The 144,179-nt window shown below is 38.9% G+C and overlaps 3 protein-coding genes and 1 long non-coding RNA gene across 30 annotated transcripts in view; 3 read left to right on the top strand and 1 right to left on the bottom strand.

Annotated features, from left to right (window-relative positions):
- Positions 1–45,195, top strand: part of LIN54 (lin-54 DREAM MuvB core complex component) — a 63,726-nt gene extending 18,531 nt beyond the window's left edge. For 7 of the 10 annotated variants that reach the window (XM_018049671.1, XM_018049666.1, XM_005681844.3 and 4 more), the window contains exons 4-13: positions 8,200–8,342; positions 28,473–28,689; positions 34,129–34,202; positions 34,558–34,755; positions 36,315–36,406; positions 37,211–37,282; positions 38,039–38,141; positions 38,298–38,435; positions 39,933–40,135; positions 42,881–45,195. In XM_018049671.1, the coding sequence (XP_017905160.1) occupies positions 8,200–8,342; positions 28,473–28,689; positions 34,129–34,202; positions 34,558–34,755; positions 36,315–36,406; positions 37,211–37,282; positions 38,039–38,141; positions 38,298–38,435; positions 39,933–40,135; positions 42,881–43,082 (1,442 nt within the window). In that variant the 3' untranslated portion in view covers positions 43,083–45,195. The remainder of the gene's footprint in view (positions 1–8,199; positions 8,343–28,472; positions 28,690–34,128; positions 34,203–34,557; positions 34,756–36,314; positions 36,407–37,210; positions 37,283–38,038; positions 38,142–38,297; positions 38,436–39,932; positions 40,136–42,880) is intronic. The other 3 variants (XM_005681845.3, XM_018049668.1, XM_013964758.2) reach the window with 2 other exon arrangements.
- THAP9 (THAP domain containing 9) lies at positions 48,216–72,081 on the bottom strand. Of its 3 annotated transcripts, none has more exons than XM_005681841.3 (5): positions 71,856–72,081; positions 62,359–62,554; positions 59,381–59,684; positions 58,009–58,159; positions 48,216–53,132 (listed from the first exon to the last, which is right to left on the bottom strand). In XM_005681841.3, exons 1-5 carry the CDS (start codon positions 71,933–71,935, stop codon positions 51,152–51,154), a joined length of 2,712 nt encoding a protein of 903 aa, XP_005681898.2. In that variant the 5' UTR covers positions 71,936–72,081; the 3' UTR covers positions 48,216–51,151. The 3 variants fall into 3 exon arrangements, with proteins under 3 accessions (XP_005681898.2, XP_013820210.2, XP_005681899.2); XM_013964756.2 differs by having other exon boundaries at positions 48,216–52,832; positions 71,856–72,073; XM_005681842.3 differs by lacking the exon at positions 71,856–72,081 and adding an exon at positions 67,177–67,303 and having other exon boundaries at positions 51,062–53,132.
- On the top strand, positions 72,186–80,625 carry LOC102177511. The gene is made up of 6 exons (XR_310091.3): positions 72,186–72,359; positions 72,489–72,644; positions 73,004–73,093; positions 74,612–74,683; positions 78,336–78,410; positions 79,397–80,625. It is a non-coding gene; the product is annotated as an uncharacterized LOC102177511 (long non-coding RNA).
- On the top strand, positions 83,023–142,442 carry SEC31A (SEC31 homolog A, COPII coat complex component). Of its 16 annotated transcripts, none has more exons than XM_018049656.1 (28): positions 83,049–83,157; positions 92,060–92,142; positions 92,811–92,934; positions 94,227–94,425; positions 96,822–96,917; positions 97,794–97,934; positions 99,225–99,367; positions 102,448–102,547; positions 104,070–104,231; positions 104,428–104,580; positions 108,645–108,881; positions 109,796–109,870; positions 111,297–111,335; positions 111,692–111,769; positions 114,638–114,713; positions 115,153–115,331; positions 116,440–116,566; positions 117,468–117,613; positions 118,832–119,005; positions 120,917–121,093; positions 124,258–124,384; positions 126,011–126,307; positions 131,943–131,981; positions 133,509–133,567; positions 135,011–135,274; positions 137,630–137,749; positions 140,345–140,416; positions 141,847–142,442. In XM_018049656.1, the coding sequence occupies exons 2-28, from the start codon at positions 92,064–92,066 to the stop codon at positions 142,024–142,026; spliced, it is 3,663 nt and encodes a 1,220-aa protein (XP_017905145.1). In that variant the 5' UTR covers positions 83,049–83,157; positions 92,060–92,063; the 3' UTR covers positions 142,027–142,442. The 16 variants fall into 16 exon arrangements, with proteins under 16 accessions (XP_017905153.1, XP_017905145.1, XP_017905140.1 ...); XM_018049651.1 differs by having other exon boundaries at positions 126,011–126,352; XM_018049652.1 differs by having other exon boundaries at positions 83,072–83,157; positions 92,063–92,142; positions 126,011–126,352.

The raw sequence follows: 144,179 nt of genomic DNA, 5'->3' as shown, positions 1-144,179 counted from the left end.
CTGTTCGAATTTTTGGTTTCAGTGTTTTAATATTTTCAGTATGCAGTTGTCTGTGAAACAAAAAATTGTCGTGACAATAATAATTACTTCAGTGCGAACAGCATTTTAGTTGACTACTTTTACCAGCAAATTCTTTAGTGTGGCCCAATTCTTTTATTATATACATTAAAATTTGTCATCACCAATAAAACCTCCAAAATCTTGATTTTTGAGTATTTCATTCTCTTTATTGTTCTAGTTCATCTGCCTTTGTACTTCCAATCTGGCAGTTCTTTCACTTTGAAATCTCTGATCTATTAATTCTTCCACTCATTAATAACGAATTCTTTTCTGTCCTTAAATTCATCTCTATTCAACACAGAGTTCATAACCCATCATTATTGCTCCCTGAAAACACCATTGATTTTCTTTTCACTCTCTTTCCATACTGGCCCAGCTCTCTTATTTCTTCTTGACTGGCAGGTACCTCAGTGCTTCTAGAGAGTATCACACAGCCATGGTACAGCCCCAAGGACTGTAGCCCAAGGGCTCCCGCCCCCAGGGAACTTCTCAGGCAAGAATACTGGAACTGGTTGCGGTTTCCTGCTCCAGGCCACAGCGGCTGGTCTTTAATTCAGAGCTACGCTAACACTGCTCCTTTCACCATTTAGGAGTTCATTTCTACTTTCCATTGTGCTAAGAGCTTATGGAAGCACCTCTGGGTGGTAGACTTTGACTAGAGACTTTCAAATGCTAATTACCCATTTCCACAATGTGTATTTTTTATGAAGGTACTTCAAATGTTAACAAATCATCCCTGGGATATGTATTAAAGCCACCTAGTACTGTCTTTCCCTGTTGACTGAGATGGTAAAGAAAGAGTGCAGAAAACCTGGGTTTGATCCCTGGGTCGGGAAGATCCTCTGGAGGAGGAAATGGCAATCTACTCAAGTATTCTTGCCTGGAGAATCCCATGGACAGAGGAGCCTAGCGGGCTACGGTCCATAGGGTCACAAGGAATCGGATACAACTGAGCAACTAAGCATTTTTATAACAGTAGGCAACTCTGAAGTCAGTGGCCAAGACTTAATCATTTTCCTGAGGCTTTGAATTATTTGCAGGGAGGCTTCTCTTTTGTAGCAAGTGAGAAAAGGCCTGGAGAGGTGGTGGTTAGAGGACAGTATTGGGTAAATTCTCCTTTTGTTCTTTTTCTTTTGGTCTTCAGTAGAGATTTGGGGTTATACAGGATGCTGTGTCTTGAGGGCTGTCATGGGAGCTAGGTATAGTCCCAGAAGAAAAATTGGAAAGGGTTTAGGTTTAGAGCTGCCTCAGGAACTGGGCTTCAGTTGGCTGAAAATGAGTAAGGCTTGGGTATACTGGTGATAAAGGGACCACCAGACCCTTGGAAGGTAAGGTGGGTGGAAGTGGTTAACTAGGAGGACTGTCTCAGTGTAAAGTTCTTTGCTATTTTTGAGTTTGAGAGCATCCCTTAAAACTTTTAATCACAAGTGGGGCAGGGGGAGTTGTATGCTAAATAATTGTGGTTTTTCAGAAGTGTATCTGAGTGAATATTTGGTAATGTCAAGATTGTACCTCTCACATTTGACTGTAATGGATGTCATTGCTGGGTCTTTGGGTTATTTACAGTGTGTTCCACACTAATCATAGCTTCACCTTTTAATTATAGACATTAACCCTCCCAAAATGCATAGGGACAGACTTCTGTTAAATTTCACTAGGGTTAAGTTCAGTTTGGAGGGACAATTTCAACTGGTAACTAGTAGTTCATAGCTTTTAAAATTCATGTAAGCCAAATTTAAACCACCAAAATAGTTCTCCTGTATCGAGGCGATTCCATTGTCTTTAAGTTGTAGCTAATGATCTTTCAGTGGAGAAGGCAATGACAACCCACTCCAGTACTCTTGCCTGGAAAATCCCATGGACGGAGGAGCCTGGTAGGCTGCAGTCCATGAGGTCGCTAAGAGTCTGAGCGACTTCACTTTCACTTTTCAGTTTCATGCATTGGAGAAGGAAATGGCAACCCACTCTGGTATTCTTGCCTGGAGAATCCCAGGGACAGAGGAGCCTAGTGGGCTGCCATCTATGGGGTCACACAGAGTCAGACACGACTGAAGTGACTTAGCAGCAGCAATCATGTTTCAAACTACATTTAGACTGCTTTTTAAGATTTTTGGGCTTCTCTTGAAAGATGAATGTCATTTTTCTTTCTTTCAGTCAAGATGAACTTAATGTTTATAAAATTGACTTTTCTAAAATACTGATCTTGTCACACCTTGCTTAAAATTTCCTTGGTCACATCCATTTCTTTTCCATATCCTGGCCTTATATCATCAGGAGTAGGTTCAAATGCCAGAGCTCGCTTAGCATTAAAGTCATTTATTATCTAATATATACCTTTTTCATTTTCACCTTCTGTTCGCTCCAGGCCTATTGATGTAACTTATTTCTAAGAGGTCATCAAATTGACCATGTTCTCTTAGCACTTAGGCTCTTGGCAATGTTGGGTTTACCAGAAATGATTGTTGTTTTTGCTTCCCTCATGGCTAAGTCATCCATTTTATCTTTGGATTATCTCCACTGTCTCGTAGTTTTTTGATCCTTAGGTTAGCAAAGTACTCTTTCTCTGACCATCTCCTACGTATTTCCATAAAACTTGGTTCTACCTACCAAATACTTGAATACTTCTGTTACATTTCACAGTGACTTTTAGTGTTTGCGTTAGTCTTAATGGATTGTAAAACTTGATTTCTTACCTGTCTCCCCTACTACACTTAAGATTTCTCTCAATAGTAGTTTTAGATTTTGTTTGCCATTTAGTTTTTTAAAATTATTTTTAAAAATTGTGATAAATATGCATAATATGAAATTGACCATTTTAACCATTGGTGGGTTTAAGTATATTCATGCTGTTATGCAACCATCACCACTCTCTAGGACTTTTCATGTTGCAAAACTAAATCTCTGTATCCATTAAACTACAACTTCTCAATTTCTTCCTTCTCCCAGCCCCTAGCAGAGACTTTCTGTCTCTATCAATCTGACTTTTCTGTGTATCTTGTATAGGTGGAATCAGACAGTGTTTATCCTTTTATGACTAGCTTTTTATGAGTCTCTGGTACCTCCAGTTTCTGGTACATAATGTGTTCAGTGAATGTGTATTGTTGAGTGAATGTGTATATCATGGAGGCAGTGTGGTGTGGTATGTTGCAGGAGCTATTTGGAGACTTGGGTTTTGGTCATGGTTCTTCTATTAATTTTCTCCCTGATCTTGGGTAAATATATTTTCTGTTCCTCTTATTTCTTTCTATAAAACGTTGATCATTTTATAGAACTATTGTATAGTATTGTATAGTTCTATAAAATATAATAATATAGAATATTATAACCCATCACTTCACGTGACTTTTGAGATGGTTAAATGAGGTGCAGAGGTCCTCATTGTCAGAGCTCGCAAGGTAACAAGTTGCTATATTAGAGTAAACTTCATCAATGTTAAAATATTTGATAATGAATTAATCTCTTTAGAATTAGTCCTGGCTCAGGTAAGCTAGCTCCTGCCCCAAGCCTGTCCTGTCTGTAGCTTTTTGGATTATGTCTCTTGTTTCTTGGAGAATACCTGACAGCAGAGTGTGAAATGCCTTACAAATGGATTTCATAGTGAGACTGTGACTTGTATACGTTTGTGTGTCTGTATGAAGAGCCAAGGATACATGGGGATTTGGACATTAATCAGGAGAAATGCTATCTGGGTGAAAAAAAAGTAGCCCTTCAAAAGAGAGTAATTTGAATTTTAAAGGATGTAGAGGGTTATTGGGAAAATTGATGAAATCCTGAGATATTTTTTCAGAAATCATCTTCTGTGTCATCATCTCCCCATCAAATAGGATGTGTCATTGTGCTGTCATATTAATTTTCAGAAGAATCCTCTCTCCCTCAAATTCAACACTTTATTCCTAGAGACAGTATAGTTGAAATTATAAACAGAATTTTTATGAAATATTACCCAATAACTTTTAGAGGTTTTTGTTGTTGTTAATTACAATGACATTTTTGTCCTTATTTTAAATGTAATTCACTTTAAGTGGCCTTTTCTTTTGATGTACTTACCCAATTTTCATTTTAATTTTTAAAATTTTACAAAATACTTTAACCATAATCACATTTTATTACTTATAACAACCTTCTGACTTACTATTATTCCTTTGACAGATGATATAGAATGCTTAAGGTCACGTTTTTATTTTTTAATATTTATTTATTTTTAATTGATTGATGACTGCTTTATGATATTGGTTTGATTTCTGTCATATGTCAACATGAATTAACCATAGGTGTACATATGTCCCCTCCGTTTTGAATCTCCCTTCCACCTCCTGTGCAGTCCCACCCCTCTAGGTTATCTCAGAGTAAGTGGCATTTTTTGGTACCAGTTATCCTCAGGAATTGGAGATTTTATATATATATGTTTTCTGAAATGTATGTAATGCTTAACAAGAAATTATAGTAATAGTCATTAAAATGAGCATTTTATAAAAATGTGTCTTTATTGGTAGTTGTTTTTTTTTTTTCTTAAAATAATGATTGCTGGGGCTTCAGGCTTATCCCACAGGTATTAGTTTTGGAAATCAGAACAGATAAACGTGTTACTTGAGGCAGGCTCCATGCTTGAGGGTGGCCTTCTAAAAATATTTGATACAGACTGATTTAGTTTCTATAGAATTGACTTATTTAGTTATGATGTCAGTCAGTTCCGTCACTAAGTCATGTCTCACTCTTTGTGACCCCATGGACTGCAGCACGCCAGGCTTCACTGTCCTTCTCCATCTCCCAGAGCTTGCTCAGACTCGTGTCCAGCAAGTCAGTGATGCCATCCAACCATCTCATCCTCTGTCATCTCCTTCTCCTCCTGCCTTTGATCTTTCCCGGCATCAGGGTCTTTTCCAATGAGTCAGTTCTTTGCATCAGGTGGCCAAAGTATTGTATTGGAGCTTCAGCTTCAGTGTCAGTCCTTCCAATGAATATTCAAGGTTGATTTCCTTTAGGATTGACTTGTTTGATCCAAGAGACTCTCAAGAGTCTTCTCCAGCACCACAGTTCAAAAGCATCAGTTCTTCCGCACTCTGCTTTCTTTATAGTCCAGCTTTCACATCCATACATGACTACCCGAAAAACCATGTTTTTGACCAGACGGACTTTTGTTGGCAAAGTAATGTCTCTGCTTTTTAATAAGCTGTCTAGGTTGGTCATAGCTTTTCTTCCAAGGAGCAAGCGTCTTTAAATTTCATCGCTGCAGTCACCATCTGCAGTGATTTTGGGGCCCAAGGAAAGAGAGTCTCTCAGTTTCCATTGTTTCCCCATCTGTTTGCCAGGAAGTGATGGGACCAGATGCCTTAATCTTAGTTTTCTGCATGTTGAGTTTTAAACCAGCTTTTTCATTCTCTTTCACTTTCATCAAGAGGCTCTTTGATTCCTCTTCACTTTCTGCCATAAGGGTGATGTCATCTGCATATCTGAGGTTATTGATATTTCTCCCAGCAATCTTGGTTCCAGCTTGTGCTTCATCCAGCCCAACGTTTCTCGTGATGTACTCTGCATATAAGTTAAATAAACTGGGTGATAATATACAGCTCTGATGTTCTCCTTTCCCAATTTGGAACCAGTGCATTGTTCTATGTCAGGTTCTAACTTGCTTCTTGACCTGTGTACAGATTTCTCAGGAGGCAGGTAAGGTGGTCTGGTATTCCTATCTCTTAAAGAATTTTCCGCAGTTTGTTGTGATCCATACAGTCAAAGGGGTTGATCCACACAGTCAAGGGGGTTTTGGTAGGGTTTGCTGCTGCTGCTGCTAAGTCGCTTCAGTTGTGTCTGACTCTGTGCGACCCCAGAGACAGCAGCCCACCAGGCTCCCCGGTCCCTGGGATTCTCCAGGCAAGAACACTGGAGTGGGTTGCCATTTCCTTCTCCAATGCATGAAAGTGAAAAATAAAAGTGAAGTCACTCAGTTGTGTCCGACTCCTAGCAACCCCATGGACTGCAGCCCGCTGGGCTCCTCTGTCCATAGGATTTTCCAGGCAAGAGTACTGGAGTGGGTTGCCATTGCCTTCTCCGGGTAGGGTTTGCTAGGATTTTTTTGTTGTTGTTGTTCAGCTTAGCTATGACGTAAGTCAGGCTACAAAAATCCTAGCAAAACTCTCAGCTAAAATTCACTAAGGAGTATGCCTGTAATATAAAATGTAATTATGAAGTAAAAGGAATTTTTAAAAATATATTTAAAATAATTTAAAATTCATAAATGCCTGGTAAAATTTAACTTGTTTAAAAAAATTTTTTTTAATAACTCATTTGTAAAAAATTGCTATTAGTAATAGCCCTGAAACTCTTACATGCTAGTTTTCTGTTAAGTCCCATCTTTTTTCTTCCTCTCTCCTTCTCTTTCATCTTTAACTAATAGTTGTTGTTTTGTTGTTCAGTACTGCTCTGAGTCACGTTCGGCTCTGCGACCCCATGGACTACAGCATACCAGGCTTCTTTGTCTGTCCTTCATGGTCTCCTGGAGTTTGCTCAGACTCATGTCCGTTGAGTCAGTGGTGCCACTGAATCACCTCGTTCTCTGTTGCCACCTTCTCCTGCCCTCAAATCTTTCCCAACATCAGGGTCTTTTCTAATGAGTCGGCTCTTCACATCAGGTGGCCAGAGTATTGGAGCTTCAGCATTATTCCTTCCAGTGAATATTCAGAGTTGATTTCCTTTAGAATTGACTGGTTTGATCTCCTTGCTGTCCAAAATCATAGCATCTAAAGGGGTCTTAGAGATAATTTAGTTATCTACCCTCTCTGTTTCTTGAGTGCTTGAGTTTCCTCTTTAGCCAGTAGATTTGATTATCCAGCATCTGTTTCATACAGCTTCAGTGAGTAGGAACTCACTCATATTAGAACAGTCATTTCAACTGGAAATTTTTTTTGGAAGTTCTTCCTTACTGATAGACTGAAAATTTTCTGTTCCTGTATATTAGTGCTATGCACCTCGATGGTTCTGATCCTTCAGCCTGACAACCTTGGTTTTTCTGCCATAATAAACAGTCTAAATCTCAGAAGTTAAAGAAGTTTTCTTTTAGATTTTTACTTCAGGGTTATCTACATGTCTGTTGTGGGTTCGGAAGTGGTGGGTCTTATCATCAAGGTCACTCAAGGACCCAGGCTGACAGAGGAACCACCGTCTCAGCTGTGGAAGAAGAGAGAGCCTGGCAAGGTCTTGCATAGGCAGTAAATGATACACGTCACTTCTGCTCACAGTCTGTTGGTCAGAACTAGTCATATGGCCCCAGTCTCACCGCAGGGAAGAGATGGGGGTAGGAAGGGCAGTCCTACTGTGTGCCCAGGATGGAGGGGGCACCAGAAGGGTAAATGGCACCATCGCTCAGTCTTTGAGGAATTTGGAGGAGTTGTCATGTCTTTGTAATCCTGTCCTACCCAGGATAAAAATTCCTAATATTTCAACTCCTCATCTGATTTCCAGTTCCATTAGCCATCCAGACACAGTGTAGTTTTTCTGTGTTGTTCCGAAAGTGTATTTCCAGACTGTTCAAGTTAGCCCAGTAACTGTCTGTTTTATAGATGTGGACTTAGAGCGTATGCTGAGGTTTAAGTTCAAACAGGAAGAAGCTGAGGTAGAGAACAGAGACTGAAGCTTTAAGGCTTGGATTCACGTCCTGGCTTTGGGAACCCCTTTCACAGGACACACTGCATACTTGTTCTGAGCCCATTTTCTGATAGGTATCACTTAACAGTATTATTGATGAGGCCCGTCTCTGGTGGTCCAGTGCTTGAGGCTCAGTGCTTTCACTGCAAGGGTGTGACTTCACTCCCTAGTTGGAGAACTGAGATCCCAAGAGCGGGCAGAAAACCCCCCACAAAACAGTTTTGATGAGAATGTGAGCAGAGGTGTTTTTGTGGACTTTCCTAAGGTGGTATTAAGATGCTGAGTGCTACTAAAAAGCATTGTTTGTTTCTTTCTGTCTAGGTCCATCATAGTTCAGTAGGTTCACCATGGTTCATTAGACCTCCTTACGTGTTTCAGTTCATATGTGGCTATATGTGAAGTGTTGAGCATATGTACTGCAGTGGGTGTAAATCATCACCACATTCGTTTTTATACGATTATTGAAAAAAGTCAAACTGATGTGCTGCCTCTCATTTGCAGGTAGGGTTCTTTCACAGTCTACTCCGGGGACTCCATCAAAGACCATAACAATATCTGAAAGTGGTGTTATTGGATCAACTTTAAATTCTACAACACAGACACCAAATAAAATAGCCATCTCACCTTTGAAATCGCCAAATAAGGTAAAAAAAAAAAAAAAAAAAAGAATTAGCCACAAATGCCAAGTACTGTGGTTAATGACTTTATTTATATTCCCAAACAATTAGTAGGTATTTGGTGAATACCAGATTTAGTAGTCAAGAATGTGTGACAGATAAAAAGCTTAATTCTAAATGCGTAGTAACACAGTAGTCATTTTGCATGCTAAGATGATTTCCATGGCCCATGTGCCTGTGGGTACAACATAAATCTTTTGAATGAAGTATTCTATGTAAGTATGTGATTCCTCTTCAGTTTATATTTGTGCACAATTATTTTCTTTGGGTCAGTCACGTGCATAGTGACTCTAAAATGCTAAATGCAGGTTTTTTGAAAATAAGATATTGATGTCTTCTGCTTAAGCTGTCCTTGATTCTGTAGAGAGCTAAGATTTTGCTGGGTAACAGAGCACCCAGAGTATGAGCAGTTGCCATCAAATGCTGGTTACCATATTACTGGGTTAACACAGTCCATGCAAAGCATTTGAAAACTTGTCATAATTTGTTTTCATTTTAACTGTGTGAAGTACCTATCATTTTAGATGAAGTAGGTAGTCTTAGCTCAGTTTCCTAAAACGTACAGATGTCATACAGCGCAGCATTTTGAAAAAAGTATATTTGAATGGATATGTTCAAGAGAAAAGCCAGGAATCTATTCTGTAAGGTGCCACCCTTGGGATTCCGGAAACACACTACCATTTGTACCTGCCTTTTCCCTTAACTTGTTACTCTGTTCATGAATAGAATGAACATTAAATGTTTGCCTTACATGTTAACTGTTGGCTTCTGTTTCAGTAAGACTTGACTATAAGGTATAAGTATGGTATCTATTACAGTTTATTAAAATGATCTCCTACCTGCATAATAACACAGATAATTATTTACTTAAATGGAACGAATTTAACAGAAGTGCTCACTGTGTGTTCTTCATAGTGATACGCTAGGCATAAAAACATAGATCAGCTTTAAGTTTCAGGTAGTTCAGTAGGCAAGTTACTTAAAAGTTAAAAAATACTCTACAGGATTGTCACGGTTACAAGTGGATTGATGAGCCCTGCTGTATGTGTCAGGGGTTTTTGTACAAAGGCTGCTGTTCCTGAAAGGTCTTAACCTTAAAGGTGGTTTGGGCCTTGGCTGTGCGTGGATTGAGGTAATACTTTACATGAAAGCATAAAAGCACGGCCCATGTATAAATGTAGCATAAGGAGCTGCATTGCTTTGGTAGTGTGGAAGCTGAGGGTGCTAAGGTTGGAAGCAAGGTTTCGCTGCCCTCGGGAGAGTTTGGATTTTACTGTTCTTAAAGACTTGCTGTGACTTCCCATTGCTTCTAGGACAATGGTGCTCAACCTTGTCTGCACATTAGAGTCATCTGGGGAGTTCCGAGAAAAACCAAGGCCTGGTTCTTATCCCTAGGGCCTCTGTTTTAATTGGCCTGGAGTTAGGCCTGGTATCAGGAATCTTTACAGTATGTGATTCTGAAGGGGCAGCCTAGATTGAAAACAACTGCTGTGGGATAATATGAAATTTGCGAAACAAGATGACTCTTATAGCATAATGAAAGATAGTTTGGAGGAAGGTAAGCCTGGATTCTAGAAGAGACCAGGTAGGTTAGTTATTCTCAATCTTGGCTGTACTTGCAAAGCGCCTGGGGACCTCTTGGAAAACCTCATGGCTGGCCTCTGTCTGATCCCATTTAAATCAGTGTCTGGGCTGGGGCCTAGGTATTAAAAATAATATTTAAAAAATTTAAGGTGTAGGCCACACAACACTGTAAAGCAATCATACTCAAATTTAAAAATAATAATAATAAAGTATAGGCCAGGGTAGAGAATCATTAAATTAGATTATTATAGTACTTCAGATTCGAGCTAGATTAGTAGCTCAAGGGCCAGGGAGAAGCGATGTGTTTAAGACATAATGACCGGAGGCCAGGGTGTTCGGAAGAGGGAGACTCTGGGGGATGACTCCTAGATTCCTAACTTGAGTAACAAGAGTAGGTGGTGGCACTGTGGACTGGTATATGGGCTGTATCTGATAGCATACAAGGAAGAACTTGCTTTATTTTCCTTTTATCCTTGACTGTAGCCCCGTAGAATCTTCCTTCTCTGCCTCTTTGACAAGACATCATTTTTACTATAAGAATGAGCCTTATTGTGATGGTTAAATTCAAAGGCATGAAAAGTCCACTCCAAATCTTACATCCAGTTGAATGGAGGTAACTTACATCTGACCGTGACCCTGCAGGGTCCATGCAGTGGAGGGGCATTGTGCTTTACTTCACTCTTCCATTTCCTGCCTCTTTCTGTGCTTGACTTCTGATTGGCAGGCAGGTTAGAAGAGAAAGGACAGAGCTGTATGTGACTGGGACTGTTGTAGTCCGGCTGCCGGTGCCCTCTGTGGCAGGTGTCCAAGTGCGGCCTTTAGCGTTGTGCGTTTAGGATGGTTTCTGCAGGCCCCGTGGTGTGCGCACGTTGCCCAGGGTGTTCCTGTCTGGAACACACCCCAGCGGCCTTTGGCAGTCTTCTTGCTCTGTCTTCCTCCTGTAGCCCACCTACAGCCTGTTACTGCTGAGTATCCTTCCTCGAGATGGCACATGTCTTTGGCCTAGCACATGCTTTATCCCTCCTACAACATCTCTTTGGCTAATGGGAAACCTATAGAACCCAGTGGTAGAAACATAGCTCATCTAACTGTGGTCCTCTGTGTCCTTGCTCTGCTGTTTTGAAGCTCCTTCCAACCTCTTTTTACAAAATCACTCATTTATTGATTGATTTTACCTTTGGCTGTGCTCGCCAGCTTTCTCTAGCTATGGTGAGCAGAGACTGTTCTTCACCGCAGTGAGCGGACTTCTCATTGCTGTGGCTTCTCTTTTGCAGAGCACAGACTCTGGACACACAGTCTTCAGTAGTTGGAGCTCATGGGCTCAGTAGTTGTGGCTTTTGGGCTTAGTTGTACTGAGGCATGAGGGATCTTCCTGGACCAGGGATCAAACCCATATCCCCCTGCATTGGCAGGCAGATTCTTATCTACTGTACCACCAGGGAAGTCCCTCCATCTAACCTCTTGCTTTTTACAGGCTGGGACCCCTGTTCACATAAGGCCTAAATTCCTGGGAATGTATGTCAGGTCCTTCTGGTGGCTAGACCCAAATGGGCTTAAGAGTTCCTTTATCTCAGTATATCGCCAGCCAAAGATTGAGATGTCAAGTTTCCCAGTCTGTCCCAGAGATTTTCTGGGGGAGGGAACCCCTGCCCTTGTTCTCCCTAAGGTGTAAAGCCCTAGCGTTATCTATGTTTATGAACTCACTTCTGTTTCTAGTCTGTTTTGTTTCATTTTCGATAGGCAGCAGGTGGATAATAGGGGTACTGTCTTTTAGCAACTTACTCTGGCATGGATGGTTTGTTCTTTTTAGAGAATAGGGGAGTTTATCATTTGTCGTTCTCATCTTTGAAGGTTTCACTAAAGCCACATTTTAAGACAGGAGAGAACTCTCATTATCCCTTTATCCTAGAGAGGAAATACAGAAGGAATAGCCGGTTTGGGCAAACAGATACTGTTTAGCTCTTGGAGCTGTTTGTCATTGAAGTGCCCACTGCCTGTCTAAAGGAGGATGTCCATCAGGAAGCTGAATGTAGGTGGTGGCTAAAGCTGTGCGTATGGATGAAGTCCGTCAGAGAGCATGAGGTTGTGTGTGGAGTGAAAAGAAAGGCAGGGCTGAACCACAGAATATTAAGAGTGGGCAGAAGAAAAGAAGCCAATGGACAAGAAGGAGTAAGAGAGGTAGCGTGAGAAACTTAAAGAAGTGGGAAGGGAAGAGGGTCTCAAATTTCAAATGTTAAGAAGAATCAATCAATTAAGAAAAAGACTAAAAAAATCAGGATTTGCTGGAGATGTCCTTGCTCTCCCATTAATCAAAAGTGGTCAAAAGAAACCTCAAACACCCATCCTTCCTTCCCTGCCAGCACTCACAATCTGACCATCATCTTCCTTGAATCTGCCAGGACTTCTCTCATGATTTATTCCTGTTTATATGGTACTGGCTATCATCAAAAGAGCCAGACTCCTCGATTACCTTTCCTTTCTCACATCTGATCTCCTTGAAGTCCTCAGTATCTTCTGTCTCCTTACCCGCTGCTGCTGCTAAGTCACTTCAGTCGTGTCTGACTCTGTGCAACTCCATAGACAGCCTCCCACCAGGCTCCCCCATCCCTGGGATTCTCCAGGCAAGAACACTGAAGTGGGTTGCCATTTTCTTCTCCAGTGCATGAAAGTGAAAAGTGAAAGTGAAGTCGCCTAGTCGAGTCTGACTCTTTGTGACCCCATTGACTGCAGCCTACCAGGCTCCTCCGTCCATGGGCTTTTCCAGGCAAGAACACTGGAGTGGGGTGCCATTGCCTTCTCTGCCTTACCTGCTACCCACCCCCTTACCCACTACCCACCCCCTTACCCACTACCCACCCTCAACTCTTGAAACCCTACCACCATACTCTATCTGGGGTTCACGAGCAAAATAATCCCCTAAGCCCTCAACCTCTTCATCGAAGATTCCTTTATCTTTTTCTCTAATGGATACCTGACTCTTCTGGATGGCACTGTTTCCCCTGCAGACCTCTTGAGTGCGGTCTGTGATTCCACCCCGCCATTGAGCCTGGAAGGGGGACCTGTTATGTGAGATGTGTGTTTTGTTCCTGTTCTCTTCTTTTTAAAGTGCATGCATGCATTCTGAGTCACTTCAGTCATGTCCAACTCTTTGCGATCCTGTGGGCTGTATCCTGCCAGACTCCTCTGTCCATGAATCCTGGGATTCTCCAGACAAGAATACTGGAGTGGGTTGCTATTCCCTTCTTCAGGGAATCTTCCTGACCCAGGGGTCAAACCTATGTTGCTTACTTCTCTTGCGTTGGCAGGTGAGTTCTTTACCATTACCACTACGCCAAAAATGGGTATGTATCTCAATTTTAAAGCTTCTTGGACCTCTGATTTATTGTCTTTTATTTTGGAAAACTTTGGACTGTATCTCTTGAACTCTTTCTTCTGCCTCATTTTTTCTTTCTCTTCATTCTAGGACTCTGGTTTCAAAGGGCTAGACTGAGATCGTTCCAAAGCTCTTGGATGCTCTGTTCTGCTCCCTCCCCACTTTTTCTTTGTTTCACTTGGGGTCATTTCTGTTGACCTGTCATCAAATTAATTGATTCTTTCCTCAGTTGTTTGGAATCTACTTAAGGGCCCACTGAAGGACTTCTTCATCCCTGATAATTATGTTTATCGTATTTCTGTCATTTCCATTTGGCTCTTTTTTATAGTTTCTGTCTCCCTACTGACATTCCCCTCTGTTCACTGCGTGTTGTTTTCCTTTCCTGCTAGGCCTGTTAACATTTTGATCATAGTTATTTTAAAGTCCTTATCTGATGGTTGCAGCATTCAGGTTATCTTTAAGTCTGGCTTTCATTTTAGAATGCCATCTGGGCCTTTTGTTTGTTTGTTTTTAACAAAGCTTATACATCTAGAATGGGGAAACTATTCTATTAAAGGTGAATAACTTAGCACAAGCACTGAAGCTGGGTTGTTGATTCTTAACAAACCTGATTAGAAAGACTTCAGGACAGTTAAATTTTTGGATACCTGAAGTTCAGAAAATAAATATTTGTAGAGTTTAGGTCCTGGAAAATTGGATCAAAGAAACAAGGTTTAGAAACCTCAAAACCCTTTCTTTCTCACTAATTTGGTCTTATAAGTAAATATTCTTAAAATGTAAGGCCTGGTCACCCTTTACCTGATGTTGATGGATGGGTTCTTTTTTTTCTTTTTTCCCCTGACTATCTTTATAATGAACACAAATACATTTTCAAAATATCCTGCTCTTTACCTTTAAAAGTCTCTGGAAGTTATCCTGGACATCCTTGAAACTACCTTATTCACACTCTTGTCGGTTTTTCTCTCCTACCCAGTGGAGTGCTCCTCTTTTTTTGGCCTTATTTGGCAAACAGGGAAGATCTGTTGGTAATTGAATCATCACATAGCCATTTAGGATGCAGAATGTACTTCAGTCCCAGGGGAGGAATTTCAGAGCATAAGCTGTGTACAAATGAAAAGTTTCTTATTCCTCTGAAATCTATGACCAGTACAACTTCTTGAACTCTTTCTACTTCTGAGTCTTCTAGCATGGGTAGAATTCTGTAAAGCTGCTTCTATAATTAAACTCTGAACTCATCATTTATTTACCCATCCTTCTCTCCATTAATCATCTTATTTTTAAAATGCATTTCAAAGTAAGTTGCATATATTCAGTATACTTCTCCCCCCATATTCCAGGTATACCATTAACTAGAATTCTCTGTTTAGAGGGTTTTCTTTTTCATTTTGAGAAAAATTTCACATATACTGAAATATGCAAATCTTAAACATTCAGATATTTTCAGCTTAAATGTATACATCTATACAACAAAAACATGCTCTGTGAAGATAAAGAATGTTATCACCACCATAAGAAGTTAATAATTAAAAAAATGTTTTTTCCTATTTCTGAACACATTACGGTAAACAGTGCACCTGTCATTTGGTAGGTTTTGGTCATATTTCCTAGAAACTGATAAAACAAATGACTGCAGATTATTAAAAATTAGTTTGCTAGTACTTCAGATAGTTTCCAGTTTTTTTTCCCCACTAAATTGAAGGACATAAGTAAGTTTATAGATAATTAGAAATAATTTTTGATGGTAGAATACAATGTGATTTGGGGTATAAAACTCAGAAGAATTCTAAGTATTAATGTATATCATTATAATAAATATCTTTGTTCATATATAGATTTATGAAAATAATGTTTTTCAGTGTTTATTTAAAAATAGGAATAGAATTGGTGCTGAACTCTCACTCTAGTGATATATAATATACATTTATGGATACAGGGAGTAATCTTTTAAAATGAGTCCCATCATCTTATGGAGCAATGCATTCCAATAAAATTATTATATTGTAATAATCACAATTTGTAATATTTTTGTTGTTTTCAGTGTATACAATAACTGTATTATGAACTCAGTCAAGACAAAATTATTTAACACATAGAGCTTTATGTAACAGGTAATGTGTGTGTTCAGTCATGTCTGACTCTTTGCAACCCCATGGACTGTATCCTGCCAGGCTCCTCTGCTCATGGGATTCTCCAGGCAAGAAAACTGGAGTGGGTTACCATTCCCCTCTCCAACATCAGGGTGATACAAAATGTTTTTAAATTTTCAGTTTCTATACACCTTTTTGTTTCAGAGAATTATGATAAAAGAATTTCAAGGGTAAAAATGTTACACTAGAATAAAATTTTTAGAGGATATGGAATTCAGAGACAAGTTCATAGAGGAAAAGGAATAATGTAAATTTCTGACTGCTGAAGAGTTCTTGATTTATGTTTTAAAAAGTGTAATAGATACTGGTGAGTATCAAATCACTATGTTGATTTGATTCCATTGAATACATTTAAAAAAGTAATGTGACAGTTTTATTTCTTTAAATGCTAATATTTGTAATGGGCTAGAAATTGCAGTAAACTGAATGATGTGCTCAGTCTCCCTGAAGGGAGAAGTCAGGGAAAAGGTACATGGTGGTACATTTATGGACCGGACCAGATGCATGGTGCATTTTTCACCTCACTAGCTAAATGTCTTGTGGCCTTACCTTGACTGCAAGGGAGCCTAGGAAATGTAACCTGGCTGTATGCCTAGGAAGCAGAAGAGAGTATGGATTTTGGTTAGCAGTGAGCAGTCTATAGTGTAATTGTCCATATATAGAGTAAGTAGTGCTATATTAACACAAGTAATTGACGTGAATTAGGCAATAAACTGGAAGCCTGAACAATAATGAAGATTTCCTGTTATTAAGAGTCACTCTTGGAGACTTCCTGGCAGTCCAGGGGTCAAGTCTCCACACTTCCAGGGCAGAGGGTAGTACAAGTTGGATTCCTGGTCAGGGAACTAAGATCCCACATGCTGCATGGTGCAGCCGGGAAACAGACAGGCAGAGAGTCACTCTTTCCTTCTCTGTGAATGGCTTTCAGTAGGTCAGTGTGTGCTGTGTGCTGAGGCTGTGGAAACCATGGAAGAGCTTATGGTGGTCGGTCAGACAGAATTGAATGCATGTAAAATAATAATGAACAGTGAAATAGGTGCTAAGTTGTGTGTATAGGCAAGGTGAGGTGAAACTAAAGAGAAAAGAAAAAGAAGCCCTGGGATTCCTTCATTCTACACTCAGCAATACCTGCCCTGTGTTAGGGGCTGTACTCTTTGGGGAAATAGAGCAAAAATAGACATGTGGGACCTAAAGTCTGTGAAGGTGCAGGAGGGAATGTGACAGAAATGACTTTAAATGATGATACAAAAATATAAAATTACAAAAGCTCAAGTGATGACATGAACTCCTGTATAAGAGGATTCAGCTGCAGTTGGGATGATCAGAGAAGGCATCCCTGAGCTAAGATTTTTTTTAATGGGTAGAATTGGAGTGGATGTCAGCCACCAGAGAGAAGGATTGGAAGTAAAAATACTTATAATGTACACATATGTATACCTATGAGAGTACCTGCATACAGAGTAGTAAGATTGGATTGGATTGACTCTGATTGGAATTAGTAATCCTTTGCAGGGAGTGGAGAACATAAAAAGATAGGGTTAGATTTTGGATAATTTTTCAAAACCAAGCAAATTTAGACTTAATTTTGTCATTTAATGAAGACTTATAAAGTGTCTCTAATTACTTAGGCAGTGTTTGTGTGGTGGATTCAAAGCAGGTAGAGGTGAATCATGAGCTGATTCTGAGTTTGTTTTACATATATCCAGGTAAGAAATGATATGAACAATGACGTTATTGGGAAGTTGAGAGAACACTTTTGGGACAGAGGTTTCAGAAGTTGATAGCTTCTGCTTTTGCTGTGAGTCTCTTAAATGGGGATGGTCCTATGAGTATAGTTTGAAGTGAAGGGGATCTGTTTTCCTGATAAACTTTAACATAGGTTGTTTCAAGATTGATTAACAGTTAAAGTTAGGGTGATTGCAGGTTCCTATTCCCATTAATTCAGTTGCCTAAGTTACTTTGTGTATAAATATGTTTTTCATATCAGCACCTGTTAGCAGAGAATTTCTTTTCTATGTTACTATGTTGGTTTTGTTTTTATGCTTTTATAATTAATGATGTTTGAATGCCTGTGGGGTCCTGTTGCGATTTTATTAAAAACTTTTTTAATATAGAAATTTATAATATGCTAAAAAGTTAGAATAGTATGATTAACCCCTGTGTACACTTCATCCAGCTTTGGAATTATCCACTATTGGGTTATCATCTATAACACTTCCTACTTTTTTAAAAAGTAAATCATGTCATTTTATCTGTAGGTATTTTGTTATATATATAAAAGATAGGGATACTTTCTTTTAACTTATTCACATTCCATTAATGCCATTAAATACCTAGTTAATTCACATTTCCCCAGGCACCTAAATTTTTACACTGTGCTTGAACTTGGGATTCAGAAAAGTTTGTGAATGATTGGTATTTCTCTTACTTTCCTCTTCTTCCTTTTTTCCTCTTGCCCTTTAAATAAAAAATTAAGTTGTTTACATCCTATATTTTTCATAGCCTGGAGTTTGCTGGTTGCATCACTATGGTGCCATTTAATTTTGAGAATTTCTGGAATACAACTCAGATGACTCCTGTATCTTTAGACCTTAACATATGTTTTACAGGTATTCTCTTCCAGTCTTCGGCTTGTCTTTTTATTTTTTTAACAGTGTCTTTTACAGAGCAGAAGGTTTCAGTTTAATGAAGTTTGACTCATCAGTTTTTTCTTTCATGGATTGTACTTTTGATATTTTATCTAAAAAGTCATCACCAAATCCAGGGTAACCTAACTTTTCTGCTGTTATCTTCCATGAGCTTTGTAGTTTAGTTTTATAGTTTTAGGTCTGTGATCCATATGTGAAAAATATCAGACCTGTGTTGAAATTCACTTTTTGTGTGTGGATGTCCCATTGTCCCAGCATCATTTGTTGAAAATACCCTTTCTCCATTGAATTGCCTTTGTTCCTTAGTCAGAAGTCAGTTGGCTCTATTTGTATGGGTCTACTTCTGTGCTCTCTTATCAGTCATTTTTAGTTTGCCAACATAAGTGATGTAAAGATCTCAAATAGATTTATATTTTTTTAAATTCTTCATATTTGTGTGTCTTCTGGACTCTTCCTCTGAACTCTGATGCTTTGTGTGGTTTGTCTTTTTTGTTTGTTTGCGAACTAAAACAGGCTCATAGCATATTATGTAAAGTACTCCTTTGTTATCAATGTGGTTGCAAACCTTTTTCTCAGTTGGTTTCATCTTTTTATTCTTGCCAGACATTTTGCACATTAAATTTGTCAAAATAGTGTCTTCAGTTGTGAATTTTGAGTTTTTGAGCTATGCTTAGGTAAGTCTTCCTTCAGTTCAGTTCAGTTCAGTCGCTCAGCCATGCCCGACTCTTTGCGACCCCATGTATCGCAGCACGCCAGGCCTCCCTGTCCATCACCATCTCCTGGAGTTCACTCAGACTCACGTCCATCGAGTCCGTGATGCCATCCAGCCATCTCATCCTCTGTCATCCCCTTCTCCTCCTGCCCCCAATCCCTCCCAGCATCAGAGTCTTTTCCAATGAGTCAACTCTTCTCATGAGGTGGCCAAAGTACTGGAGTTACAGCTTTAGCATCATTCCTTTCAAAGAAATCCCAGCGTTGATCTCCTTCAGAATGGGCTGGTTGGATCTCCTTGCAGTCCAAGGGACTCTCAAGAGTCTTCTCAACCACCACAGTTCAAAAGCATCAATTCTTCAGCGCTCAGCCTTCTTCACAGTCCAACTCTCACATCCATACATGACCACAGGAAAAACCATAGCCTTGACTAGACGGACCTTAGTCGGCAAAGTAATGTCTCTACTTTTGAATGTACTATCTAGGTTGGTCATAACTTTTCTTCCAAGTAGTAAGCGTCTTTTAATTTCATGGCTGCACTCACCATCTGCAGTGATTTTGGAGCCCCCAAATAAAGTCTGACACTGTTTGCACTGTTTCCCCATCTATTTGCCATGAAGTGATGGGACCGGATGCCATGATCTTCGTTTTCTGAATGTTGAGCTTTAAGCCAACTTTTTCGCTCCTTACTCCCAGTATTTTATTTATCTATTAAAAAATTATCTGGTTTTATGTAGTTATTTTGCATATAATATTTTATTACAAATTAAACACAAGAACAAGTAGATTTATTGTTTTTTAAGCATGATGGAATGGTTAAATTTATATTCACCTGTCTACCAGTTTGATCCTGACTGATTTATATAACACATCTTGCAGGATGGGCATCTGATTTTTATATTGAGGTAAAATACACAAGCATAAAATGTGCCATCTTTGTATACATTTTTAAGCATTCAGTTCAGTGGTATTAAGTACATTCATGTTGTTGTGCAGTCTTCTCTACCATCCATCTCCAGAGCACTTTCCGTCTTGGAAAACTCAGGCTCTTTGCCCATTCTTCCCTCTCCCTAGCCCTTGACAGCCACTAATCTATTTTCTGTCACTGGAATTTTGGCTACTCTACTTCATAAAACTGAGATTATAGATTATTTGTCCTTTACTGGTTATTGGCTTATTTCGCTTAGCATAGTGTCATCAAGGTTCACCAGTCAGAATTTCCTGCCTTTTTAAGGCTAGATGATGAATGCTCCATTGTATGTATATTCATTTGTGGAGGGACACTTGGATTGTTTCCATTAGCTCTTATGATTAACGTTACTATGAACATTAGGTGTACAAATATCTCTTGGAGACCCTGCTTTGAATTCATTTCTTTAAAATCTCTCTAATGACGTGGTCCTTTTTTTATTGAATTTTTTTTAAAAATTATTTTTAATTGAAGGATAATTGGGTCATTTCTAGTGAGGTATATGAACCTAGAGCCTGTTATACAGAGTGAAGTAAAAAGAAAAATAAGTATCATATATTAACGTGTATATATGGAATCTAGAAAGATGGTACTGATGAATCTATTTGCAGGGCAGCATAACTATATATATTATAATTCCCTGGTAGCTCAGCTGGTAAAGAATCCGCCTGCAATGCAAAAGACCTGGGTTCGATCCCTGGGTTGAGAAGATACCCTGGAGAAGGGAAAGGCCACCCACTCCAGTATTCTGACCTGGAGAATTCCATGGACTGTATATAGTTCATGGGGTTGCAAAGAGTCAGACATGACTGAGAGACTTTCACTTTCAGTGGAGATGCAGACATAGAGAACAGAGCTGTGGGCATGGGGGAGAAGGAGAGGGTGGGACAAATGGAGAAAGAAGCATGGAAGCATATACATTACCGTATGTAAAATAGACAGCCAGTGGAAATTTGCTGTATGGCTCAGGGAACTCAAACAGGGGCTCTGTAACAAGCCAGAGGAGCAGGATGGGGTGGGAGCTGCGAGGGAGGTTCAGGAGGAAGGGGACATATGTATACCTGTGGCGAATTCAGGTTGATGCACTGCTTTCAGTTCTTTTGGGTGTATCCTCAGAAGCTGAATTTCTGGATCATATGGTAATGCTGTGTTTAATTTTTTGAGGTACCACCATACTGTTTTCCACAATAACTACTATTTTACATTCCCACCAACAGTGCACAAGGGTTCTCACGTCTCTGTCTTCTTGCCAACACTGTTTTTCTGATAGTAGCCATCCTAGTGTAAGTGAGGTGGTATATCGTTGTAGTTTTTATCTTTCACTAATGATGATGTTTGAGTATTTTTTCATGTATTTATTGGTCGTCATATATCTTCTTTGTTGTCCAGTCACTCAGTCATGTCCAGCTTTTGCAACTTCATGGACTGCAGCACGCCAGTCTTTCCTGTTTCACTGTCTCCTGGAGTTTGCTGAAAGTCATGTCCATTGAATTGATGATGCCCTGATGGTTTAGTCACTAAGTTGTGTCCAACTCTTGTGATCTCAAGGACCTTAGCCTACCAGGCTCCTCTGTCCATGGGATTTTCCAGGCAGAAATACTGGAGTGGTTTGCCATTTCCTTCTCCAGGGGATCTTCCTGATCCAGGGATCGAACCCAGGTTTCCTGCACTGCAGGCAGATTCTTTACCATCTGAGCTACCAGGTGACGATACTTTGGAGAAATGTCTATTCAAATTCTTGGCCCATTTTTTAATTGATTTGTTTGAGTTTTAGAAGTTCCCTATATATACTGGATCTCAACCCCCCATTAGACATATGATTTGCAAATTTCTGCTTTTCTATGAGTTACCATTTTACTCTGTTGACAGTGTCTTTAGAGGCATAAAATTTAAAAATAGCTGCAACACCTAGGGTGGAAGCACAGAGTCCTAAACACTGAATGACGAGGGAATTCCCTGCTTTCTGGTTTTTATAAGACTGCTGCCTCCTAAATCACATTGTCTAAACTTGCCTGATATGGTCATTTGACCCTTTCCTTGAATGCTCCCATAGATTCTAACATATCACATTTAAATTACTTATCTTTGTCACTGTAAGTGTGAATAAAGCATAAATTAGGTTAATATCCATGAAAAACGGGCAAATGAACACCTTACATCTTTTTCGTAATATTTCACCAGTCAGTACATCAGTGCCAAAAGTTCTAGTATCCATCCCAAGGTTTGATGCTGTCTTTAGTCATATAATATTTATAATACCTATCTTTTCTCATTTTCTCATTTGTCTCTTACAGCTTGAAAGCATTTTAAAGCTTTCAAATTGGTAGGTTTATTTTAGTAACCTAAAGTTTAGAAATTAGGATAATATAAACATAGTTTTTCCATGATGATAAGGTCTATAAACATTCTGTCACAAATTTCTAAAAAGCATATTAAGATGGAACCCTATAAATTCCTGATTTCAAACTATATTATAAAACTGTAATAGTCAAAACAGTGTGATATTGGTATAAACACAGAAAAATTGATCAATGGAACACAATAGAGAGCCCAGAGATAATAAACTCATGTGTATGTGATCAGTTAATTTGTGATCAATTAATTTGTAATCAATTAATTTGTAAGAAAGGAGCCAAGAATATACGGTAGGTATTGGGAAACCTGGTCAGCCACATGCAAAAGAATGAAACTGAACCACTCTCTTGTACCACACATAAAATTTAACTCAAAGTGGATTAAAGACTTGTATGTAACACCTGAAAGTATAAAACTCCTAGAAGGAAACATAGGAGATGGTACACTCCTTGACATTGATTGGTCTTGGCAGTTTTTAAATAAGTTTGGGAAACATACACCATACCCATCTAGGAGATCTGCCATGCTCACTGGCATATTAAAGACTCTAAGAATTCCCATAGCAAAGGCTTTTTTCTAACTTTGTTTACCTCAGGGCTTCATATTAATGTGATAAAAGTAGATTGTTTCATGTACTAATCTTGACGAGCTTATGTTTAAAGAACCAGCTTTAAAGAACAAGTTTAAAGAACAAACTTTAGTAAGTGGTACCCAACCAGCATTGAGGAAAGTATTATTCTGACTTTGCAGTAGATTAAACAAATAGCATCTTAATATCTGTTCAAAACAGCGAGATTTGTGCAGGTATCCCAAAGTGTATAAGAATTTCATTCAGTGGTAACGTTCTCCCCTGCACAGATAAGAGACAAAGGTATAAAGAAGCATTAGGTTGCTTGACAGAGTATACACAAGATTGAGACAAATTGGAACCAAAATTCCTATGTCCAAACATTTGTTTCTAAGCTGTGTTTACAAACAGAATCAAATTGCAAAGTGTACTCCTCCCCCTCAAAAAAAAGCTAACATATTTATATGGAACCCCACAGATTCAGGGTTTGGATATTGATTGAACCCTCTGTCTATCTCCAATTCACTAAATAAGAATCTTCATTTATAGAACAAGAGTATTTTATTATTCCTTTTTTTCCCCCCTTTAAGGTAAATCTTCAATTAAGCAAGGACTTCTGGTATTTGCTAATTAGAAAACAATAAAGAAGTATATCCCTATATAATTATTACATTGATATTTAAATAAAAATGGCTTAAAAATAGTACAAATAAAAAAACATCAAGTCCATGTTTTTCAGGACAACCACTGATACATGTTAAATGTAGCTAGTTTGAATATAAATTATTTGCTTTTTAACCCAACTGTCAGTAAGGAATAGCAATAACTGAAGATTTTTACTGAATGTATGTGAACTATTTTTCTGCTGATGTGGTATGTTCAGAGAGACATGCCTTCACATGAAGTTTCTCAGGCTTCTCCAAGGAAGGTACCAACTTGTGAATTCTTAAAGCAGTTAAGTGTAGTATTCAGATGCTTTTGTCTTTCACAAAATTAGTAGCTTTGATATGTTACTTAGTTTATTTTCGGTGTTAAAAAATGCAATTTAATCAGTGGTTGCCAAGAATTAGGGTTGTGACTGTAGAGGGAAGTGCCATAGAGTCTTTGTGGTGATGGAAAAATTTTGTATCTTGATGATGATGTAGGTTACATGAATTTATACAATCTTTAGTGTACATACAAAAAAGTGCATAAAAACTGGTGACATCTGAATAAGGTCTGGTCTGTGGTTTAGTTGAGAGTATTATACCAAATGTCAATTTCCTGGTTTTGATAATATCCTATGGTTATATGAGATTTTTTTGGGGGGGGGGAGGAGAAGTGCATATGGGAACTTGGTAGTAGTTTTGCAATTTCTTGTGAAATCTAAAATTATTTCAAAATTAAAAAGTTTTTTAAAATGCTATTATTCTTCTATTCAGGATTCTGTGGTGGTGGTTTAGTTGCTAAGTCATGTCTGACTTACAGTCTGCATGGACTGTAGCCTGCCAGGCTCCTCTGTGCATGGGATTCTCCAGGCAAGAATACTGGAGTGGATTGCCATTTCCTTCTCCAGAGGATCTTCCCGAACCAGGGATCGAACCCTGGTCTCCGGCATTGCAGGTGGATTCTTCACCATCTGAGCCACCAGGGAAGTCCAAATGTCTACAGTAGGAGGCATTACAATGTCTTACTTAAGAAAATGGGTTTCAGAGTTGGCTCTGGTTCAAACCCTAACTCAGTTGCTCTTAGCTATGTGAACTTGGGGAAGTTAACTAAATCTATCTGAGCTTCAGTTTCTCCATCTATAATGGGCATAATGATAATACAAATAGCAGCTCACATTTTTTTAGTTTTATATCAATAATATGTGATTAGTTACTGTTTGCACCTTATATAATTTAGCTCAGTTAATTCCGATAACAATCCTGTGTGAAAGGTGCCATTTTAAGATTTTCAAATAGGGAAACTTAGCTCAGAGAAGCTAAGTTACTTACATAAGGTCGCTCACCTAGGAAATGTTGAAACCAAGATTAAAACTCAGTCTGGATTTTCTGTTTCTGACTGTACGAAACTAGCTTGTGAAGACCAACGATCCCACCAAGAACAACTAAAATGAAAACGTATTTGTAAAATTTGTTTGAAGGCATTGGAGACCCACCAAGGTGACCCAGGTCACCATCTTGAAGTCAAGGGAAGCCTAGAGAAGTCGCCTGGTGTTCAGTGTGACCCTTTGCCTTAGGGCATTTGTGAGGTGTGGCTGAGAGACTGAGAAGAAAAGCAGAAAATGGTCCCAGAAAGTTGAGGAACTGAACAGACCTTTAGTCTTACAGACCTCAAGGACAAAACTTTCGGTTCAGGCCCCAGAAATGGAGAAGGAAGCTAGGTAAAATCTGGAGTCCTAGTTGGGGGAGGAGTGAACCTGCCCCTACTCTTAACTGCCTGCCAAAAGCTGACTTGAATGCTTTCTGGAGGAAAATAAAAACATTATGAGCCTCAAATTGTTTACTTAATTTTTCATAAACAATGCTTGGTACTCAGTCAAAAATCATTAAATATATCAGGCAACCAAACCAAAGTATTCAGAACAGGTATAGGTAGTATAATTATCAGATTGGCTTTTAAAATAACTAAGATTAATGTATTCAGGAATTTAAAAGCTATGACAAACCTAGACAGCATATTAAAAACCAGAGCCATCACATTGCCAACAAAGGTCTGTGTAGTCAAAAGCTATGATTTTTCCATTAGTCATTTGTGGGTGTTAGAGTTGGACCACAGAGAAGGCTGAGTTCCAAAGAATTGATGCTCTCAAATTGGGATGCTAGAGAAAAGTCTTGAGAGTCCCTTGGACAAGCAGGGAGATCAAACCAGTCAATCTTAAAGGAAATCAACCCTGAACATTCATTGGAAGGACACGCTGAAGCTGAAGCTCCAGTACTTTGGCCACCTGATGCAAAGAACCAACTCATTGGAGAAGACCCTGATGCTGAGAAAGACTGAAGGCAGGAGGAGAAGGGGGCAACGGGATGAGATGGTTGGATGGCATCACCGACTCAATGGACATGAGTTTGAACAAACTCCAGGAGACAGTGAAGGACAGGGAAACCTGGTGTGCTGCAGTCCATGGGGTTGCAAAGAGTCAGACACGACTTAGTGACTGAACAACAATTTAACAAGACAAAGAACTCCAGCAGGGAATTAAAAGCTATAAAAAGGATCAGATGAGTATTTTCAAACTGAAAGCTTAAAACTGAGATTAAGAATTCAGTAGATGAGTTTGTCAGCAAAAGAGATACAGATTAAACAAAAAGGATTAAATATTTTTTGAGAAATAAAGGGTAGAGAGTTTCTCAGCAGACCAGCACTTAAGGAAGTCCTCAAGTGAGTTCTTTAGGCAGAAGGAACACAATCCCAAATGGAAGCGCAGAAAGAGTATAGAAAGGATGGAAAGGGTAAACTTGTGGGTATATTTAAATGAATATCTTACAGAGTTTCAATTAAATGGAGAATTTAAAAATATTTACATATTTTTGTAACACAAAGTTGGGGCAGGAATAAGTGATGTTAGTGTTTGGTGGTTCTTTCCTTGTCTGGGTGATATTTAAAGTACTGATTTAATTCCAACATTGAACATTGTAGTCTCTAGGGTAATACTATATAAAAATAATAACATAATATACATAAATAACAAACTACCATGGGGGAAACAAATAATAAAACATTTAACCCTAAAGCAGGCAAAAAAAGAGGAAAAGGGACAGAAGAGGACAGAAGAGGTTGTTCAGATAGGAAATAGTTCAATGGTAGATTTAAATCCACATACTTACCTGTTAGATGTAAATAGATGTATATTGATAAAAAATATACTCAGATCCGATTTTGTCCTCAGAGACCCAGTTACATACAGCATGTGAGAGTTGTAGATTGAAGTTTAGAGAAGTTGAGCGAATTCTCTGGCAGTGCAGTGGTTAGGATTCAGCATTTTCACTGCCATGGCCTAAGTTCGATCCTTCGTCAGGGAACCAAGGTCTTGAAAGCTGCACAGTATACTGTGCAAACTTAGCTAAACCAGCCCCCGTACTTGTGGTATGCTGTGTCTAGCTCCTAATGTGATTGTTAGATTAAAATTCGATAATCTTAGAGTCTTCAGAAGCACTGCCCTCTGTGTATTAAGTATCCAGTAAATTTAATTATATCTGAAGCACCTTGTTTACAGGCACCTTGTTAAGAGAATTTTTCTTTTCTGTTAAAGACAAATTTTAATTGAAATATAGTTCACTTATAGTGTTGTGTTAGTTTCAAGTGTACAACAGAGTCAGTTACACATGTATGTATATTCTTTTTCAGATCATTTTCCCTGATAAGTTATTGTCAGATATTGAATATAGTCCCCTGTGCTATACAGTAGGTCTTTGTTGTTTATTTCATATAGAGTAACGTATTTGTTAATCCCAGATCCCTCGTTTATCTATCCTCCCCCCCTTTCCCCTACCTTGTTTCTTAAAATAATATTCTTTTTCCATTTAGAGTTGATGTCCCAAAAATAATGTCTCTTGCATCATTATACACCTGACTCGTAGGTTGCTTGACTTTTAAGTAGCTTCCGTAGGTATACAGTTTTTTAAGCTTTATATTTTCATTTAACTCACTGAGCATCAACCTGTTTTATCTTTATTTTAAATCTGCTTTGTGGTGCCTCTGCCTAATGATAATATGTGAATTATTTTATGCTGAAGTAATGTACTTTGACTGTTACTTGTAGAGTTGCCAAACTAAATGACACTCTTCCTTTTTCCCCTGTACTTTTATGAAAATGGTCAAATTCTTCAGAATTATTCTCTCATGAATTGTTATCCATAGAATGAATTTGGACTACCTCCCTCATGGCACTTGTCTTCTAGCATGAGGGCTGTTTGAAGAATAGGTGGGGGTGTAATTCTTTATCAAATAGTACCATAGAACTAGTTAGACAATTTTGTCTGGACATTTTTTTTGTATGACAGCCTGTTGTACATTGGTTAAACATTAATTGGAGACATCTTAAAAGACTTTTGTTCTTTTCTGCCTTTGATGTTTCATTTAGCTTTTTGGAGAGTCACACTGCTTTTTTGTTGGACTGAAGGAAAGGATTTTAAATGATTATATTGACTTAGATCATCTGAATCATCTAAAATTAGTTTCCCTAGACCAACCAAAATATAGTTGTAATTTTGGACTGAGTTTGGCCTTCTGCCCATAGGCTAGTGGGTACAGTTGTATCTGTGGGATATTATATATATATATATGCCTTCCAGAATTGGCTAGATTTAATGAAGGCTTTTCTTTTGATTTCTTTCTCCTTTAGGACATGTGAATATGAAATTTGCCATAGTTAATTTGGTGGGTAGCAATAAAACCAAATATCTGTGTCCTTTTTTCCTCTGTGTTGAAAATGAGGCTTAATTCTGTAAGTTTTGAAATAATCTTTTTCTTACAAATTTTACCTGATGTTAACAAAACTGTGTGAGTGGTTGTAATTTACACAGTAGTTTCTTCATAGCAAGTCATCTGACCTGGACTGTCAAGGAAGTTTGCTACTAGAGATGGAAGGCAGAGCTCGCTGACTTTGGTTACACTGGTGTTTTCATTACTATTCATTTCTCTTTGAACAGGTCATTCCTTTCAACAGCTGTACTCTTTCACTGAGCAATTGTCATGAGTGCCAAGGAGTAGGAAGTGAAATCCCAGATTAATGATAGCCGTGTTGTATTGTTTAATAGGCAGTGAAATCAACTGTGCAGACCATCACTGTTGGAGGCGTGAGCACATCACAGTTTAAGACAATTATTCCTCTGGCAACTGCTCCCAATGTCCAGCAGATTCAAGTGCCTGGAAGCAAGTTTCATTATGTCCGACTTGTTACTGCCACAACAGCCAGTAGCTCAACCCAGCCAGTTAGTCAGAATCCCAGTACAAACACTCAGCCTCTCCAGCAAGGTTGGTAACCGTTTTTTTTAAAAAACAGTAATGAATGTTTTAAACCTTATCATAGGAAGTGATCCTTTTCTTGCTGAAATCCTGATTAAGCAGGCATTTCAGCTGACAGTTGAATCAGCAGCTGTTGCAGGAGGCAGTGAAATAGAATATATCCCAGTTGTATATAACTGTAGTATTTTGTTCTGCTAGAAACTGAGACATAGTGCGCTGTAATACCAGATGATTATTTATCAGTTTGTGGGTAGCCATTTGATTGCTGATTTAAAAACCTACCATTATGCCAGTGGGATTGATTTAAAGGGAACCAAATTATTTATAATCTTTTTTCCTAAGCTGCAAAGCTGTCTAAATTACATAGGGCTTGGGGTCAGTTGAAATGACCAGTAGGCAAGGTATAAATGATTAGTATGTACTTCATCTTTTATGTACTTTGAATGTATAATTAATAATGAAAATCAGTTAAAATGTCATTTTGCTCAATTGTATTTTTCCTGGCAAGTATTCCTGTTAGTAGTCCTACTTCTGTTTGTACTTAATCCTTCAAGCTGCCTCATGTACATATACAAATTCACACATATAACCTTTATCCATATTTATCTACTTGTTAAAAAATGGAAACGGAAAGGATCAGGACAGCTTATATTGAGGGTCTAATTTTTTTCCTTGGAAGATCACTGCATATTCCATCAGTGTCAAATGGCAGGTGAATGATCTGTTGTTTATTGGATGTAGCTAGACAGATTAAAGACCATTTGTTTGCTCCTTCATTTTTGTTAAGGGATGAGAGGGTTGGAGCAAAAGAAAGTCTTTTATTATTATAGTGTTCTTAATGAGAGGAAAAATGACATTTGCATGTACTGGTGACTAAGGGAGTCACGTTTATATTCTCATTAGGAAGTGCTGCTCAGTGCTACAGTTTTCTTAAATATCATAATGATATAAAGCAGTCACTAGATACAGTTGGTTATATTTTATGTTTGTGTGTTTATATGTACTCAAATATGCTGAGCATCCACTTCCAGTGTGACTTAACGCTGATTGATTCATCATCGAGAATAAGTCTGTGTTTGAGCAGAAGAGGAAGCTGAAGATCTAGGGAGAGTAGAGGAGTGGGTTGGGTGTTCCTAATTCTGGTGTGTTTACGGGTTCCTTCTTTCCCCACCATACATCTGTCTCTCTGCTTCCCTCTGCTTCTCTGTTCTCTTTGCCTCCTTGCGGTTCCTCACCCCCTCCTGCTTCCCCACAGCTTCCTTTTTTGCTTTGCTTCAGTCTCTCCGTCCCCTCCCGGCATCTTCTTCACGTCTGTCTATTCCCTCTTCCCCCCTACTTGCATACATATCCCACCCATGCTGTTTCCCTTCTATTCACCCAGTTTCCCTCTCCTTGTCTTTCTCTCCTATCCCATGGAAGATCTGGGTGTATGTAAAATATATTTTTTTCGTAGGAATAGCAAATTAATACGGGTATTTTCGTTAGAGATATACGAAATAGTCACTCTAGTTCATGAAACATGCTAAAATCTTTCTAAAGGCTTAATTCCCTTAAAAGCCAAAGGGAACTGGCTTATCTTGTCCATTCTCCCATCAAAGCCATATAGACACCAGTAGTCAAAGGTTCTGCCATGTTAATTGCTGGCTGGATGGCAGACAGCACAATAGAAGGACCCAGAAGATTGCTTGGTTAATTAACCTCTTTAGAATATAATCTACAGTCTTGGTGAGGGAGGAAATCAATTTAAGAAACTAAAAGCCCTCGAAGCAGGTATGGTTTCTGAAGTTTTGAAGGAGACTATTCTAAAAGGATTGTTCAGAATTCCTATTGAAGACCAAAACATTAAAGATTATGCCAGCTTCTGTGAAAGCTGCAGTAGGGATAATGTGGGACCATGCTCAAAAGTTGAGGAGGAGAAATCTAGACTGTCGCCTAAGACATGTAACATCAATATGACCACACCCCGCCATGAATATTTTATCATGTTCTATTTTTCTGGCCACTGTGTTTTCTGTTTTCTCCATTCTCCAGATTTCAGTTAAAACCCAGCATGCAGATGCCAAGCTAATGTAATCCTAGAGATCCCAAGTTTTCTAGCTCTGTGTGTGTACATGTGTGCGTGCTAGTGTGTGCAGGCATGTGTGTGCGCACACGTGGGGACACTTCCGCTGTCCTAATCCAAATGAGATCCACTCAAGTCTCCCGTGGGAGGTGAATAAGGGCAAGAGGCACAGTCCTTCCCTGTCATCTCACAGCTCACCAGGAAAGTCCCTGCGTTTCTGTGCACTTGCCTCCAAATCACTGCTGGCACACTCATGGAGCAGTGACCAGCGTCGCCTTTTCAAGGAACAGGTGGTATAGAGAGCCCCCCTCTTCAGTGTCCCAGGCGTGAATTCAGGCTTTTAATTTTTTAATTCATCTTTTAATTCTTCATAGTATCGCTGAGACCAGTCTACCCTGTATTAAAATCAAATCAGAATAGGAAACAGTTTCAACTCGGGTGTCAGACGTCACTGCTCCTGTAAGTCATGGTCATACACTTTTTTCGTATAGCAGCTTGATCGAGATGCAGTTCAGATCTACCATAGGATTGACCCTTATGTCAAACACAGGACAGTTCAGTGATGCTTAGTATATTGAGAGACAGCGCAGCCCCCGCACTGACCATGCACTCTTTCTGGAGGTCTCTCCCTTTTCCACCTCCCCCCTCCTCCCTAGTTTGTTACCTTGCTGTGGAGGCCTGCGCCCTTTCAGATCAGAGTACTCTCTCTGTCTCATGTTCTTCCAGGGCTCTCAACTTTTTGTCTTCAGCCATCAAGCCTCCCATCCTGAACAAAAGTAAAAAAAAGACAAAAACAAAGAAAACCCTCTTAGCATTGTTAACAGCCTTTCTGTGCAAGGAAGTCTGTTTTTTTACTGTTCAGAACAGTTTGTCTCAGTGTCCACAGCAGCTTATTATCTCAGCCTCTCTCTCATCGCAGGCTCTAGGCCTTTGGTGTAAATGAGACCTGAAGGGTGCCCTCTCTGTCTTCTCAGATCCCTCCTGGAGACTGTGGGAGTGGCAGCAGGCTTGACTGGAACTTGTGCGCCTTTTGATCCAAACATGCAGGTCTAGTGCGGCCTGCCTCCTGCATTTCATCGTCTCACGCCATTTCTCCACGTCGGCTTTCATCTTCCCTTCCAATCAGCGCATCCTTGAATGTTTCGCGCTAATGGCCACCATTTTCCCTTTCACTTGAGGGTTCCAGGATGGCTGACTCTTCTTCCCTGTGCTTACGTCTCTCTCCCTCCTTTCCCTGCCACCCTGACTTCTCAGCTTTTCCCTCCTTTCCGTTCCCAGTGCCGTCACCCAGGCCAGGCTCTCGGACTCTGTACTCTCCTAACTTCCTCTGCTCCTCTCAGCTCTGTTGGGTTTTACATGCTGCTGCCACGAACAGCTTCCCTTGGTGCACTTCCAGTAATGTTTCTTTACGTCATGATGCTCAGAGACTTCTGATCGCCTACTGAATTAAAAATACAGATGAAGTATATAGATCTGTGCCCTGACATTCAAAACCTTCAACAAAACAGCCAGAGTCAGCCTTCTTTTTTTTTTTTCTTTGCCAGCACTAGCCTACTTTTAGGAGAAGGAAATGGCAACCCACTCCAGTGTTCTTGCCCTGAGAATCCCAGGGATGGGGGGAGCCTGGTGGGCTGCCGTCTCTGGGGTCGCACAGAGTCGGACACGACTGAAGCGACTTAGCAGCAGCAGCAGCAGCAGCAGCAGCAGCCTACTTTTAATCCCTAGTCCCAGCCAGACTTGTCTGTTTCCAAGCATTTTGTGAAGAGAAGCTTCAAATGCGAAGTTTCCCAGAGTCAGGCCCCCTACTTGTCAGGCTCTGCCTCTGCGGCGACCTCCCTCCTCCAGTCTGCGTGCTCGCCCTACAGCCTGGCTGTCGGTTCTGACCCATCTCAGGCTCCGTCTTCCAGTCTCTGTGCTCGCCCTGCAGCCTGGCTGTTGGTCAGGACCCATCTCAGGCTTTGTCCTCCAGGACCCATCTCAGGCTCTGTCCTCCAGTCTGCGTGCCCGCTCTGCAGCCTGGCCATCGGTCAGGACCTATCTTAGGCTCCGTCTTCCAGTCTGCGTGCTCGCCCTGGAGCCTGGCCGTTGGTCAGGACCCATCTCAGGCTCCGTCCTCCAGTCTGCGTGCCCGCCCTGCAGCCTGGCCATTGGTCAGGACTCATCTCAGGCTCCGTTCTCCAGTCTGCGTGCCCACTCTGCAGCCTGGCCGTCGATCAGGACCCATCTCAGGCTCCGTCTTCCAGTCTCTGTGCCCGCCCTGCAGCCTGGCTGTTGGTCAGGACCCATCTTAGGCTTTGTCCTTCAGGACCCATCTCAGGCTCTGTCCTCCAGTCTGTGTGCCCGCTCTGCAGCCTGGCCGTCGGTCAGCACCCATCTCAGGCTCTGTCCTCCATAGGATGCAGCTTCTCCTGTTCCCATCCCCCGCCAGGCAGATGTATGTTCCATCTCCTCTGGACTCCCACAGTGCTGTCTCTTTTTTAAAAATTAATTATTTTATTTGAGTACTTGTCTAATCTGCTCTGCTTGAATGTAATAATCTCTCTGAGCAAGTGTCTTGCACTGTAGTTTCCCTGGAACACTGTCCACAATGACATTTGTGTAGCAGTAAGGGTTGTAACAACACCAGTAACAATAATGGCTACTAACATGTATTGAGCACTTGCTGTTTGTTGAGCACTGTTCTAATAAATTTTCATAAATTAACATATTTAATCTTCTTACCCCGTAAGGGAGATACTATGCCTACACTGCAGGCGAGGATACAGGAAAGAGAACTTAAGTAGTGAGAAAGCAGCAGGATTGGGGTTTGGAACCCCCAGTCTTAACTTATGACTTAGGAGACTATGTTCATTTTTTTTTTAATTTATTTTTTTATTGAAGTGTAGTTGAATTAAGGGGACGATATTATTAACCTTCCTGCTATGCTGCCTTTTCTTAATACTCTGTAAATAATGAATTGTACAAGAATGATATTTTCTCTGGCTTGAAGATAAACACAGAGGTAGAAATAGATAGAACAGCATGGTAATCCACGCTCCTGAATGGCAGTTTTTAATTTATGCATCATTTCATCTGACTGGATTTAGCAGTGAATCTACATAGCCTCCAAATACAGGTTGAAATATTTTCAGGAGAATATCTTAAATGACAGACAATCCCTCATAAAGCAGGCAGACTAGAGCTACCTTAGATAAAAGTTCCCCGGTACATGGGTTAAAGAATTTTGAAAATAACTCTCTTGGTTAAAGATTCTTCCAAATAGGAAACCAGTGGAATTATTTAAGCTTTTTCATGAGGATATTCTGAAGGAACTAAGTATCTTAAATGTTGTAAACAACTATTTTCTGTAAATAAACTGTCCTTTTCCTCCCTCCTTTTTTACAAAGCTAAACCAGTTGTTGTTAACACCACCCCAGTGCGGATGTCCGTCCCACTTGTCTCAGCGCAGACAGTCAAACAAGTGAGTGTTACGCCGCTTCTCTCAGTCTCTCCCAAACAGAAGTTTACCTCTAGAATGGAAAGTTAAGAAAAGATTTATTTATGTATTTTTATTAAAGCAGAGTTGATATACAGTATTATATGTTACAGGTGTACAGTATAGTGGCTCACAGTTTGTAACAGTATACTCCATTTCTAGTTACTATAAAATGTTGGGTGTATTCCCTGTGTTGTACAATTCCCTATATTGTACAGCACAGCTTATTTCTGTATAATGGTTTGGACCTTTTAATCCCCTAAGTCTAAGAGATTTCAACTGAATTGAGAAGCTGTGAAATTTATTTTTGTGGTCCCTGATACACTGCCTTTCTTTGTAGGTTGTTCCAAAACCGATCAATCCAACTTCTCAGATAGTCACCACCAGCCAGCCACAGCAGCGGCTCATCATGCCTGCCACCCCACTGCCACAAATCCAGCCAAACCTCACGAACCTGCCACCAGGCACTGTGCTGGCGCCAGCCCCAGGAACAGGGAATGTGGGCTACGCAGTGCTTCCTGCTCAGTATGTGACTCAGGTATGGGCAGAAAGTCCAGTCACTGCATTTCAAAAAGCTGGTGTGTGTGTGTGTGTGTGTGTGCGTGCTCAGTCGACTGTTGGGTACCCCATGGACTGTAGCCCTCCAGGCTTCCCTGTCCATGGGGTTCTCCAGGTGAGAATACTGGAGTGGGTTGTCATTTCCTACTCCAGGGGATCTTCTCGACCCAGGGATTGAACCCACATCTCCTGCATTGGCAGGCAGGTTCTTTACCCCTGCGCCACCTGGGAAGTCGCCTTGGAAAGGTTAATCAGGTCTAAGATGTCTAGCATTGTCACATTCTAAAACTACTCAAAAACATGTAACTCAGTGTTAAGACTCTTTGCAAAACCTTGACATGTTAATTAAAACTTTCAAGTTTATTTTTATATATCTTTAGCATTTAGATATGTACAATGCAAGTCAGGTATACAAGTCAGACAGTTTGGAGCTGAGAACAGTTTGGTGGGAGGGTGAGATCATGTAGATAGAAGGGAAAGTAGTTTGAGTCAAGATGAGCCGTCCCAGTGAGTTTAGAAAGGGCTGTGACTGTAATGAAGAAGGTGCCACTGACTTGTTCTTAGAAAATAGACTGTGAGATGTGTTTCCAGGTGATGTAGCTGGTAGCGGTCTGTCTAGACCTGGTCATCTTTAGAAGACAGCTGTAGATGGCATCTGGTTATCTTTGGCATCAGGGCCACATTGTCTAGTTGGCTGGCTTTCATTAGGAGTGCTGCTTTCTAGGAAGCAGATAGAAGTTTTCCTTTTCATGTAAGAATCAATCCCTGGTATCTCAGATGGTAAAGAATCTGCCTGCAGTTGAGGAGAAACTCAGGTTCTATCCCTGGGTTAGGAAGATCCTCTGGAGAAGTGAGTGGCAACCCAGTCCAGTATTCTTGCCTGGAGAATTCCATGGCTGGAGGAACCTGGTGGGCTACAGTCCATAGGGTTGCAAAGAGTCAGACATAACAGAGCAGTTAACACTTACACTTTTCTAAGCTGTTGTTCAGTTTTGATGTATTCAGATTATAAGAGAGAGAGGCAAATTTTTCTGTGTACTTTAAAGAAATGTACTTTAGAGTATAATATCTGGCTACTGGTTGAAAAAATTAGTGTTCAGTATTTTTATCATTATATCTCTTTTCATAGAAACTTAATTATTATGCATATCACTTCTCATTCTCTATAACTTGTGATAAATGACCCCAGTTTATTTGCAAGTAGATGCATTGCATTTTTCTTGCTGATACAAGTTACTATAGTATTTTCAGGACATTCATCAAGAATTTTCTAATTTTGCTACAATTATTCCTCTGTAAAAGAATTTCTTCCGTTTGTGCCCTGTAGTACTTTAAAATGTTCACATTGTTTTTTTACCTCTGGTTTTACTTTTGGGTCTTTAGAAGAGCTCCATGAGGTAGTAAGTATTTTTGTATGAAATTTTCCATTCTGTTATTCCTATTTTAAGAGGTGATTTTATGCTTCTTCCCCATCATTATATTTAGGAATATTGTCCATTTTTGTAAACAGGGTCTGAAATTACCTTTCTTTATATGTAGCTACAGCAGTCTTCCTATGTGTCTATAGCAAGCAACTCTAACTTCACCGGAACACCTGGTATCCAGACCCAGGCAAGGCTTCCGTTCAATGGGTGAGTGAGTTATTTGAATATGTTTTAAGTTGTTGCATCAGGATAAATGCAGCATCAAATATCCATACATATTTCAAAATACATGTATGTGATTTTTCTCCCCTCAAAGCCATGTGAGCATGTCCCTGTAGTACTTTTTATTTTGTAATACTTTAAACAGAAAAGTTGCAGGAATAGTCAGAGAACTCCCAAATTATCTTTTACTCCCATTCACCAATTCAGCCGCAGGTGTTTTGTTATTTTCATTCTGTCTGTTTTCTCTCTTTCTCTATCTCCTCCTGAATATGTCTTAAAAATTATATTACCTAGTTTTTAAATTATTGTTTAGAGCCTTGCTTTGGCAGGTTTTTTTAAAAATCCATTAATTGCTGTCTTTATAATATTGGTTGAGAAGCTTTAGTTAGTTACATGGAACCAATCTTCCCCTTCTCTCCCCTCCTGAATTCCAACCTCACACATCCTTTTCTACTTAGTACATTGTATAATTGAATCTCAAAAGAGTTGAGGAGATTTCAACTTTAGTTCTCTTAGAAGAGAGAGTACTTTTTGTGGATTGTTCTTTAGAAACTGTTGATAACTTCCTTTTCTCTGTTTTAGTCCATATCTTGGTTTTATCTTTCTTTTCACATTACAACTTGCTTTTTGAATTTAATGTATATGCAACAACATAGCAAATTTTTATTAGAGGTGGATATATTTGTTAAAACTTTATTTTAGGAGGAATTTACAGGTTAGACACTTTTCTAATTTTACATAGTTACCTTCGATTGATTAAAATGTGTATTTTTGTGTGTGTCTCTATAGCATAATCCCATCAGAGTCTGCCAGTCGGCCCAGAAAGCCCTGTAATTGTACAAAATCGCTGTGTTTGAAATTGTAAGTCTTTTTGCTACTGTTTCCTCATTTGATATAACTGAAAATGCTTTAAAAAATAAATGGAGCTAACAAAATTCTTAGCAGACCGATTTCGTAAGTCCTAAGTAAACAGCCAAGTGCATGCTGGAGCACATATGGTAGTGCACAGACATTCTCAGTTGGGAAGAAAGAAGCAGTTTTAGGGTCTCTGCCACCGGGGAGGCACAGCAGCATGAGACAGACGTGGTCTCTGTCCTTACTAAGAAGTTTGAACTTATTTAGGTCTCCTAAGTGAGATGGTACTCTTGAGTAGTCTTTTAAATTGCTGATTAATTTGCTTGTTAGTACTGAACTAAGAGATTTGACACGAAACAGTTATATAAAAAGCAATGGTCTTATGAGGGTTTAGAATCCAGAGAAACATGACAATAGTTTAAGTGAGCGGGTTCCACTGATAGAATGTAGCCCATGTTTTTCCTTTTTGTGATTTTGAAATAACTTACTTTGAGTGCACAAGGTCACATAGCTCTTCTATTGACAGCGGTTACTACTGGAACTAAGTTTATAAACCAAAATTCTAGAGGTTGGGGGCTTTACCTTTGAGCCCTGTCTTGTAGTTGACAATCAGTGTATGTTGTCAACTCTGTAAGTGGCTCAGAGTGCATTTCTAAAGTGCTTTACTGCATGTGTAATGCTACTAAATAAGGTAATTTCTAGCTTCGTGTTTCTTTAAACAATGACTTTTTTGTGTGACTTACACTGATTTTTACATTCCAGATATTGTGATTGCTTTGCAAATGGTGAATTTTGCAACAACTGCAATTGTACTAATTGTTATAATAACTTGGAACACGAAAATGAAAGGCAAAAAGCAATAAAGGTGATTATTTTTTATTTCTTTTATCTGATAAGTTTCTTGCTTCACCTGTTTTTTGCTGAGCTCAAGTATTTTACAAAGAAAGTTAATTCCCTTTGCAGAGTTGAAGTTTAATCTACTGTGATTTAACATGGCTTGATATCTGATCTGTTTTGATAGGCATGCCTTGACAGAAATCCAGAAGCTTTTAAGCCTAAGATAGGGAAGGGGAAGGAGGGAGAATCTGATCGACGTCACAGCAAAGGATGTAACTGCAAACGATCAGGATGTCTTAAGAACTACTGTGAATGCTATGAGGTGAGATGGCTTGGGAAAAATGATCTAACCATCTTTTTTTTTTTATATACATATATATTACATTAATTTAATTTAATTTTTTTAATTTTTATTTTTACTTTATTTTACTTTACAATACTGTATTGGTTTTGCCATACATTGACATGGAATCCACCACGGGTGTACATGCGATCCCAAACATGAACCATCTTTTGAAAATAACTTTAGAAAGGGTATACAAAGAAATTTACTGTGGGACTTTACCTGGTGATCCAGTGGTTAAGACTCCGTGCTTCCACTGCAGGGGATGCAGGTTCGATCCCTGGTTGGGGAACTAGGATCCCGCATGCCTCACAGAACAGCCGAAAAAAAAAAAAAAGTTGGGAAATTACTTTGCTTTTGCAGTTTCCAAATACTACAGTTGGAAAAGTCAGCCTTAATTTGAGGAAGACCTGCCTTCTGGCTTCCCAAGCAGGACTTCGGAGGAACAATATCTTCATTTTGTCATTACAGTTTGGGGTCTCATTGGCAGCTTTATCAGCTCATAACTTCTTGTACCTGGAAGTATGCAAACCATAGTACCAGTTTATGGATTTTCAATAAAAATAACATCAAAGTGGAAGAAAAGTCTGTAGTAGTGGTTCTTCACTGAGGGGTATTACTACACAGTTTCTCCCCCAGAAATGTTTTGGAAAAATATGTGGATAACAAAATAGCCTGCATTCCAGGGTGCAGTCCTGAGAGTGTAGCCTTATCCTGCCCCAAATGCCACTAGTGCTCTGTTGAAGAACTTTCTGGAAAACGAAATTATGTTAGGAGGTTTGCCTTGTGAGCATAAAAGTAGGTAAGGAGGAATATGTAGTTGCTGGATAAGGTTACGGAACTACTGAAGGGTTTGGGGTATCCAGAGGGGAAAGTAGGGTGGGAGAGGTATTCATAATAAAAATAGTATCTGTGAAATCCCTTTAATGTGATACTGTGTGTGTGTGTTTGCATAAGTGGGAGGTCACCAACGTGTTCATGACGATTTGATTGAGGTGGCTGGATTATGGATGACCTTTATTTTTTAATATTGTAATGTATCATATTTTTTAGAACGAATATATGGTGTTCATACCAGGAGGAAAACCTATATAGTGAGAAAATTGGTATGGAAGGCCTCAACCATAGTGTAGCCACTCTCAGAATGGCCAACAATACTGGACCTGTCTATATGCAGAGCTGGCCCATTGGGCGTTGCTAGCAAGAGATGTTTCCATATAATAATCTGTTGATCATGGAATCTACTGTAGTGATGCCCTGTGGTTTTTGTTTTGTTTCTGTTTTTATTGGCGTTGAGTTGCTTTACAACGTTGTGTTCATTTCTGCAGTACAGCCAAGTGGAATGAGCTATAATACGTACACATGTACCCCCCCCCCGTCACCACGGAGCACTGAGTAGAGTTCCCTGTGCTGGATAGTTGGTTCTCCTTCTCTTTTGGTTTTGATTTGGAAGCTTTTCTTTTGTAAATCTTTTAGGCAAAAATAATGTGTTCCTCAATATGCAAGTGCATTGGCTGTAAGAATTTTGAAGAAAGCCCAGAAAGAAAGACACTGATGCACTTGGCAGATGCAGCTGAAGTCAGGGTGCAGCAGCAGACGGCAGCGAAGACCAAGTTATCCTCCCAGATTTCGGACTTGCTGACCAGGCCAACACCAGCTTTGAATAGCGGAGGAGGAAAGTAAGTTGACATTTTAATACCTTTCTATAGTCTGATGTATTCATTTCTGATAAAGTTTCTCTTGTGGGGCAGAATTGGGCTATTTTTGGTTGTTGCAAACCTGACTTTTCTACTTTCTACCATTAATTACTTGTGAAGGAATATAAAAGTAACAGAAAAATCACTGTCATATATAGTTGTAAAATGCACAGTGCTGTTTTAGGTCACTGGGATTATTAATTGGATTTCTTCCTACTAAGATGAGGTAATTACGTAATTTGACAAACCCTGAAGAAAAACAAAATTTTTGTATCTCTTACTGGTTGTGTTGTTATTCATCTTTATTCCCATTCTTACCTTCTCTTGCCTTTCCCGTGCCCCCCTGGCACTTTGCCTACCTCACTGGAGCCGCTCACATACTGTATTATTGAAGCTCCTCCTTTTCTTAGACTGCCGAGCTCTGGAGCAGGAAAGCTGGGGCCCTACACTCAGGCCAGTCGGAGTTTTACAGTTACCGGTGCGCTCGTGGTTTGTGACTGTGACAGGCACTTCATCTCCCTGAGCCTCACCTCAGTCTTCTTTGCTTCGCCGTCACCCTTTTCATGTGGCTGTGAGGAGCCAAGGAGAGTTTGGCAGGCCCAATGCAACAGTCTGCTGACTTGAATTTGTATTTGAGTCTGTAAGAGGTTACCTTGAATTATCAAATGGAATGAGCCTTGCAAATGGAATTTTATTTAAAATGCCTAAGTTGAAATAAGATCCAATTTATAAAACTTATAAAAGTAAGGCTTTTGTACAACATATTTTGGATATTAATTCTAGAGAACTCTTAATGCTGCTGCTAAGTCGCTTCAGTCATGTCTGACTCTGTGCGACCCCATAGACGGCAGCCCACCAGGCTCCCCCGTCCCTGGGATTCTCCAGGCAAGAACACTGAGTAGGTTGCCATTTCCTTCTCCAATGCATGAAAGTGAAAAGTGAAAGTGAAGTCGCTCAGTCATGTCCGACTCTTCTCGACCCCATGGACTGCAGCCCACCAGGCTCCTCCATCCATGGGATTTTCCAGGCAAGAGTACTGAGAGTCGGGTGCCATCGCCTTCTCCGAGAGAACTCTTATAACTGGCATATAATCAGCAAGAGGTTCTTGGACTGACTGAAGTAGAAATGGGCAGACACCTCCATGAGAGGTGCCACAGGGGGTCCTTTCTGATCCCAGTATACCTTTAGCGGATTAAATCTAATCTAGCCTGTTAGTCACTCAGTCGGGTCCAACTTTGCTTACTCCATGGGCAGCAGGCCACCAGGCTCCTCTGTCCATGGGATTCTCCAGGCAAGAATGCTAGAGTGGGTAGCCTTTCCCTTCTCCAGGGGATCTTCCCAACCCAGGATTGAACCTGGTCTCCTGCACTGCAGGCAGATCCTTTACCACTGAGCCACCGGGGAAGCTCAATCTAATATCTATGTGGAGATTAAAGATAATGCTATGCTAAAACATTTACAGGTAATTTTTAAACTCTGAAAAATGTTTGTTATTATGAAGTGTGAAAGAACACAAAATTATACACTATAATCAAAACTTAAGTACAGAGACTTCCCCAGTGTGGTTATGACTTCATGCTTCCATTATAGGGGGCAAGAGTTCAATCCCTGGTCAGGGAACAGAGATCCCACATGCCACGTAGCACAGCCAAAAGAAAAAAAACACTAAGTCTAAGAAAAACTGTATTAAAAACCCCTACTAGCATGTTAATAGGCTTTTGTCTTTGAGTGGCGAAAATTTGAATTTTTTTCTTTCCATTTACTCTCCTATAGTTTCCAAATACTATATAATGAATGCTACTATTATACATGATTACTTAATTATACAATATTATTATAATATTAACTTTAGTATTTGAAGATTATATTTTCTAATTTAAAATTAGAAGTTTTAGTATTTTAATTCTATTTTTAAAATTTCCATGCAAGTGTATAGCAGCCAAAATCCTGTTACCCTGTCTTGTCATAGTGGGCCTTCATTTCTGACTTCATTCATTTGGTGGTCCCTTTGATCAGTGACTGCTCACTTACAGGTTGTTTAGTGGTTAGAGCAGGTTACCTGATTTTTGTCTCTTAGGCTTTAAGACTTGGTTCCATATAGCTAGCCTCAGGATGGATTCCTGAGTTAATACTCAATAGTTTAGGTCTTTATGACTGAAATTTCCTGTACAGAACAGCATCTGTGTCCCCATTGTTTTGTTTTCGTTATGGAATAATGGTAAATTTTGGTGTGGTTTTTTTTACAAAAACATTATAAGGGACTATAGGAAAGAGCTTTATTTTCTGTGTTGTCCAGGAGATGACAGTACTTTCAGTTTCCAACATTACACATTTCATTCATTGAGCAAATATTCATGGAGTGTCTTTGTATGTCAAGCACTGCTCTCAGAAGTGCAGAAACAAGAGTAAATAAAACAAAAACTGCACTCAGAGCTTACATTCCTGAATCAGGAGGACTTTTGTTATAGCAGTAGCCCGTCAACATGTAGAATTACATCACTCAGTTAACCAGGTAATCTTGTCTAGGTCAATGTATTTTACATCAACTGTTATATTTTAAAAATATGACGTTCTTTGGGATGTGCTTGTGTTCATGGCACAAACTGTGATGTTCACTGTGCCAGCTGAATCATGAAAGTATAGATGGAGTTGTCCAGGTGAATGTCAGCCACTTCTGCCGATATTCAACACCACCATCATCTCTCTCTTTCTCAAAAATCATTGCAGGTTGCCATTTACGTTTGTCACTAAGGAAGTAGCTGAAGCCACGTGTAATTGCCTTCTTGCCCAGGCGGAGCAGGCAGACAAGAAGGGAAAATCAAAGGCAGCTGCTGAACGGATGATACTTGAGGAATTTGGGCGATGCTTAATGAGTGTCATCAACTCTGCAGGAAAAGCAAAAAGTGACCCTTGTGCCATGAATTGCTAACTCGTGCACAAAAAAACTGCTAAATGGAACTGTACAGAAAATTGAAGGTTCAGGGACACTTGATTTTTCTGGAAATAGCTTGATAATTATTGTATTGTTAATTCAGTCCTTGAGACCTGAAATTATATTGATGGAGAAGAAATTTTAAATAAGGAAATTAGTACATTTTAAATCTTAGTTAAATCTGCTTATGCCCCTTCTAAATTGAATTTTTCTTCATTGTATTATATAGGTTTTTAATTTGCTTGGGTTTCTTAAGAACTAGATGTTCTATCCTTCTGATTCTATTGACAAAGAACATTTATAAATTACTATTATATAATTTATAATGTATGGCGTTGTATGACTTTATTCCAGTACAAAAAGCCAAAGTAGTACTGGTATTACCCAGTCATTCTTTGGTACTAGCAGATAGAATGTCTGTATAAACAAATTCTCACGAAACATATTCAAATGACATTTTGTGTTTAGAAAAGGACTATCTTTTTAAGAAAAATCAACTTTTTAGGGTGAATCCTGGAATAATATCCTGTTGTCAACTTTGGGAATTGTCAGAAGGGGAAATCATTTGTAGGTACACTTTTGAAATAAAAGAGTTATTTTGCTTTTTTAAAAAACATAAAAGTGTTAAGGGACAGAAAATAATTCTCAAAAGATGGACAATTTGTTTCTACAATAAGGAGTGACTAAGAAAGGTTCTGAGATATTTCCATTTTCTTTCAGAGAGGCGGTATGTATTTGAAATAATAAATTGCCAGTGATTAAGGGGTACTATTAAAATGAATGGTGCATATAGAAGTAAACATATTATTATTATGTAGTGATAAAGTAGAACCTTACATAATTATCAGGTATGAAATTTGGCTTGGATGGAGAAATAAAGGGTATTGAAGCTCTAAGAGATGAATTTAGAGGAGGATTTTTCATCTATCCATACAGTTCTCTTTATAGACTTTTGAACTATGAGGTTTCAAACCAATGTATGGCTCTTACTTGATTTACTGAAAGGGGCCTCCTAACAAAGCTTTCAGAATTATAGTGGGGTTTCTTTTTATAAGGGAAGCTTAATATGGCATTATTTTTAGCCAGTGATTTGGTAAGCCTACAGTATGAATGTTTTCATATAATTACTAAAATAACATGAATCATTTTCAGTAATTCAGAATTCAAAAGCTTTATGAATTTAACAGCCTGTTATAATAGGACTCTCGATTTTATGATGAGAAAAAAAACATGTTGGAGTTCAGGCATTTTGTTAGGTACCTTAATCCTCAGTAATTAGTAGTATATGATTATTACATTTCCTACAAGGAATCTATAGTTGTATGTATTAAGTGTGTATATATGTTCATATGAACATGCAAGATATAGGCAATAGAAATTAAGTAATCCAAAAGAAGATTCCGTTATTAAGTATCTTCCTTTTGAAATCTGGATTTACAAAGTCATAGTGCAGTAACTTTAAATGTAGATAGTGCCGACATTCTTAGCACCTCACTCTAGTATGTTTAATTAAAATTTGTATAAATGTAAATTAGTGTAAGAGGATAAAGTAATATCTAATCAAGTTATTTTTCAAAAGATTACAATACCTTTTTGGTCTACACCTAAACTGTGTTCATTTTGTACATATTCTGTGTTTAATTCTAATTGCACCTTTGTGATGTGTATTTATATACAGTGTGCATAATATGTTTGTGAAATTTGGATTACAATTGTAGATTATGTATGATGGCATTGCTTGAGAATGTTTTGCTTGTAAAAATTTGAAGGTGCAATCAAATGCTACTAGTTTTTCTGATTTTCAAGAAGCTATCTAAAGTATTAAGCCTTTTCCTTCCTGTGTAGTACTTACTAAACAACTTTTTGTATTTAGGCATTTGCATCAAATTGCTGAACAAGATTAATATCCACATTAATTCAACAATTTTAAAAGACTATTTGGGGAGGGTTGGGTATATAATTTTTTAGCTCTATTTACATCCCAAAGTAGAAAGATAAAATTTATATTTACTAGAGCTATTCAAAGAATACACTTTTCTATATTGTAAAAACAGGAACAGCAAAGTAAATCATACAGAAAATAAACATTTATACTATTCTGTAAAAAAAAGGTTTTGCATTTTTTTCTTTAATAGTACCACTTTTAACTACTAAGCATGCAAGAAACCTTTAAAAATACCTGATATTAAATAAACTTGACATTACTTCTGAAGGCACACAACTGAAAAATGAATCTATCATTTTGCCCAGTTATCATGAACATAAATTGCTGTGAGATGAGAATATCTTATTTCCACTGTTCTTTTAAAGAGAAACTCAATCTACTCTCTTTCCTCTTCATGTTTGATGTTCTTATGGAGAGCACCTTTCTTAATATTCTTTTCTCAAGAACTGTAGGTCTTACCTCTGGACTGTATGAGAAAACAGAAACTTAATGTTGCAGGTAATAAAAGAAGCAGAGCAGTGACATTGGGGGATAGACAACTGCTTTAGCCTCCCCATTTTCTGATATGGACAACTGACATTTTCTCAGTCTTATGTAAATAAAAATACCTTTAGAAAAGTTTTCTATTTTTATTGTTTTATAACACAAATAACTAAGATGGTGAATACTTGTTATGTAAATGCAGCTTCAAACCAGGACCTCCCACCCTGTGACCATATTGCATCCTTAAGTATTAATATTTTATATAGGGATTCTGGAGCAGCAGCTCAAAGCAGAGGGAAGCCAATCAGCTAAGAAGCCTTTATCACTGTAGTTACTTTTCATTATGTTAATACTTAGGATGTTTTTTTTTCTTGTTAGGGCTTCTTTAATGCACATTTTTTCCCTTATCTACAGACCAAATGTGAACTTTTTAAATCCAAATAATTTTTATAAAATACTAAGTTTTAAAGGCTTTAATTAAAACTTTATTTTGCATTTAAGGCATTTTTAGTTTATTCAAAAACAAAGTATATTCAGGGTAATGTTTATTATAAGGCCACAAACTTTAATGTAACTGTAATTTAGTCAAACAGTGACAGATTTTATTTTCTTGGGCTTCAAAATCATTGCGGACAGTGACTGCAGCCATGAATTTAAAAGACGCTTGCTCCTCGGAAGAAAAGCTATGACAAACCTAGATGGCGCATTTGAAAGCAGAGACATCATTTTGCCGACAAAGGTCTGTACAGTCAAAGCTATGGCTTTTCCAGTAGTCATGTACAGATGTGAGAGTTGGACCATAAAGGCTGAGCACCGAAAAATTGATACTTTCGAACTGTGGTGCTGGAGAAAACTCTTGAGAGTCCTTTGGACAGCAAGGAGATCAAACCAGTCAATCCCAAAGGAAATCAACCCTGAATACTCATTGGAAGGACTGAAGTTGAAGCTCCAGTACTTTGGCCCCCTGGTGCAAAGAGTCGACTCATTAGAAAAGACCTTGTTGCTGGGAACGATAAAAGGCAGGAGAGGGGCTGACAGAGGACAAGATGGTTGGATGGCATCACCGACTCAATGGACATGAGTTTGAACAAGCTCCAGGAGATGGTGAAGGACAGGGAAACCTGGCGTGCTGCAGTCCATGGGTTGGACACGACTTAGTGACTGAACAACAACAAAAAAACCTGACAGTAAATAAAAAGAATACATCATGAACAGGTTGGGTTTACCCCAGAAATAAAAGGTTGACCCAGCATTCAAAGAAATCAATGTAGTTCAGTGTGTCAGCATAGAAAAGAAAAACAATCATCTCAAAAACTGCAGAAAACCACCTTTTGACTATACCAACTACTACTAGATTACATGCTTTAAAAGGGTGAATACTATGGTATGTAAATTAGATCTCAAAAATTTTCCCCCAGAAATGTGCAGAAAAATCATCTGAGAAAGTTCCAACACCCATTTATGGTTTAAAAAAAACTTCTGCAATTTAGGAATAGAAAGGATCCTCAACCAAAAAGCCTGCAACTAACATCACATGAATGGTGAAGACTGTTTCCCCCTAAGATTGAGAACAAAACACTCCTGTCCAGTGTTGTGTTTGAGGCCACTGTACAATAAGATTTTCTTTATAAAATGGCCTTAGATTGGGAATGAATAAATAGGACAGTGTCTATTTGTGGATGGTGTGATGTGATTGCCTATATAAGAAAAGTCAAAGGATCTTACTAAAAAGGTACTAGGATTAACAAGTGCATTTAGTAATATTAGTATGCAAAAGTATATTTCTACATAGCAATGAACATTTAGAAACTGAAATTCTAAAGTTACCATTTATAGCAGCACGACAAAACATGAAACATAACACAAAACATGTACAAGATCTGTATGTGAAACAAAAACATTGATTTAAAAAAATGATCTTCTATATAAATATATAATTTTCATGGTTTGGAAGTCAATATTACGATATCATTTCTCCTTAGCCTATAGATTCAACATAACTCCAGTCAGAATCCCATAAGGAATTTTTGTAAAAACAAGCTGATTATAAAATTTACATGGAAAGGTACAAGTAGAATAGCCAAACATTTTTTTATAAAAGAACAAAGTTGGAAGACTCCTGCCTGACTTCAAGAATTATATAAGGCTAATCAAGGTAATGTGGTATTGATGAAAGACCCATGGATCAAGGCAACAGAATACAGAGGCCAGAAATACATTCATATTTATGTGGTCAATTTTTGACAAGGGATCAAAGGTAATTTACTGGAAAAAGAACAGCCCTTTTAACAAATGGTGCTGGGATACCATCAGTATGTAAAAATATGAAGTACCACACACGAAAGTCAACTGAAAATGGATCATAACCTAAATGCAAAACCTAAAACTGGAAAATATCTACAAGAAAACAGGAAGAAAAATCTGTGACTGGTTTAGACAAAGACTTCTTAGATAAGAAACTAAGAAGTATGATCCCTAGAAAAATCAATAAATTAGACTTACTAAAATTAATGTCTGTTCTTCAAAACATACTAAAAAAGTAAAAGCCACATCCTAACCTTAAAAAATTGTGAACCACTCACTATGTTGTACACTTGCAACTTCAACTATACATCAACTTTACCTCAATCAAATTTTAAAAGCCATGGACTGGGAGAAGATATTTGCAAGATACATCTAATAATGTACTTTTATCCAGAATATTTAACTAACTTACTGTTAGTTTTTATTTCTTAACTTTTCAATAAGAAAACAACCTTCCTTAAAATAGAGGCAAAAGACTTGAACAGACATTTCACCGAAGATGACAGTGAATGGCAGATAAGCCTATGCAAAGATGTTCAGCATCATTAGAAAGATGTTCAGTCATTAGAAAAAGAAACGAAAGCCACAATGAAATACCATGGCACACCCATTAGAACGGCTGATTCAAAACAGAATCCTGACAATAGCAAGTGTTGGGGAGGAAGTAGAGAATTAGAACTTTTCATATATTTCTGGTTAATGTACTGCATGGTACATCACAGCAAAAGATAGTTTGTTACAATGTAAAACATATACCATGTGACCCACTGTACGAATACAACACATTTTTTATATATCCACTCATGAGTTGGATATTTGGACTTTTCCACTTTTTAGCTATTTTAATGCTGCTGTAAAATTTGTACATTTCTCTTGGGTATATGCCCATTGGTAGAATTGCCAGGTCATTTGGCAATTCTACGTTTAACCTTCTGAAGAACTGCTAGGCTGTTTTCCAAAGTATGTGCATTCCTACCAACAATGTATGAGGGTTCTGGTTTCTCCACATTCTTGCCAATACCTGTTATCTTTTTTATTACAGCCATCCTAGTGGGTGTGAAGTGGTATCTCATTGTGATTTTGATTTGCATTTCCCAAAAGGCTAATGATGTTGAGCACATATTCACGTATATCTCCTTTGAAGAATAACTTCGTATTCTTTACCCATTTAGAAAATTGGGTTGTTTTATCCTTTATTATTGAGTTATTTGTATACTCAGATACAAGTCCTTTACCAGACACATGATTTGGAAAATGTTTCTATAGCTTGTCTTTTACTTTCTTGATGGGTGTCCTTTAAAGCACAAAGTTTCCCATTTTGATGAAGTTTTTGCTTGTACTTTTGGTGTCCTAAGAAGCTATTGCCGAATCCAAGTCTCCACTATTTTAATCTAAGAGTTGTTTTACCTCTTACATTTGTGTCTTTGCTCCATTTAGAGTTAACATTTTGCACGTGTATATCCAGTTATTCCAGCACTATCTGTTGAAAGTAGGAAGGATACGTTTCTGAATATTTGTTTTCTCTGAAGAAGGGAAAGAACAAGGGTGCTGAGTAGAAACTGTAAACTGTTAATTACCCTAATCAAGTATGAACAGAAAGTTCACTGTGAAGTATATCATATCAAGTAAATCTGACATCAGACTTGGAACGCCGCACTAAGGCAAGAACAATTAACTGTGCTAGTGGCAGTGATGGAAAAATTCTTGTCTTCAGGGTTTGTCCAGTTTATACCCAGCACTTAAATAAATGCAAAACACTATTTTAATAAGTTACACAAAACATGGGTCAGATGTAACAGCGAGAACATAAGACACTACAGACATGAACCTAGTTTTAAGCAAAAATAAGTACAAAACTTGACTTTATATAAGCAATGTTAAAGGTGGTGACATAAACAGGCTTCCTTTAAATAAGATTTATCCTGGTGCATCTAAACTCATTCTACTGCAAACAAAACCAAACCCACAGTATTCAGACTTCTTAGAAATATCTCCTTATAAAATGCAATACAGGACAATTCTGGTTACAGTTCAAAACTGAAGCCTTTGTTTGAGGTAGACCCAGCAGAAATATATCAAAATATACTATTTATGGAGAATTTCAATTAATAAAACTGAAGTTTTACCTGTCCTTAATCTTTTATAACTTTGTCTTCATATTAACTGTAGTCTATGAACATTAATGACAATAAGAGATATTTTACATACACAGGTGAATAATGTGTGTGTTCATTTTTTTTTCCATTTAAATACCATTTCTGAAAGTACATATAACTATATGTTATCATATTTTATCTTTTCAGATCTGGATATGAGAGAACAGAGAAAATTGTTCTTAGTATGTTTTCATCTTCAGATTATTTAAGCTTCTACCAAATTTCTGAAAAATCTCATTATATGATTAAGACAAACTTTTTCATACTCTCCCAACTGACTGTTTTTTCCCCAACTGATTTATCACATATGAAACAACAGTATTCCAAACTGAAAATGTTTCATTATTATCCTCTTCAGAAGAAGTTAAACAAAGGCTTCTTTTCATTCTCTGATGAGCACTGTGCTCCTCCAATAGGAGTCAAGTACCCACTTTATTCAAAGTAGTAGTATGAAGTCCAGACAAATGGGCTGTGAAAATTACATCTCCTGCATACTCCCCAGACAACATTTCCAAGCTTGGTTGTAGCACAAGGAATCGTCCATTTCATGGCTCATGTGTTTGTTTACCTTCTGCCTAATAGAGTTTAATTATTTCTATTTAAAGGTACCCCAGCAAAAGGATTTTGGTAGTGTTTGGTATTTAACTTGGCTTAATTTTCATATGTAAGTAAACTATATTCACAGTTTGATAGGTATTCTGATTAACAGTCTTCTTTTTTTTTTCAAGTGTTATTCTTAAGAGTTGTAGACCAAATCTCTTTCTGGGAATGTAGTCTTTATAAAAGGAGTCAATGTTTTAGTAACTCCTTTGTCATTATTCTCACCTTTTAAAACTTTTATTGGAGGATAATTGTTTTACAGTATTGTGCTCGTTTCTGCCATTCTCACTTGTTTTTAAAATATGTCCAGTTGAATTACTCAGTTGGATAGTGGTAAATTCAAACACAGCACCTGTTGGCTAGTCTGTTCTGACTGACTTCTCGCTTTTCACTTTTTAGGTAACTCTGAAATGCAAGCCCTACCAAATTCCATGCAGATTTGATAACGTGCATAATAGAAATTCCTAAGACATAAACACAAACTTGTCCACTGTGCAGAATTTGTAAAATATTGTCAGTTGAATTTTAAAATGTTGGCCAATTATTTTTAATAAAAATGTTAATATATTTTAGGTCCTTCATTTGAATGGGTATCTGTTGTTCCTTAGCAAATGTCTGAATTTATTGGTATTGGCAAAACTTGAACATCTGTAATTCTGTGAAGATGACCAGTATTTCCTTGACAAAGTTTTCAACTCAATTCTTTCTGAGTGGTGTTTTAAGGAGTACTGAGTTATATCTTTAGCTCTGATCTTTAAGAAACAGATTATGATATTCTTTAGTAATTTTACAAAGTGATTGATGGCATATACTTCTCCATCAAAGAGATGCTCATCTAACTCTACAAAAAGATAAATGTGCCCAGAAAGCTCATATAATATTTTCTGTTGAAGGTAACATTCCCTCTGTTTGGGAAGCAGTGGTTCATGAACTGTCGGTTTTGAATGGGTTCTCACAACTCGCTCACAAGTATTTATGACTCGGCACAAACTTTCAGAAGGGAAATGCACACCATTCTCCTTTTTAACACATAACAGGGATCCAATCTTAGAGGCTTTGAGATCCGATGCGTACAGCGCACTGAGGCAGTCCTCGCACGTTAAAAGAGCTGATAACTTATTGGCAATATAACCAGCACAAGAGGTGAGATTTCGCCTACGAACTGACAGGTCTAGTAATGCCTCACTTAGCAAACAGTCAGACCAGTCTGGGCAAATATCCTCTTTGTAAAAAAGACTCTCTATAACGCTGACACCATACTCACGCTGAACTGTCCCGAGGGCCAGGTCTGTCCTTCGAGCAATTGAAATGTCAAGGCTGCTTACTTCACTTAGAAAGACCTCATCTTGTAATCTGTGTCTCATCTCCAAATTATGGTAAGCTTTCTGGAATGCCATGCAGGTAGGGTTAGAAGTGGTTACTGATACCTGTCTGAGCATCTTTAGAAATAATTCCAGATGATCGTGACTGAATTTGTACATCAGGAGATAGGGGAAAGGCATGACTTTGGGGAAAACATAATTTTGGTAGAGCCATTTTAAGCTCTCGGCATTAAGCAAAAATCCCAGGAATCCCAGTTTTCGCTTACCTTTAAGGATTTGATTATTGCTAGTGTCAGATAATGTAACAAAAATAGTCTTGGCTTCAGTTAACACATGGTTGATTTTATTAAAAGTTTCAGGTAATAGAGGTCCTTTAAATCCCTTTCCATAAAAGTTCCTACTATTAAAAATGTCGAACAGATTGTTAATTAAGCGTAAGAAGTGGATGGTACCAACACAGTTCTGAAAAGAAGGCAGGCCTAATGATAGCAAACACTCTAGTGCCCTGACCACGCTCTCACTGAAGACTTGGGCGGCACAATTCGTTTTTAGTATGTGGTTCTTCAGATTTGCAAGTTTTCTTGGGATTCTCTCCATATGTGATAATTCCTGTTCCTCTAGCGCTGCTAACTCCACAAGGTGCTGCCAGTGAGCTGTGCCATTGATAAACTGAATGCTTTGGAAATTCTGAAATGCATTTCTTATTAATTTAAGCAAGTGGCAAGAATCAAAGAAGTAGGCAATCTGTTGGCTGGAAGATGAAGGATGCTGAAATGTACACTTCGTGTTGTCTCCGTCGAGATGTATCCCCAGTGCCTTTGCCATCTGAACGCTGTGAGCTGAGGCATCTGACGTGACAGCCAGCACTGTGATCCCTATGTCACTTAGTTTGCCAATCGTCAGACGAAGCAGCTGAGCTTGCAAATATCCAGAGGCCCTGTTTACAAAAAAATAACCAAGAGGTGTACTCCAGTGACCAGAAATACCCACTGCCGTGAGCAAAATAGTTTCTGAGGCGAGTGGCATTTCATCAGCATCAAGTGTGCCAAGACCGAAGTCCATAAACCCTTGCAGATGGTGACTGCTGGGGTCCCACTGAAGCTGCTGCATGAGAGACAGACCTTTAATCATCAGTGAACAAGACTGATATCGCTGGTCTCCATTCTCTACTTTTTGCTGAAGAAAAGAAAAAATGTTGCTGTTGAAACCTGGACCAGGTTTGCATTTGGACAGCCATCTAGAAAATGTAAAAGATGAAAAATAATAAGACACAGAAGAAGAGGGACTTTCCTGGTGGTCTAGTGGCTAAGACTCCCCGCTCCGAGTGTAGGGGGCCTGGGTTTGATCCCTGGTCAGGGAACTGATCCCACGTGCTACAGCTAAGACATGGTGCAGCCAAATAAATATTTTTTTAAAAACCGCTAATGAAGACATTAAAAAAGGGGAAATGCCTTAAATGGTTCTAAAGTAGCCTCAACTCCCTGTTGAAATAAAGGCAAGTAGCCAAATTATACTGACACTTTCAAGCATATATTCCTATTGTGACCATAAAACAGTAAGATAATGGAGAAACTAGAGTGTGTGCACTCAATTGCTCAGTCGTGTCCAGCTCTGCAACCCAATGGACAGGCACCTCTGTCTACGAAATTTTCCAGGCAAGAATAATGGAGTGGGTTGCCGTTTCCTCCTCCAGGGGATTTTCCCGACCAGGGATCGAACCAGCATCTGTTGCATCTCCTGCATTGGGCAGACGGATTCTTTACCACTGTGCCACCTGGGGAGCCCCAGTAGAGAAACTTAGGAAAAAAAAAAAACAGAATGGCATTTTTAAGACGCAAACATACCACAAAATAATTTTAAACTTCTTATTCACTTAAAAGAAGTGTACAAATCAATTACCTAGTTTGTTCTAATTCATGTGTTTATAATTTAGATGATAAACCAGCCTTCCCTGTATATTCACTGAAATGAGAAAACTGTAGAGGGAGAAGAAAACTTTGAGAAATCTAGTACATCTACCCCATTTTATAGATGAGGAGATAGTGAGGCAGCTGCTGTGCTGTGCTGAGTTGCTCAGCCGTGTCTGACTCTTTGCAACCCCATGAACTGTGGCCCGCCAGGCACCTCTGTCCATGGGGATTCTCCAGGCAAGAATACTGGAATGAGTCACCATGCTCTCCTCCAGGGGATCTACCCAACGCAGGGATTGAACTCAGAGGGATAGGGTAAGATGCCTGGCCCATGCTGTGTTGCTGGTCATGCACAAACAGGAAACAGCTTTCCTGAGACCCTCGTTCAGTGCCTTCTTGACTGTCTTTACAGTCAAAGAATTATGCCCTTTGGGACAATTAAGTGTCTGCTTGCTCCCAACAAAAGCACCTATGCTATGATATTTATCTTGGGAGTCTGGTTTGTTTTTGATCTTGGCTGCACCGGGTCTTCGTTGCTGCCCGAGGGCTTCCTCTAGTTGCAGAGTGGGGGCTGCTCCTTGTTGCATGGCACGGGCTTCTCACGGTGGTGGCTCCGACGCTGCAGAGCACCAGCTCTAGGTGCACGTGTTCAGTGCTCGTGGGCCGCAGGCTTCGTCACCCTGCAGCACGTGGGATCCTGGACCAGGAATCGGGTCTGGCCCCTGCACTGGCAGGCGTTCCTAACCATTGGACCACCAGGGAAGTCTTTTACAGTTTCCTGGACCTTTCCAGGCTGCTGCTAATTGTCTCCTATTACTGTTGGTGATTGTCACTAACTGACAGAATTCTTCTCATCAGTTCTAATGTACCCTACCTTGCTACAGATCAGGAGAGGAAGTAGTCAAGTTTCATAACTGTCTAAAAGAAGACTAAATGGATTCTGAGGTAGACTGAAGTGTCGGTCTTTGCTGAAGTTTACTTTTATAACTCTCAAAGGACTTTTTTTAGGTTGAACTTCTGATTTAGGGGCTATATTCTAGGTTGCCAAGATTACTTCCTAGACTAGCCGATCTCTATTTAATTGAAATTTTAAAGTATGTTTCCATAAGTATTTCAGGACAGGGCTTTCCAAATTTTTGCTGCAATCTGAAAGTGTTAGTTGCTCAGTCGTGTGTGACTCTTTGTGACCCCGTGGACTGTAGCCCGCCAGACTCCTCTGTCCACGGACTTCTCCGGGCAAGAATACTGGAGTGGGTAGCCATTCCCTTCTCCAGGGGATCTTCCAGACCCAGGGATCAAACCCAGGTCCCCTACATTGCAGGTAGATTGCTGCAACCCAGAATTTTCATAAACAGAATTTACCCTTATTATATGCCATATCCTTACTATATGTATGTGTGCATATAAATGCATATATAAAATTTAATGTGAATTATGACTCACTAAATTAATTTCAAGATGCATTTGAAAGATTTGAAAAACAATTATAGGATGCAAAAGACATACTGAAACTATTTAGAAGGCAAAAAGTATTAATCAGTTGTTTATATTTTAAAATAGGGCAAAATAAGACAATGAGAAAACATATAGTGGCTCTCAACCAGGGTGCTCCAATTCACTGATATGGTGAAAAACCCTTTTCAAGTGTGTCACCAAATTTTAATCAACTGTTTAAAATGTATTCTTTTGCATTAGGATTCTCAAATGAACTCTAAAGATGCTGTGTTACAGTAAGTATATAATGAAACTCTTTAATGCTTCTAAGTAAGAGTTCTAGCTTAAACAGGTTAAAAAAGCTTATGTTCTGGTGAGCTTGCCTTTTAAATGGAAATCTGAATGATATCTTAATGTCCACAACTACCAGACTAAAGCTTATCTGGCAGAAAGACAAGTGAACTTCTTCATTTTCTTTACGTTTTTATAACTTAGAGTAGAAATACCCAAACCAGGTTTTCAGAGTTGTAGGGAAGCAACTGATTTCTCTCTCACACCAACTTTTCCCCTGACTCAAAAGTGAAAAAAAATTTTTTTTCTGATTGTATAAAATGATACTTTCATTTAAAAAAAAAAAAAACGAAATACAGAAAAGTACAAAATGGAAAGTTAAAAAAAAAAAATCACTGTTAATAGGTGAACTTTATAAAACTAACAGACTCATAGACATAGAAGACAAAAGTATGGATCCCAAAGGCAAAAAGGCAGAAGGGATAAATTAGGAATCTGGAATTAACATATACACACCACTCTATATAAAGCAGATACAAAACAAGAGCCTACTGTACAGCACAGGGAACTACATCCAAAGCCTTGCACTAACTGGTAATGGAAAAGACTCTGAAAAAGAATGTATATATACATATACCTGAATCACTTTGCTGTACACCTGAAACAAAGCCCTGTTCACTGTAAATCAACTGCGTGTGCTAAGTTGCTTCAGTTGTGTCCGACTCTGTGCGACCCTAGGGACTGCAGCCCACCAGGCTTCTCTGTCCATTGGCTTCCCCAGGCAAGAATACTGGAGTGGGTTGCCATGCCCTCCTCCAAGGGATCTTCCCAAATCAACTATACTTCAATATAAATACATAATTTTTTAAAAAATCACTTAATATTTTAAAGACATTCTTCCAGATCTTTTCCTTACATCTGTTCACAATCTTAAATGCCCATCCAGGCATTCTTTCATTCCATAAATATTTATCAAGAGACCACTGTGTTCCAGGCATCCTGCCAGGGCAGGAGGTGTAACAGAAAACCAGACGCAGACCTCGTACTTGAGCAGCTCACAGTCTCACAAGGTAGACCGTGTTTTAAGTACTAAGTACTAAGATTTTAAATACTAAGATTCAGTTCCACGTTGTGTGTGCAAGAGGGTACCTCGGCCAGAATTGGAGGGACAGCAGGCTGGGCTTCAGAAAGGATGCGACATCTGATCTGAGTCTGAAGGGTGAGGGCTAACCTCCAGGACTAACAGGGAGAATGGGCATATCAGGCAGATGGAGGAGAAAGTCTCCGAGGCCAGAATCGGCAAGAAATGCCTTATGGAAGGAACATGGACTCTAAGAGGGCAGGGAGGGAGGCAGGAGATGAGTTGCAGAGCCCAGCAGGAGCCGCATTTCCTCAGAGAGGCTCCGGGAGCCACAGGAAGGAGTTAGCCTACAGTTCCCAGGTAATGGGAAGCCTAGGCAGCAGGAATGTGACTGGTGTAAATTGAACTGCATCTCTCGAAAAAGAGGTATTGTCATGCTGATCCCCAGTTCCTCAGAGTGTGCTCTTACTTGGAGATGGGAATCTTTACTCATCAAGGTAAAATGAGGTCATTAAGGCACACCTGAATTCAGCGTGACCACGTCCTCATAAGAGGAGGGAATGTGGACACAGAAACACACGCAGATAATGGAAGACGACATGGAGAAACAGGGAGAAGACCACCATCTATCAGCCAAGGAAAGAGGCCTGGAACAGACCCTCACCTCACAACCGAAGGAACTAACCCTGTCAGCACCTTGGTTTTGGACCTCTAGCTTCCAGAAGTGTGAGGCAATGCACTGTTGCCATTTGAACCAAATAAAAATAAAGGGATCTGTAAAACCAGTATTTTGAATAACAGTGAATGCTGAGTATTAAATTTATAAGGCATCACAGTCACTGTGTTTTTTTGCTTCCCACTAAGAGAAAATAATAGGGAATAATAGGGAAGTGCTGCAGTCTATGGGGTGGCAAAGAGTCAGACATGATTTAGTGACTGAACAACAAAAAGAGAGAGTAAACATATCTATGTATTTTGACCACAGATATTTTTCATAAATCTGTTCTCTGGATAACTGCACTGGCACCAGTGATCTTTGCCTCAAACCAATGGTATCAGGCTAGAACTCTTCTAGATTTTCTAGATTAGTCAACATATTAAAACTACTGAAGTATATGAAGCATACAAAACTACTGAAGTATATCCCACTATTTCAAGATTCAGTTGTTACCACCCAGAGGGTCTCTACCATCTGAAAAATGCAAAAAAATATTGCCAGCCTACATGCCCTCACTCTGCTGATCAAATATCGAGACTGTGATACTATGCAAATACCACCTAGAAGTTTTTAAAAAGAGAAAGACGAAACGAAGAGTATGAATACCCACAGCGTTAGTGTATAAACTGCAAGAAAGAACGGTATGTTTTATTTTACATCGAAAAGGTCATTCACTTACGTTCTGAGGATGGAAGAATGAGGCAGCTTAAGAATCTTTCTGACATAATCGTAGACTTTGCTACTGCACAAGTAGAGCGTACATGCAAACTGCTTCATTTCTGCGGAGTACTCAGCTGTTTCTCTCCAGTTATACAACTCCCACTTAAAATCTGTTAAGAGTAAATTTATTCTTCGTGATGAAAAATGTGTACAGTAACATTTTCAGACATAGATCTTCGTATTTGGATATGAAAATGTGCTAGGCACCAAAATTCAAATATAATCACATTTTAACTGAGTTGGTTCAGAGGTTACTATCCAGTCTTAGAGACGATCAATTTATCTTGTTCACTGTGGACCATTTCACTAAAAAGAGGGACGAAAAGTGTTTCAACTTGAGTTATTATGTTTTACTATTCATTAGCAGCTTATGTGGATATTTTTGGAGGAACAGGAAAGAAAATGAAATAAATGAGTAAAATTAAGTCTCTGGATTGTGAGGACATTCATTTGTTTTAGTTTGTTCCTTGGTTATCATTTATTTGAGAGTAAAAATTAGACACGAGAAACATTTTGAGGGATATGATATACGGCATTAATCAGAATAAACAGACAAATCTTTCCTACCATTGAGAAAACAAAATTCTTTGTTCCTGGTGAGGACCCCTATTTATAACCTATATTCCCCTCCTGGAAAAACACAAAATATGCTCCTCCACTGGAGGTATCTACTCCTTTTGACATGCTTTTTTTTTTTACCAGAATGCAAGTCCAAAAATCCCTACTCCTTTCATCAAAGAGTATGTTGGCAATTCTTATGTGGCTGCTGCTACTGCTGCTGCTAAGTCGCTTCAGTTGTGTTACCCCTCTTCAAATATCCTGGTTCACGAAGAAGACTAGACAGTCTTTCAGTGGACATATATATACTCTATAGAGTATTTTAGAAAAAACTTTGGAGACTTACACAATTTTCAGACTCAAAGAGATCTTGCAAATTATCTAGTTCAACTCATTGCAAAAAAGTCTTTAGTGATAAGTTATGCAGCAGTTAAAACTGCTTACGAAGAATCTGCAGTGACAAGAGTGTGACTATAAAAAGTGAAAAGGACAATATATGGTATAAACTATATGATCTCATTTCTGGGTTGTAGGATTATGTGTTATTTTTATCATTTATACATTTCTTGGCTTCTTCTATAATAAACACAGAATTTTAAAAAATGGACAATTGTAACAAGATTTTGGTGATTATTTTTCATTTTTCTTATTTATGCTAGAGACTCTTTGGCTAAAGGCATATTTTCATAGGCAATACAAAATAAAAATGTAATGATATTTCATAAAAATTAGGAGCTGTCAGTAAGTATTGCACAGGTCGTTGGGGAACATACCAGAAAATTGTGCTCGTAGCAGACATTCTGTTTCCTCTGTAAGTAGCTTCTCTTCTATAAGCGCATCAATTAGTTGTAAGCCCTTTCTCTTCTTGATCATCCTGTAGTTTTTTGCAGAAGCAAGTCTTTTTTTGGACACTTGTAGCATCTGCTGCACCTCAGCTAGTTTCTCTGCTCCTACTGTCAGAGGTCTCTTTAAACTGTAGTTATGGTCTTCAGTAGCAACCTCTTGAGAATTATCAGGAAGAGGCTGTTTGAGGATTTTCTGTCTTGCTTTACCTTTAAGGTGTACACCTTGGAGAACCTAGGACACAAATGGAAAATGAGGTTCATTTTAGAAATTATCACACAATGATTATCTATTAAAATATCACTGAATACAAAGCACTCACCTGGTTGCTGTGGAGAATTAGGTATGAAAGAAAAGGTAATAATCTCTGATTTTTAAAAATGTATAGTCTGCAGGACAATGTACACAAGTTTTTGGTGGTGGGATCCATACAGAAATAGTAGCATAATGTTGAGTTTCTGAAATGATTCAAGTAACTAGTGAAAGATGTTGATAATTTGGGAAGGTTTTGAGTTGTTCTTTGAAAGAGTAACAACATGGTTAATGAAGGGGACTGGGAAGTTATTTGTGCAGAAGGGAAGGCATAGGACAGAGCATGGGCCCTGGAATTAAGACTCATGGCTCCCTCACTTAAAGCTGTAATTTAACCTCTATAATCCCTTACCTTTTCATGTATAAAATGTGGATAACAATACAGAGTTGACTTGAGGATACAATAAGCTAATTTACATAAATTGCCTAGTGCACTGCCTGGACCGCTGTGAGTCTCAATAAACTGTAACTATTACTGATTGTAAACAAAATCATAAAAGCAAGGCAATTTATCATATATGCAGTGGGTAAGTATTTGTGGTTCCGAAAGAGAATTCAGAGCAGTTAGAGATGCACAAATCAATTAATAAAAAGTTCTTGGAACTTATAAGTTTGGATGTGACACCAAGTATATTCTTCTGAAAGAGAATATACAACAAAAAGAGATTCCAATGAATAAGAAGATAGGGCAGTGCCAGGATAGACTAGTTGGGTGACTATATGAAGACCGCAGACAGTGACTGAGTAATGTATGAGTGAGTGCGTGACTAAGGGGTAAAAGGATAACATAAAAACAATCAAAAGAAACATAAAAATATAACACCAATACTGGTGATTGACTCATAGAAAATCTTCTATTTCCTGTATACTTCCTTCCATATCAATGCTAATGATTAGGTACATTTCCGGTCAAAATCAATAACATTTTGGGGGAGAGCCAAAATAAAGGGTAGATAATTTCAAAGTATTGGGTTGGCCAAAGAGTTCATTCTTTTTTGTAAGATGGCTCTAACAGAAAAGAGCCATCTTACAAAAAGTTGTCTTTAACCTCATTTGAAACAATTTTGTTAGACTGTTTTGAGACAGCTGTCATATCAGTATGCATTAAAAAAAACAAACCTATCAAAATGGTGAATTTTTGTGTAGCCATTTTAATATTGAAGGTGGGGCAAAAGCAACAGTTTCAGCATATTATACTTAATTACTGATATTTCAAGAAAGGCAAAAATGCAACTGAAATGCAAAAAAAGATTTGTGCAGTGAATGGAGAAGGTGCTGTGACTGACTGAATGCATCAAAAGTGGTTTGCAAAGTTTTACCCTGCAGGTTTCACTGAATGATGCTCCACGGTCAGGTAGACCAGTTGAAGTTGATAGCAATCAAATTGAGGCATTGAAAACGATCAACATTACACCATATGGGAGATAGCAAACTTACTCAAAACATCCAAATCAAGCACTGGAAATCATTTGCACCAGCCTGGTAATGTTCATCACTTTGATATATGGGTTCTACATAAGTTAAGTGAAAAAAAACCTTGACCATATTTCCACATGTGACAATTCTCTACTGAAATGTAACAAAAACATTCCATTTTTAAGACAAATTGGGATGGGCAATGAAAACTGGATATTAGACAATAATGTGGAATGGAAGAGATTGTGAGGCAAATGAAATGAACCACCACCAACCACAAAGGCCAGACTTCATCCAAAGAAGGTGATATTGTATGTATGGTGGGTTTGGAAAGGGGTCCTCTATTATGAGCTCCTTTTGGAAAATCAAGTGATTAACCCCAATGAGACCAACTGAAAGCATCTCTCAATGAAAAGCATCCAGAATTACTCAATAGAAAACACACAATCTTCCACCAGGCTAACGGAAGACTGTGTGTTTCTTTAATGACCAGGCAAAGTCTGTTACGGCTTTGTTGGGAAGTTTTGATTCACCTGCTGTATTCATCAGACACTGCACCTTTGGATTTCCAATTATTTCAGTTTTTACAAAGTTACCTTAACAGAAAAAAATTTAATTCCCTGGAATATTGTGAAAGACACTTGCAACAGTTCTTTGCTTAAAAACATAGAAAGTTTTGGGAAGACAGAATTATGAAACTGCCTGGAAAATAGCAGAAGGTAATGGAACAAAACAGTAAATATGTTGCTCAGAGAAGTTCTTGGTGAAATGAAAAATGTGTCTTTTATTTTCACTTAAAAACTAAAGGAACTTTTTGGCCAGCTCAGTATTATGAAAACTGTCTCATATTTAAACAAAACCCTGAATTCTAAGGCTATTTACATTCACTAGTTGATTTTTGCGATCATGTCAGTAACCTTTACATATTTCTAGGCATGATTTGCATATATACACCTTCCAAAGCATAATTATTAATATTAACACATATGTATTTTAAAAATATTATGTAATATTACATATATATTTAAAAAAAAAACAAAAGTATTGTATTATTGGATTACTTTTTAAGGCCTAGGTTTTTGGTTTTGTTTTTATCTCTGTAAATCCCGACTATAATGTGAGCAGTCTAGACTTTCAGTTTCTATAAAATTGAATTTTGTTTACACCTAGATTTAAGTACCTTGTATAGAGAAACAGAAGGCACAGCTCCTTTTTTCAGCTTTCTTCTTATGCCATATGACTCAAAGTCACTTTCTTGAAAATGTTTGGAACATAGCATAGCACCTGGTCCTGGGATCCAAATCTTTTTGCTTCTGGGGTCCATACGATTCACAGCCCTGATCCATTTTGAGCGCTGAATAGTATCAGTTGGAAATCTACAGCAATCATATTAAAGTTCCGTTAACATGAAAACATCAGAGTAATACTACAGCATTATTTATTACACAAACCCATTTATTATTTAATGGCTTCACATAAACACTAAGTCCAGCTAAAAGTTTAACTCACTTGATCTGATTTCATTTTTCAAAGTTCTTTGACTTTTTAAATCCAAAAGCTCAGTATCTAAGTGATCTCATCTGTTACAACTTGTATGTGGACAATTCTCACATTTAATATCCTGCACATTCTATCTGCACAGCCTACACTTAACAGAATCTACTCAAATTTAACATGTGTGTCTTTCCTTTACTGTGGCAATTTTAAATTACATCCACAGAGTCTTTGGTATGCCCCCTTTCAAGGGGTGGAGCCTATTTCCCTCCCCTTGAGTATGAGCTGGAGTTTGTGATTTGCTTCTAAAGAATATTTAAAAAGCAGAGGTGATAATGGGCTATAAGAGTAGCTCAGGAAAAAATACTGAAGATTTGTCTTCCTTGCTCTATTGAATGGTTTTTCTTTGGGGGAAGTTACCTGCCATATCATAAGCAGCCCTGTGGAGAGTCCACTTCGCTAGAAACTTGAATTCTCCAGTCAAAGACCACATGAGAGAGCCTTTTTGAAAGGATATCCTTCGGCCTCAATCAAGGCTTCAAGTGACTGCAGTCTTGGCTAACATTTTGACTGCAGTCTTATGAAACTCCCAGTCATACCCAGTTAATCCACTCCACAATTCCTGACCCTCAGAAATTTTGTGAGAAAACAGATGCTTCTGATGAATTTTGAGGAAATTCATTACTAAACAGTAGAAAACAAGTAGAAAAATCCGCTGGATCACAGAAAAAGCAAGCAAATACCAGAAAAACTTCTGCTTCTGCTTCACTGACTATGCTAAAGCCTTTGACTGTGTGGATCACAACAAACTGGAAAATTCTTAAGAGATGGGACTATCAGACCACCTGACCTGCCTCGAGAGAAACCTGTATGCAGGTCAAAAAAGCAATAGTTAGAATCGGACAAGAAACAACAGACTGGTTCCAAACAGGGAAAGGATCACATCAAGGCTCTATTTGTCACCCTGCTTATTTAACTTATATGCAGAGTACATCATCCGAAACGGCAGACTGGATGAACCACAAGCTGGAATCAAGACTGCCAGGAGAAATATCAACTACCTTAGATATGCAGGTGATACCACCCTAATGGGAGAAAGTGAAGAGGACCTAAAGAGCCTCTTGATGAGGGTGAAAGAAGAGAGTGAAAAAGCTGGCTTAAAACTTAACATTCAAAAACCAAAGATGATGACATCCAGTTTTATCACACCAAGGGAAATAGACTGGAGGAAAAATGGAAACAGCAACAGACTTTATTTTCTTGGGCTCCAAAATCACTGCAGATGGTGACAGCCATGAAATTAAAAGACGCTTGCTTCTTCGAAGAAAAGCTACAACAAACCTAGACAGCGTATTAAAAAGACATCATTTTGCTGACAGAGGTTCATGTACTCACAGCTATGGTTTTTCCAGTGGTCATGTATGGATGTGAGAACTGGACTATAAAGAACTGGTGCTTTTGAACTGTGGTGTTGGAGAAGACTCTTGAGAGTCCCTTGGACTGCAAGGAGATCCAACCAGTCAATTGTAAAGGAAATCAACCCTGAATATTCATCAGAAGGACTGATAGGGAAGCTCCAATACTTTGGCCACCTGATGCGATGAGCTGACTCACTGGAAAAGACCCTGATGCTGGGAAAGACTGAAGGCAAGTGGAAAAGGGGATGACAGAGGATGAGATGGTTGGACAGTATCATCGACTCTACTGACATGAGTTTGAAGAAACTCCAGGAGATGGTGAAGGATAGGGAATCCTGGCGTGCTGCAGTCTATGGGGTTGCAAAGAGTTGGACACGACTTGGCAACTAAACAACAAAAGAAAACAAGTACATTTCCTACACTCAGTTTTTCTATTTTATTTTGAAAGGACAACTTTTTCCTACCCTTGAACATAGAAACTACCTTGCATTTTTCTACTTGTCAATCCCAGCCAAATTATTATATTCAGAAATGAGTGAGGGAAAAAACTCATGAGATTAATGTAATGAAAATCACAGAACTGCTCTTTCTGCACCTTCTTCTTTATCTTGGAGACAGATCGACAGGTATCACTCTTACATATTTTAACTCATGCTTCAAAGCACACAGTTGTAAAGAACTGAAACTGGTAAAAAGAAAGTTTCATTTCCTCAGCTAATTTTGTTAGGGAAATGATATGTCAAAATGGCAACACATAATACTGAGATACTCTCTCAATCACTTTCAGAAACAACACTGAGTTGGAAAACCTGCATTTAAGCCTCAATTCCCTTTTATCAGCCGTGTGGTATTAGATATATCTCTCAACCTATCAGCTTCCTCCAGGGCGGCAGTAAGAGTATATGACACAGATGTGTTCAGAAGCACTCTGTAAATGGAAAGGTACCATCTAAAGTTTGTTCTTCGTTAGGAACAACTAATTCCACTTTGGGGATTTTTTATCTTATTGTTCCAGGAAAATGATGTTACACAATCACGAGAGAATGTACAGGGAATTATTTTCCAATAAAGAAAGGCACATCTCTTTTCACTGGGGTTTCTTAATGATGGTATGTGTTTGTGAGGCAACATTTCCAGACTGACTGTAGTCTCTCAACAAGTCAGGGACCATCAAAATTTGGCTGGTCTACCAAGTTACATTACTAGCCTGATTTTCTGATGCAAAGCTTCCCAACTGGCACACCTGGAGAGCACAGCTATCAACCCTCTTAGCCCATGGGTAGGGCCTGGGCCACCTGGAGCTCTTGAAGTAGTTACATTAAGCCAGTCCCAAACAGCTTTCTAGGTTTGGAGGTTTCTGATGTGTAAAATGACATGGAAAAGGCTGGTAAATACTGTAGTCTAACCAGCATGTTCTTGATGAAAGTGAAAGAGAGGAGAGTGAAAAAGTTGGCTTAAAGCTCAACATTCAGAAAACGAAGATCATGGCATCCGGTCCCATCACTTCATGGGAAATAGATGGGGAAACACTGCAAACAGTGTCAGACTTTATTTTTTGGGGCTCCAAAATCACTGCAGATGGTGACTGCAGCCATGAAATTAAAAGACGCTTACTCCTTGGAAGAAAAGTTATGACCAACCTAGATAGTATATTCAAAAGCAGAGACATTACTTTGCCGACTAAGGTCCATCTAGTCAAGGCTATGGTTTTTCCAGTGGTCATGTATGGATGTGAGAGTTGGACTGTGAAGAAGGCTGAGCGCTGAAGAATTGATGCTTTTGAACTGTGGTGTTGGAGAAGACTCTTGAGAGTCCCTTGGACTGCAAGGAGATCCAACCAGTCCATTCTGAAGGAGATCAACCCTGGGATTTCTTTGGAAGGAATGATGCTAAAGCTGAAGCTCCAGTACTTTGGCCACCTCATGCGAAGAGTTGACTCATTGGAAAAGACTCTGATGCTGGGAGGGAATAGGGGCAGGAGGAGAACGGGACGACCCAGGATGAGATGGCTGGATGGCATCACGGACTCGATGGACGTGAGTCTGAGTGAACTCCGGGAGATGGTGATGGACAGGGAGGCCTGGCATGCTGTGATTCATGGGGTCGCAAAGAGTTGGACACGACTGAGCAACTGAACTGAACTGAACTGAACCAGCATGATTGAGTTCTGGACAAAAATAAATTAGTATTAACAACTGATAATACTTTTAAAGCATTTACCTTGTGTTTTGTATGTTTTAAAGACATTTTTAGTCTCCAAAAAAAAAAGGGGGGGGCTTGGTAAGACAGGTTTTTATCCTTTTACAGAAGATGAAACCAAGACTGGAGCAGCCAAGTTTAGCCATCAGTAAATAGTCAGTTAAAATTGGAATTCAGGAACTTCCCCGGTGGTCCAGTAGCTAAGACTCTGCTACCAAAGTAGGGGGCCTCGATTCCATCCCTGGCCAGGGAACTATATCCCACATGCCGCAGCTAGGAGTTGCAAAGACACAACTAAAGATCCCACATGCTGCAACTAAGACCAGGAGCTCCTGTGTCACAGCTATGACCCAGAGCAGCCAAATAAATAACATTTACAAGCAAATAGATTAACTAATCAAATAAAACTGCAATCCAGAGGTCCCTAGTCTAAAGCCACCTCTCAAAGTGAAGGTCATTTATTCGTGTCTGACTCTCTGCAACCCCATGGAATTCTCCAGGCCAGAATACTGGAGTGGGTAGCCTTTCCCTTCTCCAGGGGATCTTTCCAACCCAGAGACAGAACTCATGTCTCCCGCATTGCAGGCGGGTTCTCTACCAGAAAAATTCTAAACCAATCACCATCTCATATACACAATAATGAATTGGCTTACACAGAATCCATTTTCTTCCTCCTGTTGACAATGCCTGTTTTATACTGTTAGTGAGGATTTACCTCTGGCTCCCTCCGCATCAAATATTTTCCAGAAAAGTGGCTAACAAAAAAACCTCTTCTACAGGGGTTACATCCAGGGAGGGAGAGAGAGAGAAAGGACTGAAGGGGAGGGCTTTAACTACACCTATAGCTTAAGCCTCTTCCAAAAAAGAGAAAAAAGCAAACATCTTACCATCTGCTTATTCTCGGTGATGGGAAACAGATGTTTGTTACATATAAATAAAAGTTTAAAATAGAATTCATTACAACAGTTCAGGCAAAACTGTTCCAAATTACCAATACATATATTTCCTTGGATATGAAATAAATTTCTTAATCTCTTTATACCTACAGAAAGAGAATATATCAAAGGGTCATTTCAAATTTTAACTTGCCGGTCCCACTTTCCATTTAAGTCATTCAAATGTTTGACAGAGCACCAATATTCTCATAATAATATCAGAGGCATGTATTCAAAATTTTTGTTATTGAAAGAGTGCCATGATCAAATAGTTTGAAGATAGCAGCTTTAGGCAACAGCAAGTTGATTAACTCTCTCCTTCCCATACTACCTTTTTGCTGAGCCCTTACTGCAGACCAAAGCCTTGGACTGTGTGGATCACAATATACTGTGGAAAATTCTGAGAGAGATGGGAATTCCAGACCACCTGACCTGCCTCTTGAGAAACCTACATGCAGGTCAGGAAGCAACAGTTAGAACTGGACATGGAACAACAGACTGGTTCCAAATAGCAAAAGGAGTACGTCAAGGCTGTAGATTGTCACCCTGCTTATTTAACTTATATACGCAGAGTACATCATGAGAAACGCTGGGCTGGAAGAAGCACAAGCTGGAATCAAGATTGCCAAGAAAATATCAATAACCTCAGATATGCAGATGACACCACCCTTATGGCAGAAAGTGAAGAGGAACTAAAAAGCCTCTTGATTTAAGTGAAAGAGGAGAGAGAAAAAGTTGGCTTAAAGCTCAACATTCAGAAAACAGATCATGGCAACCGGTCCCATCACTTCATGGCAAATAGATGGGAAACACTGCAAACAGTATCAGACTTTATTTTTCTGGGCTCCAAAAGCACCGCAGATGGTGACTGCAGCCATGAAATTAAAAGACGCTTACTCCTTGGAAGAAAAGTTATGACCAACCTAGATAGCATATTCAAAAGCAGAGACATTACTTTGCCAACAAAGGTCCGTCTAGTCAGGGCTATGGTTTTTCCAGTGGTCATGTATAGATGTGAGAGTTGGACTGTGAAGAAGGCTGAGCGCCAAAGAATTGATGCTTTTGAACTGTGGCGTTGGAGAAGACTCTTGAGAGTCCCTTGGACTGCAGGGAGATCCAACCAGTCCATTCTAAAGGAGATCAGTCTTGGTTGTTCATTGGAAGGACTGATGCTAAAGCTGAAACTCCAGTACTTTGGCCACCTCATGCGAAGTGTTGACTCATTGGAAAAGACTCTGATGCTGGGAAGGATTGTGGGTAGGAGGAGAAAGAGATGACAGATGATAAGATGGCTGGATGGCATCACCAACTTGATGGACATGAGTTTTACTGAGGGAGTTGGTGACGGACAGGGAGGCCTGGCGTGCTGTGATTCACAGGGTCGCAAAGAGTCGGACACAACTGAGCGACTGAACTGAACTACTGTAGTCGAGTGTTACCTTGTCACTAGGACTTACACCACAGTATCCTAACTCCTTCTCCCCTCTCTATTCTTTCCTGTCTTCCTTACAACTTTCTAGCTGTCAGGAAGGCCGACAACTCCTCATTCATACATAGACTGTGTTTAATTCTGCTCACATGTACCATTAACAGAAGTACAGATGGAATGTATTTAGGTTGGAACAGAGGTATAGAGGAAAGGCTACACAGAGGAGCTTAGACTCTTATTATTAAGGCACTAAAGAGTCCGAGGGATTAAAACACTTCCCTAAGGGAGTGAGCATGATAAAATCTGCATTTTTAGAAACATAATTTTCAGGAATCTAGAAAATGAGGGCTTTCCTGATAGCTCAGTTGGTAAAGAATCCGCCTGCAATGCAGGAGACCCCAGTTCGATTCCTGGGTCGGGAAGATCCCCTGGAAAAGGGAAAGGCTACCCACTCCAGTATTCTGGCATGGGTTGCAAAGAGTCAGACACGACTGAGTGACTTTCACTTCACTAATCTAGAAAATGAAATGAACGGAGAAGAAATCAGGCTGGAAGAGTCACAGCACACTGGTGTAATAATTGCATCAAAAAAAAAATTTTTTTTTTAATTAAACAGGTCTTGCTTTGGTCCTCAACATATGAAACAAATAAGGCAATATGTGAGTTCTTCCTTATTTTAAGAAACTAGGGAAAAGGTACAGGAAAAACAGGGCAGCAAATGTTGAGAAAAAATCAAAGAAAAGGGAGAGAACTAGGGAGAGGATGTCAGGAACAGCCAAAGGAGGTGTGGGTTCCAAGTAGTGACCAGCATGATTAAAGTTAAACAGGGCAAGAGAAAGACTTATTAACAGAATTGCTCATTTAGGTTTGGCAAGATTACCGATAACCCTCAGTCAGTGGGTGTGGACAGATATCTGGCTGCGGTAGGTTGATAAGCCAACAGTAGTTAGGGAAGTAGGTACAGGCTTCTGTTTTGAGGAACTTGGTTGTGAATGGAAGGAGAGTGGTAGGGTAGTGCAGAGGTGCACAAAGGTTCAAGAGTTTGTGTATATTTTAAAAGTGGAGGTAATTCAAGCATGCTCAGTGTTTTTAGGCAAGTAGCCAGCAGAGAGAGCAATTTAAAATGAAACTAGAACAAGAACTAAGTGATGGAAACAAATATCAGAGAAGAAAGGATACAATTATAGCAGCTTAGGTGCAGGAAGTGGCCTTCCTTAAAAATAAGCAACAGTACAAAACGTCTACCATACATAGTTGAAACTCCTTAACTTGACACGTTTGTAGATAATTTGTTTCCAAACTACTTTGCCCAGCTTCTACATCTTCAGTTTCCATTCTTTATTTTCCCATGCTGTTTTCTGTGCTGTGCTTCTTTGCTCAGTCCTGTCCAACTGTTTGCGACCCGATGGACTGTAGCCTGCCAGGCTCCTCTGTCCATGGGGATTCTCCAGCCAAGAATACTGGAGTGGTTCGCCATTTCTTCCTCCAGGGGATCCTCCCAACTGAGGGATCAAACCCAGGTCTTGGGCACTGCAGGCAGATTCTTTACCATCAGAGCCACCAGGGAAGCCCTTTTCCATGCTGCTACTGCTAGGTCGCTTCAGTCGTGTTTGACTCTGTGCAACCCCATAGATGGCAGCCTACCAAGCTGCTCTGTCCATGGGATTTTCCAGGCAAGAGTACTGGAGTGGGGTGCCATTTCCTTCTCCATGCTATTTCTATTTAAATGCTATCTTCTATCCACCCCACCCTCCATTTTAGATAGGGCTCAAGGTCCAATTCAAATACCACTTGTCCCATACAGTTCTTTTTGATCTTTTCATAAAAGTGCTTTGTTTATTTTTGTCTAACTCTCTACTTCATCATATTGCCTTATTAGGCTACCACTTTAAAAATACCATACATTTCTTCCCCTCTGAGAGGATCTATTCTACCCACGTTTCTACCTCCCATTAATTTCAGTGACCTTTACTGGACTGTCCCACAGATGTGGGTTCAAATTTGATCGGTCTCTTGTGCCAAATGAAACTTCCTTGCCATGACCAAATACAGCCGGAATTGGACCTGGATTGTAGAGCTGGGCTAATGATACTGAGCAACTGGTAATGACACACAGTACTATTTAAAATCTGAAAACAAGGGCCTTCAGAACCCTCCCGGGTACAAAAGCCCTGTGTCTCCTGTTTCTTATTTTTAAAAGTGGGGTGTTGTGTGTGTGTGTGTTGGGGGGAGGATAGTGGAATTCAGTCTCCCAGGCTTTCCCTGGGTTCCAAAGAGTAGATCAAAGCAATGACTAATTAGGGAAGTCAGGGAAAGCAGAAAAGAAAAGTAGCACTTAAACCAGAAAGCCTGAACAATAAATAGTTCAGTGACAACACAACAGTCCCAATTCCTCCTCAAGGGATACACGTAACAACGTTTTGGCTATCTTTAGGTAGTTCTGTAAAAACTAAACCCCACCCAGGTGGAGAATGGTGACTACCTGACGATCACAAGCCCTTAGACCTCAGGTTTGGAACCAGAGGTCTAACCACAACCAGAAAACTGATGATTCAGCTTCTCCAAACACCAACCTGTTACCCCCACTCAATCAGAATAACTTCACGCACCCTGCAGCCCTCATCCCAAATGCCGCTTTGAAATAACCTAGAAGCCATCAGGGAGTTCAAAACTTTTCAACACCATCTATCCATTTCCCTCGCTTGGCACCCTGCAATTAACGCTGGACTTTCCTTCACCACAACCCGCCATCAGTAAATTGGATTTGCTAACCGGAGGGAGAAGGGAGGCGAACTCTATTCCGTAACTAACGCATCTGTACTCATGCTCCCAAGCAAGACACACACTAAAGTAAGCGCACGCCTTCAACAGTTCTAAACTGCCTTCCTTTCTCCTCTGTTCAATAAGAGGACGGAAAGGCAGCAAGACTCCTTTAGAGTAACTCCTGCTAAGAGCTACTGGGGTCCGGTAGGCAAGCTACAGGGCACCGGTAGGCAAGGAGAAAACAAGCACTCCGCAGACAAACATTAAGCAGAATGACAAAACTCAGTGTTACCCTCCAAGTTGCCCAATTCCCTCCCCCGCCCCACGCTACGCACGACACGTCGACGGCGTGACGCACCACCCGGCCCCGCCCCTACCCCCGTGGCCTGCAGCCCGCCAGGCCCTGCTGGGAGTTAGCGCGGAGGCTGTTCTCACGCACTGGTGGAAAGAGAGGCCGCGCTCCCGGCTCAGCACGGTGTCTCGGGTGCTGCAGCCCACTGCCGAGCAACTTCGAGTCATCTTCTCGCTACGTGAGGCTCCACCTCCGGCGTTCCCGCGACAGCATGAGTCGCGGTCAACTTGGCTCCGCCCGCTGACTCCGCAGCTACCACCTTTATTTGTTTGAGAAAGGCGGGCTCTTAAGGCTCCTTGGCTCCCGCCCTGCCTCTCCGCGGGCGCTGCGCTCGCCGCCGTGGCCAATCACAGAGCACGTCACATCGCAGCAGCCAATCGGAAAGGCCGGGGGGTATTAAGTCAACCTCTGGGCCTCCCCTCGCTCCTCGTTGGAGGGTGATGTGTATTTCGCTGCAATGGTCTGTTTTTCGTCCGGCCTGGTGAAATCTAGCGCCATCGCGCTTATTCCGAGGCTCGGCCAGAGAATGCCAAGGGGGAGAGGCAGGACAAAAGTTGAGGCGAATCCAGAGGCATGCCGATGGGTCTCAAGGTGCGAGCTCTGAAAGTGACGGGAGGGCTAGGAAAGGATGAACGTGGCGCCCTAGAAATATTGAAGGCAAAATTAGAACACAAATTCTTTAATGGGAGGCATGTCATTTTCTTGCATTTTATTTTGCAGTTATCTGATGCGGAGATAATGTCGGAGCTATTGGTAGAGTAGGTATGTGGCCTCAGGATTTCATGAGAGTTTAATACCAAGATAAGTCGGTTTTTAATTCAACGAGCTCTTTCCTGCAAGATCCTTTGCCGCAATGGAGATTACGAAGGAGATAAGGTAAAAAGGTTCTGGAGGTTTGGGGGGAAGCGCACGGTCTAGTAGGGACTCGCCAATAGAAGTACTAGGAGGGGCAGGAGAGAGGGCAGTGAAATCGTTTTGCTTGGGATGTGGGGCATCGTGGATAGTTTTCAGGAGTGAGAAGATCTTAGAACGATGTCTTTTTTTAAGCTCTTTATGTTTACGGTATGAGACTTAAGTTTTTACAGAAGAAACAAAATGGAGCCAAGGTGAGGCGTACTTTCTATTTTGTATATTTGAAGAGGTCCTTAGTATATTATGTAGCATCTTTCCTGCTTTAACTTTGGAGGCTCATTAAAGAAAACAGATGTTCCTAACTTTTTTATTTCTGTCTCTAGCTGCAAGAATGAGTCCAACATTTCCAAGCAAGGTTGTTCTTTCTCCCTTGTTACTTAATCCAGACTTTGGCTGAAAAGATTCATCTCAAGGTATTGTTCACAGTTGCTTTCCATTATAATATGCTTATGTAGTATTCAGTTTAGTCCTTGGAAGGAAAGTTATGACCAACCTAGATAGCATATTAAAAAGCAGAGACATTACTTTGCCAACAAAGATCTGTCTAGTCAAGGCTATGGTTTTTCCAGTGGTCATGTATGGATGTGAGAGTTGGACTATAAAGAAAGCAGAGCGCTGAAGAATTGATGCTTTTGAACTGTGGTGTTGGAGAAGACTCGAGAGTCCCTTGAACTGCAAGGAGGTCCAACCAGTCCATCCTAAAGGAGATCAGTCCTGGGTGTTCATTGGAAGGACTGATGCTAAAGCTGAAACTCCAATATTTTGGCCACCTCATGTGAAGAGTTGACTCATTGGAAAAGACTCTGATGCTGGGAGGGATTGGGAGCAGGAGGAGAAGGGGATGACAGAGGATGGGATGGCTGGATGACATCACTGACTTGATGGACATGAGTTTGAGTAGACTCAGGGAGTTGGTGATGGACAGGGAGGCCTGGCAGTGCTGTGATTCATGGGGTCGCAAAGAGTCGGACACGACTGAGCGACTGAACTGAACTGAAAAAGTATTGGTACCAGCGAAGCACGCTTATGCTCTTTCAACCCATTAAAGGTAACATTAAATGGAGACTAAAAGTTACCATTATGGAGTATTAAAAGAGCAATGCTTGCGGGTGTTGGACATTTCTGATGGAAGTAGAGCCCTGGGCGAAACGGCTGCTGTTAAAATGGGCTCAGGGATAATCTAACCTGCTGAGAGCTGGGCATGGAGGTGGGTGCTGCTCCTAAGTGAGTCCAGGTGCAGGCACTCATTTTTCATTTTCTTAAGCTAGAGCTGCCAGTTCAGCATCAGAGTACAAAGAAGGGATTTTTTTCTTTCCTGCTGAATTAGTTCATGAGAATGTGGCTCTCAAAGTCTTGACAGTATCCATCTAATTATTTATTACAGATGGGTTTCAGAAAACTGCAATGTTGGGTAACAACTGACTTAAATGCACACCTGCTCGATGAAATTAACCAAGTTACTTTACAGCTACCGGGGGTCGCTGCTGTGGGTATACTTAGTGTGCTTCTGGATAGGGAAGCATGCAATCCTTTATAAATGGATTCATTGATGTTGAGTTGTATTTATGTATTTTTAAATTTGCTAATAAGCTTTACATACTTTTTGTTGCTATTTTTCATTTTTTTTCCTGGTCACATTGAAGTTCTCAATTTAATCATTTGATTATATCTTTGCTTCCTTCGGAGCCTGGTGGGCTGCCATCTGTGGGGTCGCACAGAGTCGGACGCGACTGAAGCAACTTAGCAGTTAGCAGTTGCTTCCTTCGATAGCTTCATATCCAATGATTAAACATTTTCACTGCTGTTCACATAATGAACTTATGTGATTACTGAATACATGAATGAGGATATGTAAGCTGTATTAAAGATATTATTTGTAGAAAGCATTGACCAGTGCAAAAAATAATTTGAAATAAAATATCTCTTTTCAGGAATTGTATTCTTGAAGATGTCGGAAAAAGATTCCTGGGTCTTGGAAGAGAATTACTAAAACTGCAGGGGAGGTAATCTAATGTCTTTCTTTTTTTAGCATATTAAGTATTCCTGGTACAAAAGCAGTGAGTGGAAGGGGAGGATTGTCCAAGTAAAACATATTTCTAAAGGGTTGAGTGAAATCTAACTTTCTGTTTTAAAAAAACAAAATCTCATTATTGTTATAAAATCTCATTAACTGCTTACTTGGGGAAAAATTCGTAACAGCTAATGCTTATTGAGTTGTACTAAATATTTTGTATGTGCACGATTTTTTGTTTTTAACACATTTTTCTCAACTACGAAAGCAAAAATAGAGGCTTTGCCTTCTAGGACTGGTATCTTCCTTATTGAATACCTATCTATTTGTCAGATTTTTAGCTAGTTTTACATTTATTTGTCATTCTGCTATAATGAAATGTAGTAACTGACATTCTCGCAGAATTTTTCATCCTGTTGGTTCTCTGGGGATTTTTATTCTTCAGAAGGCCTTGGGGTTTTGAAATTATTGTGACTGAGTATAAAGTCAGTTCTGAATCTGATCCTTGCCCATGAATTTTAGACCTTTTCAGCTAATTCATAAGTTGTACATTTTACTTTTTTGGATATGGATTATGACCTTCTGGGACTTCCCTTGTGGCTTGGTTGGTTAAGAATCCACCTGCAATGCAGGAGACCTGGGTTCGATTCCTGGGTTGGGACGATCCCCTGGGGAAGGGAAAGGCTACCCACTCCAGTGTTCTGCCCTAGAGAATTCCATGGACTATATAGTCCATGGGGTTGCAAAGAGTCGGACATGACTGAGTGACTTTCACTTCACTTCAATTCTGACCTTCTGTGTTAGTGTTTATTGCTATGTAACAGATTGCTCAATATTTGGCAATTTAAAACAAACACTGATCAAACAGTAAGGAAAGGAGGTAGAAGACAGACATCAGCTTCCAAACTGTCTTCAGTTTGCAAGCCTCCATTCCCTGATGGCTGTTGGCTGAAGGTTTCAGTTCTTCTTCACCATGTGAGCCTCTCCATGGGCTGCCTGAGTGTTCTTACCACGTGATAGCTAGCTTTCCCCAGAGGGACTGGTCTAAGAGAAAGGCCAAGATGGAAGCTTGTCTTTTAATACTTTTTTTTTTTAATTCACTTGAAAGTGACAAGCCATCACTTCTGCCCTGTTGTGTTGGCCTTCGTGTGGTGTAGGTGGGCACTATACAAAGGTGTGACTACCAAGAGGGGCGGGGTCATCAGAGACCACCTTGGAGCCTGACTGCTGCTGCTGCTGCTAAGTCACTTAAGTCGTGTCCGACTCTGCGACCCCAGAGACGGCAGCCCACGTAATTAAATACTTTAGGTATTATTGTTGTTGGACCGATTTCCCCTCTCCTAATTCCTCCTAGGTGGAAGTGGTTAGAGAAGCTCAGTAACACTAAACTGTGGATAGAAATTGTGTATCCTTTGCCTTATTTTCCTTGGGGTGCAGAATGACTTGGAAAATTTGAAATTTCTATTTAGAGTATTTCAAGGAATGTAGTCTGATTGCTTGTAGGCAGTTACACAAATATTTGAGATAGGATGGATTAAAAATACAAATATGCAGCAGCAGAATTAGAGCAGTTCGCCCTTTTTCCCCAAAGGGTGAGTATATGTCCTTTTCTTTCTGCTGCTCGCCGTCGCCCTGGGCTCTGTCCCTCTTAATGAGTAAAACATAGACCTTGTCAAGCAGTCATAATGTTCTGCTGCTGCTGCTTAGTCGCTTCAGTCCTGTCCAACTCTGCGACTCCATAGATGGCATTCCATCAGGCTCCACCGTCCCTGGGATTCTCCAGGCAAGAACACTGGAGCGGGTTGCCATTTCCTTCCTCAGTGCATGAAAGTGAAAAGTGAAAATGAAGTCGCTCAGTTGTGTCCGACTCTTGGGAACCCCATGGGCTAGAACCTACCAGGCTCCTCTGTCCATGGGATTTTCCAGGCAAGAGTACTGGAGTGGGGTGCCATTGCCTTCTCCACATAATGTTCTAAATAGGCAGAATTCTAATTAGTTCTGGAGTCTTGTAATCTTTTGAGTCTTTTCCCATCATCACTGCTTGAAAGTTCTTTGTTAGCAGAGACGACTCTCCCACTTTTCCTCTTTTAGTGTTTTTGATTATTGGAAACCTTGTCTGATAACAAAGACATTACACACAGAGCGAGGCATAACCAGTTTGGGGATGTGTTAAGGTATGGGTTCAGTTCAGTCACTCAGTCGTGTCCTACTCTTAGCGACCCCATGAATCACAGCACGCCAGGCCTCCCTGTCCATCACTAACTCCAGGAGTTCACCCAAACCCATGTGCATCGAGTTGGTGATGCCATCCAGCCATCTCATCCTCTGTCGTCCCCTTCTCCTCCTGCCCTCAATCTTTCCCAGCATCAGTCTTTTTCCAGTGAGGCAACCCTTCACATGAGGTGGCCAAAGTATTGGAGTTCCAGCCTCAGCATCAGTCCTTCCAATGAGCACCCAGGACTGGTCTCCTTTAGGATAGACTGGTTGGATCTCCTTGCAGATCATCGAAAAAGCAAGAGAGTTCCAGAAAAACATCTATTCCTGCTTGTTAACATGCCAAAGCTTTTGACTATGTGGATCACAATAAACTGGAAAATTCTGAAAGAGATGGGAATACCAGACCACCTGACCTGCCTCTTGAGAAACCTATATGCAGGTCAGGAAGGTATGGGTACTCTTCCAATACCAGGGTTAATGTTGAGAAGACACCTCCAAGTTAGCATAAGCTTACCTGTACACTAGGACCACAGCCTTGTCTAACTTAATGAAACTAAGCCATGCCCGCAGGGCAACCCAAGACAGGCGGGTCCTGGTGGAGAGATTTGACAGAATGTGTTCCACTGGAGAAGGGAATGGCAAACCACGTCAGTATTCTTGCCTTGAGAACCCCATGAACAGTATGAAAAGGCAAAATGATAGGATACTGAAAGAGGAACTCCCCAGATCAGTAGGTGCCCAATATGTTACTGGAGATCAGTAGAGAAGTAATTCCAGAAAGAATGAAGGGATGGAGCCAAAGCAAAAACAATACCCAGCTGTGGATGTGACTGGTGATAGAAGCAAGGTCCGATGCTGTAAAGAACAACATTGCATAGGAACCTGGAATGTCAGGGATTGGGGGCAGGAGAAGAAGGGGACGACGACAGAGGATGAGATGGCTGGGTGGTATCACTGATTCGATGGACGTGAGTCTGAGTGAGCTCCGGGAGTTGGTGATGGACAGGGAGGCCTGGTGTGCTGCAATTTATGGGGTTGCAAAGAGTCGGACACGACTGAGCGACTGAACTGAACTGAACCTGTACAAAGCAGTAAGTGACATGCTTGAAATTATCTTTGTTATGAGTTTTTTCCAGTCATAGTAAAATTGGAAGTCTAATCTGTTCTACGTGCGAAAACGGAAAACTATAGAAATGTGCCTATATGTATTTTTAAGAGAGCTAAGCAATAGAAACTTAAAACTAGAGCTCAAGTTGAAAATAAGTACAAATGTCCAATGATTAAACTTTCCCACTGCTGTTCACATCATGATTTGTTGTGATTAATGTATGTGAATGAGGACATAATGAAGAAAAGAAAATCATGATGCATATAGTTAAGATGTGGTTTTTGTACATTGACTTGCCTGTAAATGTTTTTCGTTTTAGGAATAAAATTGAAGGGTGTTTTTCTTAGAGAACACCATGTGTGAGATTTATCAAGAATTTGAAGATTTATATAAGGTAAGAAGTTTATAAACTTATTTAAGATAGTAATTTTAGAAAAACATTGGATTTTGTATTATGTATTGAGCATAATGTGGATATTTAATTAAAATTTTTCCTCATTCAGCTTTCAAAGATAAAAAATATTTCAAAGATAGTATAATTTTCATTTGATTCAGGAGAGGCTGTTGGGTGGGTGGCAGGACTTTTAACCTTGATAGTCATCTTTTAAAAAAAATAATAATTCTTTCAGGCCCTGAAATTCTTAGAGGTCATATATTCTTCGGTTTAAATTGGTTGAACTATTGGATATTCTATAAATCTTTGGTATGCTGGTGGATGCCCATCCTTTTACTTGAGCTTTATTCAAGAACAGTAGATAGGCAGGTAGTCAGAGCTGAGAATCTCAAACCTAATACCAGATTAACCTGCTATGAATTAGGCATGGTATCTTGGGGTGTTTCTCAAATTTAACTAAGTTATTTTCTATTTCTTAAAGTTTGATGTAAACTTTATGGCCCTTAGTGATAAGATATATGAAATTAACGGATTCAGAAACAGAATTTAAACATTAATGGGCTGGATGCTACTGTTTTCCAGAAGTAAACACGGTACTGGCTGCTGTTCAGTGAATTCTATACACATATGGTCTTGCGCCTTGTGATTGTGAAGTTTTACAGTCTGGACAGCAGTGCAGTTATCCAGAACTTTAATCTTCTGCAGTCCTTAAGACTTGAAAGGAGGGGAGGGGCTGTAAATTCTCAATAAATTTAAACACTCTAAAGGGTGTTTTTGGACTGTCTGCAAATCCTTATTTGAAGAATTCTATATAACATTATCTCCAAACATTCTTTTAGTGAGTATTTCACAGTCTTAGAATTAACATTCATTTCAGAAAAACTTCAGTTTTATTTGATCTAGAACTTGGCTTGGCTAGTAGTTAACTAAATTGGGTTAAAAGTTGACTATTTTGTGAATTACCAACACAAGTTTTTCTTTTTTAGATACAGGTCCTTTGCACCATTTCAACATGTGTGAATCTTTTCACACGGTAGTTAAACAGCACCTGACTCACAACAACACAGCTGAAGTTTTAGTTGTCACAATATTAACTGTGTATTGTCACATAAACTTGGCTATGGCTCTTTATTCCAGAATCATTATGCAAAGAAAAGGTGTGCATCAAGAATGGATTCAGTTACATCACTTCTTTCAAAGTCTTGGTCATTGAACATCTATTAGTTACACAGATAGCAAAGCATGTAACTGTGTTGCCTCCTTGTCTCCCAGTGATAAGCCCATGGAACATTTTACAAAAATGGATAATCAGAAGAGGGAATTGGTCAATAAATATGACTGAACTACAAAGAACTGAAAAATCATTAACACTGCAGGTGAAATTAGTGTTAGAAGCTTTGAAAATGGCCACTGCAAAGCAAGTATAGGATGATACCACGACCTACATGGAGCTACAGTACAAGCCACATTTTAAGAGCAAGGTAAAGTTGCTTCAACATCTTTTAGTGTAAAATTTCACCAAGAACAGAAAGCCACTTATGGTTGAAGTGAAGCATTTACTTCTCCTTTGTAGTGTAATCAAGAACGAAAACCAATCAGTTTGGCATTGAAGTTAGTTGCTACATTGAAGGAAATGGTAATTACAAGGACATCTATTTACTGCCAGTAAAGGCTGGTTTCATCACAAAGTCAACACTAATGTTAAACTACCTAGTGAAACAACAGACTCAGATAAGGATGTTACTGTGGAATGTGCAGTCAGATTCCAAGAATTACAGGCAGTCCTTGGCAGTAGTGAGAGGCTGTACTGTGGAAAAACTGCAGGATTTGGATGGGATGTAAATGGAGTTAGAAGATAGAGATGACTGTGAGAGTGTTGACACTGCTGCCGTTCAAGAAACAGTTCTAGGTGTGTCGGAGGCAGAACTTAGTGAAGTTTTACGTAGGAAAGCAGTTGTAAACAATGAATGCGTCTCAAAAGAAGTGATGTTGAACAACTTAACATTGAAGGAACTTGCAGAACTGTATCATGACATTGACTGTTAAAAGATAAAATTTTGGAAGCTGATTCAAACTTGGAAATGAGAATGACAGTTTGCCAAGGCATAGATAAGATGCCTTGGCGTCTCACTCCATATTATAAGTTTTATAATGAGAAAGCAAGCACATTTCAAAACTGATACATTTTTTTTTTAAATAAAGAAATAAAACATAACTTTCAGTGTCTCTAGTGGTTTGTTTTGGGGTTTTTTTGTTTAGTGGGGGAGATTATTGTTGGGTTGGTTTTTTTTTTTTTTTTTTTTGGCTGCACCAAGTGGCTTGTGGGACCTTAGTTCCCCAGCCAGGAATTGATCTCAACCCCAGCAGTGAAAGCTAAAAAATCCTAACAACTTGACTGCCAGGGAATTCCCAATGTTTGTAGTGTTACTACAAATATTAAAGCTATAAATTACAAAATTACACAAAAATTTATAAATTACATTTATAACCAACATCAAGAGGTTTTTTAATGTTTTGCCAAGTCACAGAATAGTTGTTAAATAGTAACAATTACTGTTAATCCCATAGATTAAGACTTTGCACCATTTCAACTTGTGTAGTCAAAGGCAGAACTGCCTGTGTTTAAAACAAGGTGAGTTTTTATATTCAATCAGATATAAGTGCATCAAGTCTAGCTTTATCATAACCAATTATTATTCACACTTTTTACATTGTATGCTACCACATCAAGGCTTTGAAATAAAAAGTTATTACACAAAGTCATTTGGACTTTGCAGGCAAAATCCTGTCTTAACAGAATGAAAGAGAAAGTCACTAGCATCCAACTCTGACTCCACCAGGCTCCTCTGTCAGTGGAATTCTCCAGGCAAGAATACTGGGGTGGGTTGCCATTTCCTTCTCCAGGGGATCTTTTGGACCCAGGGATTGAAGCTGGGTCTCCTGCATTGCAGGCAGATGCTTTACTGGCTGAGCTACTAGGGGAGCCCCCAAATATGGTCCGACTTTTAAGTCGGATTTTTATTGACACCTTTTTAGGTAAACTAGTCCTTGGAATGGTAAGTGAAAAATGGAAGGCTTTTTAGAACTTGAAATTAACAACTATCGTAAGCCTCTTGAGTGGGTCTACTTCAGCCTTACAGAAATAACTATTTGCTTTTTAAACTGAACCATAAGTGTATACCACCACTAAATGGTTTTACAACTGATGCCAAAATCTTGTCTCTGATGCTGAACAGAAATAGTATGGAAGAGAAATAGTGGCTTTATTTCTTTGGCAAGCAAAGAGGGAACACAGCAGGCTAGCACCTCAAAAACCGCCTCCTTTAGGGAATAGGGAGAGGCTTTGTATCCTAATGAAGGTCCCGCTTTTTTTTTTCTGCAAAATTTCAGAACAGCCACAGCTGGCATCGCACAACTCAGTAATCAGATCATGTCTCCCTGAAGTTAAAATAACCTGTGACCTTTTTTGAAATGTTACAAGAGAATGCAGGGGGAGAAGAATGCCAGATGCAAAGTATAATTCATACAGAATTAGAGTGATTAGTTTTGTTTATCTTTGTGGAGGACAAGTCTAGCAGATAAATAATAAACAAGATTGCTTAACTCTAGCAGTCCTGTTTGGTTGGTATGTGCCTAAGACCATTCATACATTTATGTTTTTGCTAAAACAGTATAGTGAGCACAAAAACTTGCTTACTCTTAAATACAAGAGTTTGCTATGTTTTACTTTACTTCCAGTGAAGGCGTTTAGAAAAGACCGTTGACTGCTGTATTGGGAAGAGAACTGCACATGTACAGGTAGGCTCTGGCGAAACCAGTCAAGTTACAGTGTGACAAATGTTAACAGATCTCAAATAGTTTCGCAGGATACTAACTATAGTACCTATTCACTCCACTGTGCCTCTAGGGGCTTCCCTGGTAACTCAGCTGATAAAGAATCCGCCTGCGATGTAGGAGACCCCCGTTCGATTCCAGGGTCGGGAAGATATGGAGAAAAAAATGGCAACCCACTCCAGTATTCTTGCCTGGGAAAGCCCATGGACAGAGAAGCCTGGCGAGCTACAGTCTGTGGGGTCGCAAAGAGCCGGCCATGACTGGGCGACTTTCACATTCATGCCTCTTTAGAGTAAAAAAGCAAGCATGTCCACAACAGCCTTTGGGTATGACCAGATCGTTTGGTTCTAAAGATATTCTCAATAAGCAATACCGTAGAACCGAGTAAATAAGTGAAATAACCCAGTAACAGCCTTGTAATAAGGCCCTTGCAGCCCAATTTTTCGGTGGCCGGTCGCGTCGGCAGCGCGGCGGGGGCCGCTGACGTCTCATAGGACCAGCGCTACGTGGCGTTTCTGCTGGCCGGGGCCGGCCTCCCGCCAGACGGCTACGCCCACCCGGACTTCTCTTTTTCGCATCATCCTGGCCACCGCACGCCGCCCCTCTGAACTCACAAGTGCACGCGCGGCGCGGAAGCGAGTCCTCCCAGACTCCCACGCGCTACAGAACCCCGGCCCGGGCCGCGGGCCCGGCCCCGGTCCCGGAAGTGCCGTGGCGGGCCCCGTATCGGGGTGGGCGGGGCAGGGCGTCGCTCCCGGAAGCGTCGGCCAGCCGGCTGGGCGGGGCTGCGGCTGCCACGTTGGAGCGGAACGTGGAGGTGGCCCGGGCCAGGAGGAGGGGCGGCGGCGAATGCTGGGAGAGTCCGACTGGCGCCGCGCTCACGCAGAAACCGGTCTCCGGGGGTCCCCGCCAGGTGCGTCCTCTTGTGCTCTCCTGTCCTCTTTGCGGCTCCTGGGGCCTTCGGGGAGAGCCCAGGCCCACGCCGGTATCCCGGTTTCGGTCTCCGCTGGTCCCCTCCAGCCTGCGGCCCGGTCTCCGGCGGCGGCGCGCCCAGGTCTTCGTTTCGGGCCCGGCGGGACAGCGCCTGGTGTCACGGCTGCTTCGGGGATCGCGCCGGCCCGCATCCGCCGACGTTTCCTCCGCTGAGCAGAAGCGCCCCAGAGGCTTGCGCCAGGGTGTCCAGCCGGGGCGCGTAGCTGTCGTCTGAGGTTAGGAGACCTTCGGACCCTGGTGCACAAAGAGGCGCGGTCCCCAAGGGCGAGGGAAGGAAACAGACCTCATCAGCATTGCCTTGGTTGACTTTAGTTTGGGATTTTTTGTTATTATCTGAGCTGTTGCCAGATTTAAAGGTTCGTAGGTTTTAACTACGGGCTTCTGTCACTTAACTGGGATTGTTTTATTTTAAGGGCAGTCGCCGCCGGTCGCAGCCTGTATCTCGAAGGAAGTATCATTCAGTGTTGTATGTTTTTGCTACTGGTTTACTATAATGAGAGGTTAAATTACCGGGGCAGGTGTAAAATAAATCAAAATGTTGCCTGGGCTTGTGGGCATTGTAAACTTTTTCATAACTCGGGGAACTAATTTTACCCAGGTCTTTCTGAAGTTTCAGTGATGGTCTTTTACAAATCCTTCCCGCGAAACTGTCTTTTCTGACACAGAAGACTGAAATTGATTGTCGTTTTGGGCAACTGTAACTGTTTAATAAGTAGTTAGAGCTTCATCCTTGAATCATACTATCTTATGTTTTCTGTACATAACGACTGTTCTAGAGTTGGCTAAAGTTTACTTACCTTTTCTCAGTGATTCTTCTGTGCTCCTGTTTTCTCATTTCTCCCTAATTACAGCCCTGGGAATGGTTTGTAGACCCTTACGAACTTTTGGATAAGTTGAAGTGTTTTTGTTGTTGTGGATTTATGTTATGCACATCTAAGGTTATTTAGGAAGTGTCAGATTTGAAATAGATTTCCAATTATATAACTTAATTTTATATAAGCAAGTTATTTTCTGAAACCAGTAAGAACAGAAAGAAATTTGTAAACTATGAAGAGCAGTGATTCTTAATCTTTTGGGATTCCTCTCTCTCTTTTCTAGAAGTATTTGTGATTTTATTTTGTTTTCTGATGTTCTTTTGATATTTACGTATTAATTTCTAAATTTTTATTGGAGTATAGTTGCTCTACATTGTGTTAATGTCTATTATGCAGCAAAGTGAATCATTTATATGTGTACCTGTATCCCCTCCTTTTTGGATTTCCTTCCCATTATAGGTCACCACAGAGCATTGAGTAGAGTCCCCTGTGTTGTACAATAGGTACTCCTTTCTCCTTAGTTATCTGTTTTATCCAGAATATCAAGAGTGCATGTATGTCAATCCCAGTCTCCCAATTCATCCCCCATCCTCCTCCACCCCCGCCCTTGGTATCTGTAAACTTGTTTTCTAGATCTCTGTCTCTATTTGTGCTTTCAAATAAGTTCATCTGTACCATTTTTCTAGATTCCATGTATAAGCGATATTATACATTTGTTTTTCTGACTTAACTTCACTCTGTATGACAGTCTCTAGGTATATCCATGTCTCTGCAAACGGCATAAAAAGGAATTATTTCATTCCTTTTTATGGCTAAGAAGTATTACCTTGTGGGCTTCTGAGGTGGCTCAGTGGTAGAGAATCTGCTTGCCAATACAGGAGATGCAGGTTTGATCCTTGGGCTGGGAAGATCCCCTGGAGAAGGAAAGGGCAACCCACTCCAGAATTCTTGCCTGGGAAATTCCATGGACAGGGGAGCTTGGTGGGCTACAGTCCATGGGGTCCCAAAGAGTTGGACACAACTTAATGAGTAAAGAACAGCAATGACATTGTGTATATCACTCCACTCTCTTTTAAGGATCTGATGAAACTACTGGATCATCTTCCTGGAAACACGCACAGACACACATACAGGATTTTCTGTACAATATCATGAGGTTTATACAATTCTAATGAAAGATTCTTATAAAATGATATTATTAAATTATCACATTGTTTTTCTAGAAATGTCATAATTCTTAAATAGATTAATTTCAGGGACTTCCCCGGTGGTCCAGTGATTAGGACTCCGGAGGGCACGGATGGAATCCCTGATTGGGGAACTGGGGATCCCGTATGCCATGTGATGTGGTCCAAAAGAGGGTTAATTTTAGCTCAAAAAGTTTTGTTGTATTAAGACTGCAGATAAGTGTGACACCATTTAGTTCAATGACCAGCGCACAGTTGCATCTTTGATTTGGTTTTGGCTGAGTGAGATGAGCCTAGACAGTAACATTGAATAAATTCTCTGGAACAATTGTGCCCATGCTAATGAGGTGTCTTGTCCACACAAGGTGAATTTTTATCAGCCACAGTGGCAGCCGGGTATTGTGTTTCTGGTTTGGGAGTCAGAGTTTCCAGTTCTGATACCTCTTTGACTTTTTACTTTCTGAGGTTTAGTTCAGTGCTCCATGTATGATAATATTGTGAGGTTGGAGCTGTTTAGAGGTTAGTGCTGTTGGGTTTTAGTGTTGCTTCACAAAATCAGCTTTTAGAAAATGCAGGAGGAAAGTTTCATTTCACTGCACACAATTGTTGCGGAGAGAAGCTTGGATGAATGAATAAAAGTTGTGGTCTGGATCGTAAATTTTCTTCAGTAGATGTATTCTTTTGAAGATTCACTGGGGTAAACATTTTAAATGGTGACTTTTGTATTAGCTGCCGTTCACAAGCATTTATTTACCAGGTGCCAGGCACTGTTCTCTTTGAATTCTCACAGCAGACCTATGGCGTAGATGCTTTTATTATAGTTATTTTACCAAATGGTTAGCCAAGACACACATAGATAAAATTACATACCAAAAGTCAGAGCTAGGACACGTGGAACTGGGATTTAAACTGACAGGGTTGGCTCCAGTCTCCATATCTTAACTGCTCTTCTTTTGGTGCTCTCTTCTGGGGGCATGTGTGAACAAACCATTGTCCTCGCAGTTTTCTTTTCATATTTTCACAATGATTGTGTTCTGTGTAAAATAGTTCCGAATGAAATAAATCTGCGTGGTGTGAATTCTAGTCACATACAATATTGAGAAAAATTACACAGAGAATTCCCTGGCAGTCCAGTGGTTGGGAATCTGCTTCCCCTGCAGGGTGACACAGGTTTGATCGATCCCCTGATCAATGAACTAAAATCCCACATGCCACGCAGCACAGCCAGATAAATAAACTGAAATAAAAATATGTCATTAAAAACTACAGAAAGTTTTTAAAGCAAGTCTTACTTGGGAAATTGACATGGTTTAATCTAAGACTTCTTCATATTTTTAAGGAAACTAGTTACAACTAAATGATCAATTGTAATAGAAGGAAATACACATGTATCTGATGAAGCTGTATTTTCATAGTATTCTTAATAGTTTTGAGAATGATTGTAGCTTATGATTTTTTGTTTAATTAGATTCAAACCACTTAATGTAGTTCAAGGCCATTGTTGTAGTATAGTGTTTGATTTTTTTTTTTTTTAAACAATGGTATTTAAACCTTATGTTCAATACAGGTTATTAAGTGGAACTGCTTCTGATGGCACATTGAGTACTAAGGCCAAGAAACAGATATTATAAATGCTTTGAATTCCCTCTTCACTCTTTTATGTTCTTGTAAATTAGTCTCTCTCTTTCAGTAAATGTTACACATTAACTAAATGCTCCTGAATTCCTGTAGCCCTTGTACCTTTCTTCCTGGAGATACTGTAATTATATTCAACTGGGTTTAAATATATATATGTGTGTGTGTGTGTGTGTGTGTGTGTGTGTGTGTAGCTATTTTGTTTTCAATATTAGAAATTATTCTAAAGGCATTTTAGGAAACCTTTTTTTTTCCTCCTCAAGCAGTACTTTCCCACTTTTTAAATAAGAAAGATCCTTTAAACAGTTAAGAATTTAAAAATTAAATATTTTACTTAAAATTGATCTTTCTAGCACATCAGTCTTTTTGTATTCCTGTAAATATAGACATTGAGAATCAAGCAATGCATATCTCACCCTGCGTGAAACAGTTTTAGATCCAAAAAGGGTAAAAGTTGTAAGACTTGATTGAAAACAAGACGGTGTTTGACGATTTGGTGAAACAAGATGACCAAACAAGATGAAACAAGTTGATAAAACAGACAGTGGGGAAATATGTAAACAGTATGTACTAAGAGAATGTTATAAAGTTTTACCAAGATAAATGAGTTGCTTAAAGTGTGGTACAGGCAAATACAAAGAGTTTAGATCGGTGTCGATGGGATCAGTGGAGCAGGTTTCATGAAGGAGATGGGACTTGAACTTCTTACTAAAGACTATTGACTGAGAGGAAAAAGAAGGTCTTTCATAGAAAGAAAATAGGCCTCTTTTTTACCTCCTAGAAAATTGTGGGTTTTTTTTTTCCTTTTTTCCGGCACAATAATCTTAAGAAACTAGCTGTGCAATTTTCTTGATTAGTCTCATGATGATAATAATCTTTCAAGTAGTTAGTGTATTAAAATGCTTTTTGACTTATGTGCTAGGCATTGTGTTTGGACCTTTGTAAAATACATTTCTTTCATTTGAACGTCACAACATCCCCTGAGGTAGTCACACTTATCCCCATCTTACAAGTGTGGGAATTGGGGCTCAGAGAGATCAAATAATGTGTAAAGGTGTCAAAAGTAGCAGAGTCAATGTTCAGGTTGAAGGACCAGAAGGACCAGAAGTCAATGTTCAGGACCAGAGGTCCTGCCTCTTTGTGGTGTTATTCAGCCTCCTGATTCACCCAGTTTGCCTGACCTCACCTAGTTTCTAAAATTCATTTCTTCTTCCCTTAATTTCATCATGCGTTGTAGCTTCTTTGCCATTCATTATTTCTCCTAAATTTTAATATTTTTTATGATTAAAATTGAATACTTGAGCTTGTAACAAGTAAGAGGCTGGACTCTGGAGCTCACTTCTGAGTTCAGATCTTGGCTCTGTCCCTTGCTGGTGTGTTCAAATTATTTAATCTTTCTGTGCCTTCCTTTTATCATCTGTTCTTCAAATGTAAACAACTTGACTGTGTAAGACTCCGGGCATATTTTCAGTCTAAGGCCCTCTTAAGAAAACTATTAGAGGATGAACTTCATCCTCCAGAGATGAGTAAGAATACTGGCAAGAGTGCTGTTGGAGAACATTGAGTATATTTAACTACTATGGACCTGAGGCTGAAACCAAAGTGGGAATAAGGAGGAAAAGATAAAATGTACATGTTACATATCTGATGATGTACAAATTGGTCATAAAACTAAAAAATTGAGAGAACTGGGAAGCAGGAAGAAAATTGGAGGTAGAATAAATTTGTGGATTGCCTAATCTGTAATGTCTAGGAGTCAAAGGACATCATTTAAAGCTGACAAATCAGTTAGTAGAAGTATAAGTGTATTTAACAGTACAAAGGTAAACACTGAGGAAGATAATACTAATGATTATAACTGTGTACTGCAGGAGAGGCAGTAAGATTATATAAGCTGATTCTGTTAGTGCTCATGGTAATTAACTATGTGAAGAAATGAAGGATTAATGGTATTAAATGGAAATTATCTAAAATTATAGTTGCAAAGATAAGACCAGAAACATACATTACAACAAATCAGTGCTCAGGGAAAATTCAAGGCCTAAAGAAATAGTAAAAATGAATAAGTGAAGCTTTTAACTTTTTAGTTAAAAAAGTTAGGAAAACTTTTAAAAAGTGAGACTAATAAGTAAATCCAAAGTTTGACTCTTTGTAAATACTCAGTGAAGCAGGTAAGTCACTTAGCTAAGCTAATTTTTCAAAAGAGGGTGGGATAAAACATGAATATCATAAGGACTAATCACCATACACAGCACAAATTAGAAGAAGCATGAGTCTATGTTTGAGTCTAAACAAATAAATTAGAAGATTGTAAAAAAGAGTACAGGAAAAGGAATATCATGGGAAAATATAATTTACAAAAATGACCTTGGATAGAGAAAATTCAAATAGATCAATATCCATAGAAGAAACAGAGAAAATTACCACTTACTTCCCTTCAAAACACCAGACCCAGATATCTCATAGGAGAATTCTGGTAAATCCTTAAAGAAATAGTAATTTCAGTGTTGTTATTGAAAGTGTTCCAGAGCATGGGAATAGAAGAAAACCTCCCACATTTGTTATGAACAAGTATAACATTGATACCAAAACTTGACAAAGAATGTACAAAAGAGGAAAACTATCGATTAAATCTCATTTAGGACTCTAGGAATGAAACTCTTTTTAAACAAAATCTAGGAGCTCTGTAGTAGAATCATGGTCAAGAGAAGTTTACTCACGGTATGAAAAGATGATTCAGTATTAGGAAATCTGTTCGTGCTTTGTTTTGTTAGTAAACTGAAGGAGAAAAATCATATGGTCATCTCCAATTACCTAATGAAAAAGCATTCAACAAAATTTAACACCCAGTCTTTATGAATAGCATTCAGTAAGATAGTAATCAATGGCTATTTCCACATACGTGTTTGTATACATATGTATATTTACTTGTACAGATGTAAGTGTGTGTGGACACACACTTATCTGTACAAATATATGTATATATATCTCAAATTCCAAAACCGTGCCGAGTGGTGATACAGTAGGCTTTTGCACTGCAGAACAGGACAAGACAAGAAATAGCGCTGTTATCACTGCTGTTGAGTATGATACTGTTAGTTCTGGCTAGCTCACACAAGAGAAAGATATCAGAGGAGTGACAATGTGAAATGAGGAGGTTGGCTCTGTTGGCACATGGTATGAATATATATGTGGAAAACCCAACAGAATCTACTGAAACACTACTCCAGAAAGAGAATTCAGTAAGAAAGCAGGATTAAAAATTAATGTAGCGAAATCATTAGCCTTCATTTAACAGTGAGATCATAGACATAATAGTGGAAGGAAAAAAAGCCACATTTACAAACGAACCAAAAGGTGAGATACTTAGGGGTAAGCAAACCCAGTATGTCAAAAAATTTCAAACAATACTGAAAAATAAAAAAGACGGCTTAACTCTAAAGACATGTTCTTGATAGGAAGATTCACCGTTCTGTCAGTTCACCATAAATTAATTTATTAATTTGGTACAGGTTCAGTAAAAAATACTAACATGCTCTTTTTTTCTGGAATTAGACAAAAAATTTTCTGATTGTTTATGTAGTTAAAAAATAGCAAGGAAAATGGGTGGGGATTATTGAAATCATGCTCATGTAAAGCTTCAGTATTTAAAGCAGTGACATGCCTAGCATGTAAATACATGGGCATAAGGAATGGTAATCACAGAATAAATGTAAAGGAATTCTGAAATGTAAACCTTAGCCTATATCCTGATATGTACAGGAATATAAACCTAAATATTAAATCTAGAAATAAATACAGGAAGTTGGTACATGATAAAGGTGGTATCTAAAGTTAGTAAGAAAAAAATTTCAATAAATGATTTTGAAGTAATAAAAAATACATACTTTGAACATATTCAATACACTGTATACCAGGATATATTTCAAGTGGCAATATCCATCAGAATTAAAATTACTTTTATTCTTTAACCTATCAGTTTTACCTCTGGAAAACTATAGCTTTCCTTGTCCATAAGTGAAGTAACATGTATGTGTAGCCATTTATTTCAGCATTGTTTGTAAAAATAATAGCTCAGTTGATAAAGAATCCGCCTGCAATGCAGGAGACCCCAGTTCAATTCCTGGGTCAGGAAGATCCCCTGGAGAAGGGATAGGCTACCCACTCCAGTATTCTTGTGGAGAATACTGGAAAGCCACAAGCTTTCCTTGTCCTGGGTCAGGAAGGTCTGCTGGAGAAGAGGAAGGCTACACACTCCAGTATCCTGGTGTGGAGAATTCCATGGACTCTACAGTCCATGGGGTCACAGAGTCAGACACTCCTGAGCGACTTTCACTTTCAAAAACAATTCAGGTGTTCCTCAATAGGAGACGAAGTAATTAAATTAGGGTACATCTGAGAGTGGAATACTGTGCCATGCAAATTCATTTATGTAAAATCACAAAGTTGTTTCTGTTGGTGGTGTTTTGGCGGAATGTGGGATCTTAGTTGCCTGACTAGGGATTGAACCCGACCCCCTACATTGGAAATGTGGCGTCTTAACCATGGGACCACTCGGGAAATTCCAGCAAAGATGTTTTTAATACTGTAGCACAGTATCTCCTGAGTTTTTCTACCAAAGTAACTTGCACATAGAATATATAAAATAATAGCATATGGGATTGTCGCTTGGAGTGACCATTTAAAAATTTTTTTCTGCTTTATCTTTAAAATTCTTTGGGTTTGCTATATTCACCTCTGTCTTAGTCTGCTTTATTTAAAATTAGTTTGTCAAACTGCTCTTATTGTTGGGCGGTCCTGCTCCAGGAAAGTGCACCTTGTTTGTTCTGTGCCTTCCCTTAGCCCTGCTACACTGCCACCCATCTTATCTTGACTGAGAAGCATACTGTATGCCAAGATTAATTAGCCACATGCTATCCCTGTTTTTGCACATTTCCTTCCAGACAGATTTTTCAACTGAAGGATGATAATCTGTAAACAGAATAGCACTATACTTGTCTCAAAATAATTTAACAAGTTTCTTTCAAATGGTCCACATTTCCCAACAAATGATACCTAGACCAATTTGATTTATTGGCATTCCAGCATTACTATTAATGTACTGGGTTTGTCCAGTATATTTCCATGTTAAAAAACGATCCCTCTTACATGTTTATTATATTTCTATGTGAAATGTTCTCTTTAGCAGGATGAAGTTAAAGGAAGTAGATCGTACTGCCATGCAGGCATGGAGCCCTGCGCAGAATCATCCCATTTACCTAGCTACAGGTAAGCTCAACAGAGAGAAGACAGTATGAGTCACCTGATTTCTTCTTTTCCACATCTGACTTATTTATACTTGTCCTTTAAGATTCAGGTCAAGCTTCAGCTCCTCTAGAAAGCCTCTCCTTTCCTGATGAGATAGGTGCAAGCTTCCTGTCGGCTGAGTTCAGTGGCCTTCCCATATGCTTGTACAGCATGGTGTTAATCATGGTCTATTACATTTATAGCGTCTTCCTCACTGCAGGACCATGGTCTATCTTTATTCCTCTGGTATTAAGAAGCACAATAGATAAAATGTTAACAAGTTAATAAATACCGATTTGAATGAATGAACAACAGTTTTGATGCTCCATTTTTATATAAATAGCGTTGAAATTATATCATTTGTGACTATAAGCATGGAACTGTTCTTTCAGAGATTTTACCTATAGACTTAAAAAATTGTCTGCACTACCCACTCTTAAAAACATCGTATCTGAGCCTTGCATCAGAATCTTAACTGCTGTAGTAATGTAAGCATCTGTTCAGTGGTATACGTGGTGAGATTTCAGTCATTAATGCAGCATTCATGAGTGAGATAATTGAAAAACAAGCATTTAATTTTTATTTTGTATGGTTTTCTCTGAGTCTGTCTGTTTTTGCATGTGTAGTTACCATGAATATATTTTCTGTAGGAACATCTGCTCAACAATTGGATGCAACATTTAGTACCAGTGCTTCTCTTGAGATATTTGAATTAGACCTTTCTGATCCATCCTTGGATATGAAATCTTGTGCCACGTTCTCTTCTTCTCACAGGTATGAGATTCAACCTGAAATTTACATGATTATTTGATTATATGTTGTGGTTGATGCCTAATGTGTCTATAAGTGTTCCATTATGAACTTGTAAGGAATACCATTAGTGACATGTTTTGTGAAAAAACATATGAGTTGTTTAGGCAGAAGTTTAAAAAGTGTCTATATATTTTCTGCTGAATTTCCCTTTTTTATGGACTGCTGTGTGTAAGAAGGAAAGCCTCTAGTTTCTAGTATTGTTTTCCTCATGATACAGTAGAGTTACTTTCTTTTGCTTTTGTTAATCTTACCTCTTTACAGAAAAAGGTAGTCATGACCAGAAAAAGTAGTTAGATGAATATTAAAATGTTAATAGTGATTTTCTTTGAATAAAGGTTGCTTTTTTCCCCTATCTACTAATGTATATTTCAAATTACATTTCACAGAGAATTTTATTGACATGGTTTCTGATACGATAAGTATTTAGATAGGTAGATTTCCAAGTACTTAAGCTATATGGAAGGATACTTTAATTTCAGTAGCAAAATGTGCTTTATAGCCTAATACCTTGGCAAATTTTGGTGAAGAGATTGTACCTTGGCTAACAATACAGTTCAAATCATGGCGTCTCCCATGGGATGGCTTATAATCATCCAAGCCCTCCCACTGTACTGGGAACCCCAGATGCCTTTCATCTGGCAGTTTTTCTACTCAGTACCATTGTTATATATCTCCATGCCACCTCCATACCAAATTGTAATCTTTTATTCTCCACCAGTGGGTGGAGAATTATGTCATAATAGACATAATTTTGATATCACCTTTTTACTGTCAGAATACATTATTTTTCTTAGAAAATTTCAGATGACTCCCTTAACTGCTTTACTGTTTAACAGATGACATGTTACTGAGTACTTCTGTAGTCAAATAAAATCCGGGGAAGTGGTTGATTAGCTCTATTTCATAAATGAATCAAAAGCATCTTAGGGAGATTAAGTAACTGGATCAGGGTCTCACAGATTCTAAATGGTAAAACCATTCTTAGGCTCTTATCTTCTGACACACAAATCAAGTATACTTTGTTGTATTAGCTGTACAAAAGAGTTTTTGTATCCTTCAAGGTTACAAAATGAAACATGAGTATGAATAAAAACTAAAATGCCATTTCACCAAGTTATGTACAGTTACCAGGAATAGAGGAGAAGCAGTGTTTTTGGTGTATTTATGAAAAGGCTTAAATGTATAATTTCCAAATTCTTTTCTAAGTTTATCTGACTTCAAAAAAGAGTATTTTTGCTCATTTTCTTTTAAAGGTACCACAAGTTGATTTGGGGACCTCATAAGATGGATTCCAAAGGAAATATCTCTGGAGTCCTGATTGCAGGTGGTGAAAACGGAAATATTATTCTTTATGATCCTTCTAAAATTATCGCTGGGGATAAGGAAGTTGTGATTGCCCAGAATGACAAGCATACTGGCCCAGTGAGAGCATTGGATGTGAACATTTTCCAGGTTAGACTTTTGACGTTTATTCATATTTCTTGAGATACATGCTGCCTATTTGAAATAAGTATATGACTCTACTGTGCCTCAGTCTTGGAGAAAGCTAAAACTGTGCCTGTGCAGGTTAATGAGTGAGTCTATTTGTATGAAGAATGAAAAGTTCAGAGCTGGCTTCAGTAATTCACTAGCCCCAGGGAAGGGATCAGGGTGATGGGTTTAGTTCTAGGAGTCTGGAGATGTCGTGTCATTTTATGGACATTTTTAAAATATTAGGCACCTCAGAGGTTGAAGACCTAGTCTTTTAAGTTGTCTAGGCTACTTCTCTGGTGGTCCAGTGGCTGAGACTCTGCATTCCCAGTGCAGGAGGGCCTAGATTTGATCCCTGATCAGGGAACTAGATCCCACACGCTGCAACTAAAGATGCTCCATGCCACAAGTAAGACCTGGTGCGTCCAAATAAATAAGTAAATGAAATAATTCTTAAAATTCAAAAGTTTGTGCTAGTTCAGCATTAGGCTGGTGCTGTTGTGTGTGGGTTAGTCTTGTTTTACTACTGCTAAATGTATTTATGTCAGAGATTACTACTCTATCAAATAATAAGATATATACATAAATATAGTATAAATTTAATGGGCAGTTAAGAGTCTTTGTACTGTTGCCATTGTAAGCATTACTGAATGTTAATTGTAGAAATGTTAAATGGTAGCCCACTCCAGTGTTCTTGCCTGGAGAATCCCAGGGACGGGAACCTGGTAGGCTGCCGTTTGTGGGGTCGCACAGAGTTGGACATGACTGACGTGAGTTAGTAGGATATTTGAGTATAATCAGAAAATAAATATTATCTTAAAAAAGTTTGATAGTTATTTTTCTTGTATTATAAATAGATATTTTAGATATAGAAATACAGAAAGCCAGCTTCTTCATTTTCTGTGGTTTGTGGTGCCTACTCTTTAGATAGCTAATTTCCAACTGCTGATTTTTGGTTCGTGTCTTATATCATAGGTGGCTACTGCCATGGAATTCCTCTGTTTTCAGAGTTGTATGTCAGTTGTTATAGTAGATTAATGAGAGTGAACAGTAAAGGATGAAGGTCAGTATATGAACCTCATTGTCTTCCTGGACTTCATATCACAATTTTAGGGTCTTTTTGATCCAAAAGGTATACAACATAGTTTACCCAGAAATACTACCACCTGGCGCAAGATGGAGCATACATGAAGTAGAAATAGGTGAGGACAGACACAGAGAACAAGTTTATAGTTACCAAGGGGGAAAGGGGATTGGAGAGGGATAAGTTAAGAATTTGGGATTAGCAGATATAAACTACTATATATAAAACAGATAAACAGCAAGGTCCTACAGTATAGCACAGGGAACTAGTAATATAGTCAAAATCCTATAATAAAATAAACTATAATGGAAATATATATATGTATATATATATAACTGAGTCACTTTACACCAGAAACTATAGTTTTGTTTATTTATTTATTTATTTATTTTAATTGGAGGCTAATTACTTTACAGTTTTGTAGTGGTTTTTACCATACATTGACATGAATCAGCCATTGAGAAACTATAGTTTTTTTAATTGAAATGTCAACTATACTTCAGTTTAAATTTTTTTAAAAATACATACATGAGGATTTTTACTAGTCTTATCTTGATCCAGCTCCAGAGGCTGTCTTTGAAGTGCCTGGTATAGACACCATTATTTTAGCATTCAGCTATTTGAAGCCAACAGGGTGACCTATTTTTGTCTCCCACAACCGGATTCCCTTCCAGAGATCCAAACCACAGGCAATAATCACCATATAAGAATTTATCCATTTAATTATTTTATTAGTGTCTTATATTGAAATGGCAGTAGATGTGTTATCTTTTTTAGTTTAATAGAGTTCTACAATATGTTTCTTTAGAAAACTGATTAAATTTCAGATTGTTATATATAGTTTTTAGGGGTTCATGCATTTTGTTTTTTTTTAATTAAACAAAAATTATATGCCTTAAAACTGAAAGATTTTTAAAATTGATTATTTTTAATTGAAGGATAATTGCTTTACAGTATGGTGTTCAGCCATAGGCTTACCCATGTCCCCTCCCACTTGAACCATAGCTCCCACCTCCCTCCCCATCCCTCCTCTCTAGGTTGTTAACAAGCCGGTTTGAGTTCCCTGAGTCATACAACAAATTCCTGTTGGCTATCTATTTTACATACCATAATGTAAGTTTCCATGTTACTCTCTCCATACAGCCCACTCTCCCTCCTCCCCAACCAGCCATGTCCCTGGCTGTTCTCAGTGTCTGTGAAAATGTACAGATCTTTCCAGCTCCAAATTGGGTTATTCTGAATTCTCTTCATTATTTGTAAGTGCTATTTATTTGTTAATTCTTTCTTATTGCAGACTAATCTGGTGGCTTCTGGTGCTAACGAATCTGAAATCTACATTTGGGATCTAAATAATTTTGCAACTCCAATGACACCAGGAGCCAAAACGCAGGTATTACATTGATTTCAATATAATCAAAAGAACCAAAATTGGTTTTTCTGCACTTATTTGTTTTTTTTACGCAAAATATATCTGTTTAAAATCAGTGTTTAAATGTCATTGATTTTTCTTTACCATGATCAAGTGTTAATAAATATGTTTCCTAAGAGTATCAGCAAGTCCTTCAACAGTAAATATTTAGTACTTGCCATCTCCCAGGCACTGTTTGAGGTACTAGACTTGAGGTAGTAAATAAAATAGTCTTTAAAAGGTTTTTTAGGTATAATATTTTATGTAATGTAGTGTTCTATATTATATAGTATTTTAACAATATCCAATCTCAGAATAAAAATCATAGAGAGGAAACTTACTTAAAAAAAAAAAACACACCCTGTTTCCTGTATAATTCTAATAAGCTGAGAAAGAACAGACCTCTCCGCCTTCTTTACACTGTATTAACTATTCAGTTTGAGTGGCTATTATAACAGGCCCTAACATTTTGGCAATCTGAGAGGTAGTGTAACGATAGTATATGGTTTTCTAGGCCTCGGCTGTAATTTTTGCTCTGCCTGGATGTCTTGTCAAATTGACTGGCATCTACTTTGTGGTCCATTATCTTCCATGGGGCAGTTGCAGAGTAAAGAAACAGTGCTTGATTTGTAACAGGAACTTAGTAAGTGGCTGGTGAATAGACAGGGTAAAGTACTTGAACTGGTATATACCTGAGACTGAAACTGCATATGTTGAGAACTTAAGAATATAAAAATAAATTTATGGAAGGAATAGATCAGATTTTTAAGTAATCCATTTTCTAAAAAGAAGAATTAGATTTTGTAGTTAAACTTGATTACAGTTGAGAAATGGTTCTTAGTAGTTTATTCTTCACAGCCCCCAGAAGATATCAGCTGCATTGCATGGAACAGACAAGTTCAGCATATTTTGGCATCAGCCAGTCCCAGTGGTCGGGCCACTGTGTGGGATCTTAGGAAAAATGAGCCTATCATCAAAGTTAGTGATCATAGTAACAGGGTAAGTATGTGATTGATTGGTGAGAAACATGTTTTGTTTCTGCTGTAGCTGTTCCTATATTGTTTGTCAGAGTTGGCAACAAATCAGATTTCTATAAAGTCAAATCCTATTTTCTTACGGACCAATCATGTTGGAATGAGAGGTTGTTTTTCCCTTTGGGGAAAATAAGAAAATCCCTACTAAACCACATTGGATATGTTAATGACGAAGAGAAAGATTGGTTAATCAAAGGAGTTATTCCATGATACACTAGTTGTTTTGCTTTGCCAGCTGTTCCAAAGCATTATAGCAACTAGAATGTAAAATTTTTCCCTGCTAGTAATTTTATGACTATGAAGCTGTAGTTTCCAGACTCTAAAGTTCCTCTTCTGATTAGGCAGTGCTAAAATGAACTGGTATTCTTCTCCCACTTGCTCAGTAGACGCAGTTGTATAACACCTTACATTTTAACCTTACAGATTCATTAATATTATGTCATCATATGTTATAAAGTAATTTAGACACACTTTAGGGCTTGCCTTATTAATTTGTTTTTAATTACTGTTTTTAGTTGGACGTTTAAAAAGTAAGTTTGCCTAAATCAGAGAATGCATATATAATTTAAAAACAACAATAGCAATGAGAAAACATTATTTATAAGAATATTTCCTCAAGGTATTGTTTTTCAGTGAGTCAGGAGTTTTAAAACAAGTTTCAGTGGAATAAAATACACAATAAGCATTTCAGTCACCTTCTAGAACACTTAACAGGATCTCAGCTTCCAAGTATTTCTCAGTAATAATGTTAATTTATCCCATATGAAAATTTAAACAGTAGTTGTTGGTTTAGTCACTTTATCTTGATTTTTCTGATAAAGTAGAAGAAAGGTATTAATTTTTTTTAATCTTCTCATCTTCATTTCTCTAAAAGTATTAAATTTTAAATTTATGTAAAGCTTTTCCCCTTATTACAATTTTGACAGGACAGCTCATTTCTGGTATAGAATTACTCTGGCCTGGAATGATTTGGTGTATCAAAGGGTTGGTTGAATTGAGAACATTTAAACTCGTTTGTTTAAGACCACTGTTTAAGAGTGTTTAATAGAATTTAATAGTTTAGCGGGTTTTTAAAAAACAAATTTTAAATAAATGGAAATAATAAAATAATGACTACGTAAGTAAGAATACTTTTTTCATAAGCCTGAGCTGATGTTTTCTACTATTTGCTTCAACAAACGTATATTCCTCGTGTTCATTTTGGCTTTTCATAAAGTAGTGTGATTGATAAGATGTGAGCCTTGCCTGTGTGCAGATGCATTGCTCTGGGTTGGCGTGGCATCCTGACGTTGCCACTCAGATGGTCCTTGCCTCTGAGGATGACAGGCTACCTGTGGTCCAGATGTGGGATCTTCGCTTTGCCTCCTCTCCACTCCGTGTCCTGGAAAACCATGCCAGGTATCTTGCTGCTCTTCCAAAACGCTTGATTTATGAATTGTAAAAAATGTATTTACTTACTGCTTTGAATTATCAGATAATTTTTTAAAATTAGGGAATCTACTCCGTCTCTGTCTTACGAAAGTATAAATAGTTCATTTCTATTTTAAGCAATAGTCATCTGATTTTTTGTACCAAAACATGATAGCCAAATCATATCACAAAAACATGAAAATGTGTTTATGGATTTTCTACAACTTATTTCAAGTAATAGGTAATAGATCAAAATTCTAGTGAATCATAGCTCTTTGGGACAACTCTTGAATCTTTGGGCCATTATACAGTTTGATCTTTATTTGATTCATCATACTTATGAAGAGTCTTCCATGACATTAATGTCAAGCAACAATTGAAAAGTTTGTTTTACTTCTGAGTGTTTATCTTAATTTAAAAGCAAATATTTTTGAGATATTAAGTGGTTCATTCTGCCTTCAACTTAATAAGTGTGTGGATGCTCTAAAAAACATGAGCATTGTCTTGTGTTAACTTTAGTAGCATAAATTTAGTTTGTGGGAATTCCCTGGCAGTCCAGTGGTTAGGGCTCTGTGTTTCCACTGTAAGGGGCATGGGAGCTAAGATCCACAAGGTGCAAAATTAGTTTGTAATTGTGAAGATTTCCTATGATTTTTATATTCAGGTACCCAGGGAGTTTATGTACGTTTTGTTCAGTGTTTTTAAACAAGAAACAAATCTCTTTTAGTGTTAAAGTATTTTCACTGCTTTGGGCTTTTTTCTTCTTTCCTTCTTAGGGATATAGAAACTAAAGCTTTAAATTTCTTTTCCCCCATGTGTGGTGGAATTACACACTTTGAGAAGTCTTAAAGTTTGTGACCTCTCCTTGAGCTTCTTATAAAGGAGAAAAGAATCTGGTCACAGTGTAATCCTATTTAGATGTTATGCTTCAGTCAGCTTTTTAGTAAAGAAGGGGTGATTCTGAGAAGTTTTAATACTGTTCCCATGTTTGGTAAGGTTTTATTTATTTATTAAACACTTGCGTATCGAACACATGCCAACCAGTGTACTAGGATTCAGTAATACCACAAAAATCCGTGCCCAGTGTTGGACAGAGTTCCCTGTGCTATACAACAGGTCCTTGTTGGGTGTCTATTTTAAATATAGCAGTGTATACATATTAGTCCCTAATTCCCAAAAGTTAGCTTGATTAAGACTCATAGTAAACCTGTAGTGTAAATGCTATTATCCCATTTTACACATTGGAAATTGAAACTTGGTTTAGATTAAAACTAGTCAGCTGCTGACTTCCAACTCAAACATCCTGGTCATTGTATCTATGCTCTTAACATTACATTATACTGCCAGTTTTCAGAGTGGCTACAGTTTAGCAAGACAGAATACCATACTGGGTGCCAGGAGCAAATCAACCACTCTGTTTCCGTTTTCTCCCTCTAGTAAATGCAACAGTTGGATTATATGATATTTAAGGTCCTTCCAGTTCTATAGTTCAGTGATTTTTTTTTAACACTTGCTAAGAATTTAAATGTTCCTTAAGATGTGATATTAAATATGATACTGATATCTAAAGGCATTCTTGACGTGCCTTGAAACTTTTGACATGCATAATTGGATTCTAAAGAGAGGAGACAGTAAGACTCCATTATTCCTAAATGGACTTCCCGGGTGGCGCTAGTGGTAAAGAACCTGCCTGCCGATAGAGGAGATGTAAGAGATGTGGGTTCAGTCCCTGGGTCAGGAAGATCCCCTGGAGGAGGGCAGGGCAACCTACTCCAATATTCTTGTCTGGAGAATTCCATGGACAGAGGACTCTGGCGGGCTACAGTCCACGGGGTTGCAAAGAGTCAAGCACGACTGAAGCGACTTAAGCACACACACAGGCATTGCTACAGTTGGGGAAAGTTGAATATGGACTCTCTATTTAGAGAATTGCATGAAAATAACATTTTCAGTATGAGATTGTATATAGGAGAAGGTTCTTATCACCAGAGAGAAGTGTAGAGGTGTCATGTAATAATCTGCATTTGACAGATGCAATATATATATATAGAGAGAGAGCATAAAATATAAAGACCTAAAGTAAATGTGGCCAAATTGATGAATTTAGGTGAGAAGTATCACAGTATCCTACAATTTTTACAAAGATTTTAATGCTTAAAAAATAAAATGTTGGAAGCAAAGGCATTCTTAAATAATTTGAATTCTTTTCCTATAGCGTATTTTTCTGATTCTGAGAGGACTTAGATTGTAAGAAATATCATCATATTAAAAACAACTTTTGGGGAAAAGAAGAGTAATATCTACCTCGATGGTGAGGTTTACCTGTATTTTGGAAATAGAAAAAAAAATTATTTTAGAATTACTATAATGTTTTCAGAATAATTGAGGACTATTTGTATGTTTTTGTTTTAAGAAAGACACAGACATAATTCTAGTTTCTAGTATTTTTCTTCATGGTCTGGTAATGTTAACTTTTCTTTCATCTCTTAATAGCAGAGGCATGAATGTAGAAAAAACAAACTATTAATATTATATAGTACTTGTTTCTAGATGGTAGGATACAGGATTTTTTAAATTTTTGCAGGGGATGCTAATCTGAATTTTTCAAAACATTTACTGAAAATGTTACTTTGTTTGAAAGTAAAAGTGTTAGTCACTCAGTCGTGACCGACTCTTTGCAACCCCATGGACTATATAGTCCATGGAATTCTCCAGGCCAGAATACAGGAGTGGGTAGCCATTTCCTTCTCCAGGGGATCTTCCCAACCCAGGGATCACATCCAGGTCTCCCACACTGCAGGTGGATTCTTTACCTGCTGAGCCACCAGGAAAACCCCTTGTAGACCATGTTGTTGGGCATTTGTTTTCATTTTTTTGCCATCATACACTGTACTCTATATTGAGCATCTTTGTAATGATCACAGAGCATACCCATTGCTAAATTGCTTTCCAGAAAGATTATATGAAATTGTACTTCTGTTAGCAGTGTGTCTCTCCAAAGCCTAGGCAAAAATAATTTGCAGATTTCATTTTCTTGAGATTAAAAATTTCATCTTTGTGTTTTTAAGGGGGATTTTGGCAATTGCTTGGAGCATGGCGGATCCTGAATTGTTGCTGAGCTGTGGGAAAGATGCTAAGATTCTGTGCTCCAACCCAAACACAGGAGAGGTATGGGGAGGAGATATTTCTCAGACTTGGAGTGATTGTAATATTTAACTCTCGCTGAATAAGAAAATTTCTATATGAATTCTTTAGTACGTGATTAAAATTAAGAATGTGAAAGTAGATGGACGTGTGTATGAAATGTTAACCTAGCAGGGACTTTATCTAAACCCAGCTATTTTCATCTGGAAATATCAGTCATTGAAAAATGGTGTAGTTGAACCTAGTAATCACCCCACCACCACCCCTCATTAACAATATAAGGCATTTATCTAGACTCAGAAATAGTTGGTTGGATTTATTTAGTGTGTTTTCTGGAAATCAGTGTCCTCAGAGTCGGAGTGTTCAAGGTTTGGGTCCTGAAGGTCCTCTTTGATTTTTGGAAATCAGTAGATGTAGATTTTCAATCTTTCTTCTGAACTGTACAGCAAGAATAGGATACTTTATCATGAAATATTTGTCATGTGTTCTATTTATGGAAATTTAGATGGATAAGCTAAATGAGCAGGCTAAATGCCTTTTCACTTAATTCTGTTTCCTTATAGAGTAAAACATTATTTAAATGTCACATGAAGTCCAAATTAAGCTAATTTGACTTATTTCTTAAACCCATAAAACTTATGCTCCTAAGAGCATCAGTTAGCATCACCCTAACTTTTAGTTAGCAACAATTATTACATGATTACATTGTAAAGTTAGTAAACAATTATTACATTATTTATATCAGCCATTTTAAATCATTTTTCTGTATTCTGTTCCTCCTAAAGAAAACTGTTTATGCCAAATTCTGCAGCAGTAAGAATGATGTGTGCGTGTTTTCTCACTTGACAAGAGAGAAGCCAGTCTTCTCAGTGAATTCTTTCTTCTCAAGAATTTTTTTTTTAATTTTTATTGGAGTATAGTTGCTTTACAACGTTGTGTTAGTTTCTGCTGTACAACAAAGTGAATTAGCTACACGTGTACATATATCCCCTTTTTTAAAAATTTTCTTCTCATTTAGGTCACCACGGAGCATTGAGTATAGTTCCCTGAGCTATACAATAGATTCTCACAATTAGTCATCTATTATGCATAGCGATGTATATATGTCAGTCGCAGTCTCCCAGTTCATCCCATCCCCCACTGCCCCCCAAGAGTTGTTTTTGAAATTTGATCTTCAAATGATTTAAACGTGGTACTTTGGATCTTGGCCAGCAAAGTCAGTTGGATAGAACCCTTTTAGAGTTCAGGAAGTTGATCCTAATACAGTATTCTGATCTTTCAGATGCATCTTCTATTACAATTTCAATAAAAATAGGAAAATCTCAGTTTTTAAAATGTTCTTATTCCAAATCTGGTCAAAATTTTGATCACCTTTTGTTTTTGTCATAATGAACTTTGCTTGTATTTGAAAGAAATATTTTAAATTGTTGTTTTTCCTGGCTGTACACTTCCTAAAAGTAAATGTTTAATTAAAGTTGTACATGTTGATCATAGTGATTCAGGTATTTTGGCTATAAATCACCTGTATACTTTTTTTTTGGTCTAGGTGTTATATGAACTTCCCACCAACACACAATGGTGCTTTGATATTCAGTGGTGTCCCAGAAATCCTGCTGTCTTATCAGCTGCTTCCTTTGATGGGCGTATCAGCGTTTATTCTATCATGGGAGGGAGCGCAGATGGTTTAAGGCAGAAACAAGTTGACAAGGTAATAGGAAATATTACACTTTTTTTATTACAACACCTGAAAAGAATGATCTTACTGTATAATTATTTTGAACATGACTTTACAGATCAGCGATACCAATTACTTGGAAAACTGTGTGAAAAAATTTATTTGGTATGACTTGAAAACATGTAACATAGTCTTGTATAAGTTATGAAAGTCCCACTTTATTTTTTAGCTTTCATCATCTTTTGGGAATCTTGACCCCTTCGGCACAGGACAGCCCCTTCCCCCATTACAAATTCCTCAGCAGACGACCCCACATAGTATCGTGCTGCCTCTGAAGAAGCCACCCAGATGGATCCGAAGGCCTGTTGGTGCTTCCTTCTCAGTAGGTGGATTTGTTTCTATGGTCCATAAACACCGAGGACAGAGTAGTAGTATAAGATCTCTCAGATGGAAGAGGGCCGAGTTTGAGATGTGTTTGTGAGTTTTCATCATTCAGAAAGACTTCTCAGAAAGAGTGGTATCTACTCCCTTTTTTCTTCTAAATTGTGATAAAATATGCATAACATAAAATTGACCATTTTAACCATTTTGAAATACAGCAGTTCGGTGGCGTTTGGTACATTCACCTTGTTTTGCAGCCTTTGCACTGTTCCCGCCGCCCCACTTTATTATACTTGTCACCCTTCTCTGTCTCTGCCTCCTTCGTTCCTTTTCTTTGGGCGGGGCAGGGTGCTGCATTCCAGTTGTTACGAGGCCCGCTGTGGTTGCACATCTAATCTGTGGCCTCTCACCTTGTAGCACTTACGCCAGCACTGAAGCTGACGTTTGGATTCTCTATCTCATCCTTGGTGCCAGACTCATGTGGGGAAGAAGAGAGTGTTAGTTATTATCTTCATAATACTTCAGTACTAGTGAACGGACCTTCACTTTCCCTTCCAAAGATAAATGTATAATGAACATCCTCTGTCAGGCACCCTCCTAGGCACTGGAGACACACCTGTCAACTAGATAGAGTCTGTGTCTCAAATAGTGTGTATTGAGGGGCAGGGAGACTTTTCTGTACAGTTTGAGTTTTAAACCTTATCCATACATAATTTTATAATAATAAGTTTTAATTACTTTGGGAAGTAGAGAACTAACTAGATGGATGGTTAGGATTCAGTAAGTAAAGTGGAAAGTCACAAGTGAAAGTGAAGATTCAGAGACAGGAGAGCAGATAGCAGAGAAGACCAGCACTAGGGATGAGCGATTAATTAAATCAAGAATGAATTTACAAGTGATGTAAGCAACCATCTGTTATTTAGGAAGATTAGTATGTAGCCAAAAGGCAAAATGATTGTCTGAGGAGGCCTTACAAACAGCTATGAAAAGAAGAGAAGCAAAAGGCAAAGGAGAAAAGGAAAGATACACCCATTGAATGCAGAGTTCCGAAGAATAGTGAGAGATAAGAAACCGTTCCTCAGTGATCAGTGCAAAGAAATAGAGGAAAATAATAGAATGGGAAAGACTAGAGCTGTCTTTAAGAAAATTAGAGATACCAAGGGAACATTTCATGCAAAGATGAGCTCAATAAAGGTCAGAAATGGTATGGACCTAACAGAAGCAGAAGATATTAAGAGGTGGCCAGAATACACAGAAGAACTGTACAAAAAAGATCTTCACGACTCAGATAATCATGATGGTGTGATCACTCACCTAGAGCCAGACATCCCAGAGTGCGAAGTGAAGTGGGCCTTAGGAAGCATCAGTACCAACAAAGCTAGTGGAGGTGATGGAATTCCAGTTAAGCTATTTCAAATCCTAAAAGATGACACTGTGAAAAGTGCTGCACTCAATATGCCAGCAAATTTGGAGAGCTCAGCAGAGGCCACAGGACTGGAAAAGGTCCGTTTTCATTCCAGTTCCAAAGAAAGACAATGCCAAAGAATGTTCGAACTACCGCACAATTGCACTTATCTCACATGCTAGTAAAGTAATGCTCAAAATTCTCCAAGCCAGGTTTCAACAGTACATGAACCGTGAACTTCCAGATGTTCAAGCTGGATTTAGAAAAGGCAGAGGAACCAGAGATCAAATTGCCAACATTCACTGGATCATTGAAAAAGCAAGAGAGTTCCAGGAAAACATCTACTTCTGCTTTATTGACTATGCCAAAGCCTTTGTGTGGATCACAGCAAACTATGGAAAATTCTTAAAGAGAAGGGAATACCAGACCACCTGACCTGCCTCCTGAGAAATGTGTATGCAGGTCAAGAAGCCACAGTTAGAACTGAACATGGAACAACAGACTGCTTCCAAATCAGGAAAGGAGTACATGAAGGCTGTATATTGTTATCCTGCTTATTTAACTTACATGCAGAGTACATCATGAGAAACACTGGGCTGGAGGAAGCACAAGCTAGAATCAAGATTGCTGGGAGAAATATCAATAACCTCAGATATGCAGATGACACCACCCTTATGGCAGAAAGTGAAGAAGAACTAGAGAGCCTCTTGATGAAAGTGAAAGAGAAGAGTGAAAAATTTGGCTTAAAACTCAGCATTTAGAAAACTAAGATCAGTTCAATACAGGATGCTTGGGGCTGGTGCACGGGGAAGATCCAGAGAGATGATATAGGGTGGGAGGTGGGAGGGGGTTTTAGGATTGGGAACTCATGTACACCCGTGGCGGATTCATGTCAATGTATGGCAAAACCAATACAGTATTGTAAAGCAAAATAAAAATTAAAAAAAAAAAACTAAGATCATGGCATCTGGTCCCATCACTTCATGGCAAATAGATGGGGAAACAGTGAGAGCCTTTATTTTTCTGGGCTCCAAAATCGCTGCAGATGGTGACTGTAGCCATGAGATTAAAAGACACTTGCTCCTTGGAAGGAAAGCTATGACCAAACTAGACAGTTTGACATCACTTTGCCAATACACGTCCGTCTAGTCAAAGCTATGGTTTTTCCAGTGGTCATGTAAAGATGTGAGAGTTGAACCATAAAGAAGACTGAGCACTGAAGAACTGATGCTTTTGAACTGTGGTGGTGTCCTGCAGCAAGGAGATCCAACCAGTCCATCCTAAAGGAAATCAATCCTGAATATTCATTGGAAGGACTGATGGTGAAGCTGCAACTCCAGTACTTTGGCCACTGGTGTGAAGAACTGACTCATTTGAAAAGACCCTGATGCTGGGAATGATTGAAGGCAGGAAGAGAAGGGGACAACAGAGGGTGAGATGGTTGGATGGCATCACCAACTCAATGGACATGACTTTGAGTAAACTCCAGAAGTTGGTGATGGACAAGGAGGCCTGGTGTGCTGCAGTCCATGGGGTCGCAAAGAGTCGGACACGACTGAGCAATTGAACTGATAGTATGTAGCATGGATTGGAGGGAGGAAAAGACAACCAGTAGACATGCAGTCATACAGCAGTTCAGTGTGAAAAGAATTAGGCAGAAAAATAGCAATGTAAAAGGAAGAAATGAAAGAGGTTTAAGAAAAAATCAATACCTGAAGCTGAGGAGTGACTGAGCGGCAGAGGAAGAGTTCTGAGCCTGCTTATAATGAGAATGATAGCAAACCTGTACGTGGGAGCCCCCTAGAGAAATGAAGACCCAAAGGCGTGGCACAGCGAAAGTGCTTCTAGACTAGGTTGAGCAAAGAACGACAGTTGTGGACCAGTAACTAAAATAGTAGAGAGACGGAGGAAGGTGATTTCTATTTATCAAGTTCTGTTTGTGCAGAGTTCTACTGTCTTGGACTCCCCATCTCTGGAGATGAGTGGTTTTTTCCTCCTGATATAAGGAGAGCAGCTCTCACATGGGAGTTTCTTCTACTTTCAGAGAGAAAAGAGGAGGTCAGTGTGTCTTTCTTGGTCCTGCTATTTCTCAGTATTCTTTCAGTTCGCTTGCTCCGTCGTGTCTGACTGCGATCCCAAGGACTGCAGCGAGCCAGGCTTCCCTGTCCATCACCAACTCCCAGAGCTTGCTCAAACTCATGTCAGCTCAAGATAATCCTTATGCCAAATGACATGTTTTGTAGCAGCATACTCACCCCCTTTTAAAACTTAGAGCCTAGAGTAGAAGGTGAGGCAAATACAAAGGCTAATAGTTGAATCAAAAGAGGGAGAGATAAATGTAATATACTGAGGGCATCTGGGGTGGCAGAGGTGACCTTTGCCCAGGCCTTGAGGAGGAGTCGCATTGAATATGTGGAAGTGAGTAAAAGCAAGTAGGTGAGAAATTGTAGCAGCTGCTAGGACATTGCATCTAGAAGGTGAGTGTTGTGAAGAGGAGTAAAAATTGAAGGCTGGGGTCAGATCGTGGAGTATGGAAGAGAGCATCAGGCAGAGGGAGACGTGTGGGTCACAGGTCTTTCCTTTAGCAGGTTTACGAGAAGCACGTTAGGGGGCCACGTCCTTGTGTCTCAAGCTGATTTTGTTTCCTCATCCTATTCTAGTTCGGAGGCAAACTGGTCACCTTTGCGAATGTCAGAACGCAGCCTCAGCCGGGGCCTGAGCAGCAGCCGCAGCAGCACCACGTGTTCGTCAGTCAGGTGGTGACGGAGAAGGAGTTCCTCAGCCGATCGGACCAGCTGCAGCAGGTCGTTCAGTCACAGGGGTTCGTCAGTTACTGTCAGAAGAAGATCGATGCTTCTCAGACTGAGTTTGAAAAAAACGTGTGGTCCTTTTTGAAGGTAAAGTTGGTGATAAGCAGCTTTCCTTCATTATCTGCAAATTTAACTGTTCTCATCACATTCTAAACCTATCTTCCTGTCAAAGAAACAGCAGGGGCAGTGTGATTTGGGGGATCTCGTGACGAAATTAAAGAAAACCTTATGAAAAGCATGTGAAATAATACTTTATGTCAAGAGTTCCTTCTTGGCTCTGAAAAGCCTAATATGAAATGCTTTTTAAATAATAATATGCTAGATGTTTTTAAGTGCTTAAGTGTTTTTAAGAGATATAATATTCAGCAGACCTATCTTAAAATTAGAACATAGAGCTGAGTATAATAAAAACACAGCATGTTTAATTTCCATAGTAGGTCCAATTAAAGACAACGGGGGAAGAGGGACTAGGTGTAGAGGGGAGAGGTCAGAGGCATTTCTCGTCGCCGTTACTGAGTCGCGTTTATGACAGTAAATTAGCAAATAGAGTTTTCTTTTTGATTATTTTGCCTCCACTGGAATGTCTGTTTCCCAAGTCTGAGTTTTGCAAAGAAAAGAGCTCTTGAATGCAATAATATTTCATTCATTTTTATATTTTGTAAGTATTAGTTTCAAGAAAGTTTTAGCATGTGACGTTGACTATTTCACATAATGTGAGTTTTGCATTTATGTAGCCTTTGGACATGACTCAGTTTGTTTTTACAAATGTTAGTTTGAAAGTAAGCTTTATTCAGCTTGGCTGATTAGTTACTAGTAGACTTACTATTTCTTAAAAAATAGATTCTTTAAAAAAAACACTTTGAATTCTCTTACAGTGAAGCTTCTAGTTGATATAGTAGACTTTAGATATTTTAAATAATTCTACTTGGAATTTGAGCAGTTAATTAAAATCTGGGCCTTCAGATGCAGTTCTTTATTTCAAGAAAATGTCTTTTTTTAAGGTAAACTTTGAGGATGATTCTCGTGGAAAATACCTTGAACTTCTAGGATATAGAAAAGAAGACCTGGAAAAGAAGGTAAGCTTTTGGGAAAGTTTTAAAGGCTGAGCTCACACAAGTGAGATATTTATGTAGTGTAGGTGTTCTTTTTTTTTTTTTTTTAGGTTTTATACGGATTACTTCAAATCATTTAGTAAACATTTAATACGAATTTATGCTTGGTCGCCCGAGTTTTGGATTCATGTTGTTAAAGTCGAAACTCTTCATCAGTAATACCCTAATTTAGAAGCTGCCAGAACCATCTTTAAACTTGATCTAAAGAGTTGTGTCAGTTGGGCCTTGAAACAAAAAAAGACAGTGAGCCTCAAACACTGGGAATAGCACTTAGAGTTTTAAAAGGATGAGTAGTCAGTGGCTCTGGAGGCAAGAGAGGGAAAAGTTTGTTTCCCTGCATTGTCTACAGCTTAAGTGATGAAAATTAGGGTACTGTTTTCCACCCCAGCTATTTATGCCCTCAGCTCACAGTTCCCAAACTGTATTGAGTTGGTCCAGCTCACAAGTAACTAGTATTAATAAATATATTGGAACAAAGGTGTTTTACTGTACTGAGCCTGAATAAACAAAAAGCCCAAGTGGTTTGCTTTTTTTTTTCTTTTGTTTGTTTTTGCTTAATATTTTAAGGTTAAAAAAAAAAAGATTGCTTTTTAAAAACGGGAGGTCATATTCCAGTTTTTAAGTTTTCTTCTCTGAGGACCTTAATAATTATTCCACAGTGTTGGCCTAACAGCAGTTAAAACACTCTGACCTTGGAAACCTTGAAGGAAATATATTGGATTCTTTGTGTAATCTGTATTAGCCCTTTGCCAGTCTTTGAAAATGACTCAGGTTTTCCATAGCATCGCAGGGTTATCGCGCATGTGCAGCAGGTTGGATCCTGTGCGCTCCTGTCAGTCAGTGCTGAGCACTTGGAAGATTAGTGACTTGGGCTCACGTCAGAGGCCCCCTGCTTACTGGCCATGTGTCTCTCGCTCACTGCTTTAGATTTTTTTTATATTTAACTTTATTGTTAGTCGGAACTTCTTCATGCTATAACTTGATTTGCAAGAGATTAACATGAAAGTTTTACTGCATACCTGACAGCAAAAAATGAGGAGATAAAATTTGATTGTCAAAATACTCTTAATGTTCTTTTCATAGTGAGTATCTGAAGAAATTTTTTTTTTATGGTTATTTAAGACAGAAGAATACGTGCTTGTTTTGAGGTTAGTTTTACAACTGAATAGCAGAGTAAGATGACATGTGAGCAATAAATCTACGTAATTGAAACCAGCATCCTTGAGAATCGGTTCTGCACTCATTTTACTCTGCTCTTGAGCATGCTATCCCTGATTTGAACCTGTTTCGGATTTTTGCCAATGAGAATGGAGTAGTAGGTGAACATTTGCTCTATGCCTTGAAGTAGAGTTAACTCCCTTTGGTAGCTGAGTTGTTGTCTTTATTTCAGATTGCTTTGGCCTTGAACAAAGTGGATGGACCTGATGTGGTAAGAGAAGGCCTGTAAAAATAGCTACCTTCTAAAATTTTGGTCTAGGTCATAAAGAAGAAAATATAATTTAGGAAATTTTTGTCTTACTGCTTTACAATTTAAAAATACTAATTGTAGATATTTTTAATACATGAATAATTCTCATTTGGCAAGAAAAAGGGGTTGGGTCTTAGCAATAATGGCTCTTTGCTTTTCCTCTAATGAGGTTTTTCAAATAAATTTACTCAGTGTAACTTCTTGTGATTAAACTAGCTCTGAATGTTGTTGGTTGGGTCTTTTGTCTTCCTTGTTCCCTAATAACCTTTTGATGCTACGTTCTTCAACCCCGTCTGTCACTGTTTTGTGTACCAAAGGCTCTTAAAGACTCTGACCAAGTAGCGCAGGGTGACGGGGAGGAGAGCCCTGCTGCTGAAGAGCAGCTCTTGGGAGAGGTACTTATTTTTCTCATCTTTAACATGGGGAAAATATGTGGTTTACTTATCTCACAGTGAAACAAGGAAAATTTCTTGGCTGCATGTTCCAGCTTAAAGCTGGCATATATTTTCTTAGAGATACTTAAGATAGGAGTCTGTTTACTAATTTGACAGAAGTACCATCTCTAAGGGCTTCCCTGATGGCTCAGACGGAAGACTCCACCTGCAGTGCAGGAGTCCTGGGTTCAGTCCCTGGGCTGGGAAGATTCCCTGGAGAAAGGCATGGCAACCCACTCCAGTGTTCTTGCTTAGAGAATCCCGTGGACAGAGGAGCCTGGCGGGCTACAATCCACAGGGTCACAAAGAGTCGGACATGACTGAGTGACTAAGCACATACCATCTCTAAAGTCTTCAGTTCTCTGACCTAGTTTCTGGATTATCTGGTTTAAAATTAACAGCTGATGTGAGTATATCAGGATGTCAAACTGAAAAAAGATTTTGTTCCGAAATCCACATTGCATTGCATGCAACATTAATGTTTTTTCTTGGCTTGTTAATATTTAAGGCTCACGATCAGTGGCATAGGCCTCTGAATTAATCTTGAATTTTGAGTCCAAGTAAAGAATCTACCCTGATCTCCTGCATTGTGGGTAGATGGGTGCTTTACCATCTAAGCTACCAGGAAAGCCCAAGTAAAGAATATTTCACTAATAATCTGATTGTTCTGACTCGCTAGAAAATGCATCCTGAGTTATAGTGACCATTTTTATAACTAGATAAAGAGTCCTTGAACACAGAGTTGTATCATTAATTTTTTTCCTTTTTAATCTTATGGGTTTTTTAAACCACTAATAAATAATTCTATAATTTACTTTTCTTGCTTTCTAATTATATTTCTTTCATCTTGGAAAATTAATCAACAGGTTCTTGTTTCTCATCTCATGTTTGACTTTTTCATTGTTCTTTTTGATATGGAGATATCCTGACTATATAAAGTTTCTTAGAGCCTTTTACTAAGTTATAAAAATAATTCCTCTTTAAATTTAGACTATTACAAGATGATTATTATAAATACTTTCCTTAGAATTGGATCTTCAAGCATTTATTTAACTCAAGAATAAAGAGTATGGATAAAATCTTACTAAAAATTTGAACTAATTTTGGGAATACTTAGAATTGTAGGATACATTCAAGAAAGATACTTTGATTCGTATACAGCTGGACTTACTATTTCTATACAAATAGAGAAATGTTTAGAAATCCACTCATGAATTAATAGATATATATATATATATGTAACAAAGCAGTAGTCATCAATATGTGCTTTCAGAATATTTGAAAAAAATGTTTAAGGTGGTCATATCTTCTCCTTAATCCTGATGATGCTATAATTATATAAAATAAAACAGTAGTTTAGACATCAAAGATACACGTTACATAATAAGTTGTGCATATTTTGGCTTTGTGTATGTTTTAGAAGTCCATATATAAGGGTTTATTAGTTTTTTGAAAGCAAATTTGAAAAATCATTAAAAAAAATCATTAAGAGAATAAAAGGATTTTTTGGGTAAATTTGTTAGTTACTATAATCAGATCCGTATCTGATTTATTCCTCGGTGCTTCCCAGGTGGTACAGTGGTGTAAAAATTTGCCTGCTGTTACAGGAGATGCAAGAGACACAAGTTCAGTCCCTGGGTTGGGACGATCCCCTGGAGGAGGAAATGGCAATCCACTCCACTATTCTTGCCTGGAAAATTCCATGGACAGAGGAGCCTGGCAGGCTACAGTCCATGAGGTTACAAAGTTGGACACAACTGAGCTCATCAGTACAATATGAATTAAGTTTTAAAAGTTTATTTCAGTTTTTAAATTCTAAAAGGCTTCTCTTTTGTTAGGGAAGGAATTAAGATTATGGTTATTTTCCTGTAATAGTCAATTTTAACTAAATTTAACATCATTCACAGATGATGCGATACTCTGTGCTACACTAAAATTATCCAGTTCGAAAATGCTCCTGACTTTGAATACTGGGTGCTAAGATTCAAATGTATAGGTAACAGGAGCACAGAAGATAAAATTTTATCTCATGTAAGACAGACATGTTTTTTCTTTTAGTTCCTCTATAATCTGATATATATTATTTTTTGTCTTCTTTTGAACTTTTATGCATTGAAGAGAAAACATTTAAAATATTTGCCAGCAGAAGGCTTCTATTACATTTCTTATCTTCTAAAGAAAGAAGATATTGAATTTATTTTTACTCAGTCTTACAGCTAGTTTCAGAAATTTATAACAGAACTGTGTACATTTTTACCAGACCAGCCTACAGTTCCAGGTATGATTAGTTGAAGTGAACACAAAATCTCTAATTGAATTTGAGTATATTGATAAATAACTGTTTACATTGCATTTATATAAGGACGCCAGGCATTATTTTTTTTCCACAACTGAGTCAGTTACAACCAAAAGACTCTTAAAACTACACCTCTTGGACAGAATTTTTTAGATGTATGGAAGCAAAGTTGCTTTTAAGATCTAAATGTAATGTAATTTAAAACATATTTTGTGTGTCTCAGGCTACTTTTAGTTGAGATATCTAAGAAAAAGATTTTTCAGCTTCAGTATCTTCTGAGCCACCACTGTGAATCTGTACATTTAAGTTTGTCTCACGTTACTTCTGATGACATTGGATTTTATTTTTGATTATCTGATAAGAGTTAATTCTTAAGGATGTCATAGATCTTAGTGTAAACTTGAATCTGAGAGCTTCTCTGGAATAACTTGGCAGGTCATCTAGGCAGTAAGTAATCATATTTAAATCTTGTTTTGCTGGTAAATTATTGTAGTTCCATTCTGGCTAAGTTGCTGCTCTTTCCATCTCTTTAGCAAATTAAAGAGGAAAAACAAGAATCTGAATTTCTACTAACAGCTGGAGGAACATTTAACATCTCTATCAGTGGGGGTAAGTATCTGTTGGTTTTGATATCAAATTTTTTAACCATTTGAAAGCAAATAGTCCTTGAGTTTAAGTCAGAAACATTTTGTCAAACATGTGGTAAAGGTTGAAAAGAAGAACTCAGTTATCATTTAGTACATGTAATCAGTACCTTAAAAATGATGGCATGATCTGATGATACCTATGTGATAAAAACTGTAAAGGATCTTTATTATTGCATTTAAGCAATCTGAAAAATATGTTATTTTACCTGATTTTATTTACATGCACCTCAGTATGTTTCTGTAGATATCAGCAGTTTGTGATAGAGATTAACCTACCAGTAATATTCAGAATTCAACTTTGTGTTTTCTGCTGAATGTGTACTAATAATTGATAGATGTAGTTTTTTTTTTCTTGTAACAAAAACTTTTATTAACTTGAGTGTATTCTTTCTTTATTGCAGATATTGATGGCTTAATTACTCAGGCTTTGCTAACGGGTAACTTTGAGAGTGCTGTTGACCTTTGTTTACATGATAACCGCATGGCTGATGCCATTATATTGGCCATAGCAGGTGGACAAGAACTCTTAGCTCGAACCCAGAAGAAATACTTTGCAAAATCCCAAAGCAAAATTACCAGGGTATGTTATTTTAATAATAAATAATAGCATTTATTTGTAAAAAGCAAAGCACTCATTATAGATAATTAAAATGGAGGAAACAGTGAAGAACAAAAAAACCACCCATAATCCTTTAACCCAGAAATTAGTTATTGTTAACAGGTTAGCATGATTGTCCCAGGTTTTTGTCGTTTACATATATAATTTTTTTAATTAAAATGCTTTTCATATTTTTACTGTGGAAAGATTAGAACATAGAAAATGTTAAACATTTTAATATTTCCTGATTCTTCAGTCAGATTGGTACATAACCTTTTGTATACCTCTCTGCGTGTTTGTAGAATTTTTAAAAACAGAATCAAGATTCTAGAAGTACATATGTGTGTTGTTTTACTTATAGACATTGTCACTTACATTGTAATCATTTTCCCATATCATTGAAGCTTCTTACAAAAAATTTTAATTGCCCTGTAATATTCTATAGGAGGGCTATATCATTTCCCTTATTTTGAGATGTTTAGTAGTTTCTTATATTTTCCTAATATAGTTAAGACAGTGATAAACATCCTTATTTTGCCTAAAGATTTGTACAAATTTCTAATTGTTTAATGAAGCTGAGGTCCTCGGAAAGGAATTTCTGGTGCAGAGGATCTGTAGATTTTTAAGCCCCCTGCTCGACGATATTCGATTTCTTCCCATGAAAGTTGCCCCAGCGCTCAGTCCCACCAGCCTGGGTTGCCATTCGTCTCCAGGCTTGTGTCGTGTTGGTCCCGCCTCATCCACTTTCTGCCCCACTGGCTGCCTTTCAGTTCCTCACACAGCCTAATCCTTTTCTCTCCCAGGACTTTGCCCCTAGTACTTTCTTGGTCAGGAATGTTTTTTAACACCGTATATAGTTTTCCTTCTCAGCCTTTTGTAAAATAGGCTACTGTGATTTTTTTTTTTATGAGAGAAAATTATATGGCTTTTTTTTTTAATGTCAGTTGGCTTAAGGATGTACTTTGCTGTTCTTTTTTTTTTGCATGAAATACTGTCAATAGTAGTTTGAAAGATGTGATTGATTGGCCAGAGTTAATTTTTATTAGTATACCAAAGGCTTTTAATTGTCCCTTGGTTTTCCTTCCCCAAGCTAATCATGGCAGTAGTGATGAAGAACTGGAAAGAGATTGTTGAGTCTTGTGATCTTAAAAATTGGAGAGAGGCGTTAGCTGCAGTGTTGACTTATGCTAAAGCAGATGAATTTTCCACCCTTTGTGGTAAGAAAATGAATTTTATATGACATACATGGCATGATACATTGTAAGTAAAATTAGTGACAGATTTTATTTAGAAATTTTTGTAAACCTACTACTAATCACAGAATAAGCAAATGAAGTTCTCGTTTGAATGCTTTTCGCAGAAGTATTGACTGCGTTGTTTCTCCATAACTTCTAGTCATTTTTTAAAATATTGTTTAATGATTTTGATTTCACACAGACCAAACTGAGACTCTTGCATTTGCTACTTACTAACTGTATGAACTAGGAAAAATTCATTTCTAAGCCTTAGTCTATTCATATGTAAAATGGCACATAATCAGCCCTCTGTTAATAAGTGTTAGCTTGATAAAATAAGTAGAAATTACTGTTAAAGGCCATGACTAAACTCTCATAACTCAGACATAATGTTTATTATATGCAAGAACAGAAGCTTTAGGCTGCTGGTATAAAAATGAATAACCGTGAAAGTATTATGAGAATAGAAAAATTATAAGGTATTAACTTTATTATTATAAATAATTCAGCATAGTCCTACTTACTGATATTTATGCCAAATGTGCCATAGTTTAGTCCACTGCTTACAAAAGCATCTGGACAAGATAAAATGCAGTTAAATGTTCATTAGGATTTTTCTGTTCAAATATTGTTCCCACTTTTAATTTTTTCTAATGTAATAAGGAGAAATTTATTCTATGGCTAGGTATAGAATCTTGTAAAATTGTATATAATTTGTCACACCACTTAGTATTTACTGAATATTTACATGACAGTGATTTTATTTCTGCCTGCTATTCAATGGTTATAAAGTTTGATCCATACCTCTGAAAATATTACTGGGCAGCTCATGACCTCATACACAGAGTGCCTTATGTATAAACTTATTTGTTTTCCTCTACAGATCTTCTGGGAACCAGACTTGAAAGTGAAGGTGATAGCCTCCTGCAGACTCAGGCCTGTCTCTGCTACATTTGCGCAGGGAATGTGGAGAAACTAGTTGCATGTTGGACTAAAGCCCAAGATGGTAGCAGTCCTTTGTCCCTCCAGGTTAGTATCTTTGAAACAAAAGGTGCTTCCTCTAGTGCTGTCTTTCACCCTCCTTATATTCTAGAGACTGATTTGTTCCAGGTGTTCATTGCTTTCACCCTACTTAATTACGCTTTAGTTCTTTGGCTGGATAATTATGTGTATTTACTGCTGTATTTGGAAAGGCAACCTTTGAGATGATGGCATAGTGAAGTGGGAATACAGCTGTTTATGAGGACGAAATTGGAATATGATAGTGAGGAAAGTAAGTGGCAGGAGCATGGGGACAGCCAGTTTCCCTCTTTTCCCCATGCTCCTCCTCTGCCTCCAGGGATCCTGTTTGCCTTGGGCCAGGAAACCCAATGGGGTCAGGAGTGGGAGGAGTCCTCCGTACCAGCAGACAGTCTTCACGGTTCAGGAGAAATGAGTGTAAGAGATCAACGGAATCCCATGTAGCACTATTACACGGCAAGAGAGAAAGTAAAAAATCTGGGGACTATGGTCAGGTGCTGAGTACTGTATATTTTACCCCCTAAGCATTTAGTCAGCAGAGTCTCAAGAAATCTCAGTCTGTGTTTTCTCTCAGCAAAGATTTTCTCAGTAGGCTTGTGGCTTTAAAGATCACTACTGAAACCAAAAGTCTTATAGGAATCAAGGTTTTTCCTTGTAAGTGCTTCTGAGAGAAAACGCTTTTTTTCCCACAATTCAAGGTTGGATTGGTGTACTTATGAAGGGCAGTTGGATATTCTTGTACCTTATACCTGATGCATAGCTCTCCATTGTTGAAATGGGTATTGAAGACCAATACGAGAAACTTTGAGTTTGAAATACTAAGCCCATTTGGAGGTCAACTCATCGTACTACTATTTTTATAGTATAATATTTTCTCTTCTACCTCCTGGGGCCCAGTTTCTGCCTTAGGAATGTGCCTGTCTTTTTCACTTTGGATACTTGCCTGTTTTAACTCACAAAACAAGTATCTGGCAGTTGAAGGATGTTTAGGAGAAGATGGTAACCTGTGCTTTAACCATGTGTAGAAGACCTTCCTCCTTGCTTTTCTAGTTACCTAAATGACGGTCCACTCTTCTAGAGCTTTAAAATGTCGGTGATAATGAACACTTTGCTTTTGGTAGGCTTTGGAGCTCTTCATAACCCCTTGTCTTTTCCTGCTTCCCCTCAGTATACATCTTGGTATCATTGTCCAGTTCTCCTTCACTCCCCCTTCTTTTTCTCACTCAGGATCTGATTGAGAAAGTTGTCATCCTGCGAAAAGCTGTACAGCTCACCCAAGCCATGGACACTGACACTGTAGGAGCTCTTCTGGCTGAGAAAATGAGTCAGTATGCCAGCTTGCTGGCAGCCCAGGGCAGCATTGCTGCAGCCTTGGCCTTTCTTCCTGAAAACACCAACCAGGTAATTAGAACTGGCCATTTTTCTTCTTTCAATGTATGAGTAAGGTGAGTTCAGTAGATAGCACACAGCATTAAACATAAATGTATTAGTTGGAGCAGTTGAGTTTCTATCACTTAACTATTGGTGAATATTATTGACGTGTCTTCAGGGTTAATTTTAGGTGTATGCAGGCTATGTCAGAGATAGTCTTCTTCCCTTTGTACTGAAGGGCATAGTATTTGAAGAAAATGAATAGGAAAAGAACCAGTTTTTTATTTCTTAAGCCAAACGCTGATTCTGTGCATAAGATTATTTGTAGGTGTCTTCTGTGTTGAAAAGCTATAAATGTTAATACTTAACCAAACTGGGATTGTGATTTTAAAATCCCCACAAATGACACTCCAGGTAATAATGTATTCATTCACTCTGTACGCTCTTTCAGTCTGGTGCTGTCTGTAAGCAAGTATATTTTTAAAGTATCCAAGGCAGAGAACACTACATTACACACATAATTTAGTGTCCTAATTTGGTGTGAAATGACTCAGCCTTGTTCATATGTGTTCATTTCAGTTATTCATTTCTTATTGTTCATTTCAGTTCAGCAAGTGACTGAATATGTAGTGATGATTAAGATTGCCAAAATCCTTTCCCTGCGGGAGTTTCCAGACTCACAAGTGACTCTGCATTGTATATCTGCTAGAGCTTAATTTTGAGCCTTTTCTTATTTCTGATCTTTTTATTCTAAACTTCATTCAGTTTTTGACAAATTTTTTAGTTGTTTTCAGTATTTTGTCTGTTCTAGGGCATATCAGTACATTTCATTGAGTAAAAATACTTATACCTAGCTCACATCTTTCTTAATTGTTAGTGAGAACATTAAGTGGAGTAGAAACAAAGTCTTTATAATGACTTTGGATGAATAGTTTTATAGGATTTTCTACTTAATAGAGTCTCACTATTATATTGAGGTCTAAGACCCTTAATCTTAAGACTTTCTCTTAAGACCTTTAGATCTTCTAGCCTGAGAATTAAACTCTTCATTCTTAATACTGTTTATAGTCATATACATTTTCTATACATTATTCTTCGTGCTTTTCTTTGGACTTTTAAAGAGCTTTCTTTGTGTAACAATTTTAATTTTGACATTACTTCCTACTATATATATCAGTATACCCTAAGTATTTTCTGGAGAATATTTTCTGAGACTTTGTAATACCATTATGGTATAGTTCTTCTCCATAAAAGACTACCAAAGGATACCCATAGAGTTTAAGTGATATCTTTAAACCTTTAATGAATTTATAGAAATGTATAATTTTTATAGATACTAAAATGAAGTATTGCTAAAACATTTAACATATGTATATGGTCAGCTCATACTTACTCTAGATCAATTGTAGATCTATGTGAGCTGCCCTGAATTTAACATCTGAGTCTTAATTTATTTCAAGCATCTCTCTTTTAATTAATTTTCATCTCTTTCATAGATCACCATTTTTTTCCATGACTGTCTTTAGTAGTTGATTCTCTTTTGGAACCTTTTTTTCCCTACAGAGAAACAAAATTGTATTTTTTCCAACTTTTGTGCTTTTGTGGTTTATGAGTGTTACTCATCTGTCACTACAAGAAGACAACACACGAGCGGCGATGATGAGTAACATCAGTCTTGGGTACTGCCATGCGACGGGCGTGACTCAAATGCCTCCCTCAGTTAAATGACAGGTTACAGTGTGTATAGTGGACCTTTGGTGCCAGTCTTGAATATTGGAAACCGTGATGTCAAACCCTAATGTGCCAGAGCCTGTGGTGTAATACACAGCATGTGAACAAAAATCAAATGGATGATCATGCTTACTTTAAGATCAATATGTCATATATAGTTGGGTGAACTCTGTAATAATTTGCTTGGCTTTCTTCCATTGCTTCTTATAGCCAAATATTGTGCAGCTTCGAGACAGACTTTGTAGAGCACAAGGAGATCCAATACCAGGACAACAGGAATCACCCAAAATTCCTTATGAGAGGCATCAAGTGCCCAAGAGCAGGCCTGGACCTGTTGCTGGCCACGCACAGATGCCAAGAGTTCCAGCTCAACAATATTATCCCCATGTGAGTGATGCGGTCCAGACTAAGTAGGAATGTTTATGTATGTCACATTGGTGGTTTTAGTTTGTTCGGGAAAAGGCCTGTGATGAAACTATAGACAACATAGTGTTTTAATGGTTACAGTTTTTCTATCCTTGAAAGTAGCATTTATGATCCATTTTTTAAAACTATCCCTCTAATCTAGTCAAATAATTGATAAATTAGATATAATTAATTTAAGCTAGGGAGATTTCTTATTTCTCCATCACTCAAACATATTGCACATGTACATCTGAAATTTTTACAATTTGATTCATCTAACAAACTCTAAGTAAAGTGGGAACGATTTTGTGGGTGACTTGGTTACTTTCTTTTAAAACATTTTTAGAAAATAGTCTTTTTTAAAGGTATATTTTCTGAGTCACTAGTGTGGGTGTTCTGTGTCTTCGTTATCAGCACAATAGAGTATGCAGAATCCAAGTTGTTTTTTTTAACAACTTGTAAAGAGAAAAGCGATGACCAAAGGTTTGTGAAGTTGTAGGTCATGGGCAGTGTGAAGTGTTTATTAATTAACTCACTTATTTCTTAAATAAAAATTAGCAAATGGTTAGTGGTATAAAATGGGGCCTCTTATTATCTTTTGCTATTCCATGTAGAAACTTGTATTTCCAGGCCAGATAACCTTCATGTTCTTAAATAAAATTTATTTTCATAAGTAATAAATAGTCTTGATTTTATAACAAAGTTAGCAGGTACTCTGCCCATTTTAAAATAGAACAGATTGCTAGTAGAATTGATGGAGTCATTTTTACATTTTGTTGTAGCAGAAGTAAGCATAAAACTGTAAAAACTGAAAAAGATTCATGCTTTTTTGTCAGTTATGCTTTTGCTTGGTACTTAATCAAGATTGGTTACATTTGAATATAATTATAACTATCTGTACTACTCTGCTTTGATTTTTTTTGATTCATTTGACAAATACAAATCTAAGCGCCTGCGTGTATTCTCCCTGTTGAGGGTGTGTTGGTAGGCAAAACAACAAATTCCCCACTCTCACTGCTAGTCTTAGAAAGCCTGTAACATAGGGAGGGCATGTCAGGTGATGGCTGGGAAGCTGAGAGGTGGTGGAGAAGCCAGTCACTAATCAGGATTTTAAGACATCAATTTGTCAGCTAGGTAATAGTTAACAGGATTAGAACTCCTCAGCTCAGCACCTTGAGTTCAACCTCTGAGGGCACTGAAGTAAGGCATTATCTTCTTTGGGAGAACACAAGTTTACTCCCTGAATCCTCAAGTTTCTCTCTCAGGGAAAATATGGAAACCTTAAAAGACTTTTGTTATACTTTGACCTAGTGGTCCGCTACTTTAAGAAAAGGAAAACAAGTTCAGTCATAAACTAAGAGTAGTTTTTCTTGATTAAAGCTTATGGTGTGCTGAATGAGGGCAGTGGCTTGTGGTTTTATTTTTTTTTTTTTTTTTTCGACAGCCCCGGGGTCTCCCGGGCTCGCTTCTCCACCAGGCTGCCTGGGCGCGGGCCCCTTTCTCTCCCGGCTTGTGGTTTTAAAGGCAGGCTTACAAGCAGGAGTAAAAGGATGAAAGGGAAGCCAGATCAGGAGTTCTGACTGCGACCAGCACACCTTGGCTATTAATTGTTGATGTGATTGAGTTTCTACAAAGATTTACTTGACAAAAATTATTTTGATGGCTTTAAAAATTGATTTGGAAAGCCTCTGGACTCCAGGGTATAAGCAACACGGTGCAGTGTAGTGAACACTGGCTGGGAGTCAGGAGATGTGGAATCAGCCCTAGCTCCATCACCCCAAGTTGTCTGGACCTCAGCCAGCCCCTTCATTTCCCTGGGCCTTGTTTTTATCTCCATGGTAAATGGTGGGAATTAGATGAGATGATCTTTAATATTCTCCGATTGTATGACTCTAAGCCTCATACAGAACTAACATGATTTTTGTAGCTCTAATGAAGTCCTGAAAAGGGAAGCATACAGCAGCAATATGTCCACAGATACAATCGTAGCATGAATACAATTACAGCTTCAAAAATCACTTTTTTCCTCAATAACTGCCCACTCCCAACCCCCCGGAATGTCTTCTTTCTTTGCCTACTTACAGAACGTACCTTTCCCCACGTACTCCTGACACTTGAATGGCATTGTTCTCTGCGCTCTGATTTCGTTTTCGTATTGATTTTTCTGCTGTCTCCCTCTGCCTGTCCTCTTCAGACTGTGTTTTCTTTTGGAATCCCAGCTGCCCTGAAACCAGTTGCCTGGCTAGTGTGTGCTGCCGCCTCACTGCTTTCTCGCTTTGCGTCTGGCTGTTAGTGCCTTCGGGGATTTTTTTTTTCTTCTTCTTTTAACATTTTCATTTTTTTATGTTCTGTGATTGGTATTTCTTTGTTCAATTCAGGTTAGAATTGCCCCCACTGTCACTACCTGGAGTAACAAAACTCCTACCGCCCTTCCCAGCCATCCACCTGCAGCCTCTCCCTCTGACACACAGGTATATCCTTCATTATCCCTCTTTGAGCAGAGTTCTGCTCACCTGAATATGTATGTAGTTATGTATCTTCTACCCACCTCCCTTGAGTTTCCCACCCCCATCTGTTTGTCTGCTTATTGCATTTTAGTGCTTTTGGGAGGCAAGAAACAGGTTTTTTTTTTTGTTTTTTTGTTTGTTTGTTTGTTTGTTTTGTTTTTAGCACAACTTGAACTAGAAAAACATCAACCAGGGTTCTATCAATGGTTTAAATCTAATTTCACTGAAGGTTTTTTTCCCTTTCCTGTTCTTCTTCTTTTCTTTTTTTCCCCCTGTTTTTAGCATTGCAAAGAAGAAAAAAAAAATTCCCGTGTGGCATGTATACTTACTTCCCAAAGCATTAGATACCGATGGAATTTAGTAGAGATGGAAAATCCTAGTGACTTTTTATAAATATCATCGATACTATTTGATGAGGCTGTTAGCATCTCTTGCCATTCATCACTGTTATTACTTTGGACCTGTCTAATCTTTAAATCAAGTAGAATGTGTTGCTCAGAAAACATCAGTATGCATAGAATGTAACTGTTTTTTTACATAAGATTTTTTTAAAATTTCATTTCAGAGATTATAAATCCGTCTGGTAAGATTCTTGGTTCCGAAGGTAATCTTCCTTTTTACCATATTCTCATTGCCTAGGGAGAAAATCCTCCACCTCCAGGCTTCGTAATGCATGGAAATGTTAGTCAGAATGTTGCCGCCGCTCAGCTTCCCACATCTCCAGGTCACATGCACACCCAGGTACCACCTTATCCACAGCCACAGCGTAAGTAGCGTGACCCCGAAGTCCTGTCACAGCAGTATGTCTTCTCCAGAGTAGTGACTGTTTACCTTGGAGTTCCAAAGCCGCGATCAAACCAGTTTTAACAAGTGAAGAAAGAGCCATTCAGTGTAGGACTTGAGTCCTTGATGTAGAGCAACACGTTCTGAACCAACGTGCTGGGAAACAGCGCCCATGTCACTGCGTTCAGAACAGTGGGTGCCCCCCCACCTGCCCCATTCCTGAGCCTGCTAGAGAGTCAGTCGTTCCATGATTTTGGCATTAAAAAAATAGAATTTTGGAAATTACTTGGTGACATATACTTTTCCTTTAGTCAAGATGATGCAAACCACTTTTGGAAAAATGGCTCCAAGGGATGTTTCTTGTGGTTACCTTCCATTTATTTTTGTTTTTTAAAGGGATAGACCATATTTTAGAGCAGTTGTAGATTCACAGCAAAACTGAGTGGAAAGTCCAGAAAGTTTCAATATGCCTCCTGCCTCCGTGCACAACCTCCCCCACCCAGACATCCTGCACCACGGTGGCGTGCTGTTAGAGTCAGCGAGCCTCCGCTGACAATCATTAGTGCCCAGTGTAGTTTACTTCAGTAGTTCACCTTTTGGCCTTGCATGTTCTATGAATTTCCACAAACGTATAAGAATGATGTTTCTTCATTGGCTTTCTTTTTTTTTTTTAAGAAACTATTTATACTTGGAAGGGAAAACATCATCACTATTTTAAAATTTAAACAAAAATGAAAATCTCAAAAGGAGAAAATTATATGACCAACTACTATAAAACATGAACATATTGCCTAGCAAAAACGGATCTTAATGAGCCTGTTCTGTGCTAATATGATGTATGTTCCTACTTAACATGAATACAGATTTGATACAGCTTTTCACTCAGTGCTCAGTGTGAAAGTGCTGTCTTCAGAGTAGGCTGAGCAGAGTTCTAGTAGGTTCCTTCTGTGGAGGTTCACATTCTGGGCCTGGTCCCTCAAAAGGGTAATGGTATCTTGAGTTCCAGTCTTTGTATTAAAACATCAATTGACTGCCTGATTCCTTACTAACCAACTTTGTATACTGTAAGAAATATAGTTGTCAGGGATCATAGAGTGTTGCCTGTTAATCTGGAACTGTGCTCAAGCCCGGAGTGTGAGTAGCTCATGATTTTACTAGATGTTGGCGAAGGTATCTGGTTCACAGCAGTCATGCTCACCCTGCAGTTGTTTTGGTGGGAGTGATCTTGAGTGGCCACCAAGGTTCCTTAACTTGCACAGTAAAGAGGAGTGTGCTTAGGATGTATCATTCCTGCATGGCTCCATCTGGTGGCTAGTAGATGTCACTGCAGGAATAGAAGTCCTAGAAAAAGGTCAGTCCTTTGATTTTCACAGCCAGCAGCAATCTGGAAACGGCAAGGTTCAAATATTGGGTCCAGTGACTTTTGATATAGTTAGGGCAGCTGGAGTATCAAAAGCATGACATTATTTTAAGTGGGTAATGTTTGGTTGTGACTTACTGTTACTAGAAGAATTGGAAATTTCCATAGAGTGAGTTCACTTGGATTTTCCATTGCTGTCTGATTAAATTTGTCACTAATTAAAATTTCTGTTTCTTCTCCTTGGTGTAGCTTATCAACCCGCCCAGCAGTATTCCTTCGGAACAGGGGGGTCAGCAATGTATCGACCTCAGCAGCCTGTTGCTCCTTCCACCTCAAACGCTTACCCTAACACCCCTTACATTCCTTCTGCTTCTTCCTACTCTGGGCAGTCCCAGCTGTACCCAGCACAGCACCAGGCCTCTCCACCCACCTCCAGCCCTGCCGCCTCTTTCCCTCCTCCCCCTCCCTCTGGAGCTTCCTTCCAGCATGGCGGGCCGGGAGCTCCACCAGCATCTTCAGCTTATGCACTGCCTCCTGGAACAACAGGTACACTGCCTGCTGCCAGTGAGCTGCCTGCATCCCAAAGAACAGGTCTGCGCTTGAAAGGGGTTTGGTTTGGCTCCCCCCTACTTTGTTATTTCGTGATCACATGGGTGGATGGAAGGGGATTATTTAAAACTGTAAACTGGCTAACGTGAGGTATTGATTGAATTTTACAACAGAGTCTATAACTATTTCTCAAAATCTGATTTTCCCATAATAAACTTTAGTTGCTAAGCAAGGAAAGCTTGAGTGCCTTAAAAGAGTAAAGAGTATATAATCTGCCGTTGAATTTAAAATAAGCGGTAAGAAATTAGTTGGCAAGAGACATGCTGGTTGGAGTTAAATTTAACTGACACTAATTTCTTTACCAGAGTAGACCTGCGCTCTTGTGTTCTTCCTGAACTTTCCATTTTTAAAATTATTTGTGCCTTAAATTCATTCATAGAGACTAAATAATGCAGCTATACACATTGTGTAATTTTGTTTGTAAAGGTGAGGAAGGATCTCAACATGTGTACTGAAAGGAAACAAGCAAAGAATGCAACTCTTGACAGAGAATCTCTAGGTCAGCAGAAAGTCAGTATACATCAATCAGTACAGGGATTCTCCATTAGGACAGTTTTACCCTCTCAAACACTTTAGAAATTTCTAGGTAGTTTACTTGTTGTTAGCAGTCAAGTTCTGCCTAAAATTTTCTAATTAAAATCATAATTTTAAATTATTTTGGGGGGCTCCCCTGGTGGCTCAGATGGTAAAGCATCTGCCTGCAATGCGGGAGACCTGGGTTCGATCCCTGGGTCAGGAAGATCCCCTGGAGAAGGAATGGCAATCCACTCCAGTACTCTTGCCTGGACAATTCCATGGACGGAGGAGCCTGGTAGGCTACAGTCCATGGGATTGCAAAGAGTCAGACATGACTGAGCGTAAGACAGCAGAAAGTCAGTATACATCAGTACAGGGATTCTCCATTAGGACAGTTCTACCCTCTCAAGCATTTTAGAAATTTCTAGGCAGTTTACTTATTGTTAGCAGTCAAGTTCTGCCTGAAATTTTCTAATTAAAATCATAATTTTAAATTATTTTTATAGTGAAATACCCAAATTCTTTTTTATCTCTCACATTGCAATTAAAGCATTATATTCATTTTTCAGAAGTAGGTAACATTATCTGATCTTCATATTAGAATTGTAAAAGGGGCCTATAAAGTATGTATTATAAAAAAAGATCAGTTAATTGGGATTAAGAACCGCTAACATACTAAAGAATGCAGGCTTCGGAGTCAGACTTCCTGTGTGTGTATCCCAGCTTCACTCTTTTCTAATAGTTACGTGATCTTGAATAAGTTACTTAATGTTAAACCTCAGTTTCCTCATAATAAGAGTGGTACATACTCATAAGCTTATTATGCAAAGGATTGAGTGCATTAATACATTGAAAACGTTTATGGACAGTGACCACAGAGTGAGTTAGCTGTGATTACGCAAAACCTCACTCACAGTTAGAGCTCTGTGCCTTTTGGTAACTGAAATTAGTTTCCCTTGCTGATTATAGTTGACGGCTTTGAACTAGAAGGACAAAGCAGGAGTGAGTCTTGCTGTCGGATACCAAAGTTGCTCCTGGAAGTCCAGTATAAATTTTCTCTCTCTTTATCTGCTAAGCAGTAGCTTTAATAACTGAAAACACTTATCATATAATAAGATTTAAGGAAGTACTTTTTTTCTTGAAGTCTTATGGATCCAGAATTATACACGTTATCTCTTTCTCTCTTTTTTGGTATATATTCAAACTACCAAAAAATCATACAATATGTATCACCCTTTACTGCACAAATAAAATTTATATAATTTTCAGTACAGAACATTCAGGTTGATATTTAGAGAGGAGTGTTAGTTCAGTTGTAAAGTTCAAAAAAAATATTAAACCTGGATGAGTGAAAACAGTATTCATTCTGAATGGTTGCATAATAATAGATTGAGTGAAAGATAGATTTAAGTAAATCCTCAAGTAAGGAAGTAGTGCAGAGAAGTGGGGAATCAAACTGTCATTTATTGAACATACACTGGACATGTACCAGTGCTTTAGTTCTCATAGCCATGAGAAATAGGAATAATTATTTTTTTTTTTAATTGACACGAGGAAGCTTGAGTTTCCTAGGGTTACATAACGTTCTCATGATGGCATGGTCATGGTCTTCAAGTTGAGGTGCAAACCCAGGTCTCAGTCTCCAGAGCCTGTGTTCATTCTTCACCAGATGGTCTCGTGGCACAGTGATAAAGAACCCACCTGTCAGTGCAAGAGAAGCAGGTTCAGTCCCCGGGTCAGGAAGATTCCCTGGAGTAGGAAATGGCAACCCGCCCCAGTACTCTTGGACCCTGTGAGTCCATAGGGTCGCAAAGAGTCAGACACAACTGTGGAAAGTTCTGAAAGAGATGGCAGGGTACAGTCCATCAAGTCTCAAAGAGGCAGATAAGACTGAGCAACTGGGCACGCACTAGTCCTGATGGAAGAGACTGAAATAGCTATCAGTGTTGGAATTACAGGAACATCTAGCATCACTGTTTTTAAGTATTTGTTACCTCATCATCTAAATTAACTATTTGCATGGGTATTTTTTCCCTCCTTGGGCTGAAGTGTGTTCAGCCATATAATAAAGTACTTGCTTATGTGCGAAGTAACTGTTCTAACCTGGCTGAGAAGCAGAGTAACTAATAGGAAGAAGAAGCAATGCTCAGTATGTACTAAGCTGGCTGCTGTGTTATCTCTTGCATGTTAATAGCCTCTATATTTTAATTAACAGAGCTTTACCTTATTTTTTGATTTCCTGAAAACTTTGCTTAGGTTATACAGATAATTGTCACTAAAAGTTTTACCTTTGTTCCAGTATATCTTGGATTATTATATCATGGTTTTCTATAGGACTTGGGAATTCCACTGGTAAATTGTTCTCCATAGACACTAGGATTTTCAAGCCCTCCGTTAGTGAACCAGAAGGTGACGCACCTGCTTCTCAGAGAAGCTCATGTTGCAATCATCACAACACTCATTCAGTAAATTCTTTTGAATGCCCATTCAGTCTATGATCAGAATTACTCCAGGCAGAGGTAGGAAGGCAGAAAAGTATGTGTATTTCTAGTGAATTGCACATAGCTTTGCTGTAAGTTGGAACATAAAATTTGTATTGGGGCCAAATTTTGAAAATCATTACATTTCAAGGCAAGAAACTTTAGGTACCTGGTTTTTAACCTTTTCAACAACAGAAAGGAGCATGATAGCCTTCCTTACTTTCTCTGGCTAATTTTGTTTTACCTTATGTCATTAGAAAATGAACACAAGGATATATTCTTTGTCAATTTTAATTCTGAATTTTGTTACTCTTTTAAAAATGCGACATGCTCAGCTTACAGGGGAAGGGGGAGGTATATGTTATGAGGATGCTGTTTTCTCTCTGTCTCAAATTATGTTCTAGCTAGAAGTCTCCATGCCATTGGCACTAGTATTTTTTCCACTGAAAACTACCTTAACCAGTGCATAGATGCTGCCATTATGTTCTTCTAGTTGTACCTGAGAAGGTTCCCAGTGGGATGCAGGATTCAGGTATGGATGGCAGCAGCTCCACTTCTCTCTGTGAGACCGAGTGGTTCTCTGTTCCCCAAAGACCGTGCAGAGGACAGATCCCTACACTAAGGTGGATAGGGGTCTGCAGTATCCAGTGAAATGCCACCACACTCAGTTTTTAAGTTAATTTGTTATTAATTTTTTACTGTAGGATTTTGAAAGAGCTCAAATAACATAAAAATCAAATTATAATTCTGCCACCCTTATACGACCACTGATAATTTAGGTGCGTTTGTTCACTTCATACACATATATGCATATGTTATATGCATATGTGCATGTATTAAAGTTTTTAATGTAGAATAGACGATAAATTTACCGTTTTCATCATTTTTAAGTGACATTCAGTGCATTTCCATTGTTGTACAATCATCGCTACTAACTGCAGAAGTTTTTCATCATCCCACATTGAAATTATGCAGCCTTTAAAACTCCTCACTTTCCCAGCCCCTGGTCACCAGTGTTCTACTTTCTGTCTATATATATTCCATGTAGCTCATGTAAGTAGTCATTTTTAGAGGACATTTTAGAAGACAATTTTGTCTTCTTGTAACTGGCTGTTTCACTCTCTTTAAGATTCATCCATGTTTGTAACATGTATCAGAATTTCCTTCTTAAAGCTGAATAATAATCCAAATCACCAAACAGTTTGCATCTTCAGAGCTTTTAGAGCTGCTGCTGAATTATTTACGGAACGTGGTGGTCCTTTGCTTTGCATCCACTCTTATGTATATACCACGTTTTGTTTGTCCCCTGTAAATCTGCACAGGGGCGTTTTGGCTGTCTGAATAACGCCGCTGTGAACAGGAGTATGCAAATACTTGCCCAGCTCCTGGTTGCAGTTCTTTGGGGTATACGCCCAGAAGTGGAATTGCTGGCTCAAATAGTAGTTCAGTGTTTAATTTTTTGAGGACCCACCGTACCGTTTCCCACAGTGGCGGCGCTCCTCTGCGCTCGCACTAGCAGTGCGTCAGGGTCGCTTCTCCAAGTGGAGACAGTTGAGTTCCTGTGGGTTGTATGTGCCTATTACGTACCTTCACCACACGCTTTTGCTGGAGGCTGGGGCCTGGCCCAACCCTGAATGTCCGACAGTTTTGGAGTTGCTGTATTAGTTTCTAGCCTTCTTTCCTCTTGTCCACTGCCAGAACCTTCAGTTCTTTTAAGGAAGACTTGTGCTAAACAGTCTGCACATCTGTGAATTCTTACAGAAAAGACAATATGAGATGGTTCCACACTCTCTGGGCCTGATCCCATTTATGTTCACATTCATGGTATGACCCCAGAAATTACAGTTCCTCCAGAATGCAGGCCTTTGGGGCCTCCCAGATCCAGCAGCAAAGTAGTACCCCCTCGTTAAGGTTGTCTAACGTGCTGATTATGTTCAGCAGTGTAGTGCTGAAGTCTGCACAACAGGGCAGAAACCCTCCCATTTCTTTGTAAAACCCTGCTTCTTAAAAAGGGCTTGGATGCGCAGCATTGGCATTTTGTTGAGCTAGCCGAGACGGTAGACTCTCAGACCCTATGCTGTACCTAGTGAATTAGAATCTCCATTTTTACAAGGTCCTCAGCTGATTTGGATTCAAGCTTTAAATAATGCTAAAATGGACACAGTTACAACATGTTAGGCAGTGCTCTCCTCCCTCCCTGCACCGTGATATTACTGTTTCATTGATCAAATAGTAGAAAAACAATCCATGCAAACAGTTGGGGAAATAATGTTATCTTAAATAGAAAGGAACAAAATTTTCTCCTTAAACAGCTGGCATAATAGAATAAAAGTGTCTGAGAGCTAATTGGATCTGACACATTTAAATGAGTGAGCTTTGCCTATAAACTGATGACTTTCTTAGAAAGAAACCATTTCATGTGATTTGATTTAAAAGTAAGTTTTTTTTTTCCTTGTGAAAGTAGTTTGTTCTTTCCTGAGGTTAACAGCGGGAGCAGAAACAATTAGAAAATGAGTAGAGTTTAGAATGTCTTTGATGATAATACTGTTTAAGTGACTTTTACATTTTGTCTACAGAAAATCAGTCAATGCAAGACCAGGCATCTATATTGGAAGGTGAATTAGTTACAGAATGTACATTTGGAAATCTTCGAATCATTGAATATAATTAATGAATGGACATTCACAATTATGCATGTAACTTCAAAGCAATGAGATCCTAAATCTGAGCAGTATCATTTTTTAAATTTGGCTTCTTAATTGAATCAAATCTTAGAACTGATGAAATTAACATAGTGACACAAATGATCTTGAATCAAAAAAGTTGTATATTGGATGTAGACATAAAGACAAGGCTATACCAATATTGTCTTAGATATAAGAAAGATTAGAATGTGATGGGAAAGGCTTGAATGATTCGTTTGTGTATAACCAGAAGTTTAAGAATTTAAGAATTTGCAACATGTGGTTTAATATTTTGTGACTGCCTCCTGAGTGTTTTGAGGCTCATTTGGCATTCTGTCTCCTAGTTGACTTATAGAAAAGTAGTTCTGTTTTTAAAATCGAGGCAAATGAGTTCATGCTGGCTAGGAGAACATCTTGTTTTTTAAAAGAAATTTCTATGACATTATGTTCTTTGGTTTGTGAAGCAAGTTTGTTGTGATTTAATATTGTAGATATCAATTGAGCAAAAATAAAATGCTGAAAGAATTTTAATTTGTTTAAAGAAGGAGAGTTTTTTTGCTTTTACATATACACATACACAAAACTTAATAAAAAGTAAAATGATTATATTGTGATTTAGTAATTATCCTGCTTCTGGCATGTCTTGTTCCTTTTTTCTTTAAAGGCAATTAAGTATTCAATACCTTAATGAGTTCTGCTACTGATGTTCTTGTCTCACTTTGAGATGACAGGTTTTGGGAGATTTGGGGTAGGGGGAGAAAATTTACCAAAGATGACAGTAGTTTAATTTTAAATTTGCTGCCAGCCTGTAATTTTTTTGTGTATGTGGCAGTGGAAAAAAAAAATCTTACTACAGATATTTGAATGCACTTTTCTACTTTGAGTTAAGATAATTCTTAACTCAAAGGTAGTAAAACATACTGGTGTTGTGTAGTTGGGCTGTTTTTTATTTTTTAACAGTGTTTCTACCATGAGGGTGATTTACGTTTGTTGAATTGCTTATGTTTAAGTGCTTTCTTAGGAAATAGGAGATTGCTACTTTTATTCTTTTTTGTGTGTGTTGAATACATCAGGACCCCCCCCCCCCATTTTTTATTTTAGCAGATTCAGGTGATTTATTTTTTCTTTTTTGGGAGAGAATTGTTTGATCTTTGAAAGTCATGCACCAATATAGACATAAAAGCTTCACTATCCTTGAATTTAGCACAGCTATTTCACTTTAAAAGAAATAATATCAAGATATCCTGCTTTCTAAGCCAGGGCCCTGTGATTACCAGAGGGTTTGATAACGAGTTTGTGAATCCAGGGCCACATAGTGATCCCAGCAGCTCAGCTGGTAAAACTTTGGTGACACTTATCTCAGGGTGAAGGTAGAATTTGAAGATATTATATGATAGATACAATTTAGTTTCTCTTTCCAGGATTCTAAAGGAAAATGCTCTCTATTATCTGTTACAGGTCCTCAGAATGGTTGGAATGATCCACCAGCTTTGAACAGAGGACCCAAGAAGAAGAAGGTACTAGAAAAAGATGTCTATTCAGTTGCCCCCAGATGTCCTCTCAATCATGTAGCCACCTGAAGCACACCACACTTCACTGTTCTTTAAAGGCAAAGCTTACTGACTGCTACACTTACTACGTGTATTTTAACTTAAATCTTCTAATCCATGAAGGGAAGGAAAATACAGAACAGTACAGTGGTATGAATTAAACCCCTTTTAGAAGACAAGATGTAAATTCCCAACGTCTGTTTCAAAGAGTAGGAAACAAAATTTCAGGTTACTCAAATGAATTTCTTTTTTAGGAGTTACTTTGGTTTTGGGTCCCAGCATTAATCATGAATTCGTAATTATATTTTGGACTATTTTTGTCTATCACATATGATATGAAAAGAAATAGCCTTGTTAGCTGAGCATCATTTAGAGCATAGCATAAGATTCTTCTTTCCTTCTTTTACCCCAAGCCATTTTCTCCTGTTTTTTTTCTTTACTCCTAGTGATTTCTGTCCCCCAAATGCAGTAATGAGAGGCCAGAACATAAAATTGGGAGATACTAAATGAACAGAATCCCCCAAATTATGTCAGTGATAATCAGAAACTTGGTCTACTACTCTGGGTGTGATTGATCACTAAGTAGGTATCACTTAATGGTCTCAGAAAAGGGTATTATATCTGATCACTTGACACCCACACACACACATATTTTTGGCATTTCTTATCCCAGTATAGCTACATATAATTCTCCATCCTCTTTCAACAATGCCTTGGTTCTGGCCCATTATGGGATGAGTGTGGAAGGCAAAGGGGAGACTGAGAGATCCAGGTTTGAGTCTCCAACTCTCTTAGCCAGATTAGCTTTACTTTTACGTTTTACTCTAGGATTCTGCATAAAAATCCATTTTCAAAAGTATTCTACTGTTACTAAAAATTTTTTAACCACAGAATGATCTAATTCCCTTATTTATTTTTTAAAATTGAAGTATAGTTGATATACAGTGTTGTGTTAAATACTGCTGTATAGCAAAGTTAATTCAGTTACACATGCATGTGTTCTTTTCCCTTATGGTTTATCATAAGATACAGAATATATTTCTCTGTGCTGTACAGTAGGCCCCTGTTATTTGTCCATTCTATATATAAAAGTTAACATCTGCTCACCCCAGCTTCCCATTCCATCCCTCGCTCAGCCCCCTGCCCCTTGGTAACCACCAGTCTCTTCTGTATGTCCATGATTCTGTTTCTGTTTTGTAAATAAGTTCATTTCTGTCATATTTTAGAGTCTGCGTGTAAGTGATACCATGTGGCATTTGTCTTTCTCTTTCTGACTTACTTCACTCAGTATGATAATCTCTAGTTACACTCATGTTGCTGCAGATGGCTAACTCCTGCATTTAAAGCTGAGGAAATGTTGTTATATCATTTTTTTCTTACCCCTGGTGCCTTTTGTCCATCTTTTAAAAGATGCCTGAGAACTTTACGCCTCCTGTTCCCATCACATCACCAATCATGAACCCCTTGGGTGACCCCCAGTCACAGATGCTGCCGCAGCAGCCTTCAGCGCCAGTACCGCTGCCCAGCCAAGCTCCGTTCCCACAGCCACACCTCGCCGGTGGCCAGCCCTTCCGTGGCATCCAGCAGCCCCTCAGTCAACCAGGCATGCCTCCGTCGTTTTCAAAGCCCAATATCGAAGGTGCCCCTGGGGCTCCCATTGGAAATGCCATGCAGGTAACAGTGAATCTGTGGAAGTGGGGGATGGCTCTATTTCAGTGTGTTTCTTCAACGTGTTAACTTTTGTGGTTATACCTTTATTATTATCTCAGTTTGATTTTCATTTAGACAACTTAAGTAAAAAAGAACTTTTTTTTTAAGATCACACGTGTACAGTATTTTCCAGTGACGTGGCCATATGCAAACGTTCTAGAAAGGGCTTATGTATTTACTAGTATATGTTAACAGTAGCTTGGCAATTGGAGTATTTTGTTTCATCTAATCAGTAGCCACAATTTAAGATCAGTTGAATCCATATTGGCATCCAAGGCTGCTCAGCAGAAGCTGTTTCCAAAGGGTTTTTTCCTTTAAAATGCTTAAAGATAAAAATATAATGACTTCGATCTTTTCTTGTGTGTGTGTAAGAGCTAATAATATAGCCATATCTTTGGATAGAGATATCAGTTCATACTTGCTTTTCACATACAAGCAGCTAGTTGGCAGGGCTCTCAGTAATGAAAAAATCTTACCAGGTTTCCATGTAACTGACTTAGGCATAAAAGGTAATCTTGATCTATTCATGAAAAATAGAGGTTGGGTCACAGTTCAGCATAAGAAGATGAAATAAATTCCTGCCCAAGTATATAAAACTAGTTCTTCTGTCATTGTCTTTGACTCATTGAAGTCAAATTTATAAAGATTGTATCTATCACAAGAGTATGTTTTGCTGTTAAGAGAGTTCCTAGATATTAACAGTAGCATTATAAACTCCAGTGTTCTGATGGAGGTGGGAGGACCTGCTTCTTTTCATAAGAAGATACACTTGTATGCATTGTTAGTTTCCATGATTACAAGTCTGTGCCATTTGTGAAGCCATTCACTTGTGTTGGGACCTGGGAGTTCGTGCTACACTCGTCTGGACCAGAACTTCAGTTACCATGGAGAGGGAGAGCGCCATGGATGTGTGTGGTTCAGCCAGGCCATGATACCCAGCTCCCTGTCCACTTGTATGTTTCTGAGGCACCTCACACTTAGTATATCCAAAGTCCAATTCAGAGTCTTCCTCCCAAACCTAGTTGTCTTTTGGTGTGTCTCGTTTCAGTTAATGCTACCATAATCCTTTTCATTTAGTCCAGCCAGAAACCTGGGCATCTTTATACTCTTTTTCTTTTAACCTGTTTTCAGATCTATCCCCACATCTTGCTGATACTACTGTAAAGTCTCTCTCCCGTCCCTTCTCCGTGTTTCTAGTCTAGTCCATGCTACCTTTGTCTCCAGTCTTCAGCAGTACAGAAGCCTCTCACTGGTCTGCCAGCATCTGCTATGACCCATCTCTTCTCTGATCTTAGCTCATCATTGCTTAACATGTTACCACATCCCGCTGTTCTCAGGATAAGGACCAACATTTTTCGTATTATCTGGAAGCTCTCAGCTCCTACTCCTCTTTGCTGTCTCTCTGCTCCAGCCAAGCTGACCTCCTTTCAGTCCCTATATCATGATCTTTCCTGTGTACTGTTCTTCTGTCTGGAATGCACTTTTTCCCCTGTTTAACTCCTACTTAACCTTCTGATAAAACTTCCTTAAAGAGCCTTCCCCTCAGTTAAATCCCAGTTATATTGTCTGTTGGTTCCATTGATGTGAACTTAACCACAGTTGCTGTTTTACATACATTTATGACATTTTTAAACTTTCCCTCCTGCTAGCCTGTAAACTCCCTGAGAGATAAGATTATTTCTATATTGATTCATTAGTGCCTAATACATAATTGTCTAATATTTTCTACGAATGAATATAATCGATCAAAATTTTAAGCACTTACACATTCCTTCTTTGTTGATCCCTCTTATGCGTTCAGTTAGGTCATGGTCTCTTCTATCCTAACCTTTGATTTAATCTCACAGTTTGATAAAAGACCAGTTAACCAACCTTCAAGACTGTTGGAATAAACGAGAAGGAGCCAACAAGCAAAGAATGCAAGACTGTTGGAATAAACAAGGAGCCAACAAGCAAAGCAAGCAGTCACCCCCACCAGCCAGCTTTATAAACGCCTGGTTCTTTGTTTCTTACTGGCAAGGTCCTCTTGCTGATCAGTTTTATACAGTCGTGATCAACATAAGTTTCATGATTAAGCAAATACTTTATACCCGACCCTGCTTTTGAAAATAGAAGCTGTAGGAGGACTACCTGTATCTTCTATTGAATATCTGATTTTTCTGTTTGCTTATGCCAGGTGATTCCACACGTCCATTTTTTGTTTGATTTTGAATGGCCTATCTATAAATTAGTTATTTTCTCTTTATGACAGATTCAGGACTTTGTATACAGGTAGTTTCTGGTCATTTCTGCTCATTTTAATGGTATTATTTCTTCCAGCATGTGCAGTCTTTGCCAACAGAAAAAATTACCAAGAAGCCTATTCCAGATGAACACCTCATTCTAAAGACCACGTTCGAGGATCTTATTCAGCGCTGCCTTTCTTCAGCCACAGATCCTGTATGTGTTTTTTATTTTGCTTAATTAAAAGATTCCATTATGGAGCTCTTTTATATTTATTGCTTAAAGTCTTACAAGATGTATTTTGAAAGTTTTTACAAAAGTGGTAAAGCTAGCATTTATGTATGGTTTGCTTTACATGTAAAAGCATACTCAGTTGTTTTTATATAATCCTTAAACCAACCTCATGGAGGTAGGTTTGTCATATTTATTTACAGATGAGGAAGTTAAGGCACAAAATAGTTACAGTATAATCCAGGCAGAGCCAGCATTCAGACCTAGTCTGGCTCCAGAATTCATGTTCTCAAGCCCTGAGCTGCACTGACTCATCAGCAGACACCATGTCTGGCACAAGAATAGGGCAGAATGCTAAAATACAAGAAACTCAGACTTGGGGTTTCTTTCAGAGTGTATGTCTAAAGGTTTTAGAAGTAGGGACTTCCCTGGCAGTCTGGTGGTTCAGACTTTGCCTTCCAATGCGACGGATGCAGGTTCAATCCCTGGTCAGGGAGCTAAGATCGCACATGCCTCATGGCCAAATAAACCAGAACGTGAAACAGAAACAGTATTATAACAAGTTCAATAAAGACTTTTAATATGGTCCACATCAAAACATCTTTTTTAAAAAAAAAAGCTTTTAAAAATAGATAATCTAGCTTTGCAAAGTCCTTAACAGTTCAGTGTTTTAGATATTGGAATCATATTCATAGTCAAAGTGACTGATGTGACTTAGTTTATTAGAGGATGTCTATGTATTGGCAACAACAAAAATTCCACAAAGCCAGTCTTGTTCAAGATGAAATTTCAGTTTCTGCCAACAAGCATCGAATGTGTTTGTTTAGTCACTGGCCAGTTGTCTGCTTGAAAACAGCCTCTGGGATTTGCTGTTTCATCAGACGTTGAGTATTAATATGTGCCGCCTTCTGCTGGTCTTTTGAAAAGCAGTTCCCTGTACAGACAGTATCAGGAGGGCAAAGGCAGGGGAAAGTTAACATAAACCTTAGCCCCTGGCATTCTGGAAGTGATGGAAGGACCAGGCGAGGAACAGAGAACAGGTGAAGCTGATAAACAGGTAGGTGTATACTGTCTCCTGGGCACACCTCTAAACAGAGAGGTCACCATCATGCAGAGTAGAGCAGTCCTAATGGGAAAACTCTAGTCTTCCTTCAGGCGTGAGTCAGTGTAAATAGAAGCTGGCAGGACATGTAGGGCATGGCCTGGCTTAGCACACTTTTGCTGAGCTTCACCTCCACCAGGTCACAGTATCTGTCACCTCCTTTCTGGTGACCCAGGACCAGGCAGAAGACAGGCTGTTCCCATCAGTATTTGGGGAAGAAGTTCTGACATTGCCCAGGACTTTGAACTGTCCACAAAAGTCCAGTTTAATCCATAAAATTCCATTTTAATCCAGTACTCGAAATCCTGTTTATGGTATGGCTTTGTTCTTATTTTCACTTGTTTAGTCCAAACAACACAAAGTAACGTTACAGCATGTTACAGCCCGGCTTGGTTTGTAAGGCTATCCTTGATGGCTTCAGCTTTTCCTCGCTCCTCTTCTGACATACAGACGTGCCTTCCTCAAACACAGCAAGAGGGCGTCAGCATCGGAGGTTTTGTACCTGCCACTTCTGCCCGGGGCTCTTCCCCGAGGAAGGGCAGGGCTCCTGCGCGCTAGTTCCCAGCGCCAGCTCAGGTGTCCCGTGATCCGTCCGGACCTTCCCAGCACCTCGCACTGCCAGCACCGCAGGCGCCCTTACCCCATGAACTTTGTTCATGCTGCTCGTCGCCAGCTGACATGCAGCGTATTGTTTAGTTACCTTTCCCCCCAATAGAATATGAGCTCCATGAGACACAAAACCATCCCCAGCATGGCACACAGTAGGCATTCAATAAATATTGAAAAATAGTATCACTTCTAGGTATAATGCAGATCATTAAGTTAATCACAGTATGATTTTAAACTTTTAGACTAGTTTTCCCTCACTATACTTAGAGTACTGGAGAAGGGTAGGAGGACTCATTTAAGAACTCTTTTTTAACACTTCCCTCTTAATAATCTTAAGACGTCAGAAGATAATTTTCTCCTTTTTCTTTTTTTGGTGTTTTAAAGGCCCAGAATAAGATAGGATTAAATGTACCCAATGTGATTGAGTGTATTATTGAGGTTAAAAAAAGATCCCACAGTTCACCCATATGTTTGCTTTCTAGCTCCCATAATATTCGTCTTATTTAACGTACAGTAACTGTTCGGCCTCCTTTTCTGTAGCGCGTGACCCATTGCTGCCTCCAGGTGGCTCTCACTGTTGCTTGTGGACTTAGTGTGGTTGGACACACACACCTCAAGTGTGTCGCAGAGCCCCTGAGATCCAGCCAGGGTCCCCTTGTGCACACCTCTGGCCCTCCCTGCCTCAATAGATAACTGTTCTCTGTTCTAATCATCTGTTCAAGTTCCTTGGTGTAAGGTATTGCCATTTCTTTATAAAACAAAGCTGTTCAACACCATGATTATAAGGTTTAGTGAAATGAGATGGGGTAAGTTCTTGGGATAAAAGTTATTGTTCAAATATAGCATCTCTGGTTTTTTCTCTCCTGCAGCAAACCAAGAGGAAGCTAGATGATGCCAGCAAACGTTTGGAGTTTCTGTATGATAAACTTAGGGAACAGACGGTAAGTTCGTGGGGAAAGAAGGGTTTATGATAAACATTTACTCCTGGTTGCTAGTCATATGTGTCTGATGAGCACTTGCGTGTCATAGATAGGATATCGTATGTAGTGTGTAGTGTATCTTATGGTAGTGTGTAGTGTGTAGGGTATCGTATGTAGTGTGTAGTACGTAGTGTGGAGTGTGTTTGGGGGCAGAATGATTGTGACGGCTACAGACTGAGCTTTGCTCTGTCTAAATCTTACATTTCAGTCACTGGGGATAAGGGCATAGGGCTGTATGTGTGTGTGAGAGAGAGAAGTTTTAGCCTTTTTATAACAGAATATAAACTGGCCCACACTGGTTCTAAGGTGACTGGCCTTCTGTTCATATTTATATGTGCCTTGAGTGAGCAGATACTCTGTTTTCCAGAGACCAAATCTGTCATCTTTCTTGTAGTCTTAAGACTCTGACCCTTTTCTTTGACAATAGCTGTTACACAGAGGCAACGCCAAATGTAGCCACAGGTGGAGCGGGTCAGTGTGTGTACCTGTGAAGACAGTCAGCAGTGAGGAGCAGACACTGTCTTCTGTTCTCTGTCCCGCTACCTCTCCATGCCTCTCTAGAATTGTTTTGTTTTTTTAATGAAAACACTTGGAAAGAAAAAAAAAATATTGGAGTTATTCATCCTTTTGCATTTTAGCATTCCTCTTCCCCATTCTCCATATCAGTCCCATCAGATAAAAATAACCATTTAGCGTGAGACCCCAACCAGAGAAAATATCTATAGCAGTGGAAAGGGAGTGTAGCCCATGGACTGATCCAAAAAAAAAGTCTTCTCTGAAAAGTATGGAAGCCAAGTAATGATATGGAGAGGAAAAACAACTCTAGGTCTTATGATTTTAAGAGATGACAGGACTATGAAAAGCAGTTAAGAGTGAGCAAATTGAGTCCATAACGAGGACTGTTGCCCTCCTGATGAAAGTGGACCAGGAGTACAGAGTTTCTGTTGTCAACAAGATCTTATAGTAAATTGGGCCCCTACTTTAGGATGTCATGATTAAGACTCTCTAACTTCTTCATGTACAAAGGAAACACTTTCAGAGGTGTGAGGCTATATCTAAAGTAATGAAGATTTAAAGCTGTTAAGTGGAGAAAGACATTAACTTTGCAGTTTAAGGGAGGAGATCTGGTTGCTTTTCTCTAAGAAAATACCTGGCTGATCATACATGTGTAGTTTGTAAATAATTCCTTACATAAATCATTGTGTCATGGTTCCATTTTATAACTTGTGTGTTGTTTGGTCTGAGAAACTTTCTAGAAATGCTCACCAGTTTATTCATTTTTTAAAATAATGTGTATTTCAAACTCCTAGTAAATGCCAGCGTTTCACGTTTATAGCGGGTCTCATGGAAGATTCTCCTTTAATTCTCTCTCTATTCCACCTTGATTTCAGCTTTCACCAACAATCATCAATGGTTTACACAACATCGCGCGGAGCATCGAGACCCGAAACTACTCAGAAGGCTTGACTATTCACACCCACATAGTTAGTACTAGCAACTTCAGTGAGACCTCCGCTTTTATGCCAGTTCTCAAAGTTGTTCTCACCCAGGCCAACAAGCTGGGTGTCTAAAGGACGGCTTTACTTTCAGCCAATATCGCCATTTTTCCAAAGAAACATGTTTTAAACGATGATAAGATATGGACCAATTCTCATTAGCATGTTTCCATAGCAGCCAGTCAAAACCATTTATGTTGTTTCTGCAGATGTATTCACGTTACTAGACCTGCTCAAAACCCTGGTGCTTTCTTTTGTTTTAATCTTTTATTGCCCGTGATGATTTTCCTATTTCCTGCAAATAATGTATTTCCTGGATTACACATAGTATGCGTTCCCAAAATATTCTGATAAAATCTGGTTTTTGAAACCTCAGTTTGCTCTTTGGAAAAGGAGCCTTTGGTTATACAGAACACAGAGCCGAAACTCAGTTTGTTTCAACTGTCCTCCCAACTTCCTCCATGTCAATCAGATTAAAGTGTGTAATCCTATTTATGTGTATGTAGTCTTTTTTTTTTTTTTTTTAACAGCTACTCACAGTTTAAAGTTTTATTTTTTGTGTCTTTGGCTTCACTTTGGTCCTGAACAAATAACTAAATCTAGAAGAAGCTGCTACACAGATTTTAGCAAATACCAATGAAAAGTGGGATCACTGGCTTTAAGTCTCTATAAGAAAAGATTGAACATTTTCATTCTGTAGAATGCATTGAACTTTTTTCTATTAATAAATGGTTTTAATATTCTGTTTGAATTTTTAGACTGAGTTGTCTCCATTTTATATTTAGAAATTTTTTCTTGTTTTTTTTTTTTTAAGTTACTTGTATCTCTGAGGTTTAAGTTCAGAAAGAAAACTTTTACTTGTTTTTTTTTTTGGCCATGCCATTCAGCATGTCCACATCTAGTTCCCCAACCAGGGATGGAACCCACGCCCTCTGTATGGGAAGCGCAGAGTCTCAGCCACTGGACCTCCAGGGAAGTCCTCAAAATCTCAACTTCTGTCAGCTTCCTGAATCAAAGCCAGACATTTTTTTCATCCAGTTTTTCTGTCAAATGATTTTATTGTAACCTGTCTTAAGAACAGTGTGGTAAACAAAAGGTAAGGGTCCCCACAGACTTTTGAAGAGAATCAGATTACTAATAATTTTCATTGTTTAAGCATTTTACCTAACTGAGTTGGAAAATAAGAAGGTAAAGAGTGTGACTCCTGTGGAGAGAGAGATGCTGTTTCAAGGACCAAGAGTAGTTACCAGGCATTTTGCAGCCTAAGTAGATTAGTTTGCAGGAGCCTCTTAATTGCCTTTGCTGGGATTCCCTGCTCACGACATAAAACCCCTTTTTAAAAAATAAACGTAGTTTTGTAACTAAAAAAAGGAGGACCTTGACAGCATGTATGAGCGTTGGAGCCTCACGAGTAGGGTGATGTATCTGCCCCCTTGCCCTCAGCCTCCTGGGAGTTTGGTGGTCTAAGTCAGCCCTACGACTCACTGAACTGGCAAGCTGAACTAGACCTGACCCTCGACTGTGGCGTCAGCCCACAACCCCATCCGAACAGCAAGCTGGCCTCCAGTAATTGTCTTGGTGTTTTGCCCTTACGGTCAGGGTTTGTGTTACGGCTGCCGATGACCCTGACACGACAGTGGCACAATTGGCAGGGCTTTACAAGCAAGCGTGTTCCGAAAACGAGGAACTGGAGTAGGTGCTAGTGGGGGCTGACCGACCGCAAAGCTCTCGCAAGAGTATAAAACCTATTTGCCCCGACATCTGAGCAGCTGCTATCGCTCCTTTTCCAGTACAGTATTGTGATTTATTTTTCCCCCACCTTGGAGACATTTTTCCTCATGGCTGATAAGCCTGGAGAAATTTCATATAAATGGATGCAAGTAAGACTCGAGCCCAAAGTACTGTTCAGTTTCTGAAGTAAGACGATAACAGGAGATGATAGGAAAAGAACAGTTTGTTTTCCTTTTAAGGAAGCAAACAAGGAAAGGGGTGTGAGGCTGAGTGTTGGCTGGGAGCTGGACCAGATCTCTGGGGACGCGCTTTCTTATCCTGCATCTGCTCCTCTGCTCCACTCTGCCTTCTGGGCTGGGAGGTTGGTGGGTGTACCTTGGGCCCCTCGGCTGATGGAGACAGTTGTTCATTTGAATAGTGAGGCAGCAGGAAAGAAGTTGGGAACAACCACTCTGCACCTGATTGTTGAGGGTCCAACAAGCCTATATATTGCTTTG

The sequence above is a fragment of the Capra hircus genome, chromosome 6, assembly GCF_001704415.2.
Source record: "Capra hircus breed San Clemente chromosome 6, ASM170441v1, whole genome shotgun sequence".
Lineage (NCBI taxonomy): Eukaryota > Metazoa > Chordata > Mammalia > Artiodactyla > Bovidae > Capra > Capra hircus.
The sequence above is the reverse complement of the archived record's forward strand: the minus strand, read 5'-3'. Positions and strand labels throughout refer to the sequence as shown.

Excerpts from the sequence above, each read along its gene's own strand:
- THAP9 (XM_005681841.3), bottom strand. The coding sequence starts at position 71,935 with ATGACTCGAAGTTGCTCGGCAGTGGGCTGCAGCACCCGAGACACCGTG. Across the intron at positions 62,555-71,855 it reads CGCGGCCTCTCTTTCCACCA|ATTTCCAACTGATACTATTC; the intron begins GTGCGTGAGAAC and ends TGATTGCTGTAG. Across the intron at positions 59,685-62,358 it reads CTTCTGTTTCTCTATACAAG|GTTCTCCAAGGTGTACACCT; the intron begins GTACTTAAATCT and ends TTTGTGTCCTAG.
- SEC31A (XM_018049651.1), top strand. The coding sequence starts at position 92,064 with ATGAAGTTAAAGGAAGTAGATCGTACTGCCATGCAGGCATGGAGCCCT. Across the intron at positions 114,714-115,152 it reads TAACATCTCTATCAGTGGGG|ATATTGATGGCTTAATTACT; the intron begins GTAAGTATCTGT and ends TCTTTATTGCAG. Across the intron at positions 135,275-137,629 it reads CCATTGGAAATGCCATGCAG|CATGTGCAGTCTTTGCCAAC; the intron begins GTAACAGTGAAT and ends TATTTCTTCCAG.